This window comes from Microtus pennsylvanicus, chromosome 6 (assembly GCF_037038515.1).
Source record: "Microtus pennsylvanicus isolate mMicPen1 chromosome 6, mMicPen1.hap1, whole genome shotgun sequence".
Classification (NCBI taxonomy): Eukaryota; Metazoa; Chordata; class Mammalia; order Rodentia; family Cricetidae; genus Microtus; species Microtus pennsylvanicus.
In genome coordinates, this window is record NC_134584.1 from 116,233,232 (window position 1) to 116,342,450 (window position 109,219).

The 109,219-nt window shown below is 46.3% G+C and overlaps 3 protein-coding genes across 6 annotated transcripts; 2 read left to right on the plus strand and 1 right to left on the minus strand.

Moving 5' to 3' along the window:
• Nucleotides 1–43,822: 43,822 nt before the first annotated feature.
• Nucleotides 43,823–65,148, minus strand: Cmc2 (C-X9-C motif containing 2). Of its 3 annotated transcripts, XM_075977410.1 has the most exons (5): nt 65,029–65,129; nt 62,657–62,803; nt 58,831–58,941; nt 48,143–48,214; nt 43,823–44,172 (listed from the first exon to the last, which is right to left on the minus strand). In XM_075977410.1, exons 1-5 carry the CDS (start codon nt 65,122–65,124, stop codon nt 44,086–44,088), a joined length of 513 nt encoding a protein of 170 aa, XP_075833525.1. In that variant the 5' UTR covers nt 65,125–65,129; the 3' UTR covers nt 43,823–44,085. The 3 variants fall into 3 exon arrangements, with proteins under 3 accessions (XP_075833525.1, XP_075833526.1, XP_075833527.1); XM_075977411.1 differs by lacking the exon at nt 62,657–62,803 and having other exon boundaries at nt 65,029–65,148; XM_075977412.1 differs by lacking the exons at nt 62,657–62,803; nt 65,029–65,129 and adding an exon at nt 64,877–65,011.
• A 39-nt stretch (nt 65,149–65,187) lies between these two features.
• Cenpn (centromere protein N) lies at nt 65,188–87,169 on the plus strand. 2 transcript variants are annotated; one of them, XM_075977409.1, is made up of 12 exons: nt 65,352–65,467; nt 66,003–66,128; nt 68,321–68,501; nt 71,311–71,356; nt 75,501–75,560; nt 76,214–76,290; nt 77,496–77,672; nt 78,927–79,028; nt 81,081–81,144; nt 81,921–82,033; nt 85,474–85,600; nt 85,829–87,169. In XM_075977409.1, the coding sequence occupies exons 3-12, from the start codon at nt 68,331–68,333 to the stop codon at nt 85,909–85,911; spliced, it is 1,020 nt and encodes a 339-aa protein (XP_075833524.1). In that variant the 5' UTR covers nt 65,352–65,467; nt 66,003–66,128; nt 68,321–68,330; the 3' UTR covers nt 85,912–87,169. The 2 variants fall into 2 exon arrangements, with proteins under 2 accessions (XP_075833523.1, XP_075833524.1); XM_075977408.1 differs by lacking the exon at nt 66,003–66,128 and having other exon boundaries at nt 65,188–65,467.
• Nucleotides 87,170–89,828: 2,659 nt separating this feature from the next.
• On the plus strand, nt 89,829–109,008 carry Atmin (ATM interactor). The gene is made up of 5 exons (XM_075977413.1): nt 89,829–90,190; nt 100,807–100,932; nt 102,419–102,618; nt 104,632–108,070; nt 108,259–109,008. The coding sequence occupies exons 1-4, from the start codon at nt 89,864–89,866 to the stop codon at nt 106,442–106,444; spliced, it is 2,466 nt and encodes an 821-aa protein (XP_075833528.1). The 5' UTR covers nt 89,829–89,863; the 3' UTR covers nt 106,445–108,070; nt 108,259–109,008.
• The last annotated feature ends 211 nt before the right edge of the window (nt 109,009–109,219 follow it).

The following is a 109,219-nucleotide window of genomic DNA, read 5'->3' on the forward strand; positions in this document are numbered from 1 at the left end:
CCCATTCTATATATATAAAATAAATCCCTCTGAGTCTGGTTTTCTTTAATTCATATGCATATTTTCCCATGTTCTCATATGTGAGTTTTAGTTTAGATGCTTTATTTTTGTTTGTTTGTTTTATAAGACAATTAAAAGTGTTTTATAGAGCAAGACAGATTGTAAATTAAATTGAACTAATAATTTCCCATTCTGCTAGTCAAGAGAATTCCCACTGGGTTTTACAGTGTCCAGCAGAGCCTGGCTGTGTTCCCCACCAATATGCCTTGGTCTCTCAGCTCTTGAGAGAGGATACACAGATTAATAAAAATATTACTGCAACAGACTTTTCAACATGCTAGGCCCTTTCTCAACTCTGTGACAAGCCATTGCTTAACCTGACCTCAAGGCCCCTGCTTCCTTCAGTAGACAGCACAGCCTCCCCGTGGGACTTCACAGAGACTCTCCAGTTACATAGACATCTTCTTAGGTTGCCTTCACAGAGCCATGGCCAATAGGCCTCTCCTACAACCCAAATAACTCCTGAGCAAGCTACGAGTATCCAACCAACAACCCACAAACACTCCTACACTCCTTCTCTCCAGTCCAACAGTGTGGTGAGCCCACTACCATAATGGCCAATGCCAGGCTTACCAAAGAGTGACCTGCTCAGCTCTAAGTCACTCCACAGTGACTAAGTACAGTGACAGTCACACTAAAGAGATAAAATAGATTCCAGTAGCACACAGTGAGGCGTGCCTTTAATCTCAGCACTCAGGAGGCAGAGGCAGGCAGTGTGAATCTCTGAGTCCGCAGCTAGCCTGGACTACATAGGAGAGAGAGAGAGAGAGAGAGAGAGAGAGAGAGAGAGAGAGAGAGAGAGAGAGAGAGAGAGAGAGAAAGAAAGAATCCCAGCCTTGTCTCCCGGCCCTTTCAGGACAGCTGCACCAGTGTAGACCCTAGCCACAAACACCCCAGGCAATCTTATAACCAAACATAACCCAGCAGAACTGTGGGCTGTAAGCATGGAGACAGCTAAGCCCCCAACAGCTGCATACAATATTCAGTTCCTATCTGGTCTAGATCAATACGTCTGCCAGTTTAATCGCACAGTTCACCCGGCTGCCATTCCTCTCAACTCAGGCAGGGTTTCTCACGTTCTGACAGTTTTGGGGGCTGGAGGCTACTGCTGGGGTTTGGATGTGAACTGTCCAACAGGCACGTGTCTTTGAATACTTGGTGCTCAGCTAGCAGTGATGTTTTGGAGGGTTGTGGATCCCCGGGGAGACTCATTGGAAGGAGGAGGTCAAGAGTTGACAGTTGGCAGTTGGTTTTAGAGACCAGCCCTACTTCCTGCTTCTTAACTTTAGACACTGGTCCAATCACCTAGTATTCCACCCACTGTGTCCTCCTTATCACAGTGGGATATAAGCCATTGAACTGTAAGTTAAAAATAAATCCTTCCTCGGGCCAACGAGAGAACTCCACAGTTAAGAGCATATGCTGTTCTTATACAGGTTCAGGTTCAGTTCCCAGAGCTCAAACTGGGTGGTGGCTCACAACTGCCTATTGCTCCAGCTCCAGAGAATCCAACACCTGCCCTCTTCTGGCTTCCTTTAGCACCTGCACACATGTGTTTATACATGCACACAGACATGCACATGCACATAAATAGATACTTTAATTTGAGGGGTGTTTGTTTGTTTGTTTGTTTTGGTGACAGGGTTTCTCTGCACCAAACCCTGCACCAAAGGCTGACCTGGAACTCAGTTACTCACTTTGTAGACCAAGCTGGCCTCAGACTCGGATATCTGCCTACTCTGCCTCCCAGGGGCTGGGATTCAGAGCGTGCACCACCACTGACTGACTAATAATTTAATTTTTTAAATAAATCCTTCCTCCTTAGATTGCTTCTCGCCAGCTATCTGGCCACAGCAATGAGAAAAGTAATTAATTATGGATGGGGACGTATGGAACTCAGTGGGTAGATGCTCACTTGGCATGCAAGAGGCCTTGGGTTCAACACCCAGGACTGCTAAAAAGGGCATGATAGCACATGCCTGTGATCCCAGCATTCAGGAGGTGGAGGTGAAGGCAGGATGATCAGAACTTCAAGGTCATCTTCAGCTACATAGTGTTTGGGTGTGTGAAGTCTGGGATATGTGAAGCTCTACCTCAGAAGAGAAGAGAAAAGGGCAGAGAGGAGAGACAATATCTAGCAGCATTCTTGGCCTCCGCACCAGGGGTCAGAAGCAGCCCTTCCTCTCCTCTTGTGTCAATCAAACACATCTACAGATATGGTCATTGTTCCCTGGGGAGTGGACATGTGCAAAAACACCCCCCTGTTGCGAACCACTGAACTGTGGAGACCAACCATTCTAACTGGTGCTTGAACTCAAAGCTTCCAACTTCAGAGGCCCCTCAGTCCCTGACCCTGGAAATACATGCTCACCTAAATCACTCCTTCCCTATGGAGGAGTCCAAGTAGTTCATACACCACTGCAAAGTCCCAAATCCCCTTGGGTTCTCAGGTCTACACGGAGGCTAAGAAGAGGACCCCGAAGGGAAACTATAGCTAAGTTATTGAGACATCCCACCCAAGGAGTCCAGGAAGGTATGAGCACCCACCCTAGCACAGCCTGAGCACCCTAAGGGCAGACTGCTAATGCCCAAGTACCCAGCCTACAGCCTATGGCATGTGACCAGTAAACAATTGCCAGGTGTGTGGTGGAGGTGGCCAGATAGGTGAACAGATGGACAAATGAACAAGCAGAGGCAGTACCCAAGGGACCACATTTGGGTCACCCAACCTTGCAAAGCTCCAGCACAGCCACGCTCGTAGATGGTAGAGAATAAGTCCTTCTGCACAGGGCTGCTGAGAAGATTAAATGGGAACAGGAAGTCCTGTGTATAGTTTCCAGCACGAAAATGCTTAATGAAAAGTCTGGCACATGGTAAGCACCGGCTCCCTTCTGCCTTTCCCAGGGTCCAGAGAACAAATTAAATTTAATTAAATGGCTCTAAGATATGGAGAAAGATAGGAGAGGTTCTCGCAATGCTCGCAACGCAGACAAGCAGGAGCAAGGAAGTGTAAACACTCACGTGTTTCTGTCGGTCTCACAACCATAACTTCACATCGTCCCTATCTCAGATAATGGATGCAATAAATTGAGATGCCAGAGAGCCTTGCCAAGCACTTTCTGTCTGTGTTCCCTGGCACCTGGGAACGTTTAGTCAACAGCCCTCTATATGTTAGGCTCTTCTGCCCCTGAGCCATTCAGACTGCTGACAAGTGGGTCTCAGGAACTACAGCGGGAGACATCACCTCAGGTTTTCCTTAGCTCTTTAAACCTGGAGAGGCTTCACTTGACTCACCCTGGATGTCCCTGACCTTGGACAACATTAGTAGATATGAGTGCTGGGAACTGAACTTGGGTCCTCTGCAAAAGCAGCAAATGCTCTTAACCACAGAGCCATCTCTCTAGCCTGGCATATTGCATTAACTCAAATGGTCTACTCTTCCCAAGTCTGGCAGCCCACACCTGTAGTCTCAATCCCTAAAAGGAGGCAGGACTGAGGCATAAAGATCATGAATTAGAAGCCAGCCTGGACTACAGAGCACTTCTTTAAAACAAAGGGTCTATTTTCTATTTCAAGTGCACAATAAAGTATTATTAATTCTTAATTCATGACAAGAATTTGCCATGATGTCATTAGAACTCCCAAGCTGACCCTTTCTACGTGGCTGAAACTTCATAGCCTTTGACCAGCACCCCAGCCCAGAGTCCCCTTCCTCAGAGCAGAGAGGGAGGAGGAGGCAACCTTGGAAAGATTTGTATGAAGTTGTCAAACATGAATTTAGAAAGAACTGTAATGAGCCTCAGATCTTAGGACGTAAGGAGATAGAACAAGGCCATGTCCAGATGGATTATATCATCCATGAGAGGTTGGGAAAAGATGAATACAAGCTTCTCTTTCTATGCGTGCAATATCGTAACCAGTACTTGCTGGATCAATGAGTGGATGAGTGAATGAATGAATGAACGAATGAATGAGCGAACGAACGCTCATCATACATTGATCCAACTCTCACACTCCTGGTTATTGCATATTCTGCCCACCTTTTACATCAAGGGGAACTACAGAAATGCCTTGCGTACTCCTATTTGGGGGATCAGGTAGGCTTTGACGATTTACACCACTTTAATGAAAGAAAAAAGAAAACACAAGCCCTATGGCCTGCTCAAAAGCCATCTGGTGAGGTTTCCAAATTTAGACAGAGAAAGACACCTTGCCTTGGGTACCTGTCACTGAAGCAGGTACTCCGTATGTCTGCTCCATACGAATGCCTCCTAAAATGGGCGGATTCTCTCAGAATTCTTACCCTCTCCCACTGCCTATTTCTTAAGCGTGGGGGCACACGTGGCTGGGGACGGCTGGCAGCTGCATACATGGGCTCGTCCTTGCGGAGACCAGGCTAAATCTGGCGTTCTTCGGGAGCCACCTACCTTGTTTCTGAAGCTGCTCTTCCGCGGCCTAGCAGCTCCCTGAGTAGATCGCCTGGTGAAAAAGGAATCTTCCTGTCTCTGCGTCATCGGCACTGAGGTAAGTTTTTGTACGGGTCCTACTTGTAAGCACTTTGTGAGTTGAACCATCTCTACAACCCCAGCACCCGTTCTTTCCGCACTTTATAAAAACACGTTTCCTTACGCAGGCTGGGGGAAGGACCATTCAAGGACTGAGAATTCGGGGCCACAGCCTGGCTCTGCTCAGTTCGGTGTGAAAACAATTTTTGGCGGTCAGTGAGCCCGTGCCCACTCCTCTCTGGCGCCTCCCCCTAGTGGTTGAGCACAGGCATTGCAGAGAGCCAGCAGCCCCTTCCCAGAGGCCTCCGCTCCTGAGTGACTGGTTTGGTATGCTGACTCCTCGCACAGCAACGGTGCACCCTGAGGTTTTGCATTGCACCACCCCTCCGTTTCCCATTCTCCTTCGACAGGTATCAGACTTGTCTCTAAGGAGGAGTCTTGTTCCTTCTCTTTCTTCTTTGTCCACTCCCCCCCTCAACCGGTGCCTGGTTTCCGAGGTCAAGTCTCCTAACATATTATTTGCATGTCTAGTCCTATCTGGGTGCCTGCTTCCTGGAGTCCTGACCTGACACACAGCCCCGCTGTTTAATAAACCAGAAAGGCTGTTGAGGCTGAGTCTCCTCTGTGTGCTGCGGGTGTGTATGTTAACAATGCAAGCAGCCTTTGATCTTCTTGTGATTTTTATTTTTGTTGTTGTTGAAAAAGAGAGTGGTGGGATTTAGAGTTTGGAGAGCAGAGACAGCAGGCAGACGGAGGGTTGCCATGGTAACTGTCTACTTGTCCAGCAGCAGGAGACAGTGTGCAAAGTTATAGGGGGAGATAGAATAAGGATCAAAAGTTGAAAGAGGCGAATTCAAGAGAGTTAGTGTGGGAAGTGTGAGAAGTGACCGGATGTGACAGGAAAGAAGGGAGGCGGCCTCATCGTTGGCCACGGAAGCAGCTCTACCCTTGGGCATCATTTTTATTGAGAATTGTGCCAGTTAGCTACTGCTGTGTAACAAATCACCTCAAACTCCCTTGCTTAGAACACTATCATCCGTTATTGTTACATGTCTACACATCAGCCTGGGTTTGGCTGATCCAGACTGAGCTCTTCTGAGACAACTTTGCTCCACACATCTCCCATCCTTCCCTGTGGACCACCTGACTCTCCTAGAAATGTTCCTGCCCTGGTGTCAGGAGAACAGAGACAACGTAGAAATGTGTGAGAACCAACATATATCACTGCCCAAAAGAAATCATGCTCTCAAGGGTTAGATTAAAAGTCCTCCACCTGGAATCAGGCCTTGCAAAGATCGTGGGGATGGGAGAAGATGAAGGTTTTCTCACTGGGGTCCTAGCACTGAAGACAAGTATCTATGAATTAAAATCAACAAAAAGAAATAGCAAGAGCAATTCAATCCTCCACTGATGGGAAACTGTGCCTCTCTCTACCCCTGAAGACCTGAGTCAGGACATTAACGTGAGCATAACCTCGTAAAGTGGTAAGACTTCCTCTGCTTTGGCTTCACCACAGTGCATACCGTGACACAGTCTTGTGAACATCAACTCTACCCTCTTACTATCTTCATGTCAAAAAGATGGCGGCAGGCAGATCAGAAGACACCCCATCAACCATCCAATAAAGGCTTAGCATCGCCTTCTGGAAAGACCAACAGAGGGGCTGGAAAGACAGCCCCGCAAGTAAGAGCATTGGCTGCTCTTCTGGAGGAACCAGGTTCGATTCTCAGCACCCACGTGGAAACTCACAACCTTCTATAACTCTGGTTTCAGGATATCTACTACCTACTTCTGGCCTTCAAGGGCACTGCACTCATGGTACACAGACATACATGCAGGCAAACAGACATACACACAAAATAAAAATTTTAAAAATTAAATCTCAAAATAAAAAAGACCAACCAAGAACAGCCAGTTAAACAGCACTGCAACTGCTGTGTGATTATTTTATTGTTTTAGTTTTAGTTGGGCCACCACCCAACTCCCAAATAAATCATTCATGGAGGTTTAGTCTTACTTATTAAACCCATTAAACTTGGATTGTTTCTAGCCTGCTTTTCTTATCTTGAATCATCCTATCTACCTTTTGCCTCTGGACTTTTTGCTTTCTTACTTTTGGGTACCTTACTTTCACTCTTACTTGGTGGCTGGCTGGGTTGCTGGGTGACCGGCCCCTGATGTCCTCTCTCCTTATTCTCTTGCTCCTCTTCTTCCTCAGTTCACCTATTTAAGCTCTCTGCCTGCCAGCCCCACCTATCCTTGCTCCTGCCTTACTATTGGCCATTCAGCTCACTATTAGGTCCATCGGGTGTTTTAGACAGGCAAAGAACCACAGCTTCGCAGAGTTAAACAAAGGCAACATAAACAAAAACAGCACAGCTTAAAATAATATTCCCCAATGCACGACCACACTACACTGTATTCCACAGCATGCCAGCCACTATAGCAAGGACAAGATGAGAATGCAGCACCTCTGTGACCACCTGTTGGCTACCCAACAGGGTAGAATTGACCTCACAAAGGAAAGCCTGGCTGCTCTTAGGAAGGAAGTGGCGGGGGGGGGGTGGAAAGAATGGTAATCAGGTAACCAGCATCCACTAGAAGCAGCCAATATGTGCATCTTCACTCTCAAGGAGGAGGGAGAGGTAGGTCCAAGACTGCAGAAGCATATCACTGTAAGCTACTATGTCCCACACGGGGAAGGAATAACAGCGGCACTGACACAGATGACTGGGGAGCTCCTGACACCTACAGAACCATGATTTGAAAAAGTAGGTATGGCCAATTAGGTGAAAAGGGGGTGGAGGTTGGGGACAGATGAGAGGTATAGCTAACACATCCCAGGCAGGGGAATGGGCTCTGGAACCAAGGGGATAGCAACAGAGGAAGTGTTGAAAAGGGACCAAGGCAGCCAGAAATCCAAGAACAGTAATAGAGACTTGAGTTCTTGGCTACCTGAGGAGAGAGCAGAGAGGCGAGCTATGCACGGCACCCAAAGCTTTGCAAGGTATTTGCTCTTTATTCCTAAAGAGGATGGGATGAAGTTTCTAAGTGAGAATGGGAGTGTGGCTCAATGGTAGAACATTTGCCCAACAGAAACAGACCCTAGGTTTGATACATATTATAGCATTGCCAAAAAGGAAGAGGGAGTGGGAGACAGAAATAAGGAAGGAGGAAGAGCAGACAGGAGGTGGAGGAAGCAGGGTGTTAGATAAAGGACAGGATCCAGTTTGTGTTCACTTTGCTCCCCCACACGGTGAAGAATGTGTTGAAGGAACTGAGGGTGTGGACCAGTAGCTAGAGCGCCTCCCTGATGTGCACAAATCCCGGGTTCTAGCCTCGGCATTCCAGGAACCTTCGGTAGCTTACAGCTATAACCCCCAGCACTCACAATAGGAGGCAGAAGGATCAGATTTTCATCCTTGGCTCCTCAGCAAGTTCAAGGTCACCATGAGCCACACGACCAGTTCCCATCTCCCTGAATAAATAATGAAAGACTGGATTGCAGTTGTCAAGAGGGGCAGCAGAGAGACCTGAGCGGAGATGCCGTTTATGGTCCATGAAAACAAGAGTGGGGACTGGGAGAAGAACCACCAGCATGTGCAGACCTGGAGGGAAAGATGAAGAATTAACAAGGGTGGATGAGCCATGAGGGAGAGAAAGTGGTAGCCTCTAACGGTTGGCACCACCCTGCTTGAGGAGGACTCTGATTGGACTATGGATCTTATTCAGGAGCCCACGGATGTCACAGGGAGAACCTCGGTAGTGTATAGATTGGACTCTGAGTCAGAGTCCACCTAACGTTACTACAAACATCCTCACTCTGCCAGCATGGAGTCACCACGCTTCTGGGGTTTTCAGTCACAGAAACCCACCAGCTAGGACATGATCCATCTCCGTTACATAGCCATCTCCAGCCCCATATAACAAGAATGACACACACCTCCGTGGCGGACCTTACCTGGGCTAGTTCAATCAGATGATCTGTAGGAAAAGCTCATGTCTCTTCTCCATGCTTGGGACCTGTTTGGCTAGAGCCCCATCTCTCTCCCTCCACTCCCAGGCCTTGAGATCCAAACCAGAGACATCATTATGTCTTTTAGGCTAAATGATCACTTGGAAAATGAATATGTAGGGCTGGGGTGATAGCTCAGTTGGGGTAATGTGCTTGCTTGTGTTTGATTCCTAGAATCCACATAGAAAAAAAAAACCAATAACTAGGTATGTCCATTTCGTTTCCGTTTCTGTGAAAAAAGATTACCCTGGCACAAGCAGCTTGAGAGAGCGTCTTTTGGCTCCCAGTCGGGGAGAGATTCAGTCCGTCCTGGTTTAAAGGGGGTGGGGGTCCATAATGCCAGCTAGTCTCATTGTACCAGCAATCAGGAAAAGAAACAGAGAGAACAGGAGGTGGGGCTAGACTATAAAGCCTCAAACCCCACCCATTTTGCAAAGGGTAAGGGATTCTTTTTTTGATTGTTTGTTTGTTGTTGTTTTTGTTTTTTGTTTTTTGTTTTTGTTTTTTTTTTTTTGTTTTTTGTTTTTTCGAGATAGGGTTTCTCTGTGGCTTTGGAGCCTGTCCTGGAACTAGCTCTGTAGACCAGGCTGGTCTCGAACTCACAGAAATCCGCCTACCTCTGCCTCCCGAGTGCTGGGATTAAAGGCGCGCGCCACCATCGCCCGGCCCGGTAAGGGATTCTGAAATGCTGATTAGTTTAGTATAATCCTAAATGAACTCACTATCTCACAAGCATGTTTATCCAGCACGTAGAATTCTGGAAATGGCTGGTTTATAATTGCTCATTTCACCGCCCCCCCCCAGCAAGAAAAAGAAATGAAAACTTGTTTCAAGGGCCTTTGTTTCAATGCCATGCCCTTACAAAAAATCAGGGGCCAAAGCCTCTCACTGCGGCTTGACAATGAAGGACTTCAAATGGAAAAACACAAATGCGGCTATTTGGGGCCCAGCTCAGCAAACCTGTTGTCAGTGTTCTGTCACCTGAGTCTAAAGTCCTCTTTGATGAATTACACAGGTGTTAAAGCCACAGGCAAGCAAATGTTCAAGGCACCACGGTGTCAAAGAGATCAAGCAAGGGGTTGGGTTGGTCTTCAGCAAAGACCTTAAATCGTTCTTGCAAAAAGGAAAAGGAACTCTTTAATATGAAACAGTGAAGCTTCAGGTCTGCAGCAGACTGAGAGACAATGAATTCTGGGACTTAGCAACGCCATCAGCTGCTCTCCACCTCCCCTCCTGTCCCCTAGCCTTTTATTTTCCCCTTCAAAAGGCCCCCAGGTTCAAGTCAAACACCAAAAGAGAAACTTCCTTTTTGGTAGCTCTTGAGTAAGTCCTGGGTTTCATTCTTGGGGAGGGGAAGGTGTGCAGCTGGATATATGGGTGTGAGAGCCTATGTGTGCACACGTGTGTACATGGAAGCCAAGGTACCATTCCTCAAGTACCATCCACCTTACCTTGTCCCTTGGGACAAAGTCTGTCCCTGGCCTGGAACTTACCAGGGAGGCTAGGCTGGCTGGCCAGCAAGTTCCAGGGATCCACCTGCCTCTACATCACCATCGCTGAAACTGTTTGCCTCCTTGTACTCCACATTGGGGGTTGAATGTAAAATGTGTCCCTACAGACTCACGTCTGAGCAGTTGGTCCCCAGACAGTGGTGACATTTGGGGAGATTATGGAACCTTTAGGAGGTGGAGGCCTGCTGGAGGAAGTCTGTCACTAAAGTGGCTTTTGAGGTTTTGTAGCCTGCAGGAGCTAATGTGATGTGGCCAAGCTGGCTTCATGCTCCTGCCGCCAAGCCTTTCCCACCACCAAAGTGGGCTCTTTCCCCTGGCACTGTGTCAAAGTGAACTCTTTATCCCTCGAGTACTTTGGTCGGTATATTTTATCACAATGACAGAGATAGTATTAACACACCTGCATGTCTGTAACACGGGTTCTGGGGTATCAGACTCAAGCCAGCATATAGCCCTGGCCCCACAGTCACTTGGCCAGAAGGAGAGAACAATGCTGATGGGTTTGGCTCTCAGGGCCTGAGGGGAGGGCATGAGAGATGAGGCTCCAGCCGAAACCTGAGCATAAGAGACAAGGATGCGGCTGTAACCAAAACCAGAGACTACTACAAAGGGGTGACGTGGAGACTCCCATCTGAGACAGACATGGCGCCCCTCACACAGCCTCATCTCGGTGGAGATTCCCATCTTAGAGAGGCGTGGGGCCCCTCACACAGCCTCACCTCGGTGGAGACTCCCATCTTAGAGAGGCGTGGGGTCCCTCACACAGCCTCACCTTGGCTCTCCTTTCAACTTCACTCAAACTCTGGCTGGCCCCGTGTCCTTGGACCATGCCAAAATCAACTCTGTCCTGTAGATCATTTCACACAGCAGTACGTCCCCGCCCACAGCCCCTTTGCTCTTAGGGGATGTGGCTTTCTGGAGAAATCTTCCCCTGGCCTCCATGTGTTGATGACTGCTCTCATTCAGGGTGCCCCCTCCATACTATCCTCCACCCCTCAGTCTGGCCACCACCTTCCCCTGAAGCTGCCCAGCACCCCAGAACTCTCTAGCTAAACCAGTGTCCGGATGCACTCCCTTTGTGGCCACAGCTCCTTTCTAGGTTCCAGTAGCTCCCTCCTTCCTCTCGTCCTTTCAAATCCATGGCTGGCAAGAGCTTCCAGCTGATGCTTCTCTCTAGGATCCTCAAGGGCCCTTGTTGGTCTTTTTAACCCTAGCCTTACCTCTGAGATCGTCCCCCTAGTGAAAATGCTTCAACCCACCTGAAGCAGCCGTTCCCTGCAGGACTCTTAACTGAAACCTAACCTTGAGAACACTGTTCCCCAACACCATCCTTCCTCCTCCACATCCATCCTGTGTCTTCCTCCCTTCTGACTAGAACCTGGCTCAACTTCCCCCAAACCCAGAGCAACCTTTCAGCCCTGGGATCCCTTGTACTTCCTCTCCCTGCCTCCTCCTTTTCTTCATTAAATAAGTGATCATCGGGCTGTAGGTGGAACAGGCCCAGCCTCCTAGCTGCTTGCCTCTTTCTGATTGCTTTCTTCTCCAAGACGGTTTTGGCAGCTCAGCCTCTGAAGGTCACTTAGGACATCCTGTTCCATGCTCCCCAGGTCTCTGTCTCTCCGTGACTTCTCCTCTACTTCCTGAGGTCTGAAATATAGAATGTCACCTGCATGTGGCCTGTGCCTCTGTCTGCTCCTTATACACTCAAGGCCCCAAATAGATGATCCTGTTCTGCCTTTCACCTCATTACACCTCACCATCTGCCAGTTCCAGGCCCCTTGAGTCTCTAGACTCCTCTCTCCACCTGACAGGACCCAGAAGGGTCACCTTCAACCTGGATAACCCACACCTCCTGCCTGGAACCTGTGTTAGTCAGGACCCCCACCTAAACAGAATTAATAATCTCAGGATTATTATAGAGGCCAAGAAGTCCCACAGTTTGCTTTCCGCAAGCTGGAGAGCCAGGTTTAATTTTATAATTAAATCTGAGCCCAAAGGCCTGAGACTCAAACACAAGTTGAGTCGTATAGTCAAAGACCTGAGAGCCAGGGCTTCTCGTGTCTAAGGTGGGAAAAGATGGATGGTCCAGCTCTAGAAGACAGACCCTGTCTCTTCCCTGCCTTTCTGTTTCATTCAGCCCTTCTGCAGAGTGGCCGATGCCTGTCCACATTGATGAGTGCTGATCATCAATTGGAAATTGAGTGTTTTATTCTTACATTTCCTGAAGAGACCTTCACAAACACCCCAGAAACTCTGCTATTGTAAAGCTCTCCGATACCTTTGGCCCAGGTGCACAACAGAATTTCTGGCCACCTCCACCACCCCATTCCTCTCTCCGTGTTGCCAGCTTCCATCTGTGACACTCATGACATTTCACAGGTATGGGTCCATGAGGCCAATGTCCAGGATGCCATGGCTTCCCTCTTGCCTTCTCTGCCTGCCCTACAGGTGTGCATTTTCTCGGGATGGCTCTTCTGTCCTCCCTGGCACAAGCCAAGAAAGGTTCGTGAGTTTTAGAATTCCAGAATTGGATGGAGCATCCCCAGCAAGGGCCAGAGGCAAGGTCGGGGCTCCTAATGCTCAGCCTCATACTGGGTGTGTTGTCTCAGTCAAGGTTCTCCAGGGAAACAGATGATGGATAACGTTCATCGTCACAGTGAGCCTATCAGGAGCTCTGTTTAGGACAATGTTCCTATAAAACCAGCCCTAGAACTAGAGTTAAAGATAGTTGTGAGCTGCCAGGATGCTGGGAACTGAACTTGGGTCCTCTGCAAGAGCAGCCAGTGCTCTTAACTCCTAAGCTATCTCTCTGTCCAGCCCCTGAGTTAAAATTCTGATCTTCACAGCCTGATCCCTCACCCCAAAGTCCAGACTCACAGAGGAGGTTAAGGCAAGGAGGTTAAGGGTACTATTGAGTACCAACTGTGTGCCGGGAACTTCATAAACACCACCTCATTTAATTTTAACTTAATTGTAATCATGCCCCATAGCAGCTAATATTTGTCCATGCGTTACAGGTAAGGAAACTGAGCCTTGCAGAAATTAACTACTTTTGCTTTTTAATTTGCATGCCAGCTCAGACATAACTGGATTTCACATAACCGCCACAAACTGAGCTGAGCAAGAGAACCGGGGGGCCACCAGGCCCCTGTTTTAACACTGATTCATACCAGCTGCTCTCAAACCTCAGAAATACCTGGAGGCCTTGGTAAACACAGGCAGGGGCTGGGGAGATGACTCCAAAGTTAAGGTGCTCAGCACCTGTCCTAGCTAGTGTTTTTATTGCTGTGATAAACACCACAAGCAAAAGCAGCTTGGGGAAGAAAGGGTTTTTTTTCATCTCAGAACTCCCAGGCCACACTCCGTCACTGGGAGTAGTCTAGAGGCAGGAACTGAAGCAGAACCACCAAGGAACACCGGAGGAACACCTCTCACTGGCTTGCCCCTCATAGCTCCCAGGACCACCTGCTCAGGGGCAGTACCTGCTCATCCTCATCATTTAACAAGGCAATCTAGTGAGGGCATTTCCTCGATTGACACTTTCTCTTCTCAAACGACTCTAGCAGTGTCAAGCCAGCAAAAAGCTAAACAGGTCTTTACAAAAGCGTGAGGGTCAGGGTTTGGATCCCCTGAACCCATGTAAGTGCTGGGCAGCATAGCTGTCCACCCGTGCCCAGTCTCTGAAGGTGGAGCTGAAGAACCTCTGAGCAAGGTGGCCAGTGGGGCGAGGCCAATCAGCGAGCTCAAGGTTTGATTGAGAGATTCTGTCTCGGTGACATAGGTAGGAAAGTGATTGAGGCTGATTCCCGACTTCACCCTCAGGCCTCTAGTGCATGCACACACCGTCAGACAACTAGCCAAAGATAATGATTATTATTACACTAGTCAAAGAGAGCTAGGGTTCTGGAAGTGTCCAGGCTGCACTTTTAAATAAAGGGGTCAGACCAGGACTCTCAGGGATGAGCAAGGACTAGAAGGTGACGATGTGAACTATGAAGACTCAGAGCAAATGGCCTTGGGGCAGCAGCAACAGTGCGTGCAAAGGTCCTGTGGTGAGGGCCTTTGAAGATTGGCAAAGCCATTGCGGAACCGAGTGAAGGAAAGACAGTTGTTCACAGAGTATGATTAGGTGGTTTTTATTCCTGGAAGTTAGAAACCAAAGACAGGTCACAGATTCTATATTAATTATTTTTCTATTCTTGGGGGAAAGCACCATCTCCAGAAGGAGCTTATAGAAGGAAGAGTTTATGGGGGAGGGGGGTTCCAGAGGGCTAAGAGTCCATCATGATAAGGAAGTGTGGCAGCAACAGCAGGCTCAGGCTGGAACCAGAATCTGAGAGCTCCCAGTCTCAACCATAAGCCCAAAGGGGAGAAAGAGAACTGGAAGCCCATCTCTAATGATGTACTTCCTCCAGCAAGGTCAAAGGGCGCCACCAACTGATGATCCAGTGTCCAAGTACCTGAGCCAGTGAGGGACATTTCTCATTTAAACCAACAGTTGTAAGTCAATTTGCCTAGGAACAGCGACCGAGTCACAAACTTAATATTTGCAATGTTTTACACGATACCGCAATCTTGGCAAACATAGCTGAGTAAAGTCTGCTCCTCTGGCTAATTAAAAAGAAAAAAAGAGCAACCTTCGCTGATACCAGTCAAGCCCAGACTCTCAGAAAGAGAAATAGAGCAACCTTCGCTGATTTCAGTCAAGCCCAGACTCTAGAAGGAGAAATAGAGCAACCTTCGCTGATACCAGTCAAGCCCAGACTCTAGACGGAGAAAAACAAAGCAAATCTCCATGACTTTACCCAGACAGAAGGGCAGGCAGACCTCTGGACTCGGTCTCTGCATGTGTTTCATCCTGGAATCCATCACAGCCACCAGCACTGGCCACAAGAGGATATTACTTCACACTTAGTGCCTTCTGGGTCTTGGAGAGGAGCCTCCTCTCTCCATCCTACACTCCCCTGAGCACAGTTGGGAGGAGACTGGAGGGCAGGAACAAGATGTCAAGACAGGGAGAGAGCAGATGAGAACGGAGTTCAGGGATCTATGGCTGCCTGGGCTCTGCTCTCAGTCAGCTTCTCTGAGGTAGCACTGGGGACTCTTCTTTATTTGTTCATCTATTGCACCCCCTCCAGGGTGGATGTCACATGCTAGGCAACAAGGAGACAGCTCTTTCTGCCAGTCAGTCTCCTAAGAGAAATGACTTACTAAAGGAAGGGTTTTTTTTTTTTTTTTTTGGCTTACGGTTTCAGAGGCTTCTGCCCATGATTAGTGAGTGTCGCTGCTCTTGGTTCACGGCAGGTAAAACATCACGGAGAACACATGGCAGAGCAAAGCTGCCCACTGGGTGGTGTCCAGGAAGTTGAGAAAGATGGGGATGGAGAACAGAGACAGGATGTATGCTTTAACGCGTATCCATTATCCTCCTTCCTCCCATCAGATTCCAGGTCCCAACAGTCCCTCCAACTATGAATCCATCTTTGGGTTAATTCATCCATCACTTCAGAGTCCCCATGGTTCAGTCACATCTCCCACTTGTGAATCCTGCCTGTACCAGAGGCAAAACCTTCAGCACCCAGTCTTTCGTATCATTCACAACGAAATTGGCAGATAAACCCAAAGTGGGATAAAGCGATAACGGGAATGAGCGTCTAAGTCACGCAGGAGGATGAAAGAAAGCCTCTGAATGGCAACCCTATGATGTAAGACTTGAGCAGAAGGACCCAGCCTTGCCAAGAGGAAAGGGACCTGTGTGGAGGGTCTGGGTGGAGTAGGACCTAGATGGTTACAGGCCCAGGGAGGAAGCCAAGAGGCTGCTCAGAGATGACAGTGAAGAGAGCCAGGCCACAGGGCATGGTGTGGGGATTTACTCCTGGTGTGCAATGGAATGCCACTGGAATCATGAAGCAGGGGAGTTCCTGATTGACATGAAATCGTGAAACACATGTGCATGTCCCCTTGAGAGAGATGGTCTAAACTCCACCCCTTGGGTCAGCTGTTGTCTGCAGCTGCTCTTCCCCGGGGGCGGCAGTGCTGTCTGACCCCATGGAGGCCAGTAACTAATGGTAGCAGTGGGAACTGATCAAAAATGATGAAACGATTATACACTGAGATGGGTTCTCAGATACAAGGAAATTCTTCCATGGAGAAGTAGAGACATGACCTAGAAGAGGGGCTGGGGGAAGATTTGCTGATGTTTGACTGAAGAAAGCTTAAAAAAAAAAACCTTTTAGAGCCAGTCTTCCAACCAGAACCATCTGCCACAGAGGGAGGCCAAGGTTCTACAATTGGATGTAAGCCAAATCGAGCGAGAAAGTTTCCGGTCTTGATGGCAAATGATGAGGCATTACGGACTTCTTCCTCTGGGGACAGACTCATCTTTCTGAAGAAGTTCCCAGATGGAGTAGCTACCATCTCATTGCTGCGATCAAATACAGATACTAAGGGAGGATAGGTTTGTTAGGGTGTGTTTTGAGGACATAGTAGATTATTGTAGGAAAGGCACTGTAGCAAGGAATATACAAGAGCAGGAAAGACTGGCCAGTGGGAGTGGCTCTCGGCTGTGTTGGCAGGAGCATTAAGCTACTTGTTCACATCTGGGAGGTCAGGAGCAAAAGGAGAAGGCTGGAAGCATGGCCCAGCTGTACATTCAAGGCTGGCCCTCAGGGACTCTCTTCCTCCAACCGGGCCCCAGCTCCCAAAGATTCTACAACCTCACTGTCTTAGTTAGGGTTTCTCTTGCTGTGAAGAGACACCATGACCATGACAACTCTTATAAAGGAAGTATTTCATTGAAGTGGCAGCTTACAGTTTCAGAGATTTAGTTCATTATTCATGGCTTGGAGCATGGTGGCATGCAGGCAGATGTGGTGTTGGAGTAGCTGAGAGTCTTACATCTTTCAGGCAATAGGAAGTTGACTGAGACACTGGGCTAATCCTGAGCATAGAAAACCTCAAAGTCTGCCCCCACGGTGTCACATTTCTGATGTAGGAGGTCCTTCTGTCTATGTGTTGCTTTTATTGGTTAATGAATAAAGAAACTGCTTTGGCCTGTCGGTAGGGCAGAGTAGAAATAGGTGGGGAAAACTATACTGAATGCTGGGAAAAAGAAGGAGGAGCGAGGAGAAGCCATGTTGCCCCACCAGAGACAGACGCTAGAACTTTACACAGTAAACCACAGCCATGTGGTGATACACAGATTAATGGAGATGGGTTAATTGAAAATATGAATTAGCCAAAAATATGCTTAAGCTATTGGCTAAACAGTATTGCAAATAGTATGGTTTTTGTGTGGTTATTTTGGAGCTGAGCAGCTGGGAACAAACAGGTGGCAGCCTCCTACAACACACTTCCTCCAACAAGGCCATACCCACTCCAAAACAAAGCCACACCTCCTAATAGAACCACTCCCTGTGAGATTATGGGAGCCAATTAGATTCAAACTACCATACTCACTAAATAGCACCTCCAGCTGGGAATGAAGTATGCAAACCCCAGAGCTTGTGGGAGACATTTCACATCCAAACCATGGCACCAGGTGAGGCTGGCCAACACTGCCTTTCCCTGGTGAGTGAATCTGTGCAAGATCAAGAGAACCCAGAGCATCTGCTCCCAGCAAGATCCTAAATTTTATCAAGATTAGCCATCTAAGGATGATGGATCTGATAAGCCTCCTGCTATTAAAAGGAAACTTCCTGACAGAGTTGCAATGGACTCAAGGGAAGAAAGCCTGAGGTTTGTATTTTCTAGTTTCAAAGCAGAGAACCACGAGGGCCCTGCGTTTATGCACAGGCTTCAGGGTTGTTTGGACACGTCTCTGATCTCAGCTGTCCCCTTTTCCTAACTAGAAACAAGATTCTGACCTACGTCCATCCCAGGCCAGAGATTCATGGTGTCTGCCATACTTCTCCTTTTCCCAGCATTCTGTTCTGTCTACTCCGCCCACCTAAGGGCTACCTTATCAAAAGGCCAAGGCAGTTTCTTTATTCAACCAGTGAAAGCAATGCAAATACAGAAGGACCTCCTACACCAGGAAGAACTTTGGGGGAGGAAGAAACAAGTAACGTGGGATAGGTGAAACTGTTTTTGGCTGTATTGTCGTGACATGACTGTGTGCATCTGACAAAGACCTTTAAGTCTGAGCTTTCATCATAGAGTTAGGACTACTGTCCTCTGGATATAATCGGGATTACCACCCTAATCAGACCAACAGTGGTCATCTGCAAGACACCCTCAACAAGGTCTGGCATGTTAGAAAAGGAGGGGGTGGTGAGGCCATTAGACTCTAGCCTGAGACCACAGCCCTGCCTTCCAGAATCCCGTTCTGAACTGTATGTAATCCTGTCCCAGTTGCGTGTGGTCCTGGGGTATACTACAGAGGAGGAATATGAACTAAAGCAAAGACTCCATCTGAGCAGCTATGGGGGTGTCACCACTCGGGTGGGAGTTTCATCAACACAGCTGTGTTGGTGGTCTGTCGTATTCTGTAAGCAACCCCAATCAACTCATTGGTTCACCAAGCTAGTCCCAGATGGAATTGCCACTTTGATGTGTCGTGGGTGCCCTCTCTGGGGTGAGTAGACACTTGTTCATACTACCAAGATAGAGGGATGTTTTTAGAAGAGATATGTCAAATTTTGAGTAATTCGGAATTATATAAGCCCTTTAAGACCCAATGTATAGCTAGGGAAAGGGTATAAAAAATGTGTATGGGACAGTATGAATAGTTGAGAAAGGTATAGGAAGAAATCTACACTGTTGAATTTTAAATTTTTATTGCATGCGTTTATTTATGTCTTTGAGCACACACACATCATGGTGTGTTTGTGGAGGTCAGAGGACAACTCTCAGGACCAGTTCACTCCTTCTGTCAGAACCCATGGATATGGATCCGGTCCACCATGACCAAAGGTCAGAGAATTCAGCCTATTCTTGCTCCTTCAAGGTTATGACAGGAGATTTGACCTAGGGTGTGGCTGCCTACAGGATGCTTGGCCTAAGATGTGGTCACTGCATGTCCTGCCTAAACAACAGAATATTTAACTCAGGATACAGTTACTTGATGTTGAAATGGTAATTGCTTTGTTTGTTCTTTGTATCATGTTAAAGCAGTCTTTTGCCTTCTCCCCCCAACTTTTGGATTGGGGTATATAAGAATATGGAAAATAAATGTGGGCGAATTCAGTATTCAAACGGTTGCCCTCCTGACTCTATTCTGTGTCTTTTTCTTTTGTATCTCTGTTTCTTCTAACATTTCTAATTCACATGCCCCTACCCTGGAACATGCAAACCCATCAAGCTGGACCCCGACAGATGTGGCCCAGATGTGGGACCATGACATCCTTCCACCTCATGGATTCTGGGGATCGAACCCCGGTTGTCAGGCTTGGCAACCTTTGTCTTAGTAAGTTTTCTATGGTTGTGACTAAATGCTCTGCCAAGGCACTTATAAAACAATTAGTCAGAGGTTAGAGTGAGAGGGTTAGAAGCTGTAATGGTAGAATTAAGACATGTTAGCAGACTCGGGAGGCAGAGGTAGGCGGATCTCTGTGAGTTCGAGACCAGCCTGGTCTACAAGAGCTAGTTCCAGGACAGGCTCCAAAACCACAGAGAAACCCTGTCTCGAAAAACCAAAAAAAAAAAAAAAAAAAAAAAAAGACATGTTAGCAGGAACAGCTGAGAGTGCACAGCTTGATCCATAATCACGAGGCTGAGAGAATTCACTGAGTGTACTGTCTTTTGAAACCTCAGAGCCCGCCTCAAGTGACACACCTTCAACAAGGCCACGCCTCCTTAATCTTTCCCAAACAGTTCCACTGACTGGGCACCAAGTATTCGGACATATGAGCCTGTGGAGGCTCTTTTCATTCCAGCTACCATGCTGTGCTGGTTGGGAAACTATGGAACATTTAGAACACAGACTCACTGGAGAAAGCGTGTCCTAGGAAGTGGGGTTTAAGAGCTCATAGGCTCACCTCATTCCAAGTGTACTCTTTTGATTTCCTGGTGACAAAATGTCTTCAACTGGCTTCCAGCTCCAGCTTCCTGCTGTCATGCGTTCGCCACCATTATATATTCTAGCCATCTGGAATTATAAGCCAGAAGAAACTCTTGCTTCCTTAAGTTGTGTCCTGTATCGGTATTTTATCAGAGCAACAAAAAATAAATAAATAACTAATTTATAGTCTGAGCAATCACCTGCTCCCTATTAAATTTCAATGTGATGCCAAAGGAACCTGATATGTCGTTGGCAAGCTTCTGGATTTGGTGAACTTTCATAAAATAAGCAATACGTATAGTGGGCCAGGTGGTAATGGAAAGAGAGAGGGCCTCCATTCATTATGGGTATCAGTACAAATAAAGACGGTCTCTGGGAAGCAGCTGTAAACATTTCCCATAATTTCAGCATTGGAAATGCATTCTAAAAAAAATAATTCGGCAAAATCAAAATGTCATGTGTCACAAAAATGCTTATTACATTGTCTGCTAATACAGAAAAATAACAATGGCTAGAAACTGAATACCTAACGCTAGGAAAATAGGATGATAAATTATAACATATCCAGTAGAAATGACATCTGAAAAGCTGAAGAGACTATAAAAATGCTAATGAGTATTTCTGGGTTTAAAAAAATGATACAAATTTTCATGTGCAATAGCTTTTCACTACAAAGGAGAACTAAATTTTATTGTCTGTAAACAAGAACAGCCTATATATTTCAAGATAACAGAAGCCGATAACATTTGGAAAACAAGAATAGGGATTCTATCCAATTCCACTTCCCTTGGACTTCCTCGCCTTACCAGCTATATAGGAGAATCACATCCCTAAGTGTCTGCTCCTGGATTGTAAACTACGGTAAATAGCAAATTTCTGAGAGGGAAAAAGTAAAGAAAACTCTCTATCAGTGGTGAGGGCACGGTGACACAGTTCCATGTTGTCATCTTTAGCAGCCTCAAGAGTTCCCCCCACCTCCCAATCTTTTAAGGACCTCAAACCCAGATTTGTGACTTTGACACAGAAAATAATTGCAGACTAGGCTGTGTAAGACAAGAGGGGTTTCTGGAGAAAGCCCTAGAAGATGGCAGGTCCGCACCTAACTGGGGAAGGGCAAAAGAATTGATCAGTTACTGGTGCTGAATTATTGTTTCTCAGTGGGTGAGAGGCTTCAGTCAGACTCTGAGGTGAGGGATTCCTTTTAATTTCCCAGTCTCCATGTTGCCTATTTCTAACCTATAATGTACTATAGAAGAAGAGAGTTTAAATCTCCAGGGAAATAAACCTCTAAAGTTCAACGTGAAGTTGTAAGATGAACCGCAGAACTGATGACATAAGTTCTAAAAACCTCAGGAGAGTCCTGGTGTGCACTTGTGTGTGTGCACACACACGTGTGCATATGTGGGGGGGGCTGCTCACAAGTGCGCATGTGCTCCCAGGAAACTTTGGAGGCCAGAAGGCATTGGATCAGGGTCTTGAAGCTGCAGATACAGGTTAATGTGTTGTGGACGATGCGAGCCCAACTCCGGTTCTCTGCAAAAGCAGCAAGCAGTCTTAAACACCCAGCCGTCTCTCCAACCCTTCAAACCCTTTGCAGGAGCTGAAAATGCTCCTTAAAATTTTATCTATTCTTGGCATTCTAACCCATGAGAACACTCACGACTGGGTTCAACAGTTAAAACCAGTAAAGAGCTTTTTCCAGTGTGAAGAATCACGCTCAGTGCCTAAGATAGATGAAACAAGAGCTAAGACCCCAGCCCAAGGGTTTGTCTTAAATGCGGTCAGATGCAGACAGGAGACTATAAAACCAGGAGTCCTTCCCCTCCCAGTCCCAGCTACTCCAGTCCCAACCCCACCTACCCACCCAGATGCCCCTGCCCCACCCCTGCTGGAGGGAAGAAAGGAGAAAGGGAAACAAAAAGAGGGGAAGGAAAGGAGGGAGGGGGTATAAATGGGGGAGGAAAAGAGGGAGGGGAAATGAGGAAGAAAAGGAGGAAGGGGGAAATGAGAGAGGAAAAAGAGGGAAGGTATTCATACTACAGAATAACAAATATGGGTATGAATCTCAATTTTAAAAATTCCAAATAAGAATTTAACAAAGCAGTAAGCATCTACTGTGTTTAAATGATTCTTTTAGACAGGCAATTCAACAAACAGAAGATATACCAAAAAACGTATAGATTGTTTTCCTAATGTGAAGACACACACACACACAAAGTACTAGGATAATGGTCACAATGGTATAAATGTGTAAGGTGGTATCTTGAAAATATTATGCCTAGCCAATATTCCTTCCTAAAGAAAAACCAGATTTGCAAATCATTATTGAACAATTTCAAAATATAATCCATATATCATATTATATTATATCCAGAGATGGCAACGGAAAAGTGCAAACAAGGGGAAGCTGGGACCCTGTCACACATCTGGAATCCCTGGGACCTTACCACACATCTGGAATCCCAGCACTCAAGAGGTGGAAGTCCGAGGATTAGAAGCTCCAGGCCCTCCTCGGCTACATAGTAAGTCTGAGGCCAGCCCGGGCTACACAAGAACCTATTTCACCATGACAACAACACCCACCACAAAAAAACAAAAGCTCAGAGTTAGTGATGAGGATTGGATCCAAACATAGATCATGGCACCAGTGAGATGGCTGGGTGGGTAAAAGCTCTTGCCAGCAGGTCTTACAACCTGAGCTTAGTCACAGTGGGAGGAGAAAAGCTACTTGTCATCTGCCCTCCCAAAGCGACCTGGAGTGGGGTGCGGGGTGGGGGGGGTGTGAGAGAACAATGGTCTGTAACTCTAGCTCTAGGGTATTCAGTGCCCTCTTCTGGCCTCCATGGGCACCAGGCAAACACATGGTGCACAGACATATACCCAGGCAAAACATCTACACACATAGATAAAAAAATGATATTTTACGAAATTTTAAGTGGAGGCAAAAAGACAGACGTTCAACACAAGCCTGTCCTTTAAAAAATACAAATGAATAAATAGCCAACAGTGAAGATGCATGGGAAATATATTTATGTCACTCAACAGTGATGTTCTAAGTGTGAAAAATTAAAAATAATCATAGTATAACTTACAAATCAAGAAGCTAAAAGAAGGGGTGAGAGGAAGGATTTGTGCTAAATGCTTTCAGTTCCCCTAGCAGGAATTAATTAACTAGCTAAAATTGAAACACATCGTTTTTTAAATCTCCAACCACTTAATTCTCCCCCTTCCCTCCCCTCTCCTTTCTTCACGTTCTTTCTGAATCTTTCTTAAAGGAATACGGAATATTTTATTGTTCATCCTGTAGTAAACTACATTTACTTAAAAATTCAGCAATTCTTTTCCATTTCAATGTAGTTTCTTGGATCCAAATAAAATCGCTGAAGTGAATTTTTTTTCATTTAAAAGTAACTATTTTAAGTCTCATTTTAATAAGATCTCTTCCTCTAACTGCATATTCCTGTAAAATACAATACACTTGAGGGATGTCATTCTGGTAACTATAGCTGTTCCTCGGTAGTGGGAATTTTGGTTTGCTCCAGTGTGAAATTTATTGCATCTTTTGATTTACTTAAAACTAGTCCGCTGCCTCTTAGAAGGAGGTGCCTGTCTCATAGAGATGATGGAGGAGAGGAAGAGGGAGCAGTGAGTGGAGGAGACTTGGGAAGGGAGAGAGAGCCAGGGCTCAGGAGAGGCAGGAAACTCTCCAGGAGGCTGCTGGCCGCAGTCTGACCTAGTTTCTCAGTCGGGTTTGCAGCCAGCGCTACCGCGAAGCCTTGAGCTCAGCCCTAGCCTAGGAGGAAGCCAGGCCGGCTGCGCGCCAGGACTTTCTGCAGGCGCCAAGGGCCGTGAGTTCCTTCCAACCCGCTTCCTGGCGGGACATCCCCTGACGATGAAGGCCAGGCTTCTAGAAAGAGGTCCAATCGGCTTCCTCCCGGCTACTGCCCTAGCTCCATGAACCTCTCTTTTCACCCTGGCAAAGACTAGACCCTCAGGCGGACACGGGAGGTGACGGTATCTCTGGGATCCTGGCCCTTTTAGACCAAGTCCCCTCTGGTTCCCCTGGTCTAGGAACATCCCCGCGGTCACAAGCACAAGTCCATGTCCTTCCTGGTCCAGGTGGCTCTGGGCACCTGCTGCAAGACCTGAAAGAAGCTGGATTTAGCTCCACGGTGCTTGCTGGCTCTCTCCCGCCTTTGTCTTTGGACAGCCTGCTGCACCCGGGATCCTCCGTTGTCCTCGTTTTTAAGATGAAGAAGATGTGGTCTTTCCCTCAGTCCCAGGGTGGAGATTATAAAGTAACACGTGTGAGAATGCCTGGCAGAGCAGGTGGCATTTGGCATGTGCCCGGTGAAAATGTAGGTTAGGAAGAAACTGCTTGGTGGGACATCGCTGGTCCCTGCAGGGCAGGGTTTACACAGTGGACAGCTGGTCTCCAGTAATCTGTGCCATCCCAGTCACGAGCCCTGAGGAAACGCCTCCTTCCAGGGGCATTCCTCATGAGACACTTTGTTCTCGTGTCCATGACTAAAGATAGATGTTGTGGGTTATTGATTTTTTTAAAGAAGAAGGAGAAAGAGGAGGTGGAGGAGGAGGAGGAGGAGGAGGAGGAGGAGGAGGAGGAGGAGGAGGAGGAGGAGGAGGAGGAGGAGAAGAAGAAGAAGAAGAAGAAGAAGAAGAAGAAGAAGAAGAAGAAGAAGAAGAAGAAGAAGAAGAAGAAGAAGAAGAAGGGAAGGAGGGAAGGAAGGAAGGAAGGAAGGAAGGAAGGAAGGAAGGAAGGAAGGAAAAAAGCTGGGTGGTGGTGGCGCATGCCTTTAATCCCAGCGCTTGGGAGGCAGAGACAGGTGGATCTCTGTGAGTTCGAAGCCTGCCTGGTCTACAGAGCTAGTTCCAGGACAAATCCTTTCTCAAAAAACCAAAAGAGAAAGAAAGAAAGAAAGAAAGAAAGAAAGAAAGAAAGAAGAGGGGGAGAGAGAGAAGAGAGAGAAAGAAAAGGAAAGAAAAGAAAAGCCAGCTGGCAGGTTACTCAGATGCTGGCCACCAACCCTGACACCTGAGTTCAGTCACCGGGACCCGCATGGTGGAAAGAGAGAACCGACTACAGCAAGTTGTCTTCTGACCTCCAAGTGCCTGCTGTGATACACAAGCACACACACACACATGTACACATACACAACAAAGAAACTTTAAACTTAAAAAGGTTAAGTCATCAACACTCTAACAAAGTAGTGACTACAGGGAAAGGAGGAAGCTCCCAGCAGAATCCTAGATCTTTAGGCAGTGGACATGAGGCCGAAGAGGAATTCCCCGGAAGGAGGCCTGTCCTCAGGACCCGTGACTGGGATGGCATAGATCACTGGAGATCAGCTGTCCACTGTGGAAAGCCTGCTCTGCAGGTCTGAGCAGGTACCCGGGCCATGAAGTAAACAGACCCTGAAATAAGCCAGAGTAACAAGAGGATTTGGAAGGTGGGCGTGGTCCCTTGTTGCGAAAATTCTCTCCCTGGGGAAAATGTAAACAGCACCCATCCCTCCTTCTAAGGGCCCAGTGACAAACTGAGGTACCATTGCACCAAAGTGCACTCGGGAGAACCAATGAGTTTATTGGACCAACTAGAGAGTATGGGTGAGCGGTATTACAGGAATACACACACACACACACACATTTGCATCTGATTCTGGCAAGAACCCTGCCTCCACTTCTTCCTGGAATTCTCCTCTGGACAAAGTGATTAAGAATAGAAGTCCATTCCAAGTCAGACTCACCCAAGGTCTTTACTATTCATTGTACCTGACAACAGCCTCAGAGGACCTCTGCCTCTTCAGCCAGGGAGAAGGCTCGGGTAGTGAGGAGGGAACAGAGTCACAATAGCCAGAAGAGGCGAGAGATGAGCAGCAGAACGTCCAGGTCCATGCGGGAGCTCTTCTTTCCATCCTGTGGCCATCCCTCATGATATTCTGGGCAGATAAACTCCATCAGTGTGACCAGGTGTGGCAAGCATCACCTCTGCCTTGAGCTGCATTTATGCCCTACGTTAGAACTCAGAAGAAAGGACCAGTGAGCGAAGGCACTTAGCTCCAAGCCTATTGACCTGAGTTCCATCCCAGAGGCTCAAATCGTGGAAGGAGAAAAACAGCTCCCACAAGTTGTCTTCACACACACACACACACACACACACACACACACACACACACACACGGAGGGGGAACACACAAAATTAATACATATAACTTTAATTTTTGATTATTTTTATTTTATGCATGTGGTGTTTTATCTTCTTAAACATGCGCAGCACCCGGGTGCAGTATCCACAGTGGCCAGAAGAGGGTGTCAGATGCCCTGGAACCGAAGACAGTGTGTGGAATTCCAATCTGGATCCTCCACAAGAACAGCAAGTGCTCTCAACAAATGGGCCACCTCTCCAGTGCCTAGGGTTTTTTTATTTTTATTATTATTTTTTAAGCTTATTTCTTGCACTCAAGTTAGCTGCTCGGCTCCTTCCGGGTCTCAGGTAGAAGGAACAGCCACACTGTGGTGTTTACAGTTCTTAGGGCAGGAGATGGGAAAGCGAGAAACAGAGAACCCAGCTCTGCGATCTTGCAGATGCTTCTGTCCAGACTCAGAATAAATCACGGCTGCTGGCATTCCAGTGGCCGAGCCTACAGATGTACTCCACCTACTAGAACCACTCCTGAGAGAAATCCTTTCTGCCTACTGCAGTGTTTTGCTGACTAGAACGGCTTCTGGAAGCCACACAGCAAAACAGGAGAGGAAAAAGCGTGAGAAGAGAGTAGCCATCAACAGCCGTGCCTGTTATACCAAGTCACAGACAGCACAATGGGACTTGGGAGAAAACTACCTATCGTCAGGAAGTCTCGCCAGCATGCCTGGTGGAAAGGGAACAGAGGAAACTCCCAGACCCTGGTTTTGGACAGGGTAGGTTCTGCAAGCCAAACAAGGTCTCGAACACTGGAGATTTCAATATCTGGGGACCAGCTGGGGACCTAACAAAACATCAGGCCCACAAAACGATGATCCGAGCAGATAGACCATGACTGTCAGAATAACCATTGTCTCGGCACTGTTAGTGAGTAATTTCCCCCGGGCTCTATTGTGCTACTTCCATAATTATATTTTAAAAAACAAAACTGTGGGGTTTGTGGTGGTTGTTCTTAAGCCACGTGCCCTTCCTGAAGCCCCAAACAGCATGAACCAGACAGGAGAGGCGGCTGCTTTTACTCCAGCCCTCGGGGCTGGGAAGGCTTCCCCTCCAGATGCTGTAGTGAGGTGCCCATTTCAATGCCAAATGGTCCTGCCTGTTATACCTGGCAAATGGAAAGGCAATGATAGGGTGACCTTCTCCTTGGCTAATTTTGTTTGCTTGTTTCATTTGGTTTGGTTTTCGGGTGGTGTTTTTGTTTTTTGTTTGGTTTGGTATTTATTTATTTATTTATTTATTTATTTATTTATTTATTTATTTATTTATTTTGGGGAAGCAAATTAGGCTTCACTTTCTAATTCAAGACATTCCTGGAATTTTCCACTTGCAGATTCTGTCCGAGGTGGAAGGAAGAGAAAGGCCATTATGAGTTCACTATCCAGGACATCCTGAATCTCTTTCCGACCCAAGAGAGATTAGGTAACAGAGACTTATAGGTGTCCTGGCTGGCAGGAAACCTGTGATGAGCCAACCCTGTGGTTATGTAACAGTCAAACATCGGCTGGAGTCGAGTTACGTGATCCAGATGAACAGAGGCCTGAGCTTTTGGCTACTCAGGCCTTTGACACTTGGCCTTGTGTTTCATAGCTCAGCTTTGGGCAAATGATTTAACTTTTTGAGCCTCCGTTGTCTCCTTTGAAAATGGGATGCTGGGCTGAGCATAAAGCCCAGTGGTAGAATCCCTGCCTAGATGGCACAAGGCCCCAGGTTCAATCCTGGACAGCAGCAGGAGAAAGGGGAGTGGACGGGAGAGAACGGAGAGAGGGAAGGCAAGAGAGAAACTCTAGGGGCTCCCACAGTGAGATATGTTTTTAGAATAAAATACAGACACACATTGAATAAATAGAAAATTCTGATTCTAAGTCTCTACCCTCAAGGGTAACAGGAGGTCAAGCCAAGTCAAGGAAAGTACAATGCATGGTGCTTCGCCTTAGCGAGCATCATCAGCATCACTCGAACTTTGAACAGGAGCCTCGGACGGACAGCCAGTCACCAGGCCTGCGGCCACCTCAGAACAAAGCAAACACTTCGCCTTTTACCCCAAGGACACAAGCAGACTGAGAACATCATGTTCTTAAGAGACACAAATGACATGATTTTATTCTATCTCAAAGTCACTTTGTTTCCTGGTTGAACAAAAGTGTTATGACTCACACGTTCCATTATAACTGTGTTTCTATATCCCTCTGGTGATAAATATTTCACTTTTAAGCCTCTTTTGCCAAAATGAAGGTCTTGCAGACTTTACAGATTCCCGCATCCCACACCACTGCCCTGCCCCTCCCGCTGGCCTCTTGTAGGCATTTTGCTTTACCAAGGAGCGGGTTTGTGTCTTATTCCCTTGACTAGGAGCATCCACTCTAATGCGGATGATGGCATCTGTTTCCTGTTGAAATGGGAATGCTTTGGAGCAGTATTTACAAATCCCACTTCCCAACCACTGCTCTTAGACTTGTTGAAGCAACAGAGAGCTCCTGACTGTTCTCGGGCTGTGTTGGGCAGACCCTTTAGATTTGCAAATGTCCAGCTAAGAGAGCAAAGGCACTCCTGTCTGGTTCCAATGCAGTGTTGTTCGGCTTCTCCTCCCACAAGTCCAGGCCCGTTTCACACAGGTTGGAGGTTGGGGGTGAGTCAACTGTCAGTTTATTGTGCACCGAAGCAATCTCAAGAGTTGACCTTTTCGTATGAATGATCTGACATTAAACAAATCAAGATAATTAACAGTAGGACCAGGGCAGGGAGCAACTCATATCCCCTCTCTGATTAAATTCAGGTAGCCACCAGAAGGCTGAGAAAATTCCTTCCCTGGCAGGCAGGCAAGCAGCAAGCTTCACACAAGCCGTCCCTACTAGCCCACTTCTGAGAAGTACTATTACTAAATGTGGCTGGAGGGGCAGGAGCCGTCAGAGATCGAACGTCTAGAACCTGTCTGTATGTGTTGCTTTCGATGGAAAAAGGATCTCTGAAGGTGTAAGGCCATGCTGAAGCCATGGCCATGGATTGTCAACAAGAGCCTAAATGCCATCACGAAGGAGGGGCTTCCTATGAAAGAAGCAGAGGAAGAGAGGTCAAACTTGGGTAAGGAAAATGTCACAGGGCATGGTGGTTCATGGATGGACCAGGTGACGAGTATTCTTTTTATTTATTTATTTATTTATTTATTTATTTATTTATTTATTTATTATGTAGACAATATTCTGTCTGTGTTTATGCCTGCAGGCCAGAAGAGGACACCAGACCCCATTACAGATGGTTGTGAGCCACCATGTGGTTGCTGGGAATTGAACTCAGGACCTTTGGAAGAGCAGGCAATGTTCTTAACCTCTGAGCCATCTCTCCAGCCCATAGATGACAAGTATTCTAATTAGTCTTAACAATAAAAAAAAACAGAGTCAAATATTAGGGTGAAAACTGAAAGATCAGAGAAGCAGAGCAAACGGGCACCAGAGACTTCTTACCTCTCTGAATGTTCAAACCAAATTGGGGGTGGGGGAATCCTATCTCTATGAATCCTCAGACTGAATGGGCCTGAGATCCTGTCTCCACCCACCTTACACTCCTATCTCCACCTCCCTAGTGCTGGGATCAAAGGCATAAGAACCCAAGTTCTGGGATCAAAGGTGTAAGCCACCACCAACTATCTCTGATTCTTTTTTCAGACTGGTTCAAGGCCCAGAGTAGCCTTGAACTCCTGATCTTCACTCTTCCTCCTCCCAAGTGTGTGCCATCACTATCTGGCCTCTATGGTTAACTAGTGGCTAGCTCCGCCCTCTGATCTCCAGGCAGGCTTTATTTGTCAGAACACAAACAAATATCGCAGAACAACCAGGAGCTAGACAGAGCCCCCAATAGGCAGATGGACAGGAAAAAGGGCAAATAGGTAAAGAAAATGGCAAACTTCCAGCTTCTTCCTCACCCTCCTGACCTGAGACAAAGGCCTGGAGGGCTTTTTCTCCAGTCAGCATGGCCCCTCCTTCCAGAGACTAACCCAGGGTAGTCGGATATGTTCTAGGCTAGACCAGAGCATGCTTACCTGAAATTCCTCTTTCTTTGTTTAGGCAACCAATCCAAAATCAGAGGGGGAGGACCTGTCCTGTGTCACCAAAAACATTATAAAGATCTGGGCCCTCCCAAGAGATTAGGATTTTGGTTCCCTCTCTGTCCTGTGGGCATCTTTCTCTGTGTGTGCTTTGTTCTGAATGTATGTATGTGCACAAAACTTTCTTTACCTGGAATAAAGTTTCTTACCCATTGCTCCCTGCTGTGTCTGAGATGTTTTTCCCAGAGATGTAATTGGTGGAGAAAAAGAACCTGATCAAGAGCCTACATGGCAACAGGTGGTGTGCCATAAGCCAAGGACCAGCCACCACCAGAAAAGGAAGGAGACCACGGTGGATTTTCCCCCAGAGGCTCCAGAGCACACAGGCTTCTGAGACACTTCACCCACTAACACCCACTGCAGAGCCAAAAAAGAAACTGTTGTTCCAAGGCCCAACCCTAACTGTGATGATGTTACCACAGTCGCTGTTAACTAGCGCACCATACAGATGCACCGCCTCATGCCAGCCACTTCCCCCTTTACTGTGCCGACATCCCAGTCTCGAGCACGCAGCTGGCAGCGCTTGCTGTGACCAATGGAAAGGTCCCTGTGGCAGACTGGTTTTCTCTTCCCTCTTGTCCCTGGGGGAGGCTAAGAAAACCAATCAAGCCTGAAAAGAGAGGATACAAATACTTGGAGCTACACGTCCGAGCAGTCAGCTGCAGAGATGGAGGCAGTTTGCAAATTCACTTCTGAGGAGCGATTCCTCCTCACACTGAGACGATCATGCATCTCAGCTGGGGTGGACTTAAAGGAAGAAAGAAGGAGTGTGCCAGAGTATGGTCATCTCTCTCCTCTCTCTCTCTCTCTCTCTCTCTCTCTCTCTCTCTCTCTCTCTCTCTCTCTCTCTCTCTCTCTCTCCCCCCCCCCCCCGCGCGCGCGCACACACACACACACACACACACACACACACAGGGCGGGAGAGGGGGGCAGGATTTTAGGCTTCCGGGAAAAACTATGCTAAGCAATTTAAACCTCACCACATATGAACTGTGGTTTAATTAGTTCCCCTCGCAAGCCTATGATGCAGATGCTGTAATTAATTCCTTCCATTTCAGTTGAAGAAATGGAGGTTCTCAGAGCTTAAGTGAGTTTGCCCTTCGTCACCCTAGCTCATAGGTGAAAGCTACAATCTGATTATAGATCTGATTCCAAATTTCTAACAAAGGCGGTAGCCCCACCCCCTTAAGAAAATCTGAGGGCTAATGAGACGGCCCAGTCTATAAAGGTGATTGCCGCCAGACCTGACCACCTGAGTTCAAGTCCCAGGAACCACTCAGAGAATGAGAGAACTGATGTTTGCAGTTTGTCTTCCGACCTCCAGATATGCAGCACGGCACACACACACACACACGCACACACACGCACACACACACACACGCACACACGCACGCACACACACACGCACACACACGCGCACACACAATCATACACACACATGAAAGCACATACACAATCACACAGAGATAAATAAATGCAATTTAAGATTTTGAAAAAAAGAACATCTGGAGGGGAAAAAGAAATTTAGATGCATTTTTAAAAAATGGAACCCTGGGTTGGAAAAAAATGTCTTGTAAACATTTTGAGTGAGTTTTCTGTGTGGAAACACACATTCGTATTTGACCATATTCTTGTTCTGTGCCTGGCATTGTATTTGTTTTGGTTTTGGTTTTCTTTGGGGGAGGGAACTGGTTTTTTTATATTTATTTATTTATTATGTATACAATATTCTGTGTGTATGCCTGAAGGCCAGAAGAGGGCACTGGACCTCATTACAGATGGTTGTGAGCCACCATGTGGTTGCCGGGAATTGAACTCAGGACCTTTGGAAGAGCAGGCAATGCTCTTAACCTCTGAGCCATCTCTCCAGCCCCCGAGGGAACTGTTTTTGAAAGGCTGTCCTTGATTTTAGAAAAATAACCCAGAACTCTTCAGAGATAAAAAGACCAAAATAAACCCTAAGTGTTTAAGAAATTAAAAAAAAGTTAGTTTAAATCCTTCTTTCTCAGAAAAGTACCCATTCTGACAAGTTATATTTCTAGACCTCTGTATCTTCAATGTGAGAGATTTTAGTTTTATATCTACGGGTGTTTGCCCGCATGTATATATGCGCATCGTGTGCACATTCGTGGCCTGTATTGCCACCAAAGGCCACAAGTATGCGCACTGGCACCAAATTGGAAAAGAAGAAGTCAAACTCTTACTGTTTGCTGATGCTATGATGGTTTACATAAGTGATCCCAAAAATTCTACCAAGGAACTTGTACAACCCACAAACACTTTCAGCAATGTAGCAGGATACAAGACTAACTCAAAAAATTCAGTAGCCCTCCTGTACACAGATGATAAAAGGGCTGGGGAAGAAATCAGAGAATCAACACCCTTCTCAATAGCCACAAATAGCATAAAATATCTCGGAGTAACTGTAACCAAACAAGTGGAAGACTTGTATGACAAGAACTTTAAATCTTTGAAGAAAAATTGAAGAAGACACCAGAAAGTAGAAAGATCTCCCATGCTCCTAGGTAGGCAGAATTAACATAGTAAAAATGGCAATCTTACCAAAAGCAATCTACAGATTCAACACAATGGCCAATCAAAATCCCAGTAAAATTCTTCAAAGACCTCCAAAGAACAGTACTCAACTTCATATGGAAAAACAAAAAAAACCAGGGTAGCCAAAATAAACCTGTACAATAAAAGAACTTCTGGAGGCATCACAATCCTTGACTTCAAGCTCTACTACAGAGCTACAGTACTAAAAACAGCCTGGTATTGGCATAAACACAGACAGGAGGACCAATGGAACCAAACAGAAGAGCCAGATATCAATCCACACATCCTCGAACACCTGATCTTTGATAAAAGAGCAAAAAATATCAAATGGAAGAAAGAAAGCATATTTAACAAGTGTTGCTGGCATAACTTGATATCAACATGTAGAAGAATAAAAATAGACCCATATCTATCACCATGTGCAAAACTCAAGTCCAAATGGATCAAAGACCTCAACATAAAGCCAGCCACACTGAACCTTATAGAAGAGAAAGTGAGAAGTACACTTGAACACATTGGCACAGGGAACCACTTCCTAAATATAACCCCAGCAGCACAGACACTGAGAGAAACAATTAATAAATGGGATCTCCTGAAACTGAAAAGCTTCTGTAAAGCAAAGGACACAGTGAACAAGAGAAAACGACAGCCTACAGAATGGGGAAAGATCTTCACTAACCCCACATTAGACAGAGGGCTGATCTCCAAAATATACAAAGAACTCAAGAAATTGGACACCAAAAGATCACATAATCCAATTTTAAAAAATGGAGTACAGACCTAAACAGAGAACTCTCAACAGAGGAATCTAAAATGGCTGAAAGACACTTAAGGAAATATTCAATATCCTTAGTCATCAGAGAAATGCAAATCAAAACAACTCTGAGATTCCATCTTATACCTGTAAGAATGGCCAAGATCAAAAACACTGATGACAACTTAGGCTGGAGAGGTTGTGGGGGAAAGGGAACACTCCTGCACTGCTGGTGGAAATGCAAGCTGGTACAGCCACCTTGGATGTCAGTGTGGTGATTTCTCAGAAAATTAGGAAACAACCTTCCTCAAGACCCAGCAATACCACTTTTGGGTATATATCCAAAGGATGCTCAATCGTGCCACAAGAACATGTGCTCAACTATGTTCATAGCAACATTGTTTGTCATAGCCAGAACCTGGAAATAACCTAAATTCCCCTTCACCAAAGAATGGATAAGGTAAATGTGGTACATTTACACAATGGAGTACCACACAGCAGAAAAAAAAAATAATGACATCTTGAAATTTGCAGGCAAATGGATGGAACTAGAAAACATCATTTTGAGTGAGGTAACCCAGACACAAAAAGACAATTATCATATGTACTTGCTCATAAGTGTTTTTTAAACATAAAGCAAAGAAAGCCAGCCTACAAACCACAATCCCAGAGAACTTAGACAACAATGCAGACACTAAGAGAGACTTACGTAGATCTAATTTACATGGGAAGTAGACAGTATAAAAAGACAAGATCTCCTGAGTAAATTGGGAGCATGGGGACCTTGGGAGAGGGTTGAAGGGGGGGTAGGGGAGAGGAAGGGAGGGGAGCAGAGAAAAATGTAGAGCTCAATAAAAATCAATAAAGATGTAAAAAAAGGGAAAAAAAGAAAGACTCTTTCTCTAAAAATAAAATAAATACATTTATTATTAATGTGTGTCAGTTTGGGTACCCACCAAGGGAGTTAGGGGTGGGAGAAACTTTCAGGAATCAGTTCTCTCCTTCCACCATGAGTCCCACAGAACAAACTGAGGTTGTCAGACCAGCACAACAGGTCCCTTCACCAGGTGAGGTGAGCCATCCCACCGGCCATCCCACCGGCCATCCCACGGGCCACCCCTTGAGCCATCCCACTGGTCATCGCATAAGCCCATCCCACGGGCCATCTCACGGGCCATCCCACGGGCCCTCCCACTGACCATCCCATGAGCCCTCCCACTGACCATCCCATGAGCCCTCCCACTAACCATCCCATGAGTCCTCCCACTGACTATCCCATGGGCCATCCCACTGACCATCCCATGAGCCCTCCCACTGACTATCCCATGGGCCATCCCACTGGCCACCCCTTGAGCCATCCTATGGACCATCCCAGGAGCCATCCCACAGGCCATCTCACTGGTCATCCCACTGGTTATCCCACGAGCCATCCCACTGGCCCGATATGTGTTGTTTCCCTCATCCCTTAATCCAAAACAAGCCTCGCCCTCTGTTCTATGCCATTTACTTGCTGGAGCCACTGGCTCATTTCCCCTTAGCGCATGCTACATGGAGACTCCAGTGACAGCTGTGGAGCTTGTTCCTCTGGCTCCCGGATTCCTGAGTGGGAAGCTGTGATGGGGGAGAGTCTTCTGTTTTGTGTTAATTTCATTGGTTAAATAAAGAGACTGCCTTGGCCCTTTAATAGGACATAAAATTAGGTAGGCGGAGTAAACAGAAGAGAATGCTGGGAGAAAGAAGCTGAATCAGGGAGTCACCATGATTCTCCTACCGGATACAGACACAGGTTAAGATCTTCCCTGGTAAGACACCTCGTGGTGTTACAGGGATATTAGAAATGGGTTAGATTGATATGTAAGAGCTAGCCAATAAGAGGCTGGAACTAATGGGTCAGGCAGTGTTTAAAAGAATACAGTTTCCATGTAATTATTTCAGGGCATAAGCTAGCCATGTGGGCAGCTGGGTGCCGGGGACACAGCCCACCGCCTATTACTACAAAGCTGAAACTAGAGGCTGGATTAGATTCTGGAAACTATGGCCCGCAATTCATTCTTTCAAAGGAGGCACACCAAGTGCATGACTCGTCTCACCTGTGGCGGCATGCAGGACGCAGGACTGATCTGTGTGTTTAGGGCTCATTGGTCTGATGCGTTCATTTCCCACTTTCCCATCAGCATTGCTCTTTGACCTAGCAGCGTCAATCAGACCAACTTTTAACACCGCTGATCTGTTATTGCATTAGGGTGCTGCTAAGTGATCCTTTCCTACCAGTCCGTCTGTGTTTGTTAACTGAGATCCTTCAAGAAAGAACTTTGCAATCAGGGTTCCCTGCCCTGTGGGAAGTCCAAGGACGAGGGGAGGGAAATGGGAGGCGGTGGCGGGGAGGAGGCAGAAATCTTTAATAAATAAATTTTTTAAAAAATGGGAAAAACAGGAAAAAAATAAAGTTTAAAGCAGTGGGAAAAAAATAAAAACACTACTACCTACAATAATTAGCTAAAAATTGTTTTCTATCCTTCCCAGTAAAAGGAAATAAAATACAATGAGCCAAAAAAGAAAAAAGAAAAAAAAAGAAAGAACTTTGTCGTTACTCAGCAATTAAAAAAAAAAAAGAATGACGAGCTGAGAGCACATGGATGAACTTTGAAAAGACTGTGTTAGGTAAAAGAAACTCACAAAGAACACATGCTATTCACTTTCACTTATGTAAAAGGTCTGGGGAAGGAAAATCCAGAGGCAGAACAGAGATTAGTGGTTGCCCAGGCTAGAGAGATGGAGAACGATGAATGACCGCTAACACGTACAGAGCTTCTTCTAAGGGTGAAAATATTATAGATTCGGGATATGGTAAATGCTTGCACAACTTTACAAATATAGCAAAACCATTAAATTAAGTGGGTGAGTTTTGTGGCATATGCAGAATTATAGGCCAAGAGAGATATAAACAAACAACTTTCCTTTGAGGTCTGGTGCTCGATGGAATGCATGAGGTCTTGGGTTCAATTCCCAGGACCAAGGAATTTTTTTTCTTTTGAATATGGCTTATCTAGTAAAGTTAATATAATTCTGTCTTTCCCTTCCAAGTAATGAGCTGGGTGTTCTAGCAGACCTCTGTGGTGACAACGCCTTTTAAAGTAGTTCCATAGCTCAGGGATATTTACTCAATGTATTCAAGTCTCATGTCCATTACTGTTTGGGGTTCACAAATTCTGTCCATGGCCAGGGGGTACTTCTATGCCTGTGACCCCCCAATTAATCTTTAACAATGTCCTCATTTTCTGGGACAAGCTAGCCTGATGTTGCTATGCAACAGCTGGACTCAGTCTTCTCTCGTGTCTTTTAGGGGCAGATCTTTGAAAAGCATCACCTGAGTACCGAGGGTGGTAATCACTGTTCTCACCGCTCTGCACACCTCTTTAGGGGGCCAAACTAGGAAAGCGTGATTTAGAAAGAGAAAATCATGACTTCAAAGTCCTACTTCCAAGTCTGATGGAGGAAGGTCATTGGCTAATAAAGGAACTGCCTTGGCCCATTTTATTGGTTAGAACATAGGTAGGTGGAGTAAACAGAACAGACGCTGGGAGGAAGAGGAAGTGAGCTCAGACTCCACAGCTCTCCTCTCAGGAGCAGACGCCTCAGAGAGACGCCATGCTCCCAGCTCCCGGGAAGACGCACGCCATGAAGCTCCGACCCAGGATGGACATAGGCTAGAATCTTCCCGGTAAGACCAGTGCTACACAGATGATAAGAAATGGGCTAGTCCAGGTGCGAGAGTTAGCCTAGAAGAGGCTAGATAGAAATGGGCCAAGCAATGATTAAAAGAATACAGTGTCCGTGTAATTATTTCGGGGCATAAGCTAGCCGAGCAGGCAGCCGGGGTGCTGGGGACGCAGCCCCGCAGCGCCCTGATTACTACACAAGTCAAATGGGTGGCTACAATGTTCTGACTTGGGTTTTATTCTTACATTTTGCTTTGTCTTTGACTGAAAATCTTTGTTTCTATTGATACTAACATGGGCATTATTTTGTGATATGTTTTATGTTTCATAGTAATGATATAAAATAACAGTATCCAAAAATCCAGGATCTTCATATTTTTAGATTTTATTAATTATGTGTATATGTAAATGTGTTACACTGCGTGTATGTGCCATGTATATACAGGTGCATGCAGCGGCCTGAGGCTTTGGAGTTATGGGCTGGAGAGATGGCTCTGCTGTTAAGAGCACTGCATGCTCTTCCAGAGGTCCTGAGTTCAATTCCCAGCAACCACATGATGATGGCTCACCACCATCTGTAATGACATCTGGTGCCTTCTTCTGGTGTGCAGGAATACATGGAGGCAGAACACTGTATACATAATAAATGAATAAAACAGAAAAGAAAGAAATGGTGGGAGTCTTTAAAACTCTCAAAGCCCATACCTCCTAATCCTCCCAAATAGCACAACCAGCTAGGGACCAAGAATTCAAATGCCCAAGACTATGGGAAGTATCTCAAAGCACTTTCCTTTCTTCCCATAGGTAGTTAGTGCCTTCAGTGAACTCTCTCAGACAGGCAGACAGCCTACAGATTGAGGGAGGATTCAGACAAATCTAAGAATCTAAGACATTGGAGATTTGACTCAGTGACAGGACACTTACCTAGCAAGAACAAGGCCTTGGGTTTGTTCTGTCTCCAGCATCAGAAAGGGAAAAAAGGGGAGGGGGAAAGAAAAAGATAAAAACAAAAAACAGAAAACAAAGGAAGTAAATGCGGACCTCTGGATACAAGTATTCAGCAGGTTCCAACTTCAGTTTCAGGCTGTGGTGAAGGCGGTGCCTCTGTACCCGTGAGACAATGTTTGTTCATCTTTGCTAAGTACAACATGATCTCTCTGTCCACCAGGCAAGTCAGGGGCACCGTTTATTTGGATCAGCCCAAGATTTTTCAGGAAAACACTGTGCATTCAGCTAAAACCTCTGGAGATTAACTCGACTTTAAGCTCCATTTACAAAAGGTCAGAAGCAGTTCAGCTTTCTATCCTCACTCTTAAATAAATTCTGCTTCTCGCAATAAGCACTAGTAAATATGTTGTGAGCAGAGCATCAGGAATCCGTGTTCAAAAAATTAGATTCCTCAGGAAAACCTTGGCCTGAGTCCCTCAACTTCCAAGAGACTTTACCTTAAGACCCAAAGGCGGGAGGAATTGAAATACGTATCTATTCCCCTACTCGGCATCCTGCAGACCAAATGCCTCCCCAGTTCCCACAGAAGGAAAGCTGAGCCTTGGAAGCTTAGGTTGCACTTGCAGTCATGAGACCCTACTCACACCACCTCCCTGGCCGTCACTTACCTGCAGCACCTGTTATGCCCAGATCTGCAGAGTTCCCCCAAAAACCAACAAGGAGACTGAGTCCCATATGTAAAAGCAAAGAGCCTTTATTTTATACAAACTTGGTCTCTTTGTATGTCCAATGTATTGGAATAATTGGAGAGCCCCGGTTTTTATTTCTTTTCTTTTCTTTCTTTCTTTCTTTTTTTTTTTTTTAGAGAGAGAGTTGGGTTTTTATAGTAGTAAAGGTGGGGGTGAGTAAAATTACCTGGCGTGAGTGAGAAGGAAACACGGAACACGCAACAAACTCGCTTAGTTTATTAGAGTGGGCGTGTACAGGCCTGGGGAAGCCAGTGTGCAGAGAGAAAGAGAAAGAAAAAGAGGGGGGCTGAAGACGGTTCCTCCAACTTTTAAGGACTGCCTACCGCATACGCACAGGGGGATGGCGTGGTTACATCATAGGCAGATGAGTGAGCTCACATATGTGTGCAAGGGCTCACACAGCTGCATCATACGGAGATGATGCAACCATGCTGCACATGGGTCACTCAGGGTCCTTTAAGATTCCCGGGGCCATTAGGCACGTCTGCCTGAGGGCTCGTCCACACATGCATGACCCTGGAACCCAAAGTGTCAGCCATGTTGTGTGGCTGAATGATTACAGTGAGGGATTTCTAAGGTTCAGGACCCCTGATTGGCTGACATTTGTGTAGGGGTGTCCTGGTAAGTGTGATTGGAACTTTGGGCAATTCCTTTGGATGGTCTGTTCTTGGGTGGTGCTCAGGTAATCTCAGTTTATGGTCCTTCCTGCAACCAGGGATTGCTTCAGGGTTAAGTACTGAGACTCGGGCCTCCATTAAACTTATGAATGGCCCAGTCCTACACTGGCTGGTGATAATGGTTGGAAGTAAAGAACTTCCTTTGGGTGGTCTGTTTCTATTTAGCTTATCATGGATGGCTCCTACACATCCAGCAACGACAAAGACACAACTCTACAAATATGAGAAAGAAGAGATTTCTGCTCCTTTGCACCAAGAGAAAAAAAAGTCAAAACTTTTGTATGCTCTGGAAAGAGTAGCAGGGAGATCCCTCCACCATCTACAGAGAGTTGAAGAAAATCAGATTAAAGACGTGGTGTAAATCAGAGGTGTTATGATTGTGGAGGGGACAGTCAGCTTTCCATCCCTGGGGCCAAGGAGCCAGCAGAGAGGGCCAGACTGGAGTATTTGCTGGTTTTTTCACTTGACACAAGCTTGAGTAATTAGATATGTTAATGACTTTGCCACTGGTGTGACAGAACACCATGATCAACTTAGTAATATCAACTTAGTGTTGCATGCTGTGGTTCCCAAGGCCCAGGAGCATGGACCTGCCCACCTCCCCTTTGTCTCACTCTGCTTTGTTCATGCTGCTCAGCTCATGTGTTCTCATCAAGCTCTAAGACGGACACAGCTCACGCTGCCAAAGCCCTGAGTGTATATTTTACAGGGACTGAGAATGACTAGAATTTCCTAAGACTAAGACCTTACCCATGGCTTGCTACCCTAGGAAAGGAGTTCCCAGGCAGGACTGCAGGTGGGCCAGACTAGAGCAGGGGAATCGTCCTGTACAGGACTGCGCGCCTCCACAGAACCTCAATACTACTTACTACTCAGTGTGGTAAATTTCACTAGTGAAGTGGCTCCTGCAGGGGTGAGAAATGTCAGCACAGTAAGCAGAGGCCTAGCTCCTATGGGAAACAAGACAAAACAAACAGAAACCTGACTAAAGTGCTCATGAGCACAAAATCCATTAAATCAAAAGAATGTTACCTCAGCTGGAGATGGAACTCAGTGCAAAGGGCTTACCTATCCTGTGCAAGGCCCTGGGCGCACGGCACACACAAGCTGCCTCCTACTTCTTTTTTTTATGGGGCGGGGGGGTTCAAGACAGGGTTTCTCTGTAGCTCTGACTGTCCTGGAACTAGCTCTTGTAGACCAGACTGGCCTTGAACTCACAGAGATCAGCCTGCCTCTGCCTCCCAGGTGCTGGGATTAAAGGCGGGTGTCACTACCGCCCAGCCCTCCTACTTCTTGTCTAATTTAGCACCCAGGCTTGAGGCAATTTGGACTGTCAACCTCTAGTGTCTACATGCATGCATACACACAGCTACACATAAGTGAACATGCATAAACACAAGCATGTGCACCATAAAAAAAAACCCACCAAGATTAGAGATGAACCAGAGGCTGAAGTGGCATAATTAGTGAACTTAATTAGTGAACTTAAGAGACAGCCCATCATACCACAAGAACATGTGCTCAACTATGTTCATAGCAGCATTGTTTGTCATAGCCAGAACCTGGAAACACCATAAATGCCCCTCGACCAAAGAATGGATGAAAATGTGGTACATTTACACAATGGAGTATTTTCCACTATACAGTGGAAAAAAGGGACAACTTAAAATTTGCAGGCAAATGGATGGAGCTAGAAAACATCATATTGAGTGAGGTAACCCAGACCCAGAAAGACAAATATCATATGTACTCACTCATAAGTGGCTTTTAGAAATAAAGCAAAGAAAAACCAGCCTACAACTCACAATCCCAGAGAACCTAGACAACAAAGAGGACCCTAAGAGAGACAGACATGGATCTAATCTACATGGCAAATAGACAAGATCTCCTGAGCGTGGGGATCATAGGAAAGGGTAGGAGGGGAGTGGGGAGGAAGGAAGGGGAGCGGAGAAAATACATAACTCAAAAAATAAATAAATAAAAATAGAAAAATAACCTGGGTGATGGTGGTGCATGCCTTTAATCCCAGCACTCGGGAGGCAGAGGCAGGCGGATCTCTGTGAGTTCAAGACCAGCCTGGTCTACAAGAGCTAGTTCCAGGACAGGAACCAAAGCTACAGAGAAACCCTGTCTCAGAAAACAAAAATAAAAAAATAAAATAAGAGACAACCCACGGCCAATTGTAGGATTCAACTGGAGCTGGGGTGTGATCATAAAGAGTTAGGCTAGGACAAGACCCTGAACTCTGCTCCTGGGCCACAAACCCACACAGGTCTCATTTCCTTCCTCAACCCATGAAGCAGGTGATTGATTATTCAATCTTCAACAAAATGACAGGCCCAAGGAGCCTTTTAGGATGGAACACAGGGCAACCCAGCCATCCCGGGGGCTCTGAGCAGGGTTCCAGTCAGTGCTAGCAGCAAGTTCTGTTAGTTCTGTCGCTGGCACTCCTCAGGTCCACTGCCCAGTAAATCAGCAAAGACACTGGGAGCAGGGCAGGCTGCTTTGGTGAGTACAACTGGACTCTCCTTTGCTTTTCTGGCTTCCCTGAACAAAAGGATTGATTTTGTTCCCCAAACTGTAATCAGAAAAATCTCATTAAAATACAAACCAAACTCATTCTGGCAACTCTCCCCACTACCACACTAAAATCAGTACTGCAGACTTCAGAGCTTTCCAGGCGGCTCTTCTTCCATCATCAGCCCCCTTCCGTCATACCGATGCCCTGCTGGTACAGTGACAGTACCCCAAGTTAGCTTGCCAAAGGTCACCTATGCCCTGCTGGTACAGTGACAGTACCCCAAGTTAGCTTGCCAAAGGTCACCTATGCCCGGCTGGTACAGTGACAGTACCCCAAGTTAGCTTGCCAAAGGTCACCTATGCCCGGCTGGTACAGTGACAGTACCCCAAGTTAGCTTGCCAAAGGTCACCCTCATCAAAAAGCTTTCCTGGAATGACTCCACGAACACTGGACACAAGCGCCCTTGGCATGGCTTCTTTAACACTTCAATAATCATGGGGTTTTTGTCATTGTAACTGACTATGATTAACAGTTTATTGGTTTTCTATAAGGTTCTACCAGCAAAAATGTCTAAATATCCATATCAGCTTTCATAGGGGGACTTCAAGAATTCTGGTTCCATCCCACTCCTTTTATCAGCTGTTTTATCCTGATTGGCCACCCTGCAAATTGAATGTCCAGCTTCTCCTGCAATACGAAAATCATTTATTAAACACCAAGGTCTCATACAAGCATTACACACCAAGCACAAGCAGAAGCTTACAGCCTGTGTTGTCCTGTGGATCCTGAGTAGCCCTGAGAAGCCCTGCTGGAGCTGTGGCTAAAGCTGCCTGGTTCCAAACTGCTGAAGGTCTCAGAAACCAGTGGTAGGAGCCAGGAGTGAACACACAGAGAGCCCTGAGGTTCTAAAGCTAGAGCCTTGAGTCAACTGGTACCCATGGTGGGAACATTTAACCAAATGAGAGAGTCTGACGGGACCTGAACTGGATGCAGTGTTATCCATGTCAATCATCACTTCAAAGCTTTGGGAAGTACTGTTTCTAGGACCCTCCACTGCTCAAATCTGCAGATGCTCAAATCCCTTAAGGACAAAGTATTTGCATAAAACCTACACACTTCCATGAGTGGCCACTCCAGCTCTAGCTTACCTAGCACCTGACATGACGTGAATGATAAACAGTTCTTGTGCTGTATCTTTTAGAAAGTGGGAAGGAACATGGACGTGCCCACTATAGGTCAAGCTTTTTCAAATATTTTCCAGCCATAACTGGTCAGCTAACTAGAAATATATGGTCTTTCAGAAAGTGTCTCTTTAAAAAGATAAAATTGGGAACTTCATATAGTTAACTCTGTTGGAATTTCCCCAGAATTCCCATGCTAGCTTTTGTCTTCAGCACCTAATCTCCAACCACCACGTTCTCAAATAGAGGAGCCTACCGGCATCACTTTCTCTCGTGCCCTGAGAAGGTTAAAGAAAAGGGAGGACAGCGCTGCCCGATTACTTTATTGTGGGAGGTGAGTTGGCACTAGATGGAGACTCAGAGCAGCAGCGGAGGAAACTGTTAAGCAGGCACAGCCCATGGACTAAAGGCTTTTGCTCAACAAGTACTAAGAATCCATATTCTCGTGTTTCTCCATGGCTCAGTTCTTCGTGGGTCACCTCTCATTCAAAGGGCCATAGAGACCAAAAGAAAGGATTTTTCCCAGCTCCCAGCCACCTTCAGGTCTTGCAGTCAAAGCATCCGGCGAACCTATTTTCCAGCTTCCTCTGGAGGGCTGGAAAGCCTCGCTCGCATGGCAGCACCGTGCTCCCGGCTCCTGGTCCTCTTCTCTGAATACTGGAAAGGGGAGAGAAGAGGCAACAGGTCACACCACCCTCAGTTACACAAAATAATGAACGTTTTTATCGACAAGACTCTGGTCGTTCATTCACTGACCGAGATGAGAGGCAGTGATCCCTGGACCAACACAGACTTGCCAACAGCAGCACGGACAGCCACGGCATCAAGCTCCTCCCAAAGAGTCAAGGGTATTTTAGACAGATGCATTCTGCCCCTGGCCCCAGAAGCTCCTCTAAGTACTGGGGTCACTACCTTGAGAGCAGCCTGTTCAGATGCTGGGCAGTTCTACTTACCCAGAGTTGTCATTGTGAACCCGTATTCTCCTGTAAACTCCCCCCCCCGCCTGCCATGATCCTGCCTTCTTTAATCTTCAAGTGACTGGCGGCCAATAATGACCTCCTTTCCCTCTTCTTTAGCCCACACGTTACTGTTTTCTCCAAGTGTTTACAGGGTGAGGCCTTTTTCTTCTGATGCCTACAAAACAGCACTGTAACCGCAACGCTCTTTATTAAAAATTCAGAACTAGACTTGAACAACACGGTTCTCCAGCCAATGACTGGCAGACAGCGGGGAGGGAGCCTACTTCTGATACGTTTCTCTAAACATTAGGAAGAGCAAGCAGCTCCTGACAGTCACAGCCTCCCAGTGATTCCCAGGTCATTTATAGCAGGTTAACATTCCAGGATTTCTCCATCATCAACTGTCACCACACTGGATCCTCCATAAACTCTCAGCTTTTACAACTGGCCTGCTCTAAATGCTTTATCCACCTCGGAGGTCCGCAACTGCTGTGCCTGTCTGGACATGTGGCCAGCAGCCATAGTAGGTTATGGGGAACAGAGTATACAGCTACTCACTATGAAAGAGCACTTTGATTTTCTCAAATGCTTATTAACCTACATTCAGAACAGAATGCTTTAATACACGTGTGTTTATATGCTATTGATAGATATTGACAGATTTTAAAAAAATAAATTAATTATTCTTCCCTGAGGAAGGGGAAAGAGAAAATGAATTAAAACATGAGCACATCTCAACAATGGAACATCTTTTAAGAGCCAGAGACATGGAAAGAAAGAACACAAAAATAGAGGACTTAGTAACATCTAAACAAGGACTTGATTGAATTCCTCCCCCACTCCCGAGAAGAAAAATATGAAGATTTTCAACTTTTAAACTCCTCTGCTTGACTGGGGCAAACAACAACCATTAAGAAGTTTCAATCAAATTACTAAAGATTTTGATTAAAGAACTGTATAAATTCTTTTGAATGGCAGTTTTTAAAAATTACATAATGGCACATGCCTTTAATCCCAGCACTTGGGAGGCAGAAGCAGGTGAATGAATCTCTGTGAATATGAGGCCAGCCTGATCTAAATTCTAAAACAGCCAGAACTACATAATGGAATACTATCTCAGAAAAAAAAAAGGCATTTATTTTGCATCTCTTTCTGTGTGTGAGTGCACAGATGTCATAGTTCAAGGGTGGAAGCCAGAGGACAGCTTTTAGTTCATTCTCTCCTTCCACCATGCATGTCCCAGGGATGGAACTTAGGTGGTCCACTTGACCACAAACACCCTCACCCAATAAGCCATGTTCTCAGCCCTTGAATAACAAATTTCCAAACTGTTTCCTTCATCAAAAGGCTTCTCTGTAAGTTCGAGGCCAGCCTGGCCTACAGAGCAAGTTCCAGGACAGGCTCCAAAGCTACAAAGAGAAACCCTGTCTCAAAAAACCAAAGCAAAGCAAAGCAAACCAATCCAAACCAAACCAAATCAAACCAGGGAAGAAGAGATGGAGGACAGACACATAGGCTCTTCAAGCAATCTTGTAGGTGTGGGAGGCCAAGGCAGCGTGGGCTCTATGAGACCCTGCCTCAAAAACAAAAGAGAACAAAAGGACCATTTAGGAGAAAACAATATGAAACACTATTCTAGAACATAGACAGACATGTGCTCTAGGAAAAACGATCTGACACTGGACTGTCTGCAGCGACTAGGAGAGAAGTCTAAAGGTAAGAGTTCAGAAGGTGATGACACAGCAGGCCACTAAAGGAGCACACTGCAGTAAAAGTTATACTAATGTAGTTAATAAGTCTATCCTAATGTAGAAAGGCAAGATGGCCCTTGAACAAAAAGGGGGAAGGGTAAGTGCAAAGTCACTCCCAAGACATCATCAAAAAACAGAATAAAGAGGGTGTTAACCACACAAGGCAGGCACAGGAACAGAGGATGTGCAGATGCAGTAACAACAAAGGAAAAGGCTGCAAAGAGGCAGAAACAGGCAGACGCTTTGAAAGGGGCATGAGATACCCCAACACACTGGGGTTGAAGATGGCTCACTGGTATGGAGCCTGTGCAGCACTTACAGAGGACTCAATTGCAGTTCGCAGCACCCATGTCAAGCAGCTCACAACCACTTTAACCTACAGCTCCAGGGATCCAACATCTCTAACCTCTGAGGGCACCTGCACGCATGTGCAAATACCCAAACACATAAACATACTTCTTTTAAAAAAAGTTCCAAACATGGAGGGATAGCAGGACAGTCACTTCTTTATTGTTGTTGCTGTTTAATTTTGAAGACAAGGTTTCGCTGTGTAACAGCCCTGCTGGATACTATAAGCCTGTAGGCTGAAGATGGATGCCCGCAACGTTACGTAAGAACTTTGGGTGACTGTCCAAGCAGCAAAATGTCTCTGTCAATTCTAGAGTTTTGGAGTTGCTTACAATGCACTTCCTGTTTACTTAGGTAATATTATATCCTTCTGGAGTCTTTGATGGAGTTGAAGAATAGTTATGGTTTTCCTTAGTTATGATAAAAGATAAAGTAGATATAAATATTGTAACTGTAATTCTTGCTCAATACCTGTTTTATTATATGTTAAAACCTTCCTTTTTATTTAGACAGAAAAGGGGAAATGCTGTGAGAAATCCTTCTGTATATGTGTTGTTTTTATTGGTTAATAAATAAGCTTCTTTGGCCTGTGATAGGGCAGAGTACAGCTAGGCGGGGAAATGAAACTGAATGCTGGAAGAAAGAAGGTGGAGTCAATGAGAAGCCAGGTAGCTGCATGCAGGAGCCTACCGGAACCTTGTCAGTAAGCCACAGCTATGTGGCAATACACAGAATAATAGAAATGGGTTAAGATACAAGTTAGCCAGAAATATGCTTAAGCTATTGTCCAAACTGTATTGCAAATATAGTTTCTGTGTGATTATTGTGGGACTAGGCAGGACAAAACCTCCACCAACACACACACACACACACACTGTCCAGTCTCAAAGGCTTATATTAATTATACACTCTTTGGTCTAGCTCAGGTTTATTATTAACCAGCTCTTACAACTTAAAATAACCCATAATTCTGGACTATCTTTAGCCACATGGCTTGGTACCTTTTCTTGGTAAGGCATTCTCATCTTGCTTGCTCTGCATCTGGCTGATGATTTCCTCTTCCCAGAATTCACTTAGACTGGTTTTTCCACCTATACTTCCTGCCTGGCTACTGGCCAATCAGCATTTTTTTAAACCAATATGAATGACAAATCTTTACAATGTACAAAAGCATTTCACAGCAGTGTCTCTTCATAGCAACAGAAACCAAACTAAGCAGGGTAGTGGTGGCACACGCCTTAAATTCCAGACCTTAGGAGGCAGAGGCAGGCGGATCTCTGTGAGTTCCGAGGCCAGCCTGGTCTACAAGAGCTAGTTTCAGGACAGACACCAAAGCTACAAAGAAAAACCCTGTCTTGAAAACCAAAAACAAACAAAAAAACCAAACTAAGACAGGGAGTAATGTTCTAAAGCTGTCCCCAAAGCAGAATTCAGGCCTCTAGGTTTTAAAGAGAATGTCATAAAAATAAAGTTGATTTTCTGAGAGACTAAAATTATAGAAAATTTAATAATGAAAACAACATAACATTCAAAAATGTTATGCTATTTAACTCTGGGCACAGCTCTTACCTCATTCCTCAAGCACTTTCTCATTTCCCGATCAAGATCGTTGCAATGACCGAAAAATTTCAGAATGTTGTGCTAAAGGGGAGAAAGGGGTAAGATATTTCATCTCATAATATGCTAATGTCTCTGAAACACAGAACATAAACAGATGCTGCTATAGTAATGAGGTCTGCCACACGTGGCTCTGGTAATAAGCAATTAGGAGGCCTACCCTGCCCTCCCTCCATGGCAGGAACGAATGCTTGCCGGACAGAAACAAAAACAAACGTGAAGGATGACATGACTTGGTGGGCGGAATGCTTGTAAGCATAGAGACGTGAGTTACACCCACAGCACGGACAGAGAAGTCGGCAGCCCAGGAAGGTGGGGACAAGGAGATCCTGGGGACTCCCTGGTCAGCCACCTAGCTGAGTCCATGAGCTCCAGGTTAGTGAGAGATCTTGTCTCAAAACAGGGCAAAGTGATAAAGACATCAGACACTCATGTACGTGCACACACACACACACACTTTTCTTAGTTTAAAAAACAAGGAAGCCTCCTACCCCATTAAAATCTTACATAGCATAAAAGAATGGAAAAGTTTTAATCACAGGGCAGGCGAGACAGCTCAGTGGTTAAGGGCACTTGGTGCTCTCCCAGGACCCAAGTTCAGCTCCTATCACCAACAACAAGCAGCTCACAACAACCTGCAACTTCATCTCCAGAGAAATCTAATGCCTCTGGCCTCCAAAGATAGCCATATGCATGTTCTCTTATAGAAAAACACACAAACACATCATTAAAAACTTAAAATGATGGGCTGGAGAGATGGCTCAGAGGTTAAGTGCACTGACTACTCTTCCAGAGGTCCTGAGTTCAATTCCCAACAACCACAAGGTGGCTCAGGACCATCTACAATGAGATCTGGTGCCCTCTTATGGCGTGCAGGTATACATGCAGGCAAAACACCATATACATAATAAATCTTTTTTTAATAAGTAAAGGGTTTAATGACCTAAACCATCTCCTTAATTAGCACGCACCACCCCGTCCCTATTAGAGGGATATGGCTTCAGCGACATAGGCAAAGACTTACTTCACTAGCAAACATTGATCCACAAAAGTGACTTAAGGGGCTGAAGAGATAAGTCTGGTTAAGAGTGCTTGCTGCAGCGATGAAAGGAGACAGAGACAGAGACCCAAATTGGAGCACAGGACTGAAATCTCAAGGTCCAAATCAGGAGCAGAAAGAGAGAGAGCACGAGCATGGAACTCAGGACCGCGAGGGGTGCACCCACACATTGAGACAATGGGGATGCTCTATTGGGAACTCACCAAGGCCAGCTGGCCTGGGTCTGGAAAAGCCTGGGATAAAACCGGACTCTCTGAACATAGCAGACAATGAGGACTACTGAGAACTCAAGAACAATGGCAATGGGTTTCTGATCCTACTGCACGCACTGGCTTTGTGGGAGCCTAGGCAGTTTGGATGCTCAACTTACTAGACCTGGATGGAGGTGGGGGTTCCTTGGACTTCCCACAGGACAGGGAACCCTGATTGCTTTTCGGGCTGGGAGGAGACTTAATTGGGGGAGGGGGAGGGAAATGGGAGGCGGTGGCGGGGAAGAGACAGAAATCTTTAATAAATAAATAAATTTAAAAAAAAAGGAAAAAAAAATAAAAAAAAATAAAAAAAAAGAGTGCTTGCTGCTCTTGTAGAGGATTCAAATCCAATTCCCAGAACTCACACTGAGTATAATTCCAATTTCAGGGGATCCCAAGCTCTCTTCTGGTCTCTATGGGCACCAGCACTCATGCATGTATGCAGTGTGTGTGTGTGTGTGTGTGTGTGTGTGTGTGTGTGTGTGTGTGTGAGAGAGAGAGAGAGAGAGACAGACTTTAAAACTTTTAAAATGTTATTAAAATGTTTGCTGCTGAAGACACTTTCTTATGTGCCTCTATCCCAAAAGTAATCATCAAAATACATCAGACATATACTGCATCATTAGATGACCTGTACAGACCACATAAATAAGCCACTAGCTTATAAGAAAAACCTGTGTTGGGGCTGGAGAGATGGCTCAGTCCCTACTCTTACCCTGGTCTGTTCTAAGGCATACAAGGGGTCATAACTCCAACTCCAGTGGATCTGACGCCCTCTTCTGGCCTCCATGGATAATACATGCATATGGTGAACAAATGCACATATAGGCAAAACACCCATACACATAAAATAAGAATAAATAAACCTCAAAAAAATGTTTTTAAATCTGTCTAAAGTTCAAAGTCTGCTTTGTTGGAAGCGCAAAACTAAAAATCTCATCTAGGTTTCAAACCCTGTTGCCAGAACTGTGAATGCTACATGGCAGATGCCAAGCTGGCGCCAAGACCCTGGGCTCTAGTGAAGTCAGGGTTGTTTGCATGTACAATGTTTAAGGCGGGGCAGGCAGCACAGTGATCCGCAATAATGATCTGCTGTAAACGCTGAACTTGTGCCTGTAATGAGCAAGGTTTTCCTTCTCCCCCTAATTATGACTTGCGTGGGAACCAGACAACACATAATTAGGAAGCGACGCCTGGTGCTGTTGCCTTGTGCTATTTCTTGTTCCTCCTTCACCACCAGAGAATCACTTCTCAGGTCGACGCTGCATAAACGGTCAGAGCTGTTCCAATAAGCCCTTAAGTCAGTCCAGGATTTCCTCTCTGTCACCTAACGGCCTTTTTAGAACAAACACTTCCTGTGTTTTCCCTAAATGAGTTCTGTGACAAACAATAAACAGGGACATTTTCACCTTTCTAATAAGAACTACAGCTGACACTCCTAGAAGTCACAGCAGAGTGCTTAGTGTCTACAGCACCCCACAGGAGTGTGTACACACAATGCACCTCCCCACCCCAATGCATGGACATATGTGACCCCGATTCTATCGTGTGTGGAGGCCAGCGGTTAATGCTGGTGTTTTCTTCAATCTCTTCCCACCCCATTTTCAGAGTCAGGTCTCTCCTGAACCTGTAGTTGTCCAATTGGCCTACTCTGGCTGGCTAGCAAGCCCCGGGGAGCCCACACCGCTGCGACCAGCTTTTCCACGCGTGCTTGCCTCAGAGCCACGCCCTCACACTTGCAGTTAGCATTCACCAGCTGGGCATCTCTCCAGCTGCCCCACAGACACACATCTTATTTTAAAACCTAAGATAAAAGCTAACTTTTGTCCTTTCACCTCCACGCTAGCTAAGCCCAGATGAGAATCACACTTTGTGAAGTGGAAAATGTCAGCCGAACACCCAGGGGGAACTGGTAAAAAAACACCTGTGCACGGAAGCCGCCTTGAACCTGCTAGTACTGGATGTGCATTCTAGAAACCAACCCACCGGAGTTAACTGGTGAAAGGGATCTGTGCACCTTGCATACAGAGAGCAGTGGACCGGGCGCTGGGGAATCAGCAGGGCAGGGGGAAGACAGAGCGAGCCGTTTCCATACAGCACTGCTGTAGTAGAGGGGCACCTGGGGGGCCCAAGAATCTGTCATCAGGAGATGCACATGGGTGGTTCTGGTTAAAAGCAGTGGTGATAAAACAAAACAAAAAAACTGTGAATGTGGGGGAGGGGCCAGTGGGGAGGAGAGAGGGCAGAGGTGGGGGAGATGAGAGGAGGAGGGAGGGGATAAATAGAAAACACTGTATACATGTATGAAACTGCCAACGAACTCAACAAAACAGACATACAATTTTGATATGAATTTAAACACTTGAAGCTGCACAGTGGTGGCCTTTAATCCCAGCACTCAGAAGGCACCGCAGACTGATCTCTGAGTCTGAGGCCAGCCAGGTCTAGAAAGTGAGTTCCAGGACAGCCAGGGCTGTACACAGAGAAACCCTGTCTCAAAAAAAAAAAAAAAAAAAAAAAAAACAATAGTAATGACAATAACTTTAAATACTTGAAAACTTCCCCAATAACCCAAGTACTTATCTGTTCTGCTCACCCTCTCCCTTCACAAGAGTGACAGCAGACATCTCCAGAGGCTGGGGAGAAGTGGGGCAGATGGAATCAGAGATGACACTGGTCTCTGGCTTTGACAAGTAGAAGCACAAGACAGAAAAGGGGGGACAGTTTAAAAAGAGCTGAGTCTGTCTGGACAAGCTGAGTTTGTTTGTGGAACAGCTAATTCATGGAATTAACGTAGAGGTAAACAGAATTCAGAAAAAGAAAAAAAAAAAGTTTGAGCTAGAGATTTCAGTTGCCAAAATCACAGAAGAATTTCTCCGGACACATAGCTGAGAAACAGTCTTAAGGTAGAGGCAAGACTGCCAAGGAGATGAAGCTAGTCAAGACTAAGTAAAACCAGGGAAGAGACAAGGTTGCAGAAGAGATCAAATGCTAGCCTGAAGCAGTGAGGTGGCGGAAGATGTCTACGGAGTTTAACCATGCTCTAGCCAATGGCTTCAGTTGGTTCAGCATCCTACCAAGGAGCAGACAACCAGCTGAAAGAGGAGAAAGCAAACAGTCCTTCCAGTCTGCTCTGAAGCCTGGGATTACTGAAAGGTTTATGTGCTTGTGTTCTCAGCAAGGGAAAAACGGGAGTCTTTAAAAATGTTAATAGGAAGACTCCGTGCAAAAGGGGGGAAATACAGAGATAAGAAAATGCCCCCCTCCGCGGTAAAGCCTATTCGTAGTGACTTTATTTCTGGGTGGCAAAGGAATGGTAGCTTCTGTTTCCTTGATGCTGTCTTGGGTTTTTCATACTGTCTACAAAGACATGTATTACTTAAATATTGCCTTTATAAATCTGAAAAAAATAACATTAAGGGCTTGCAGGTGGCTTTGAAAAAGCAGCTGCTCTGCATTCTGTATTCTAAATGTAGATGATTTGAGTCTTGGTGACAAATGCAGACAAAACAGCCCAGTAGATCAGAGGCAGCCTGTAGATACTGACGGCCACGGAAATGACATGCGGCAGGAAAGACCACAGAAAAACCATAAAACACGGGGAAATGATGAAAGCACAGCAAGGCAGGCTCTGCGGAGATGAAGGGGCCCTGGACTTCAAGAGGACTACAGAACACCGCAGCATCCCTGCATGGAAAGGGACATCCAGAGTGATGGCCTCGTAACACAGACAGATTAAAACAGCCACACATATTGGGGCCAGCAGCTAAACAACTTGGTCTACCATCCTATCAATTAGATTACAGAGGCAATGTGTGGTACATAACCCAGCATCCTCAGAGAGTGCAGGAAAAGGCAGAAACTTGCAGCGTTAGCACAAATCCTATCAAAGGACACATACGGCCCGTCCCGCTCACATCAGATGCAAAGCGGGTGGCTTAGTTCTACTGTGAGCACGAGGAATTGCTAGGCTCCAGTGACGCTGCCGGAGTGCGGTGCCACTCTGAGAGCAGTCTCTTACTGCTCAGCTCTGGGGTACACAGAACACGCGGAAGGCACTTCTTGAACTGTTGGCCACCACCATCACACTCTAACCAACAGCACCTCCATCCTCAGCCTATGTTCAAATTATTTGACGTCAGTCATCCTTTCCTTTGGTGTGACTCATCTGGAATAAAGTTATAATTATCTGGTTCTACTCATGGCACATCTCTGAGTACAGGGATTAAAGGTGTGCGTCACCGTGCACAGCTAAAGGTGTAACTGGGGCTGGCCTTGAACTCCTGATCTGACTCTTGAGCACATCATATTCTACCTGAGTAAGGGCCCGGGCTACCACTAGCCTCTCTTTATTTTAACCACTGTGCACGGCACACTGAAACAAAGACTCCCGGTGCCCAAACGAAGAAAACAGCCTGGGCAACAAAACTGTACTATGTTACCCTCGTATGCGTGAGTCCACAATCATAGCGGTAAATAGCAGGACAAGTCTATAACACAGACTTTAAAGAATAAATAACTACACACATACTGCACCATTAGGGAGGGAGAACTTAATCCACTAGTCTTTAAATGTGCCCCATGACTTCCTTTCAAAGAACCATGGAAAGGAAAAAAGAGCAATTTTATTTGTTTGTTTTTGGTTTGCCTCTACCTCAGTTCTGGGATAAAGGTATGTGCCAACACATCCAGCTAGAAACAACTTGATAGAGAGGCTCTAGACTAATGGCTGGCAAGGCAGTCTTCCCCACACTCGGTTACACACCAGTGTTGTCTTAGAGTCTGTGGGATTATTTTTGACATTAAAATCCCTGACCCACTAGAACAGATTCATAGGGCTAGTATGAAAATCTAGTTTTAACTTTTTCACTCGACTATGTAATTGTTCCAGTGTCATCTATTAAAAAATCCATTTGAGGGGGGCTGGAGAGACGGCTCAGAGGTTGAGAGCATTGGCATCTCTTCCAGAGGTCCTGAGTTCAGTTCCCAGCAATGACATGTTGGCTCATAGCTACTTATAATGGGGTCTGACGCCCTTTTCTGGGATGCAGGTGTATCTGCAAATAGAGCACCATATACATAAAATCTTTAAGAAAGATTTTTTTTAAAAAAATCCATTTGAAATCCTCCAATTCTGTGAGTAAATGGGGGAAACTGGTCTTCTAACAACCAGCCTGGGCAGAACACAGGAGAAAATCATTTTAAGATGGCGCAGGTCTATGGCATCAAGATGAGCCCTGCATTTGCCTGGCTTCCAGTCACACAGCTGGATAAAGAACACTGCCCTGGGGGAGCTGAGGAGTGGCTCTGGGTAGTTGGCTTTGTCAGCGAGGGAGGGGACCACAGGGAGCTGCCACACCTATCAGCTGGCACATCACGAGGCTGCAGTAAGTACAAAGAACTACAGAGAACCAAAGGCTGAAAGCAGCTAAGAATCCATGGCGTTCTTACAAGACAAACACCCAGGCAGTAGAGAATCCCTACTAGTATAGTAGAATATTAGGATCACACTTAATTTAGCTACTCCTCACATGTCCTAAAAACTCTCAACACACCTACCCAGCAGATTTCAATCCTGCCAAAAAAGAAAAAAGCTAAAAACCCCCAAACCCAAGTGTTCAGCAGCAAATGAAAAACACTTACTAAAACAGTGTTAACGTGATAGGCTAATTCTAAAACTTCTAAGGAAGGGAAAAGGTTCTAAGCAGGAAGGTGGTGGTGGTGCAGGCCTTTAATCCTAGCATTCCAGAGGCAGAGGCAGAGGCAGGTGGATCTCTGTGAGTTCAAGGGCCAGCCTGGTCTCCAAAGTGAGTTCCAAGACACGTAGGACTGTTACACAGAGAAACCCTGTCTCGAAAAACCAAAAGAAAGAAAGAAAAAGGTTCTAGAATTGCCAAAAACAACTTTTTAAAAAGACGTGGTTGAGCTTCAGTCTAGTCAGGCCTACACAGTGAGACTCTCTCCCTAAAAGGAAAGGACAACCCCAGCTGGATTATGGGTTAGAGATAACATAAGGCAAACAGCATTCAAGGCTGTGTGAAATATACCAAGAGAGCTCAGCAGAAAAAAGGGCATGCCTCATAAAACTGACAATATAAGTTTAGTGCCAAAAAGCCATATAAAAAGCTGAGTCTGTAATCCCAGTACCACTAGGGTAACGTGGGAGACAGAGACACCATAGCCAGAGCTCACTCACAAAACACAATGGCAGAAATGAGAGAGATCCTACCTCAGACCAAGATGAAAGAAAAGAACCAACTCCTTCAAGTTGTCGGCTGCTTCTACACATGTGCACACACACATACACACACACACACACACCAATATTTTCAAAAATTGAGAAAATTATTGATGGTTTGAAATATTATTAGGAGGTGTGGCCGTGTTGGACAAAGTGTGTCACTTTGGGGGTCTCTTTGAGTTCTCTTTTGCTCAAGCTTCCTAAAGTGTGACCATCAGTCAACTTCCTGTTGCCTGCAAGATGTAGGACTCTCAGCTCCAGAATCACGTCTACCTGCCGCCATACTCTGCACCATAATGATAACGGACTGAACCTCTGAAACCGCAAGCCAGCCCCTGCAATTAAACATGAGAGTTGCCAGGGTCATAGGGTCTCTTCACAGCAACAGCAAACCCTAAGACAGTTATTTTGTTTATTTGTTGTATGAGGATCTCTCGTGTAGTTCAGGCTGGTCCTGAACTTATTATGTTGGGAGAATGACTGAACTTCTGATCTTCCTGCCTCCACTGCTTTTGAATTAGTGATTCTCAGCCTGTGAGTTGCAACCCCACAAGGGCTGTACATCTGATATTTACATTACAATTCGTAACAGCAGCAAAATCACAGTTATGAAGCAGCACTGAAATACTTTATGGCTGGGGTCGGCACAGCATGAGGGACCGTACTAAAGGCAGCACTGGGGAGGCCGAGAGGCCCGCTCTGGAGGCCATGATCACCGATGGGTATCAATGCTGCCACTTCCACAGTGCTGGGGACTGAGCCCTTTAAAAAAAGATGGCAAAGAGAAACAATTTTAAAAAAGAGAGAGACAGACACCAGACGTAAGAATGAGTGGGCAGACTAAAAGCCAGAGACACACTTATCCCAGCACAGTCAGGTGATTTTTGAAGACAAATGGGGGGTGGGGTGGGGTGACAGTGTCTCTAGTGGTATTAAGGCAACTTGGTATCTATCAGCAAAACAACAAACTTCAAAAATCACACCTTATACCAAACTTGAAACTAAACTTCATCTACCAGAGACCTACATATAAAAGCAGAACCACATGACTCTAGTAAAAACAGGAAAATCTTTGTGACCGCAGGGAACACAAAAAGATCCTTAGGACAGCCTTTAAAAAAAAAGAGAGAGAGAGAAAAAAGGCAAACTATAAAAAAAGTAAATATGACCTTACCAATTTTTTTTTAAGTTTCTCTTTGAAATGCCCTTTAAGAAAATGAAAACAGGGCAGACAGTGGTCGTACATGCCTCAGTACTCGGGAGGCAGAGACAGGCAGATATCTGTAAGTCGAGGCCAGCCTGGTCTACAGAGAGAGTTAGGGCAGGTTCCAAAGCTACAGAGAAAGCCTGTCTTGAAAAAAAGAAAAACAGATAGAAAACGAAGACGGGGTGATGGTGCACACTTTTAATCCCAGCACTCGGTAGGCAGAGGCAGGTGAATCCCTATGAATCCAAGGTCAGCCTGGTCTACATGGTAAGACCTCACCCTAAAAGAAAAGACTGGAAATACCAGAATGGAAGGAAATAACATTAAGACTTAGATGCCAAATCATTAAAAAAAAAATTAGACAAATCAAAATTTTAAATATAAGGGAAAGATAGTATAAGTGGTCAAAATGAACAGGAAAAATAATCTTAAAATCATTAGCCATTGGAGAAATACACTCTTTTTTTTTTTTTGATTTTTCGAGACAGGGTTTCGAGTGCTGGGATTAAAGGCGTGTGCCACCACCGCCCGGCTGAAGAAATACACTCTTTTTTTTTTTTTTTTTTTTTGGTTTTTTCGAGACAGGGTTTCTCTGTGGTTTTGGAGCCTGTCCTGGAACTCCGCCTGCCTCTGCCTCCCGAGTGCTGGGATTAAAGGCGTGCGCCACCGCGGCCCCGGCTGGATAACTTTTTTAAATGATATTTGCATGTGTCATGTGCACGTGCACACATGGTTGTCAAAGCTCAGCTTTCGGGAGTTCTGTGGTCAAATGCATGTCTTCAGGCTTGGCAGCAAATGCTGTTGCTGAGCTATCTTGTCAGCCCAACGAAGAATATTTAAAAGCAAGGACTGAAACCCCTGACTCTTAACTCACTAGGGCAGAGAGCACAGAAGAAAAGATGGCATCATGTGCAGTATTATAGCACAAGGACCCTCAATGGCAAGAGCACTGTTACCCTATGAAGTCTCGCGGGCTCCCTGTCGGTCCCGCTCCTTTTCTTGCCTACACGTTACCATACACGGCAGTGAAATGATCTGCACTGCATCAGCACAACCAGCTCCTTTTTAAATAACATTTTACAGTTTGATTTTAAAACCCTTAAGTTGTGTTTCACTTACATTAACTGGTTCATTTTCCAGTTAGGTAGAGTGCCTAATTTTTTCTTTGTTGTTTGTTTGTTTTCAGACAGGGTTTCTCTGTGTATATCTAGTTGTCCTGGAACTCACTCTGTAGACCAGGATGGCCTCTAACTCAGATATCCGCCCCTCTCTGCCTCCTGAGTGCTGGGATTAAAGGTGTGTGCCACCACCTCCCAGCATAAGAGTGCCTAATTCTTGATCCACATATATGTTGTGTGAACTGTTTACCCAAGTATGTTGTCATCAACAGCATTCTTTGACCCAATAAAACATCTGTCTGCAAAGACTGTAGGCATTACTTATTATCATTCTTTGGGTCCTAATCTTATTCATCTGAGTGGCAGTCACTATTACTAAATGTGATGTATCTACAGTTTACATCATCATGAGATAAATAAAAGCACAATATTAAAGAAAAACACTAATAATTCATAAAACCATTAAAATGAACCTAATATTCAACCCAGCATCCTTCGGTCAGGAATTGGAGGTGCACTAACTGTCCCAGCATCCTTCAGTAGGGAAGTGACACTTCTCCCTGTAAGAACATGCATTCCAACTACTGCACAGGACTGCATAGGACTGCACGGGCGTCTACCTTGCTAGTAATAAAGAGCATCGAATCACACACACAAGCTTCAAGCAGCTCACTCCTTTTACTAATAATACACTGCCCCTGTCCCTTTGTGCTATGGGAAAACACTTCACTTGTGCGTTAAAATCACTCTTCTGAATCCTTACATTTTTGTGACATTCCTTAAGCAAGTTAATCAAGATGTTGCATTCCTCGGTGTGCAAATGTGGCGATAAGTCAGGATGCATCTTTAGGAGGACGAATAAATGCAGGGCGACCTGTGAACACAAGAATTCCTTGAGTATGCATGAATATACTTGCATTTTCAATGAGAGCCAGCAATGACCTTTATGATAATCAAGTGTCAACCATGAACCAAGTGTGTAGCTGGAGCCAAGCGTTCAACGCGAGCCTCAGCTCCTTTACAGTGATGAAACAGCCAGCATTTTCCCCAGGTTTAGAGCCTGCAGTGACGGAACAGCCAGCATGTTCCCCAGGTTTAAAGCCTGCAGGTCCTAAGGAGGAAGAGCAGTCCCTCCCTCGGGAACACTTGCCTACATCAACAGCTGGACTTTAAAAACTTTGCTCACAAGCCAGGAACTGGTTATGACTCATCTTATTCAGGTGAAAGTTTAGCAACTAGGAGAATTGGTTATTACTTCTTTTAAATCGTATGCTCCTCTGAGAGTTATAAAGGGCCGTAAGTCAGTCTCACATTAGTGTGAATTAACTCGGACTGCTTTTTAACATCTGGCTGAGAAAACCTAGCTAAATGATGAAGTGAGACAATAAGTTGATGAAGGAAGGTCATTGGCTAATAAAGAAACTGCCTTGGCCCATTTTATAGGTTAGAACATAGGTGGGTGGAGTAAACAGAACAGAATGCTGGGAGGAAGAGGAAGTGAACTCAGACTCGATAGCTCTCCTTTCTGGGGCAGATGCGATGAAGCTCCGACTCAGGATGGACGTAGGCTAGAATCTTCCTGGTAAGCGCACCTTGGGGTGCTACACACATTAATAGAAATGGGCCAAGCAGTGCTTAAAAGAATACAGTTTGTGTGTTGTTATTTCGAGGCATAAGCTAGCCAGACGGCTAGAAGCCGGGCTGTGGGAAGAGGCCCGCAGCTCCTTCAACAATAAGTGGTTTTCAAATTTCAGAGCTGTGCACAAAAGTAATCACTGCACCGAAAACAAAAATTGAAGATCCCAGGGATTAGTTTAATGGGTCAACCACAAAAGAGAAAATTAGCAACCAAGATTAAGAAAATATATGGTTTTAAAAATGTCTGCTATAGTTATATAGTGTTACCCTATTTTTTAACTATACTTTCTAACTCAGAACATGACCAAAAGAACCATTTAATTGTTTTAATCTTAAAAGCTCTCTCTCAAAATAAAAAAAAATCAGAACTACCCAAGATCTATTAAGAAAGCCACTGTCAGCTGGGTATGGTGGCACACAACCTTTAGGCCAGCACACAGAAGGCCGAAGCAGGCAGATCCCTGTGAGTTGGAGGCCAGCCTGGTCTACAGGGTGAGTTCCAAGACAGCCAGGGCTACACAAAAAATCTTGTCTTGAAAAATTAAAAAAAGGGGGGACTTGATCGGGGGAGGGGGAGGGAAATGGGAGGCGGTTGCGGGGAGGAGGCAGAAATCCTTAATAAATAAATAAATTTAAAAAAAGAAAAGAAAAATTAAAAAAAAAGGAAGGAAGGAAAGCAGGCAGGCAGGCAAGCTGTTGTTATCAGGTATGGAGGTGCATGCCTTTAATCCCAGCACTTAAGAAGCAGAGGCAGGTGGATCTCTGAGTTCCAAACCAGTCTGGTCTATGAAGAGAATTCCAGGACAACCATGGCTACACAGAGAAACTGTCTCTCTCAAACCAACCAACCAAACATACAAAAAGAAAGCTGAGGGGAAAAAAACAAACAGGAAGGGGTGCTGAGAGACGGCTCAATAGGTAAGAGATATGAACTTTGCTGTCGTACAGAACTCAAATCCCATTCCCAGCCCACAACAGGCAGCTCACAAACCCCTGTAACCACAGCTCCGAGGAATCCAACACCCTCTCCTCTTCTGTCCTCCAAGGGCACATGCATGCACATGGTGTGTGTAACACACACACACACAATAATAATAATAATAAATGGGGTTTTTTTTAAGTAAAGGAAAATAACAAGGGCTGGGGAGGCTGTAAAGAGACTGGTGAGACTGTGACCCTTGTACACTGCTGGTGTGACATAAAATGGTGTGGCCACCGTAAGAGTCATCTAAACACTCAAAACATTTCATAGGGACCTACACCTGCAATCTCAGCTCTCAGAGGCAGAGGCAGGAGAAACAAGCTTGAGGTCAATCTGAAACAGTTGCATAGCAAATCTCAGGACAGCCTAGGCTACACAGCAAATCTCAGGACAGCCTAGGCTACACAGCCAATCTCAGGACAGTCTAGGCTACACAACAAATCTCAAGACAACCTAGGCTACATAGCAAATCTCAGGACAGTCTAGGCTACACAGCAAATCTCAGGACAGTCTAGGCTACACAGCAAATCTCAGGACAGCCTAGGCTACACAGCAAATCTCAGGACAGTCTAGGCTACACAGCCAATCTCAGGACAGTCTAGGCTACACAGCAAATCTTAGGACAGCCTAGGCTACACAGCAAATCTCAGGACAGTCTAGGCTACACAGCCAATCTCAGGACAGTCTAGGCTACACAGCAAATCTCAGGACAGTCTAGCCTACATAGCAAGACTGTCTCAAAAAGGGAATGAAATGGACCAGCTTCATCAGTGATGGGTGCTGCCTGCACAAGGCAGCTCACCAGTGTCTAACTCTAGTTCTGGGGTTCCAACGCCCTCTTCTGACCTCTACCAGCCCTGCACATATATTGTGTGGGGAAATCCCTCATACATAGAAAATAGATTTTGTTTTCAAAAAGTGGAAAATGAAAACAGAATTACTACACGAGGTAGCAACTCCGCTCCTAGAAATACCCCAAAGAACTGCAGGCAGCGTCTAAAAGAGACAGCAAGACACCCACATGCACAGCAGGTCATTCCCAACACCAAAACAAGCAAACAAACAGCGAAGTGCTACCGTGGACACACACAATGGAATACCAGTAAGCCTTAAAAGGAAATGAACTACATACTGCAACATGGATGAAGTTGGGGATAGGCAGAAGAAAATATTCCTGTCTCAAAAAAAAAAAAATGAAGGAAAGAAAGAAAAGAGAAAGCACAGCACAATGGCACTGCCTGAAATACTTAGTCCGCACGTTAAGACATGTCTCTATTTTCAGACAATATTTACAAAAGGTTACATTCATGTTCACAGAAACAAAAATCAAGCCACTGGTTGTACGGGACTAAAGATGAAAATGAGGGTTAATTTGTAAATAATGGACACAAACAAATCTCTTAGAGCAGCGGTTCTCAACCTGTGGGTCGCAACCCCTTTGGAGCCACCTATCAGATATCCTGCACAGCAGATACTTATATTTTGATTCATAACAGTAGCGAAATTACAGCTATGATGTAGCATGAAATAATTTTATAGTTGGGGGGGGTCACCACAACTTGAGGGACTGTACTAAAGGGTCACAGAATTAGGAAAATCGAGAATCACTGCCTTAGAGTAATGAAAATGTTCTAAAATGGAGTCCTGGTAATGGCTGCACAATTTTACAAACTTACTAATATCACTAAATTCGCTTACAATGGGCAAATTTTATGGTATGCACATTTTTACAAAAATTTTTTATATAAAAAATCTGAGAAGTGTGTGTGTATCTGAAATTCTCAAACTGCCTACCTCATTCCCAACAAATACAAAAGAAAACCTAAATAAATAATTCCCAAGTACTAAAGCACAGCCACTATGCAATTATATCTGCTCACTGTTCAATTCAGTAGCTACTAAACATACATCCACATCACAGCTAAAGACGTACTGGCTTTGGGGGAGCCAGGGCAGTTTGGATGCTCACCTTAGGAGACCTGGATAGAGGTGGGCGGTCCTTGGGCTTCCCACAGGTCAGGGATCCCTGATTGCTCTTCGAGCAGATGAGGGAGGGTGACTTGATCGGGGGAGGGGGAGGGAAATGGGAGGCGGTGGCGGGGAGGAGGCAGAAATCCTAAATAAATAAATAAATAAATAAATACCACAAATCAAGCAGTCCCGCCCAGCTAAGGATTTGAAAGGGAAAACAGAAACACAGCCAAGTTCAGATTTTCTTTGCTCTGCACTGACTGCATGTCGTCTTAATAACACAAATGATATGCCTCAGAAGTGTGAAGCTCGACATAGTTCATCAATATAAGTCATCAGCTTATGTTATGGTGTTAATCACCAGAAGCTATCATGTATAGTAATGTAATAGAATGTAGAAGGAGTTAATCTTCTTTTCAACTCACTTATTTTTTTCTGCAAGTACACGGATTTGCCACCTAGAAAATGATTTGAATGTTTTGTTTCAAAAATGTACTTGTCAAAATATTTTTGCACATTCTGATCAAGCAGTCCTCAAATTTGTTCCTTCACGGTTCAAATGCAAATTTAAGATGTTCAGAAACAGCTTTTCTAATTAGCAAAGCAGACACATGGTCTCCAACTTTTGATGGCCCACCTTACAATTCCTCGACTTCAATTCGTGGAAAGATGACACACATTGGGAACCTGCTGTTCTGACCTGAAGCTTTTCATAAACTAGCAATATACAGACCAATGTCGTCCTGTCTCATGGTGCTAAGCAGTGTGAACCAGTCCCAGCCCCAGAGTTTCTCACAGTGTAGAGAAAATACCAATGCACTAAAGTATACTGGGGTGGCTACTACTTTTTTGAAGGATTATGTTTTCTGTTTTCACATTCTTTTCATGTTTGCAAAATGCATATGCGTGTATGCATGAGTGGTGAGCCCACAAGTATTATAAATGCACAGCAGACATCTACTGGACTAATCCACGGGAAGTGTATATGTCCACATCCCCTTGGACTAGCCCGTTTTTGCAGAGCTACGGGAAAACCTGTCTTTTGGATAAGTCACTCTCAATTCTGTAGAAATCCTTTGAAACCATGGCATTTCTACCTTCTATAATATCCTAGCAGGGTATAAAACTGAACTCCCACCGCCCGGCAAGGGTAACTGGATACCTTCCCCACAGAGGGAAGCCCTGATATGAAAGTATTCACTCAGCCAAACCTTTGTTCTTAGAGCCAAAACCTGCTCCCCACAGACTGTCATAACAGTCACATTGCCTACTACCTTGAATTCCATCAAACTGCTTCTCAAGAAATAGGCCGCCTCCGCATCCTTCCGGAACAATGTTACCAGCACCACAGCGGCAGGTAAGCATTCTGCCAAGTCAAGGGAACTTGAGAGAAATAATGATGATGATGATGATGATGATCAGTCCTCACACTCATAATTGAACAGAAGCTTGTGAGGGAGTAGTCTAGTAAGTGTATATAGTGAAATGTCCAATAAATGTTTGCTGAATGTTGATATTACTACTGAAGAGGATGAAAAGAAGCTCATTTTGACTTTGATCAACCAAACCAATACAAAGGGTTAAATGTAAAAGACAGAACGGAAGTTACAAGCGAATCCCTTTTGCCGATGCAAAGTTGTAGACATTTAAAGTGGGTTTAGTTACTGACACAGTCTCACGTAGTCCAGCCAGGCTCGAACTCCCTATGTACCTGAGGATGGCACTGAACTCCTGACCCTGACCCCTGCCTCCACCTCCCCAGTACTGGGATTAAGGCACGAACCACCATACCAAGCTTGTTTTGTGTGTGTGTGTGTGTGTGTGTGTGTGTGTGTGTGTGTGTAATTTCGCAAAGTTTTAGCAGAGGTTTCTAATATTTCGACTCTACATACATCTATTGTGAAAACACAATCACAATGGTCCTCGAAGCCTATAAAACGGACACGAAACGTAACTTTCCTTGCCCAGCGTACCGTGGAGATCCTTGTGGATACCCTCATCACCAGTGACTTTTCTGTACAAGAACTTTCAGGGCAGCTAAAACGCACACTACCAGATGCCCGTTTCTGCAGGCAGATCCCTAGACGAGTGTCACGTATCTCCAAAAGCGCTGAGACAGGGGAAGCGCACTCTATAAGACGTGTGCTCCAGATCGCAAAGCCAAGAGCGGCCGCGAGCTGTCACACTCCGTAGAGGGTCACGGCCGTTGCTCACTAACCGAGTGTCCCCAGCAAAGGTCCAAGGACAAGGACGTGGGTGCACCCCAGCCGCCTCAGCATCCCGCCTAACGCGGCGTGGGAACCCGAAGAGCCGTGTCTTCGCGCCGCAGGCTCCCAGAGGCCCCGAAGCTGAGGCCCGCCCGACACTCACCACAGCTCGGCCCCCACGGGAAATACTGAGAAAAGTCACGGACTCAGAGCACGCAGCTCCGCCGAGTAGACGGCCCTGTCCCGCCTCTCCGCGCATGCGCCGCCCGGCGTGCACTGCCCCGCCTGGATCGAGCCACTGTCCGAGGCTAAGGGGGATGAAGGGCTGGCTCACCACGCTCGGTGTGGGCATCAGACAACGAGGACTGCAAGGAGGAATTCTAGACAGAGGTGACCTTTATTTAGCTGATCCTGACCCTGAGTAGAGCGACTCTGGGGACCTGACGCGTTTCCCATCGGGGCGCCCACTATCGCGTCCCCCACCATACACAGGGAGCAATGCGGAGGCCTGGCCCGGTGGGTGGGGCCCGAGCCCATTGGCGGCTTCGAAAGCGCCGCGGCGGGAAGGGCTGCAGACGCGGCGGACGCTGTGGACAGGCCAGGTAGGCTTCAGCGTCTCGCGTTGGGACCCGGAGGGTGGAGAGAGGACTAAGAGAGCCAGCCCCCAGTCCTCTACCGGGGGCCCTGTCACGGCGCAGTACCGCCGCGGGACCTTGGCCTGAGACTAGTGGAGCCCGAGTCTGGAGCAAGAGGGCGGTGATGCGCGCCCGTGGCGTCACGTCCGCCCGGAGTGGGGCGGGACTTTACGTGCCGCTTGGGGTCTGCGCTGCGATCTACAGCTCTGTCTGCAGGAAGGTGGCTCTGCTTTGAGACGCGGGGCTCAATCAGGGCATCGGCTCTCTAGCCCTTACGTTGCGTGTTTTTCGTCCTGTTGGTTTACTCCTTATGCCCCCTGCGCGTCTAATGGATTGCTTCCCGAGGCATCTTTTCTGTCACTTGTTTGTTCAACAACTGTCATAGCACCTACTGTGGTAAAGCGCCAAAAGATAGGAGTTGACACAGTTACAGGGGAAACGTTCACTCAAGGGCTTGCTAACTTTGTCGATATTTTACGCCCCTTTCTGTCATTTCTTCTAGGAATGACATTCTGCAAGCCACTCAGAATTAAGAATCTTCAGAAGTGCTAAGGAATGTTATATCTCATCTTTTGGGCACCCCACCCTGAATGCCCTGACCTCCCCTGATTTAGCAGGGTCAAGCCTGGTTAGTACGGGGATGGGAGAGATGCCTGCTTCGTATATACCCTCCTCGTTTACCTTATCAGTGCCCACGAAAGCCCTCCCAAATGTTCTTCGTGGATGAAGTGTTGGCTTGATAGTTGACAGACTATGAACCCCAAATCCTTGCCATACCCATTGTGCTTAGGGGGAGTATCTCCATCCTTCGTCCTTCAGGCATTTGTCAAGTGCATATGAGATGGCCCTTGACTGGACCTCCTGGATGACTTGATTGACAGGCACTGAAATTGTTAGGGTCGGGCTGGTGAGATTGCTCAAGAGGTTAAGAGCACTGGCTGCGCTTTCAGAGGTCCTGAGTTCAATTCCCAGAACCACATGTTGGTGCACAGCCATCTGTTGTGGGATCTGGCGCCCCCTTCTGGCCTGCAGGCATGCATGCAGGTGGGAACACTGTATAGATAATAAATTTTAAAAAAGAAAAGAAATTGTTAAGATCAGAGCCTGGGTCCGGGCAGCCCTAACAAGCTAGGCTCAGTGGCCATCTTCACTATGCCAATTAAAAGGACAAGTCACAATGAAAAGCAAAGAAAAGAGATTTATCCAGTGTGACCACAATGGAAAGAACAAAGAGGCCCTGTGATCCATCCCCACCAAGTTCACCTCTGCTGTCCAGACTTGAGACAGACGTTTAAACAGAGAGCATCAGCTATACAAAACTCAGCAGTCCTGGTCACAGTGTGGTCCTGCCCATCTCCGAGCCAGTGTGTCCTGGTGTCAGTCTCTCCTGCAGGAGTGACTGACAAGTTGCCAGAAAAGCACCTCTGCCGGCCCCAGGTGTCAGCCTTTCCTTCTGCCATTGTGTTCCTGGATGAGTTACATTTTCTTGTTATCTGTTGTCTCAAAAGGGACTCTCCTTAGAATGACCTTACTCCTGCCAGGACAGTAACAGTGCTGTAGATGTTACTGACAAAGTAATGAATAAGGCAAACATAGTCCCTGTCTTGAGCACACACAAGAAATTATTGTGGCTGTGATAAAATAATAAAGCTGATGGCAGGTGGCTCTGTAAAGACAGTGAGCACTGGAAGGTCGTAAAATAACTTTTTATTGGATGCTTGCAATAAGTTTCCGGGGAGAGACTAGGCTGAGGGCTGAATTACAGCAAGAACCTTCTAGCTAAGGGTTGCTGCAAATACAATGCCCCATCCCCAGAAGGATCCTTTAGTCTTACAGGTACTGAGACATGGTGTAGCTGAAGAGGTGGGCCTGCAGAAGTGGCTCAGTCATAGAGTATGTGCCTCAGGGAAGGCCCAGAATTCCGTCCTCAAATCCACGTGCAGAAACGAAGAAGATGAGGGAGAAGTAGGCAGAAGGAAGGAATCAAGGGCCAGGTCATACGTGGTCTTGTAGACCATGCTGAAGGTTTTGGTTTTGACCTTTAAGGAAAAACAGTCTCATAACTAAACAATACAGCAAATGACACTTCATTTTCACAACCTTAATTCAGCTATTTTTTTTTTTCATTCTAAACCATGCTTTGGTTTTCAGTGCCTTTTTAAAATACAGTCAACTGGGACTGGGGATGTGGATTTTGGGATGTGGGTATAGCACAGTTGGTAGGGTATGGCCTGGCATGCAGGAAGCCTTAGGTTTGACCTGTCATTGACTAGAACCCAGCAGTGACTCACTGCATAATTCCATACTTGGGAAGTAGAGACAGAAGGATCAAAAGTTGAAGGTCAGGCAACAGAGGTGGCTTAGCAGTTAAGAGCACTTGCTGTTCTGGACGACCCATGGTAGGCCGCTCATAACCAACTATCACTCCAGTTCCAGGGAATCTGGCACCTCTGGCCTCCTCAGACAAACACATCTATGCGCGGAGATACATACAGGCACACGAATGTATTAAATAGTTTTTTTATATTTATGGTTGTGAGCTTAGCCTTTAACGGCTGAGCCATCTCTCCAGCCCATATTAAATAGTTTTTTAATGGTTCAAGGTCATCCTCAGCCACAAGCTGAGTTTAAGCCCAGCATAGGCTACATGAGACCATATGTCAATGCAGCTTAAAGAGTAATTAAATTCTGCATTCTCAAATAATACAGACCACTGAGAAAAGGTAAACCTAACAAACCCTGGGTTAAGTAGGATACTAAGCAATTCACACTGAGGTTTCTGAACTTGATTAATACATGACTGTGCTCCTCTTGTATCAGGGCCAGAAAGATGGATGAGAATGTTGCCGAGTTTCTCCGGAGGAGCATCTTGAAAATCCCCTTGCATGTGATAAAGACCATCCTAAAAACCTGGGACTTTCTGTCCGAAAACCAGCTGGAGACCATAAACTTGAGGCAGAGGAAGGAATCTCTGGCCCAAGAAATAATTCTGCTGTGTGAGGTAACAGTGTTGAAAAATATCAGCCAGGGGGCTGGAGAGATGGCTCAGAGGTTAAGAGCATTGCCTGCTCTTCCAAAGGTCCTGAGTTCAATTCCCAGCAACCACATGGTGGCTCACAACCATCTATAATGAGATCTGGTGCCCTCTTCTGGCATGCAGGCAGGCATGGGAGGAATGTTGTATACATAATAAATAAATAAATATTTTTAAAAAAAGAAAAATATCAGCCAAAGAAATTAATCAATAGAATAAAGTTAGACCAATATGTACATGTGGTTAATGGATCTTTTTAAGCAATGGTACAAAAAACAATTCTGGGAAGAAAGAACATTCTTTCCAACTGTTGTTTTGTTTTGTTTATTTCAAGACATGTTTTCTCTGTGTAACAGCTCTGACTGTCCTGGAACTCTGTCTGGAAACCAGGCTGGCCTCAAACTAACAGAAGTCCACCTGCCTCTGCCTCTGCCTCTGCCTCTGCCTCTGCCTCCTGAGTGCTGGAATTAAAGGCATGTGCCTGACTGGAACAATCTTTCCAACAGCCTGGCTAAAACAATTGGATGCTCATATGCAAAAACACCTCTGCTGGTCAAGGTGCTGCATCTATTCAGTCCCAGAACTATGAAAGCCAAGGTAGGGATGTCTAGTGTTCAGGTGAAGCCTGGGCTGTATCGTGAATGCAAGGGCAACTGCATAGGAAGAAAAAAGACAAGTTCAGTCCATCCCTCTACTGTAAAAGGAAAAAAAGACTCAAATAGATCCAAGATCCAAATGTAATACTTAAAACCATAAAATATGTCAGAGAGACAGACAGACAGACAGAAATCTTTGTGTCATTGGGTTAGGCAAAGGTTTTTAGACCGTCGAAAAGGTGGTTCATAAAAGAAAAAACAGTTGATAACCTAGTAGAATTGATCAATTTTTTTCTTTGAAAAGGGGTATTTAAAAAAGCTGCAGACTGGTGGAAACTATTCCCAAACCCTGGCCTGTAGAAGACCTGCAGCTAAAATATGTTAGAAAGTCTCAAGAGTCAGTAATAAGAAAAAAAACTTAGCTCAGTGGATAAGAACCCCAGCTGCTTTTCCAGAATGCCTGATTCCATTCCCAGCACCAACTCAGCAGCTCACAGCCATCTGTAACTCCAGTTCCAGGAGATCTTATACCCTTTTCTAGCCTCTAGGGTACCAGGCACACACATGGTGCACAGACATACATGTAGGCAAAACAGCCATACACATTAAAAATATTTTTTCAACACAGAAAAGATTTGGTTAGACACTTCCCCAGAGAAAACATACAGATGGAATAAGCATACGAAGAAGTGTTTAGAATCCCTAGTCATCAGATAAATGCAAATAAAAGTTACAAAATATGGTCATTAGGATGGCTAGGGTTGGCAACACTGATCATACCTATTTGGAATAGATGGGATTTTTTTTCTCTTTCTGGTGCTGTACATTGGACCAGGGCCTGGTACCTGCTAAGCAAAGGCCGTCTGCTGAGCTGTTTGTACCTCAAGCCCAGCATTTATTTTGTGTTTTAGTGCTTGGGATTGAAGGCAGGGTCTCATACATGCTGAGTAAGTAAGTGCTCTACCCCAAGCTACATTTCCCAGCCCTTGACAGTTTGTCTAAAAGTCTAAACATTTGCCACCATAGATTGAGCCATTCCACTGCCAGGCATTTTCTCAAGAGAAATGAAAACACATGCATATTCACTAAAAGACATGTATATTAGCACAGTGTTTATCAAAGCTGAAACCTAGAAACAACCCAAGTCCATCTATGGGTAAGGAACAAATTGTATCATATTCCCATAACAGAAAAACCACTAGCAATAAAAAAGAATTGAACTATAGATGCAAAAATATGGCTAAGTGTCAAAATAAGTATGCTGAGTAAAGGAAGCCAGATCAGAAAAGAATCCAGCCTTATGTTCACATTCATATAAAACTAGGAAATACAAATGTTGTGACAGAAGGAGGATCTGTAGCTGCTCAGCAAAGGTTGGGAGGAAGAGAAGTGGGTCAGAAGAGGATAGGAGTGAGAGGCAGGGGGAGATTGGGCGTGTCCAACACATTGACCCAACAGTGGCTTCATAAGCATGTTTATGGCCACATCTGAAATATTTAAGTATATTGTCTCACTTGTGGTGGTGATAAAATGCCCTGACAAAAGCAATGTCAGCAAGAAAGTGTTTGTTTAGGGTCACATTCCGGGGGGTTCAGTCCACGAGCTCATGGGCTGGTCAGGTTGCGGGGACACCCAGTGTGCAGGAAGTATGGCCAGAACCTCATGGTGCCACTCCCAGTGACCTGCTTCCTCCACTGGGTTCCACCCTCCCCCAAACAGCACCACCTACTGGAGACCAGATGCTCACCGTGTGCACCTGTGGGGACATTTCACATGCAAGCCACAGCTTGTATGCAGTTTAGTGTATGCTCAAGAGTGGTTGTTTTGTTTTGAGACAGAGCCTCACTCTGTAGTCCTAATTGGCCTCAAATTCATTGCAATCCTTCTGCTTTTGCATCCCAAGTACTGGGATCACAGCTGTGAGCCCCCACATCTGGATTTTGAATGTTTCAAAAATCTAAAAGTTAAGTGATAAATGTGGGGTGAGTTTCAGGAGAATGTGCACTGATGCAAAAGTTGAAGGTGTGACTGTTAATAGGAGAGTGTAGATCAGAGATAGATCATCAAAACAGTACTTCAGGCATGCGAATAGAATGTTCTCACCAGCCCTAAAATAGGCTTAAGGGGATTAGCAACAGACCAGGTGCCTCATTTCCTGACCAGTTCACCCTTTCTTTCAGGGGAAGAATGCAACTCTTGATGACATGGCCCTCTTAGACATCGTGTGTAAGTTTGGGGGGTTTGTCTTTACATATTGGAGTTTTGTTTTATCAGAAGGAATTTCTTATATTACTGCAGATTCTAGGGTCTAGAGAGGTGGCTCAGCAACTAAAAGCACTGGTTGCTCTTGGAGAGGACCTGAATACACACATAGTGACTCAACCACCTAGCACTCTAGTTGCATGGATGTGATGCCCTCTTCTGGCCTCTGCAGGACACTGCATGCACATAGTACATAGACACATGCAGGCAAACACCCATACACATAAAAATAAGCGAATCTAAAGTTGAGACGCCTGGTACCAGATCCCTGCTGTCTCACTGGCGGATCTAGTGTTCCTGCTGAATTGTGTCTCCTCTCTGACCCTCAGACTCCACCTAAGTCAGTGGACATGGAGTGGGCAGTCCCTGCTTTTCAGGACCTTTAGAAACAGGAACTGGCTCACCGTGAGCATGAAGTGTCCTTTGTTGGACTTTGCTTTGTTGCACATTTGAGCGTGTGCCCCAGAGAAGCTGTCATGCACTACAGCTTCTCATTTCTTGATATTTCTTAGATTTTTTTTTTCATCTTCAATGTTCACTTTTTAAAATTTAAGGACACAGACTGCTTGGGTTGGTTTTATGTCTCCATCATTGCTTCCCTGTAAGTGCTAGGGGATGGTGGCTCACATTGCCTGCCTTGGTATTTCCTTTTGGCAAATCTGTATAATAATGGTAATAATCAAATAAGGTCCTGGTCAGGGTCAAATGAAAGTGCAAGCCAAGCACTTGGAACAGGAGTGGTCTCCCGGGTTAGGGGTTGTTTCTTACATGTCATTTGTTGCAAGGGACACACAAGTGCTTTAGCACACAGTGGACATCAAGGATAAGTACCTGGAGTCAGTTCTCTCCTACCTGGAGGAACCCCAGGGGTCAAACTCAGTTGCCTGGCTTGTCCGCCTTTACCAACCGAGCTGTCTCTCTGGCCCCAGAGCCAGGTTCTTATTAATCTGTTGTCATTATATATTGTCCTCATTTTCTTTCTATTTCTGGGATAAAAACCACGATGAAAAGCAACTTGGGGAGGAAAAGGTCACTTTATTTCAGCTTATGGTATTTAGTCCATCATGAAGTTGAAATTCAGAGCAGGAACTCAAACAGGCAGGAACCTGAAAGCAAGAGCTGAAGCAAAGACCATGGAAGAATGCTACTTGCTGGCTTACTCCTCGTGGTTTACTCAGTTCGCTTTCTTATAGAGGACACCTGCCAGAGGTGGCACCACCCACAGTGGGCTAGAGCATCTCATGTAAATCATCAGTCCAAAAAAATGCCCCATAGGCTTGTTGACAGGCCAGTCTAGGGCTGCATTTTCTCAGTTGAGGTTCCCTCTTCTCAGATGTCCCTAGCGTGTGTCAGGTTGACAGAAAAATAAACAACACACATTAACTGACTGTATGACTGGAAGTGTATCAAAAAGTCATCTCTGTCAGCTTTCTTCCGGCTGTGCTGTGGCTGAATCTGCCTCCGATTTAGTTTTCCTCATTTCCTGTCATTAGCTGCTGAGCTAGAAGGTGGACCCAGGGCTAGAGGGGCAGATTGGTAATTGGAGTGCTTGTTACCTGAGTTCTGTTCCAGAGATCCACATAGCAGCTCACAACTGTCTCCAACCCCAGTTACAGAAGTTCCAACATCTTCTTGCCTCTATAGGAACCAGGCACACACATTGTATACTTACATGACTGTAGACATACACTCATACACATAAAAGTAAAAAAAAAAAAGTGGATCCATTGAGGCCTGGTGAGCAGAGCCAATGATTCAATCTTTTTTTTCCTTTTTTCGAGACAGGGTTTCTCTGTAGCTTTGGAAGCTGTCCTAGAACTCGCTCTGTAGACCAGGCTGGCCTCAAACTCACAGAGATCCACCTGCCTCTGCCTCCCAGGTGCTGGGATTAAAGGCATGCACTACCACTGCCCAGTTAATTCACAAACTATGAATACTGAGGTCTAGCTGAGGAGAGGTTAACCAGCCCATCTCACAGTACCGATCTCAATGGTAACGAGTGTGTGAAGGAGAATTAAGAAATTATGAGAGCACAGAGCACTTTTTCAGTGATCATGGAAGGAAACTTCCTCGAGAAGATGGTTTTCAAGTTGAGAGCCATAGGATGAGCTAGCACTAGCCAGAGAGAGGGAAGTTGAGGAGGAGGAAACTGATGGGCATGGGATGGGAGAAGAGTGCCAGCCATGCAAGAGAAGGCACAAGCTGGGCTCCAGTGGAAGTGAACATTGAGATAGTTCAGAGATTTGGAAGCCACTAGAAGATTCTCAACCTCTATCCAAAGAATTATGTCAGCCCTTGATAGGTTATGAGCCAAAAAAAAAAAAAAAATTAGGTGCTTGTTTTTGAGAGATCATGCTGGTTATGGCACAAGAGAGACCAGAGGGGAAGAGAATTGAGACACCCGTGAGATCATCTGGAGAGGCAGAAGAAGGGGAGGGTGGTAGCCCACGGGAGGTGGCAGTCAGGGTGCAGAGGAGGGTAGAGGGCCAAGGGATGGAAGGGGCTTAATGCCTACATGGGGACAAAGACAAGTGGGTTGAACTTGCAGGACTCTCGCCCCTACACATGAGCTAGGAGCCCTCCCCGCTGTGGAGTGGAGGCTCCAGGTGCCGGTATATCACATCCTTCACAGGTGGGGCGAGGCTAGCATGTGCCTGTTGCAGGGAAAGCTTTGTATCTGAGTCCTAGATGTTCACCTTCTATGTGACAGGCAACGGAGCGAAGTTCTACCTTTCTGTTGCACCAGTCTTATTCTGAGACAAATTAGCAACACAGAACCAGATAAATAGTGCCAGAAGAAAACACTTTGGGGACAGACATCATGCTTGCCTTTTGACACCTGCTGCAGATAAAACCAATCAATCAGTGATCTGTTGCCAGGCCCGTTGCCATGAAGAGAAATAGGGGCCAGTAATGGGGACATGCAGGCCCAGGAAACGAAACGATGTTCTACCTAGGGAGAGACATGGAGAACATTGATGCTAAAGTTGATGGTACCCTGAGTGCTGGGCCCATATCCCCTTCAAGTTCAGAAAGCCTGATCTGAGGGGAGGACACAGAAGGAGGTCAGCACGGGGCATCCCTTCAATCCAGGATGAAGGGAAAGAGTTGAGCTTGCTGAGCCCCTAGGTCTCATTTCTCCTTCAGGTGCTCTTCGCATCTCCTGAAGGGTATCTTCTGTGTCACAGACTCAGCCTTGCCGTATTCCACATGCATGCACTGAGTGCTTTACGCAGGTAGGCTTAGCCTGGGCCACAGCACTGACCAAGGCCCTCATCTTCACAATGCCATGGAGAGAACCAGGGGCAGCTTGGGTGTAATCAGAGTAAGCCATTGAGTAGTTGCTGCTGAGGAAAGAGTGGGCTGGACTGGGGAATGAGGTGGTTAAGGAACAGAGATCTTAGGCCCCACGACCAGCCAACCTGCCGTAACCCTGTTGTCAGAGTCATTCGGTCCTGTGGGTGTATGCTGTGTTTTGTGTGACAAAGGTATCTAAAAATGACAAATGTGGGGTGAAGAGATTTAATGGCTCAGCTAGTAAAACACCTGGTATTCTTCCAGAAGACCCAGGCTTGATTCCCAGCACCCACATGGCACCTTCCAACCGTCTGTAACTCTAGTCCAAGGGCTCTGCCCTCTTCTAGCCTCCGTGGGCAGTCACTCATATAATGCATAGATATAAATTCAGGGAAAACCTCCATATACAGAGCATACCTCTGCCCATTTAAAATCTAAATTAAAACAACCAAAGACTTGCCAAAAAATAATGATAAACACCAAAACTGAACTGGATTATCTATGTTGAATTGAGTAATTAGCATTTGTTTGTCTGCAGTAAATTTCCTCCATTTAAATTTTATGGTTTGGGTTTTATAAGTTTGCACTTTAATTTCAAAGCTGCGTCACCCTGTTCATGGGTTGCTGTTACTTTATAATATTAACAATATGTATTTGTGGGAGGGTGGGAAGGAGACCCACAAAGCACACTGTGTTCACAACTGTTGGTGCCATCTAATGCCTCCGTACTGGTTAAAAACACGAATGTGTTTATCAGCACACACCTAAGGTCCTAACACACGGCACTGAGCTGTGAGCCCTTCTCTCTTAGATACTCAAGTTCATCGGCACAAGAAGCTCTGGGATGTCTTTGAGATGAGTAAAGAACCAGGTAATGTTTTTCACCTTAAACTGAATGTTTGAATTTGATATTTTGGCAATTTAAAAATGAGGAGCAAGTGTGGTCTTTTTGTTGGAGGGTTTTGTTTTGTTGTTTCTGAATCATTGTATCCCTGTGTAGCATAGGCTAGTCTAGAACTCTCTATGTAGACAAAGCTGGTCTTGAACTCACTATGTAGCTTAGCCTGGCCTTAAATTTACTGCATAGATAAAGCTGGTCTGGAACTTGTGGTGGTTTTCCTGCCTTTCCCTCCAGAGTAGTGGTTCTCAACCTGTGGATCAAGACGCCTTTGTGGGGTCAAATGACCCTTTTCCAGGGGTTGCCTGGACCATTGAAAACATTATGATTCATAACAGTAGCAAAATTACAGTTATGAGTAGAAACGAACATAATTTTACAGTTGGGGTCACCTCAAGAGAAACCGTATTAAAGGGTTGCAGTGTCGGGGAGGCTAAGAACCACTGTTCCAGAGTGGTGTGGTGGCATGCTTCTACACCCAGCCTCGCAGTCTGCGATTTGACTATTGCTCATTCATATCCCCTGGCGCTCGGGCGTGTGTGGTGTGGCCATTACTGTTCTGGGATGCACAGGATGAAGATAGTGTGGCTCCCTTAACCTCTTTGTCTTTCTGTCTGCACTGACAGGTGAAGATGTCGACCTTTTTGACATGAAACAGTTCCAAGGTTCCTTTAAGAAAATTCTTCAGAGAGCATTAAAAAATGTAAGAAAATAATCCTCTTGGATTTCTACAAAATTCAGTTTAGTGCTATCGAGGGAGGGAGGGGAATAATATGTCATTACCTCAACAAGCGGAAATATTACAAAACCTTCCCTCTCTTACCTGCCCATCCCACTGCTCTATAGGAGCAGTACTGCCCACGGGAACTCTGCCGTGGTAGAAGCTTCCTCTACTGACAATGTCCGGCACATAGCTGGTTGCCACATGAGGACCTGATACGTGGCTGTTGTGACTGAGTGAATGAATCTTTAAACTTACTGAATGAATTCCCATTACATGTTCCACATGTGGCTAGTGGCTCAGCTGTTGGCCACCAGTCACTTTGGCTTTTGCAATGGGAAGTGAAGGCACCCAGAGCAAGACCCTCTGCTGTTCCAGCCAGTAGGGGCCACTGAGTTCTCTACTGCTCACCAGGGGATGAGACACCATTCTGCAAACCCACGGCCCAGACAGGGAGAGGCAGCCGAGTGCTGAGTGGCAGAGTTTGTTCTGAGCCAGCAGACAGCATAAGTACCTGCTTTTCCTGGAGTAAGATCCCAGAGTGAAGAAACAGCAAGCCAGCTGGTCCTCTCTTCAGGTTCTCCTTTCCGGGGTCAGGGCCCAGAGGGAAAGTGGACTGGAGCTTGCTGATGGTCTAGCAGTGGCTATTAAAGTCCGAGCAAGTACAGTCATAGCTGCAAGTTTAGAAAGACCAATGGCTGGCTGTGACATGGATACCACGCAGAACCTCAGTGGCTGTAGCTGCTGAGACATGTGTGGAAGAGCGATCAGGATCAGTGTACTCTGAGCTCATTGCCACACAGAAATCCTGCTGTGAACTGCAGGGACACTAAGTGTGCTAGCCAGCGACACTAAAAAGGCTTCATAGAAAAACACCCTTTCCCTTTAATTGTTTTGTTTTTGAGATAGACTCTCACTATGTAGCCCTAGCTGGCTAGAACTCACTCAGATCTGCCTTTCTCTGCCTCCCAAGGCTGTCAATAAAGGTTTGCCCAGCCAGATAGATCATTTTTTAATTTTTTTAAAACTATGTTTCAAGCCTGGCAGTGGTGGCGCACATCTTTATCCCAGCACTCAGGGAGGCAGAGGCAGGAGAATCTCTGTGAGTTCGAGGCCAACCTGATTTATAAAGTGAATTGGTGCCATGGTGAGATCTAATCAGAAAGCTTAAATCTTTTCTTTATAAGGTTTCAGTCAACTTCAGAGTCGACCAGAAGAATGCTGTGTGGATTCGGGTTGCCTGGGGAACACAACATTCACAACCAAACCAGTACAAACCCACTTTTGTGGTGTACTATCCCCAGACTCCATATGTCTTCATTTCTAACTGCCCTCTGAAGAGCACTGTACCCCTTCTCCATCAGGTAGGGAACAGATTCCAGCAGCTGGAGCACTCGGTGCTCTTATCTCAAAGGCCCACATAAGTATAAATGCTGATAAGATTTAGTGTACAGTAACTTAGTTCCCGTTCTTCTAAGTAAGACTCTTACCTACAGAGGAAATGTGATGGAAGATAATAGCTTGGTCTAGTTTTTTTTTTTAATGTAAAAGTAATGCACGCTTAATATGAAAACAAATGTAAGCAGTTCAGAAGTCTCTAAAGGGGAGTCATCAAAACTCCACCCCTCCTTCCTGCTCTATTCACCCCAAGTAGTAGCTGTCTCCTTCCAAAGCTGTTTCGTCAGTGTCCCTAATAGTGCTGTTTGTCCTTCTATGATCTGCCTACCAACAGCAATTAGCTGCTGTGACCACTTTCCACACGCATGTACCCAAAAATATTACCTGTGTCAGAGGTGACCCCTCTCTTTTTCAGGGGGTCTACCTTTGTGTCTTAGTGTTCTGCTGTTGTGGAGAGGCATCATGACCAAGGCAGTTCTTTTCAATGAAAAGAAAGTATTTCATTGGGGACTGGCTTCTAGTTCCAGAGATACAGCATTATCACCATGCTGGGGAGCAGGCAGCACACATGGACTGAAGAGAGCTACATCCTGATCCAAAGGCAAAGGGGGGAAGAGGGGAGACTGGAACATGGGCTTTTAAAACCTCAAGCCCACCCTAGGGACACACTTCCTACATCTACTGCACTGAGGCCACACCTTCTAATCCTTTCACACATTTTACTGGCTGGTCTAAGCATTCAGATATATGAGCCTGTGGGAGCCTTTCTTATTCAAAACACACTTTGGTATTACAGGTATCCTAGCTTCTTTCCCAAAGTTGGCCTATTCATTGCTATGCCCCCTATTAGCACAGAGCTAATAGAGTTCTTCCAGAGCTTGAGCTTGAGCGGGGTGCAGGTGAGAGTTGGCTGCCTGCTTCCCACACACCTATCTGACAAAGCACCACACACTCCTCTGTCAGCAGCGGGCCTCAGGGTCCCAAAAAGTGAGTAACAGCTGATAGGATTAAATTTCTTAAATTCCTTTTCACTTGTGAGGGGTGGGGGAGTCATTGTTTTTAGCTAGGCTCACCCTTGCTGCAGCCTCCCGAGGGCTGGGTTCCCAGGTGTGCACTGAGCTTCCGCACAATGCACTGCTTTTCATTCTTAGCTGGAACGCGTGCGTGCGTGCGTGCAGACCCACGTGCAGCCCTAACAGTCTTGCTCCTTTCCCTCCAAGGCCCTGAAGGTTGCGAGCAAACACCATCAGATGGTGCACCTGAATCTGAGAAGCCGGCACCTGGACTCGCTCAAGGCTATCGTTTTTAGAGAGTATAACCAGGTGAGCCAGTCAGCACCTCTTTAAAGTCGAGTGTTCCTTGACTATCTGCACACTGAGCAGGTGGAGCCAGCCTCTCCCTGCCCTGCCTGGAGATGAGTAGATGAAGCTTTCCCTCGCTTCACTTTGCTCATGTTTGTTTTAATCTTTCACAATTTCATACATACATAATGTACTGTGATCATATTGTCCCCCATCATCCTCTTATCCCCTTCCCCATCCCCCTGAACCTCTTCTTCCCAACAAGTCCCCTTCCTACTGTCATGGGGCTGGTAGAGGTTCTTTTGAGGCCACTGCATTTAATTAGGGCTGCTTGCATGAGTAGGGATGTGGTGTTATTTCCTAGAGCAAGAGCACCCACATTGGCTACACCACTGACCAACTCAACTTCTTTCCCCCAACAACCATAAGCTGCCTAGAGCTCCTCAGAAAGGGGTGGGGCCTCCTGAGCCCTCCCCTGTCCAGGATAAAATGATGAAATGTTTGTACGTGGTGTTTCCATTTCCTGACAAGGACAGGTCTACCCTTGTGGTCTTAAGTTTTCTTCTGTACATGGCAAGTGTTTGTGCATGTTCATATTCTCTAGGTGAATGGGCTTCCTTAAGAAGGTTATGCTGTGTGTTATGTTCTAGGGAGAGAGAAAGAACGGCTGTCTGCAAGTCACTCTTTAAGGGGAATGTTGTAAAACTGGGAAATGGACCTTGGCGGCCTTGGCGGGCGAGAGCCAGAGGCCTCGCAGCGGGCAGGAGACAAATACACCATGCAGACAGAGCTTGAGCACGGAGTTTATTGAGAGAAGGGTAAAGCAGGGGAGAGAGAAGGAATGTGCAGAACTTGTCTCTTAAAGGGACCTTTTGCACCTGCATACAGACTACTACGAAGTGACTATGTAGCAGCCATAGAACCTGGGCTGGCCAGGGTACTGCCTGGGTGCATCCTCCCAGGTGATGGGACAAGCCAGCATGATGCCTGAATCCTAAGAGGGGAAGGGTAGAAACTTGAAGGTGTTTTTGCCTCAGGGTATTGCTAGCCACTTTAGACAGGAACCTCTAAGTGTGAGCCAAAATAAATGCTTCTTCCCTTTAAAAAAGAAAGTAATTTTTATTTGTTGTTGGGGGTTTTAAGATAGAATCTCACATACCCCAGGCTGACCATAAACTCTTTACTTAGCTGAGGCCTCTACCTCCCAGGTGCTGGGATTGTAAGCCTGAGCTACCAGGTTGACTTCCTAAGAAGTTAGATGATGGCCTTCTCCCTCCCTGCCCCTTCCTTGTCAGCCCTCTACCCTCCTTCCAAATAGACATCAACTGCTATCCAACCACAGCTTTATTGAGAGAGTTCACATTGTTAGCCACCAGCTGGAGAAGCGGTCACTCCCTCAAGGGAGATGCAATAGAAAGGATCGAGAAATGTGGGCTCATGGTGGCAAAGTATCTTTCCTAAAGGGCCCTGAGAGGTTTTTCAGGGTCTGACGACACAGTGCTGATGCCAAGATGTCAGGGTTGTCTTCCATTCCTCTGGCTCTGTGCCACCCCAGCACCTTGAGGTGATTTTGTTTCATACGGTGCTGGGGATGAACCTAAGACCTCACATCTGCTAGGCAGATTTCTCTACCACTGACCTGCATCCTTGGCACAAGGCCCACTGTTCCGTCAGTTCCTAAAGCAACCTTTCAGCACAGCTTACTGTCCTAAGAACTATGCTCAGTTTAGCTAGCCTGTGGCAGAACCATTGTTTCTTTCTACTAAGTAAAAATATACACTATAAGACCTCTTTTTAAAAAATAAATAAATAAATAAGATTTTTCCAGGCAGTGGTGGTAATACCTTTAATTCCAGCACTTGGGAAGCAGAGGCAGACAGATCTCTTGAGTTCAAGGCTAGCCTGGTCTACAAAGCAAGTTCCAGGACAGGCTCGAAAGCTAGAGAAACCCGGTCTCGAAAAACGAAAACAAACAAACCAAAAACCCACACAAAAATAATGATTTACTACTTTCCATCTTAGAACCAGTTGATAGCTATGTATCCCAACATGTTCGCTTTTTCTCTTCCCTAGAACTTTGACAGCCACAACACCACAGTGCCTCTGCAGGAAGGAAGCTTTGGACTAGACATGAATTGTATGTGAGCTTTGAAACAGCTGGGGTCGGGAAGGGCACCTTTGCCTTTCAGGTGGCTGCTCCACGATAAAGCCGTTGTGCTGGGACCACATCGTCCTGCAGAAAAACCAAGACTTAAGTATTTGGGGGCAGAAAGCCATGCTAGCTCAGGTGTTCTTCAGAGTTCATCGATGGCTGGCAGCCATCGAGCGTGCCCTTCGTGCCCAGCAGCGTACACGGTACTTACATGCGATTGCCACGTCAGTGTTGACAGCCGGCCTGTGGAGTGACACTCTCCACTGGGAAACTGGGTCTCAAGAAGGGTCACAGAGCCCACGGTTTCATGCTCTTAGTGAGCTGGATGTGCTGGTTCTAGAATAACATGGTGGTGGCACAGCTACTCACTCAGAGAACCTGAGTCTCCCCCTAGAAAACCGAAGCTCAAGTTAACAGTAGAAGAAAACAGAACCCATGTTTGGAAGAGAGCACAGACCCCAGAGGCATAAGACCTGCTGTGAGTCCCATGTTAAGTAAAGAAACTTGATAGAAAAGTATTCATGGTAACTACACAGAAAGTGTTATTAGAACCTAGATAGTGCCGTGGCACTGTAGGTATTTCCTGCTCCCTTTTGTCAGCCTGTGCTCTCCAGCTGTTCTGTGGGATGACTTTATTTCAATAAAAAGAAGGGACAGGAAGCATATCTGAGCTACACAAATCGTCTGCAAGTTTAGGATGGGAAAAAGTATGGGGTGAGGTGTATTTCTAATGGTATCTCAATCCGAACTCTCATCCACAGTGGATTCAAACATCATTCTTGAAAACAAAGAAGAAAAAGAAAGAATCCAAAGAGTCACTCAGGAGACGTTTGGAACCTATTCCCAGCCACAGCTGGAATTTGCACAGTATAAGGTAGGATGGCGCAGTGAACAGCACCTGCAAGTTAGTGCCTTTTTTTTTTCTTGAGGTACAGAAGTCTTAACTGGAAAACGTGTCCAAAACCTATCCCTTTTCCATTTATCAGCTTTATGTAACAAAATTTAAGTTACATAGATCTTTTTATCATATTTGTAAGTTCTCCTGTTAGCAAAGGACACATCCTGAAATTTTGAATTTGCTTTTGCCTTCAGTAACTCAGCTTGTATATTGCTACCTGGGGGAGGGCCTGTGCACACCTAGAACAGTATTTGGCATATAGTAAATGCTCGTAAATACTTAAATGGATGAGCTGGTATGGTGGTACACACCTGTAGTCCCAGCACTCAGGAGGCTGAGGCAGGAAGATCTTAAATTCAAGGCGAGCCTGGGCTACTTATACTTAGCAAGTTGGTAGCAAACTTGCCTGAGTGACTCAGAAGCACAAAAACAAGAGAGAAAACACATTTACTACGTAGCCCCACTGACATCAGATGGAGAAAATCAGCGGTGCAAATATACTGTAAATTAAACTTGTTTCTAAGGGGTGCTGCTGCCCACCATGTGACCAAATAGGAATACAGGAGTCAAGCCCATGGCCACTGTTAGAAGAACTTCAGTATATGTCATAGTCACCCTAGCATGAGCCCATGCTCCTACTCTTAATACCTTCCTCCCCCGGCCCCAGTAAAATAGTTTCCTATGAATCTTCTTACAGCCACAGGACACACTAAAGATCTGCCATTGATCTGCTCATTCAGGTCCAAAGGCGTTTTGCTTTGACTTGTTTTAAAGGAAGACGGCTGTGTGTGCTTTGCTCACTTGTTAAGGAGGCCAAAGGTCAGTGTAGCCATCTTCTGGTCTTACTCTTTAAGATAGGGTCTGTCACTGAGCCTCGAGCTTCTTTTCAGCTGGACTGACTGCAAGGAGCCCCACCTTCCTCCCGTCTCTCCCTTCCTCCCAAGTGTTGGGGTTACACATACATGGCTGGGTGCTAGGGACCCAGACTCAGGTCCGAATCCTCAAGCAACAAGCACTTTACCCACTCAGCCATCTCTCCAGTCTGCTTTATTGTTTTTTCCAGACGAGGTATTGTAGCCTAGGACAGCCTCAAATTCCCATGTAGCCAAGGCTGGCTTTGAACTTATGGCCCTCCTGCTTCCTCCCTGTCACAGGAGTGGCCACCACACTTAGCTGTGTTGTATTAACTGAGGTCTTTTAAAGAGCTCCTAAGGGTGTGGTCTCTGAACTGGTAGAACCAGTCGCAGGAATGGGGAGGGAGCACAGATCTTAGCTCCACCCTTTTCCTCCTGAGTCAGGGCGAGGTTGTGTCCACCATCTGTTTCTGCATACTGGCTGCTCTGGGCTATACACTAAAGCTGGAGAGCCACTGACTCAGGAGATAATTTGCTTGTTCAACCTCTAGGGTGGTTGTGTTCTGATAGTCTAGGTGTGCCCTCACACCTGATTTTCTCCAACCTCAGGAAATGGCCAGAATATTATACTGAATGCCACCAGTTCACTTTAACTAGCCAATGGCCACATTTTGCCACGTCCTTTTTCTTTCTCTTTATTCTAAGTATAGATTAAAGAGAAATTGAATTCATTGCAGACAGTAAGTATCCCATAAATATTTCAGCATAGTGCCTCAAAGTTTTAAGAATCACTAACACCAGGTGGTGGCTCGCATCTTTAATCCCAGCACTCAGGAGGCAGATACAGGCAGATCTGTGAGTTCGAAGCCAGACTGAGTCTATAGAGAGAGTTCAAGGACAGGCTCCAAAGGTAGAGCTACCCTGTCTAATATTTTTGTTTTTAAATGTGAGCGTATAGGAGGCACAGGCAGAAGGATCACTCGAAGTTCAAAGCAGCTGGTCTACCCCGAGTTCCAGGCCAGTCAGGCCACAGTGAGGCACTGTTTCCAAAAAGAGAGGAAAAAGCTAGGGTCACATACTATGATACTTAGGTATTTGATGACGTGGAAGAGTTGTTTGTATTTAGGGCTGTGGCTACAGCTCAGAAGTCAAGCACTGGTGTCATCACTGTTCTATTGCTGTGAAGCGATATCATGACCAGGGAAACTCTTACCAAAGAAAGCATTTAATTGGAGGCTTGCTTATAGTTTCAGAAGTTTAATCCATCATCCTCATAGCCAGGAACATAGTGGCACGTAAGCAGGTGCTGAAGCCGTAGCTGAGAGCTACAACCTGATCTGTAAGAAAATAGAAAGACCCTGGGGCTTGGCATGAACTTTTGAAACCCCAGAGCCTACCCCATTGACACACTTATTTCCACAGGGCCATTCCACTTAACCCTTCTAATCCTTTCAAATGGTGCCACTCCCTCATGACTGCTTTCAAATATATGAGCCTATGGGGGCCATTCTTACTCAAAACATCACAAGTGTTTACACACATTAGGCCCAGCACCTGAAAAGTTAACAGTGAGCATTCCAAACATTCACTGCAATCTGCATTCTCGGGAGGCTGAGGTTAAAACGTGGTCTACACAGCACAATCCTGTCTCGCAAAAATAAATAAATAAAATGATGTACAGCAATGGGCCTCTTAGATACACACTGAAGTATTTCCGGTCAAATACTATGTTGTTTGAGATTTGCTCCAGTCTGGGGGAAGAGAGCACTAACAGATGAACCCAGAGCTGCTGATAACTTCCTCAGCTGGATAATGTGCACGTGGAGCTCACGGTGTGCTCCTTCTGCGTAATGTGGTTAGGTGGGAAGGGCTCTTAGGGGCACTTGGCTGTTGAGATGGTATCTGGCTTCCAACTTGGAATCCATGACTCAGCTTCCTGGAGGTAGGGTTCTAAGCTTATGTGCTACTACATCCAGTGTTTAGATATGCCCTCAGTCTTCCATAGTAAAAATCCAAGACTTTACCTATGTGTATAAGTGTTTTGCCTGGATGTGTGTAATGCACCAGATGTGTGCCCACGGCCTGTGGAGGCCAGCGGCTGTGTAGAATCCACTGGAACTGGAGCTGTGGACCATATGGGTATTAGGAACCTAACCCAGATCCTCTGCAATAGCAACAAGGACCCTTAACCACTGAGCCATCTCTCCAGCCCTGAGATTTATTGTTTTTATGTTGGATGCAAAATGTAATAGGCACATGAGGGCAGCACAGACTCTTGTCTTCTCCTGCAGATCAGTTGCTATCCTGAGGGTGGTGCTGGCACTCAGCCTCACCTGTGGGTCCATACCGTGCTGAGGGCAGTGCCAACCCTCTGTTGGATGTATTTCTTATACCAGATGCTTTCACTCTTTGCAGTTAGCAAGTTAAACGGGCTCTGCCTGTATTAATTAATCCGTGTGGTTTTTGAAAGCAGGAATTAATGGAATACATGAATTGTTCATTATCTCTCACCATCCTAGCTGCTCCTGGTACTGACCATCATTTATAAACTTTCTTTGACAGCTGGAGACCAGATTCAAGAGTGACATAAGTGGCGGCATCTTGGCTGACAGGAAAGAACCCCTCCGGTGCCTTATAAAGTTCTCAAGCCCACACCTTTTGGAAGCATTGAAATCCTTAGCACCTGCCGGTGAGTGGTCAGCGTGTCCTACCAGCCAGACAGCTGCTTTTGATTCTCAGTAGAAGACTAGCTAGTTACCTTAGTGTTCTGTCTCTCCAGTCTGCTGCCCACCAAGCCGTGTTTTGCTTCTGTGCTTAGTAGGTGGTAGGAGAAGGTGTCCCTAATTTGCTTCTGGTTTTGGTCAGTTTTAAACTGATTGTCCCCAGGATCATCTGGTTTTTTTTTTCTTTTTTTCAGGTATAGCAGATGCACCGCTTTCTCCACTGCTCACCTGTATACCAAGCAAGAAAATGAATTATTTTAAAATTAGAGATAAATGAGATATATGTGGCTTTGCTCGTATTGCACATGGAATCCCAGCTGTAGCTGGCTGGCTTCTGTATAAACTCTTGTGTTTTAGAAATCAATCCTTGGCATTGGAAAGTCAGTGCTTTTAATGTAACTGTTGGGACTCTATATGTCCTCCCTATGTGCTCTTGTACCCTTGCTGCTATGGCCCGCTAATTAAATTACAGCAGCAGTGATACCTCTCACTGCTCAGCAGGTCTTGGGCCAGCTGCATAAAGGTATAAAAGGCTTTAGCTCAGGGCAAAATAAAGGTTGCTGTTCTTCCACCTGAAAAGAAACCTCCATGTCTCAATCCCAGCACCATCATCACCACCACCACCACCCACCACCACCCCTGCCAGATCCATCTATGGAGAAAAATTTGAGGATGAGAACTTCATCCTGAAGCATACAGGTCCTGACATCTTGTCCATGGCAAATGCTGGACCAAACACAAATGGTTCCCATTTTTTTATCTGCATTGCCAAGACTGAGCGGCTGGATGGCAAACATGTGGTCTTTGAGAAGGTGAAATAAGGCATGAACATTGTGGAAGTCATGGAGCGTTTTTGGGTCCAGGAATGGCAAGACCAGCAAGAAGATCACCATTTCTGACTGTGGACAACTATAATTCTTTTGACTTGCGGGCTTCTTTCCCACCAGACCATTCCTTTGGATGTAGCTCAGGAGAGCACCCCAATCCCATCTGCTCACAGCACCCTTCATCTCTGCTCTCACTGAAGTTCTTTGGGTTCCATATTTTCCTCATTCCCCTTCAAGTCTAGCTGGATTGCAGAGTTAAGTTTATGATTATAAATAAAAACTAAGTAAGAAAAAAAAAGAAGGGCCTAAGTAATGCTGTATAATGTGATGTGTGCCGACTGGGCCATCCAGTAGAAAACATATGTTTTTGCATGTTATGTGATCAGATGTGTCCGGCACTTCCCTTGTCCCTCAGTGATATGAGGATATTGGGCTTTGTGCTGGCTAGTTCTCTGTCAACATGTAAGCTAGAGTTACCCGAAGAGGGAACCTCAGCTGAGAAAATATCTCCATAAGATCCAGCTGTAGGGAATCTTTTAAATTAGTGATTGGTGGGGGAGGACCCCGCCCATTATGAGTGGTGCCATCCCTGGGCTGGTGGTCCTGGGTTTTGTAAGAAAGCGGGCTGAGCAAGCCAGTAAACAGCACCCTTCCATGGCCTCTGCATCAGCTCTTGCCTCCAGTTTTTTGCCCCTGTTTGAATTCCTGTCCTGACTTCCTTCAATGATGAACTACGGTGTGGAAGTATAAGCCAAATAAACCCTGTCCTCCCCAGCTTGCCTTTTGGTCATGGTGTTCCATCACAGGAATAGGAACCCTAACTTAGACAGGCTCAGATGCTACACCCTCTATACATACCTTTTTTTTTTGTCCTTTTTTATAAAGATTTTAGGAACCGGCCATTCAGTGGTGGGTGCACACCTTTAATCCCAGCAACTGGGAGGCAGAGAACTGTGAGTTCCAGGACAACCAGGACTGTTACACAGAGAAACCTTAGGGCGGGGGGGGGGGGCGTTAGGATTTTATTTTATGTTTATGTATTTTGCTTGCATCTATTTATGTTACCACATTCATGCCTGGTGCCCTCAGAGATAAGGAGAGAGCATGGATTCCCTGGAACTGGAGGCATGGATGGTTGTAAGCCACCATGTTGGCACTGGGAATCAAACCTGTCCTTTGTAAGAACAATAAGGGCTCTTTACCAGTGAACCATCCCTCCAACACCACTCCTTTGATCATCGTGACCAGCCACATACTAAGAAGGCATTCTGCCCACAAGGTACCTGAATGACCAAATGGGAACTGCAGAAATCCTTGAGCTTTCTGGGGTCTCATAGAGACCTTTGAACTCCCTGGGGTATTTCACGACTTCCCAGCTCTCCCTGGTATGGCAGGAATGAAGACTGGAATCTGAACAAGATCCAGCATAGTCATTTTCTAGTAGTGGCCTTATTTAGTAGTACAATAGGCTGCGTCCTGTGGACCTCCCAGAGTGAGGCTCCTTAAAATTTTACATTTGGAGCTTCTCACACCTACTAGATGCTTGACGGCCATCTACAAACGCTTGGGGATAGATACTGCAGTCAATGCAAAGGCAAAGACCTTCAGAGTCAGAAGAACCGACTCAGTATAATCCGTCTTTGTTACTTTCCTATTGCAACAAAACACCATGTGACCAAAGCGACTTGTAAAAGAAAGCGTTGGCCAGGTGTGGTAGCACACACCTTGAATCCCAGCACTCCAGAGGTAAAGAGAGGCAGATCTCTGAATTCAAGGCCAACCTGACCTACAAAGCAAGTTCCAGGACAGCTAGGGCTGTTACACAGAGAAACCCTGTCTTGAAAACAACAACAACAACAACAAACATTTAATTGGGGGCTCACAGTTCCAGAGGATTACAGTCCATACCTATCATTGGAGGAAACATGGCCGCAGGCAGGCATGATGTTGGAGCAATAGCTGAGAGCTTACATCTTCACAAACATGAGGCAGAGAGAGGAAAGTGGAAACGAGGTGCCCTTTTGAAACCACAGGGCCCACCCTCAGTGACACACCTCCTCCGAGGCTGTACCACCTAGTCCTTCCTAAACACTTCCACTAACTGAGAACCAAGCTTTCAAACATGAGCCTGTGGCAGCCATTCTCATTCAAACCACCAGTCCCCAAAATAATAGCTGTTTTCTCGAACACTTGGCATGTGGCAAGCACGGTGGTAGTAGCCTCATGTACATCAGCTCTTATCCACGTTCTTATAAACGGGCAGCATTCTGACCTTTGTGAGCGCGAGCAATGTTCAGGACAGTTTAACCTTGTAATCTAGCTGCCTTGAGCCTGCGGCAATTCTGCCTCTGCTTCCCAAGTTCTGTGGTGGCAGGTGAGCCACCATCTCCAGTAGCATTACTAACCTTATTTCGCTGACACGAATATCCATCCAGCAGTCAGCCTTCATAGCCTAACGTCATACTGAATAATTCTCAGACATGTCTTCACCATGATCTCTGGAGTGTGATCCCAGGGCAAAGGGATTCTGCGGTTGAGCGCCAGGTTCTGTGATAGCCGGACAGGCCCAGTGTGATAGGAAATGTGTTGAGTGAAGACACCAGTTATGGAGCATGACAGATTCAACTCCCCATTACTGATGCCGGTGTAGAGGAAGGGGGCCATTGGCAAAGAAAGCTGGAAAAAGCAAGGTCCATGGAGCCTCAAGTAAGAACCAGCCCGGCAGACACCTTGACTTCAGTTGAATAGATCCATTTCAGACTTCTCTGCCCTCCTCGGAGATAGAAGATAATCAGTCTTTGTGGGCTGGGGATGTAGCTCAGTTCTAACTTGCCTATCATGTTCAAGGTCCTCAGTTCAATCTTCAACACGACAAACAAGGCCTAGTATAATTCCAGCACTAGGGAAGGTGGAGGTAAGAGAATCAGGAATTCGTGGACTTCTTGACTCTCTGGGGAGGTTGAGACCAGCCTGGGCTACATGAGACTCTGTCTCAAAAATAAAATAAATTGGCGTTTTACCCCCCCCTCCTTTTTAAGTGCAGCAGATCAAACCCAAGGCTTTTAGCATGCTAGGCAAATGGTCTGCGATATGAAACTAATTCATAATAATAATAAAGCAACAACTAAAAACTAAAAGCATCCCTTTTTCTTCTATCCAGCTATTGCCTGAGCTCGGGAAGAAAAATGGGTGGGTCCATGGAACCCATCCAGTTCACCTGTTCTTCCAGCAGTTGGCTCCCCTAATGGACGAGCCTCTGATCCGCTCTCGCCGCGGCCGGCTGGGGGCGCTGCAGCGGTCGCCGGGCCGGATGCTAATGAGCCCGGCGGCCCCGCCCCCTGCCGGAAGTGGCTGCGGCGGGGGCGGGCACTGAGAGAGGGGCCTGGCGGCCGTGCGGGAGTCATGGCGGCCACGGAGGCGGCGGCGGCTGCGTCCGCGGCTCCGGCCCCGGGCGTCCCGGCCATGCCGGCGAGCATGCGGGGAGCCGCCGCCGCCGCCTCGGGCCCGTGGAGGCCGTCGGAGTCGCGGCTTCAGGGCAGCCGACAGCGACCGACCAGGGCTCGGGCCGCGGTCCCGGTGCCACCGGCCCGGGAACTGATCCAGCCGTCTGTGAGCGAGCTGTCGCGGGCTGTACGCACCAATATTCTGTGCACTGTGCGTGGCTGCGGCAAGATTCTGCCTAACAGTCCGGCGCTCAACATGCACCTAGTCAAGAGCCACCGACTGCAGGTGAGCTGGCCGCGGTGGGGGGCGCGGGGTCTGCCGGGTTTGCGGGGTACCCGGCCACCTGCGCCCGACCACGCACGGAGGGAGCGCTGGGCACGCACACGCACCGGGCCAGCCGCTTCTCGGTGGCGTGCCCACAACACCACAGCTAGCTGCCTGTTACCCGGGTTCTCGGATGAGCGACAGGTGATGCCACTAAGGCACCTAGGTGCAACCCCCGCGTTTTCCGCCCCTTCAGCGAAGCCGCCGGTGGGTCCTACCCGGGTGGTCATTCAAACGCAGCTGTGGGCTGGGCTCTCGGCACTTGAGCTACAAGTTTCACAGGGTTGCTAAGATCAACTCTGCGCCGGAATGAGAGGGGAGAGTGGCTTCTCTGGATCGTTAGGAGGAGGTCCACCGGTAGACAGCACGACAGTTTGAGCAAGACCTCCCCGTGTTACGTAAAAGGAGACAGTGACTTTCAAACCTGTGGTATATTCTGGAAGCTTGGTAAAAATCAGATGTTGGGACCCCACAGCAGATCTGTTAAAGTCACAGCATCACCGCTTTTAGAAAAGGAAGCTTCCTTCCACCATATGATCTCTGTATGCCAGCAATGCTGTATCTGGAAGACACCAGTCACTGAAAGCAGCCTTGTGCAGGCTACCCTGGTCGGATCTGAGGGTCTGCTCAGAGGGTTGTAGGCTCTGTCTGACCTTCCGGTAAATCCACCTTGGGCCCTTCCCATGGGAACTAATCAGCAGCAACTCTGAGTTTTAGTCTGTAGTCGGGCAGATAAGTGTGTACCTGAGGGATGGCCCGCCTTTACTTAGCAGCTGCTCACAAGAGGTGACAGTGATCTCACAGAAAGGTCAGTCAGGAAATGCCAGCAGGGCTATGCTGAGAAAGTTCTGTGCAAAAGTATGGGCCTCCTTAAATACAGCTCACTGTGGGCTTTGGCCTGCAGTTTTCTCTTTCATCCTAAATGTTAATGAAATTCTCCCTTTTTCTCACCACAATTTAGGTGAAAAGTGAGTGTGTTTGTAAGAATTCTACAACCTAATCCCTCAGTTGTAACTTGCATTCAAAACCATAACCTGCCTTCTTCAGTATCGTCCCCTTGCTGATAGGTTCCTTCATGTCTCATGTAGCCAAGCTAACCTCAGACTTACTATGTAGCTGAGGATAACGATAAACTTTTAATCCTCCTGCCTCCACCTCTCAGATGCTGAGATTGCAGGCATGCACTCTCAGGCCCAGCTTTATCGGATGCTGGGAATCAAACCCAGGAAGGAAAAATGCTAGTAGGCAAGCACTCTCCTGAGCTACATCCCCGGCCCCACGTTGTATGTTTCTGATTGCAAACCAAAGCCGCCAGTCTGACCAAAGGCTTCCTGGGTCTTGGCCGCTGTGACTCTAGCCAGCATTTCTTAGCAAGTCTCTTGCTCTTTTCTCTGGAGCTGCTGTTAGGAGCGCTGTGCCCCTCAAAACTTTGCTATGCCTTGGAAGCCCAAAGCTCAGGAATACACAAGAGGCCAGATGGACCGTGACGGGAGGAACACGTCTGAGTCAATACAGATCTGGATTCATTCGGTTCTCTTCTGAGGCAGGGTCTTACTACGTAGCCCTGGTTGGGTGGAACTCATTGTGTAGACCAGGGTAACCTTAAACTTGCTGGGAATAATGTTCCTGCCTCTACTTCCCAAGTGTTGGGACTATAGCATGTACCACCATGCCCTGCTCTAGCAAATATGGATGTCAAGAGTCAGATTTTTACTCAGATTTGAGCATGTCAGTATACTGGGGTCCTCTCTTACCTAGAGCCTGTGTGAGGTCATCTTTCCAGACGTGTCATTCATTTCTCAGATTCTCTTACCTGGAGATAGCAGTAAATAGCCTGGTCCCTCCCAGAACCCAGATGTTGAGCAACAGAAAGATGACCTGTTTGGCAGTATTTAAACCGCCTCAGAACTGTGGCTGCTCTATCCCTGTCTGGCAGCTCGCTTCCCTGTAACCTTGGCTTGGTAACCTCGGAGCCCACAGCCCCTAGGCATCTGTTGTCTGGTGGAAAAGGAGTCCATTTTTTTCTAATGAAGGGATCTGTGTGAGGAAGCCATACCTATGCGGAAAGGCCTCAGGTAGGAACTGTGGTCCCCTCAGGCTGCCACTACCCAGAGGCTCTTCCTTCAGTTCAGTTCTTGACTCTCAGAGTATTAGGGAAGGGAAGAGTGTGGCATGGGAGCAAATGTCTTTTTGTCCCCAAAAGGCTCTATGTGTTTTGGGGATCATGATGGATCAGTTAGGTATGTGTACCCCCTTCCTGTTCCAAAGCTGCTCTGAAGACTACCTGATTGACTTTTTTTTTAACTAGATATTTTAAAAATTATGTGTGTCTGTGTGTCTATATATGTTCACAAGTATAGATGCCCTTGGAGTCCAGAGAGGGCGTTGACTCCCGCGGAGTTAGAGATACAGGTGGTTGTGAGCCACCTTATCTGGCATGGGTGCTAGGAACTGAATTTGGGTCTCCCATAAGAACAGTTCAGTCTCAGCCACTCTTAGCCATTTCCTAGCTCCATATTGACTGACTTCAACTCAGTGGAAAATTTCATTGTCTGGGCTACAGCTACTTGTGTGATTCTAATTTCTTTTCTTGTTGTTCTGTTTTCCTGGCCATGATAATCTTTTATTTCCTCACCCATTTAGTTATATGGTTATTTTATTCTAATCCACCCCCAGCGGAATCCCTAAGCTTCTGAAGGAAAGCGAGTGAGACTGAGGAGCTATGAGCCACCTTTGCTTTTCCATGGGTTATCAAAATAAATGCCTGTCTATATTCCACACCCTGAAAGAAAATCTGACCGCGTCATCAGCCAGCTGCGCCTGCAGTGGGCTCAGTGGAGAAGGGGAGCCGTAAGCTTTTGGAGTGAGAGCTGAAATGACCAGAGGAAGAGTGGGAGGAAGCAGGCTCTGCCCCACTGCTGGGCATGCGTTTGAAAGCATGGAGGGCAGGCGGGCACTGACGGAGCCTGTTGTCAGGCAGCATTCATGCCTTAAAGCCTAGCTCAGTGGGTTCTGCATCCTGTTCCATCCAGCAGTGTGTTTTCCGTGATTTCCTGTGAAACTGTTTTAGAGGGGAAAGAAAGGCTGACAGGTTGCTCTGTAAGCAACAGTATACAGAGGTTACTGACTTCCAGTTTAGAATAGGTAAAAAAGCAGACTGGGCTCCTTGGGTGCTTTCTGTAAGGGTGGGGAGGCTCTCGGCATTCTGCCGCTATCTTTATGGTCTTCTCCTCGCCTCTCTTCAGCCTCCTTTCTCTCCTTTCTCTGCTCTATAAAACATTTTGGTTTTTATTTGTGTATATGTGTGTGCGGCCAAAGTGTGGGTGCTTAGAGATGCCAGAACCTGGCCCTGGATCCCCTGAAGCTGGACGGGGACCCAGTGGTTGTTACAGGTGGAGTGTGTGAGCTGCCAGCTGCCACATGGGTGCTGGGAACAGAACTCTGCAAAAAAGCAGCAAGTGCTCTTAACCACTGAGCCACCTCTCCAGCTCCTCTGCCTTTCGTTTGTGTATTTTTTTCCAATCCTGTTTTTTGGGGGTTTGTTTTATGGTGCTGAAGATGGAACCTGGGTTTCACTCCTGCTGGCAAGTGCTTTTCACTGAGCTACACTCTTGCCCCCCAACATCTTGTTTAGGACTGCCTTTATCTTTTGTAAATTCTTAAATTCTTAGAATACTTAAATGTTATTTAAATTTGATTACTTATTAGTTTATTTCATATGAGTATTACTTAAATAAAGTATTCCCACATTTCCAGCCGAGAAAGACGTGTTTGGTTGGAAGTAGAGCACCTTCTGAGAACAAAGTAAACCAAGGGGGGCAGCAGCGGGGGGGGGGGAGTAAAAGTGTAATGGCTGACTGTGTGGACACAAGACGTAGTCCCCAAATGGCAAGTGTTTGCGACTGTGTAAAGGACTGCAGGGGACTGCTTTCCTCCTGTGATCCTGTTGTAGTATACCATTGTGTCTCCACTCCCTTGAACTCACTGTCTCAGAATGCAGGAAGACATAGGCACCCCAAAGCCATATGGGGATCTATGATGAAGGAGTTGGCCCCCAGACAGTGGGGAAATGTGTAATGGTGGGCGGTTGCTGTGGCACAGGGGCTTTAGCATCCACCTGCACGAGTTTTGAGGTCTCATCTCCACATAAAGTGCCGCTCTGCCCTGGGCAGGCCAGGTGAACAACCAGTAGAATTGACAAGCTGGTAGTGAACATTACTGGGTGCAGACTACTCCCGAAGCCACCAGGTAACACAAATGAAGAGGCTGGGAAATTTAAATTACAGGCTGAGCATCTGAAGTGCTCCAAATCCAGAACTCTTGGAGCACCGACATGAAGCTCAAAACCTCAGGTTTGGGAGCATTTCGGGGTTTCCAGCTAGGGACTCAGCCAGGAAAGACTATGCAGATATCTGAATCTCAGAGTCAGTTCTGGTCCCAAGCACTCTGTGACGGATATTTCAGTCTGAGTTCCACTAGGTGTAACAGTAGTGCAGGGAAGGGTGGGAACTGCGAGTGTCCCTGGCTGGTGAAGTCTGCATGTGGGTGGTGTTGGGAAGTGTTGAAAATGATCCGAACAAGGTAATCCATGATTGAAGGTAAGTTTTTAAAATACTAATATGAGCCAGGCAGTGGTGGTACACACCTTTAATCCCAGGTAGAGGCTGGCTGATGGTCCATGAGTTCAAGGTCAGCATGGTCTACAGCTTAAATTCTAGGACAGCCAGGGTTACATAGAGAAACACTATCTCAGAAAACAAACAAACAAATATAAAATTAATCTGAGGGCTAAGAATTTTATGTTTTTAATTTTAAAATAGTAATTAAAGAGATAGCTCAATAGTTCAGAGTGACTGCTGCTTTTACAGTGTGGTCGACCAAGTTCGGTTCCCAGCTCCCACACGGATGCCACAACCACATGGAACATTAGTTCCAGATGACCTGATATTCTCTTCTGCCTTCCACAGGCCATGTTTGTAGTATGCAAAAACGCATGTATGTACACATAATACTTCACAATAAAATTTTTAGTACAAAAAATATATATCTGGCAAATATGCAGGATGCCCGTTTTTGGCAGTTTAACAGCTTGGGGCCTGATGATGGGGACAACTCTGAGAACAGACTGGCTGGAAGAAACTCCATCGTGGACATGTGCGCTAAGGAGTCAGGAAGCTCTTTCAGTTGAACACACTCGTATCCCTTTTCTCTAATAATATAGATGGGGAAAGTATGAGTCAGTTCAAATGCTTTCTTTTCTTTTCCTTTTTGGTTTTTCAAGACAGGATTTCTCTGTGTAACAGCACTGGCTGTCCTGGAACTCACGCTGACGAAGGCAGATCACTCACAAAGATCCACCTACCTCAGGTGCCTGAGTGCTGGGATTAAAGGTGTGCACCCCCATGCTCCACCCAAAAGTTTTTTATAAAAATGAAAGCAAAAAAGTCCTGGGGAGCATGGCTAGAAGCCACCCGAGCACCCTCCGTGGGGCCACTATGAAGAGCAGATATGTGCTGGAGAGATGGCGTAGGAGGTGGAGCTGGGATGGCGGGGGAGGAGGATAGGGAGAGGAGGGCCAGTGGTGACCCAGGCTGACCAGATCTATGGGGCCGGGGTGAGGAGGGCCAGTGGAAACCCAGGCTGACCAGATCTATGGGGCCGGGGTGAGGGGGGGGCAGTGGAAACCCAGGCTGACCAGATCAGCTATTGAGCTGGGAAACAGCAGAGACCCAGACTGACCAAGTCAGCTACCACCCAGGCCCAGATCCAGGGCCCCGAGTTGACCGACTGTGAGCTGACAGAGCATGTGAAGGCGTCAGTCCCATGAACCATAGCCACAGGATGTCTGTGATTCTGGGCAACAGCAGGATATCCAAGAGGAGTCTCAGCGAGGGTCCAGTATTGATGGTGTAGCAGAAGCCAGAGGCCCTGAGCCAGACCAGTGACTCATTGCGATGAAAGCTGTTTGGGCAGAGTCTACCGTGTGACACAGTGCAGCACCCGATGCTGCTGTGACAAACCAGAGCGTCACAGAGAGACAGGGTAGATGGGCGAAGTGACACAAGGACAGAGGCAGCTGCAGCCCATAGAGGAGCAAACTGCTGCCCGGGGGGTTGGCAAGATGTAGTTTTTAATATTAATTTTTATTTTCTTTACAAGGGTGGAGGGCAGAAGGACTGGAGAAATGAGTGGGATTAGGGTGCATGATGTGAAATTTCTAAAGAATCAATTAAAAAATTATGTTAAAAAAAAAACTGTAGGGCTGGAGATTTGGCTCAGTGGTTAAGAGTGGTTAAGGCTGCTCTTTCAGAGGATCCAGGCTCAATTTCCAGAATCCACATGGCAGCTCACAACTGTCTGTACCTGTAGTTTCAGATTATCCAACATCCTCACACAGATATACATGCAGGCAAAGCACCAATACACATAAAATAAATAATTTTTTAAAATTATATTTCTTTTTTTAAAGGCTGATAAACGAAATAAGGCTGCTGGTGCGGGACATTGTCAGTTGTCATTAGCAGGCACCAGTGGTCAGCGAAAGCACTAGTTTATTGATGGTAAATCTTGGCAAAAAACAAAAGAAAAAGGTTGGGGAGGTGGCTCAGCCCACAGAACAGCAACAAAAACAGCAAGCTAAAGACTGAAGCTAGAGAAATGACTGTGTTTAAGCGTGCTTTCCAGTGGTCCAGGGAACCCGAGCTCAGTTCCTAGCGCCCATGCATCGGTTCATTAACAGCCACCTGTCACTCCAACTCCAGGGACTCTGACGCCCTCCCCTGGCCTCAGTAGGCACTGTGCACATGTACAGACATGACACACACATACATAAATAATGTTCTTTAAAAGAGGATTTAAGGGTGCAAGCTGAGTAAAGTAAAAGCCGTGGATCCTTAAAGAGTGGTGGGCAACAGCTGTGCGTGAAGGAACAGAAAAGGACGATTGTAGTGACCACTTAGAGGGGTCCAGGGGAGCTGGAATTACATGCTCTGGTTAAACAGTGATAGATGAATACTTTCACTGGAAACTGAAGAGAAAGGAGACTTCAGTGGAAACGTGTAAATGTCCAGTGAGTATGAGTTTAGTCCAGTGGTTCTCAACCTGTGAGTCTCAACCCTGCGTATCAAATCACAATTCATAACAGCTAGGAAGTAGCAAGGAAATAATCTTATGGCTGGGGATCACCACCACTTGAACCGTATTAAAGGGTCACAGCATTAGAAGATTGAGAATCACTGCTTTAGACAGTGCCATGGCATAGTCCTGACGGAGTAGGCCGGCATTAAAACCTTGGAGAGATGACTGCATCTGAAATGAACAAAGGCAAGGGATGGAGTTTGGGCAAAACCGGGCTTCCTTCCCTTTTAATGGATGGGCAGGCAGGAAAGCCACATCTGATCTTCTGGAGCAAATGAAGGAACCGGTCCTGCAGACCCAAAGCTGCAGGACCTCCACATCACCCAGCATATCCAAGAGGACCAGTGAGGGTCCAAGATTGAAAGTGTAATAGAAACCAGAGGCCTCACACCAGACCAGTGACTTTGCAATGAACATTTGCACATACAGATATATGGATAGAAGGGTTCACTGCGTGACTCCCTGTATCACACTACAGCTTCTATGATGAGATTTTCCTTCTTTCTTTTTCTCTGAAAATTTATCCTGGGGAAGTTGCAAGGGCAGAGGGTGGACATGAAGGGATGAGAAATGAATGGGCTCAAGATGCACAACGTGAACGACACAAAGAATAAAGTTAAAAAAAAAAACGGGAAGACTTCGGCCTGGCAGTTAGTAAGTCTCACACCCTGAGTGCACAACAGATAGAGAGGAGGGTGTGTCCCAGGGCCTTGTACCTCTTAGCAGGATGCCAGAGGAATGGGATTTCTAGGTGTTCCGCAGCAGCTGGCACCTGAACTGCCACCCACTTCTTTCTCTAATGGCCCGTAGACAGGCAGGGCACCACCCACCCACTTCCTTAGAGTCAGCCGAGAGTGATCAGACATGAATTATGTCTGAAGCCACCAAGAATCTCAGGCCAAGAGTGAAAAGCCACACAAAGGACTTGAATTTGATCCCCCCACAGAACCCATGTAAAAATGCCTGAATGTGCTTGTAATCCCAGGGCTAGCAAGTCCCAGGCTAGTGAGAGACTCTTTCTCAAAAGGACTGGTCACCATTCCTGAGGCTGTTACCTAAGGTTTTCTTCAGCTTCCACACATAGGACATATACATGCATTTAAATTTTTTTAAACTCCTGATTGACATCACTTAGAGCCTGACATGGTGGTGTAAATATAGGCCTGTCTGCTCCAGAGACTGAAGGAGGAGGCTTGCTTGAGCCTTGGAACCTTCCTGAGCAACATAGTAAAAACCATGTCTCTTAAAATATACCTTATTTATTTCAATTTATTTGTTATTGTTATTATGATTAGTGAGGGGCTGACTCACTAATGGATGTCAGGACAATGTCAGGATTTCAGGATATGGTACACTCCTCTCATTCGTTTCAGGTCACTGGACTCATGTAATATCTTTACCCATTGGAGCCATCTCACTGGCCCAGAATAAAAAAATAAATAAACTTTTCAAAAGCTAGGCATGGTGACGCAGACATTCCAGGCTACTTCCGAGCCTGAGGTAGACGGGCAAGTGCAAGGCCAGCCTGGACTACTTAGTGAGGACTTACAAAGAGAAGTTTGGGAGGAGGAGCTGGAGATGGTAGAATATTGGGTTAGGAAAAAGTGGATTGCGCTTAGCAGAAACTTACCAGAAGTGGGGAGGTAGCTCATTGGTTAAGAGTACTGGCTACCTTTCCAAAGGACCTGAGTTCAGTTCCCAACACCCACAATGGCAGCTTATAACCATCTGTAACTCCAGTCCCAGAAGATTTGGTGCCTTCTGGCCTCGGTGGGTCCTGGCACACAAAACTCCCATGTACATGAAATAAAATGGGGTGGGGGTAGGGCTCTTCATGTAGGCTAAGAGGTGACTCAGTTTATTAAGTGCATGTGATGCAATGGGGACCCAAGTTTGGAGGCCAGGCCTGTATTAACGCTGGGAAGGGGGACAGGACGATCCCTGGGACCTAGTGGGTAGATGAGCTCCAGGATCTGTGAGTGTGGTAGGTGGGTGGATGGATAGATGGATAGATGGATAGATAGGGGGTTATTGGAATGACTTAACAGGCTGCAGTCCTGCTAACCCAACAATAGGTGACTGTGAACAGAAAGTCAGGAATTCAGTAGTTGTTGAGTCCACAGGGCTGGATGTCTCAGCTGGTCTTCTGTATATGTTAGAGTCCCAAAGAAGTAGGCTCAAATGCTTCCTTCTCTTGTGACCTTATGTAGACTTCAGCAGAAGGTTTAGCCCAGATTAAAGGTCATCCCACCTCAAAATTATGAACTAGAAGTGGATTCACACACTTCAAACCAAGCAAAAGATCTCTCACGGGTGTGCCCTCCATTTCTGGATTATAGTTCAGTCAAGTTGCCAACTAAGAATAGCCATCATAGTGAGGGATCATATCTCAAAAAAATAGAATGGAGGGCCAGTGAGACAGCCCACCAGGTCAAGGTGCTGGCTGTCAAGCTTAATGACCTAAAGATAGTCCCTGGACCCACATAACAACGATAAACTCTTACAAGTTGTCTCTGACCTCTACATGTGTGCTGTGGCACATGCATACACATACTAAGTAAATAAACATAATTTTAAAAGTAAAAACAAAATGGAGAATGAGCGAGGAAAATGCCTGCTGTTGACCTCTGACCTTATACTTGCACAGCACGTATGAGCACCTCCGTGTGTGAGGACTCAGACAGACACACTGGAAAGCGGAAAGCCACAGTGCTCCCAGTGAAAACAGGAGGTATTCTCAGGGGCTCACACTAAGAATGTGGTGAGGATGAGAGACAGGAATAAGAAGAAGCCTGGGGGGCGACTCTACTTGCAGACAAACTGGCTGGGAGGGTAGACGGATGCCTATTTCCTTATCTCTACTAACCTGTGGGTTTTGTAAGACAATTGCTAAGCAAGGTGTGATGGGGCACTCCTTAATTCCAGCACTCCAGAGGCAGAGACAGGCACATCTCTGATGCGTTTACTTAATCATTTTTTATCAATAAAAAAATCGTGAGTCAGATATCAGGGTAAGAACCTGAATGATCAGAAAAGTGGTGGAGAAACCACCAGTGACATCCTAGCTCTTCCGATCCTCCATCCAAAAGGACTGAGATCCACTCTAAGCCCTGCCTTACACCTACTTTCTGTCTGTCTGTCTTCAGTCTTCTGAAATCTCTATGGTTAATTTTGGTCAGCTAGTAGCCAGCTCCACCCTCTGATTCAAAGCAAGCTTTATTGTCATAATGCGATCAGAATATCGCACAACAGATCTCTGATTTTGAGGCTAGCCTGGTCTACATAGTGAGTGCCAGGCTAGACAAGACTATAGAGAGAGACCCTGTCTTGGATGGATGGATGGATGGATGGATGGATGGATGGATGGTTGGATGGTTGGATGGTTGGATGGTTGGATGGTTGAATGAACAAATGATAACTGCTGGATTTTACTTTTATAGGATGGCATAGTAAATCCAACGATAAGAAAAGATTTGAAAACTGTCCCAAAATTCTACTGCTGTCCAATCAAAGGATGTCCTCGAGGCCCTGACCGACCATTCTCCCAGTTCTCTCTGGTTAAACAGGTATGTCACTATGCCTTTTTCAGGATGGTTCAGTTTCCAGCAACCACCTGGCAATTTACAAATGTCTGTAGCTGCAGTTCCAGAAAATCCAGCACTCTCTTCTTGCTCTGGAGGAACTGCACACATGTGGTACATAGACATACATGTATGTAAAGTACCCATACACATACAATTTTTAAAATAAATAAATAAATAAAAATGGCATGACTAAGGCACCTTATAGGAAGAAGTGTCTATTTGGCTTACAGTTCAGAGGGATGAGATCCATCGTGGCAGGGAAGTGGGGCAGCAGGCAGGTGGCCAGAGCAAAGGCCAAGTGTTCGCACCTTCCACTTCAGGCAGGATGCTGAGGGAGCAGACTAGGGAGGCAGGTGGCTTTGAAACCATAAAGCCTGTCCCCAGTGCCATACTTCCTCCAGCAGGAGTTCACCTCCTGAACCTCCCCATACAGCACCACCAGTCACCTGGGGAGCCTGTTCTCATTCAGACCAGCACATGGTGTATAGGCATAGACTTGGCTGTGCTCTACCTGCTGAGCAGGCATAACCAGGCTGTCTTGTGAGGAGGGAGGGAACCCGCTGCTGGGGAAAGAGAGGTTGGAGACTGAAGAGATTGATCCTTAGGGCTGGAGAGAGGATCCAGTGGCTGTAAGCACATACGACTCTCGGAGAGAACCTACGTTCTGTTCCCAGCACACATGTCAACAGTGGCTCAAAGCCATCTGGCCCCACAGACACGGTACTCATGTTCACATGCACACATAGACACGCATAAAAATAAAATTCGATAAAAGTGAAATGATTGCTGAAGTTCTGCTGGAGAGCCTTGAGAAGGACATTGCAGAGACTGTATGTCTTAGTAAGGGTTTCTGTTGCTGTGATGAAACACTGTGACCCAGAACACAAGCCGGGGAGGAACTGCTTTATTTGACTTACACTTCCATATCATAGTCCATCATTGAAGGAAGCCAGAACAGAAACTCAAAACAGGGCAGGAACCTGGAGACAGGAGCTGATGCAGAGACCATGGAAGGGAGCTGCTTACTGCTCTTGCTCAACATGATCTACTCAGCCTGGTCCTGGGTTCTATAAGACCCAGGACCACCAGTCCAGGGATGACACCACCCACCATGAGCTGGGCTTTCCTGTATCAGTCACTAAGAAAATGCCCTAAAACCAGAGCTTATAGAGGCATTTTTCAATTGAGGCTCCGTCCTTTCAGATAACTCTAGCTTGTGTTAAGTTGATATAAACCTAGCCAGCACACTGTATATTCTTGGCCCACAGCACTTAATGTGTAGTTGAGAATCTGAATACACGGGTTGGTTCCAAGGCAGCCTGCCCACTCTGCAGAAGGGGAAGCATATGTTAAACTGAAGCTTGTCTGCTTGCAAATGCTATACCTGGTGATCACTGGGAAGCTGGGGGTGTGGGTGGATCTTATGTGATGCTGTGTCTCGTCTTAATTCCAACTGTGTTTTTTGCAGCACTTTATGAAAATGCACGCAGAAAAGAAGCACAAATGCAGTAAATGCAGTAATTCCTACGGCACCGAGTGGGACCTGAAACGACACGAGGAAGATTGCGGCAAGACCTTCCAGTGTACCTGTGGCTGCCCCTACGCCAGCAGAACCGCACTGCAATCTCACATCTACCGAACTGGCCACGAGATCCCTGCAGAACACAGGTAAAGCACAAAAAGATGGTGCTGAGTAGCCGTGAGGGGTCAGAAAGGGGGCTTCCTGGGGAGCCAGCCACGTAGGGAAATGAAAGGAACAGGACAGAACCTGTGACTTTGAAAGGGTTTTTTTTTCAATTCTTTTCTTGTAGTTTTATTTTCACTGGCGTTTTGCCCGCATGCATGTCTGTGTGAGAGTGTGTCAGTGTTACAGACAGGTGTGAGCTGCATGTGGGTGCTGGGAATTGAACCTGGGTCCTCTGGAAGAGTAGTCAGTACTCTTAACCACAGAACCATCTCTCCAGCAGGAAAAGAATTCTTTTGGAGTAGTAGCAGTAATAACAGAAGAGCACTCCTGGGCCAGGATCTTTTACTTTGTGTATGAGCCTGGGCCTGTGGTCCCCCTGCTGCAGCCTCCCCGAGGCTGAACTTGCAGATGTATGCACCAGTGCCCAGCTGAGCCTGAGATGCTGACCCACTTGCTTTGTATGTTTTCTCCTAAGGATTTTTATTTTCACTTACGTGCATGTGTACATATCACTGTGTGTGAATGACACATGTATGTAGGTTCCTGAAGAGGCTAAAAGAGGGCATTGGACCCTCTGGAGTTGGAGTTACAGGTGGTTGTGACCTGCCCAATGCAAGTGCTGGAAAACAAATTCAGATCCTCTGGACAAACAGCAAGTGTCCTTACCTGCTGAGCCAGCTCTCAAGTACATAGTTCCTGAGGCTTCTTTCCTATTCCCATTTGAGAATCTCAGCCTTCAGCACCTTCTCTAGAGAAATAGATTGCTGGGCACTGAAAGCTGCATCGTAACACAGGGTTCCATTTGTCTGTTTACTTTCATCCTATGGTGCTGAGGGTTGAATTCGAGGCCTCATGAATCCTGGGCATCTGCTCAGCCCTGAGTCACATTCCTTCCTCATTTTGCTTCTTTTTTGACACTGGCCCTGAACTCACTCTGTAGCTAAGGCTGGTCGTAAATGTTCTGCCTCAGCCTCTGTGTAGCGAGGATTATAAAGCCCCACTTTAAACTTCATTTTTAAAGATCAAATTTATGTTTGGTGCAATGGCTTTTGCTGTAGGTATGGTACTTATAAGTTTCTCGATCTGATTTTTAAGGTCCAGGGAGCCAGCAGAATGACTCAGTGGATAAAGGCTCTTGCTTTTAAGCCTGATGGCCTAAGTTTTGATCCTCAGGACCCACATGGTAGAAAGAGAAAACCGATTCCTGAGAGTTGTTCTGACCTCCATACAATACATGTGCCATGGTACATGTGTTCACACACAATAAATAAATGTAATAAAAATGTAGAAGAATTTTGAAAACTCCAGTTTGAGGATGGAGTTCATGTAACATAAGCCTGTAATCCTTTAGGAGGCAGAAGCAGTAGAGGTCCCAAAAGTTAAGGCCAGGCATAGATATAAGTCCCTGGAAAAAGGGAGTGGGAATGTTTCTGAGTGCAAGCTGAACTCTCAGAGATGCCAGAAGGGATGTCTTGCCACTGTCCGGATCCCACCTTTCCTGTGTGGTTAATGAGAAATGAAGATAGAGCGATGTAGTCAATGAAAACTACATTTTTTAAAAAAAAAAAGATTTGTTTTTTATATATATAGTGGTCTGCTTGCATGTCTGCCTATATTCCAGAGAGGGTACCAGGTCTCATGATAGATGGCTGTGAGCCACCATGTGGTTGCTGGGAATTGAACACAGGACCTCTGGAAGAGCAGTCAGTGCTCTTAACCCCTGAGCCATCTCTCCAGCCCAAAAGCTACATTTTAGGAGCCGAAGAGATGGCTCAGGGGTTAGGAGAGCTTTTTTCACTCTCACAGAATACCTGATTCTGGTTCCCAGGACACACGCCAGGCAGCTCACAACCAGTTCCAAGGGATTCCTACATCCATTTCCAACGTCTGTGGCCGTGTGCACATACTAACAGACACACGTGCACATAATTTTTTTTAAATCTTTTTTGTTTCATTTTAAAATTGGTTTTATTTTTGCTTTTCGCTGTTTCCAGAGACCCACCTAGTAAAAAAAGGAAAATGGAAAGCTACCTGCAAAGCCAGAAGTTGTCCAGTAAAAACACTGAACCACCAAGCGACCAGCCAGCCCCTCCCCAAGGCGTTCATGAGCTGGAAGCGGCAGAAGTGAAGCTAGTGGCGTCGCTTGAAGACTCTTGCAGCACTCATGCCAAAAAGCAGAGCATCACAGCACCTTCCAGGTGCCCCCAGAAGTTGCTTTTACCAAAGCCCAAGGTGGCTCTGCTTAAACTTCCGGTCATGCAGTTTTCCCCTGTGCCTGTCTTTGTGCCTACAGCTGACCCGTCGGCCCAGCCTGTGGTGTTAGGTGTGGACCGTGGTTCTGCGGCCGGAGCTGTGCACTTAGTCCCCCTGCCAGTAGGAACCCTGATCCTCAGCCTGGATCCAGAGGCCTGCTCTCTGAAGGAGAGCCTACCCCTCTCAAAAGTTATCAGTCCCATTGTCGAGCCGATCAGTACAGGTGTTCAGGTGAATTTGGGGAAAAGCCCTTGTAGTCCTTTACAAGAACTCGGGAGTGCATGTCAGAAGAGCAGCCTCTCCTCAATCAATGTGCAGACGGACCTGTCCTATGCCTCACCTGACTTGATACCTTCTGCTCAGTGGCTCGGCCCAGATTCCTCTGTGTCATCGTGTTCTCAAACGGACCTGTCGTTTGATTCTCAAGTGTCCCTTCCCGTTAGTGTCCACACCCAGACGCTGGTACCCAGCTCAAAGGTCACTTCATCCATAGCTGCTCAGACAGATGCACTTATTGATGCCTGTTTCCAGCCAGGTGGGATCTCCAGGGAAACCCAAACCAGCAGGATGCGAGACCCCACCCATGACCCTGTGCAGGTGGATCACGCTGGCCTGTGTGGGGACATCTTTGAAAGTGTCCACTCATCATACAGTGTCCCTGCGGACAACATCATGAGTAGCAGTTTAGTTTCAGAGACGGTCACTCATGGTCTGTTACCTCAGAATGACCCTAAGATATTAAGCCCAGTCATTGAAAAGTCTGCGCCTTTGTTACACTTCAGTGCCCAGAACAGCATGCTTCCCTCACAAAACATGACTGATAATCAGACCCAAACCATAGATCTACTGAGTGACTTAGAAAACATCCTGTCGAGCAACCTGCCTGGCCAAGCACTGGATAACCGGAGTCTTCTGTCCGACACGAACCCTGGGCCTGACACCCAGCTCCCAGCAGGCTCAGCCCAGAATTCTGGGATTGATTTTGATCTTGAAGAGTTCCTCTCGGCCTCAAATATCCAGACTCAGACTGAGGAGAGTGAGCTCACCAGCATGAGCACTGAGCCCGCCCTGGAGTCCCTGGACATCGAAACTCAGACTGACTTCTTCCTCACAGACCCCTCCGCACAGCCCTACGGCTTCAGGGCAAGTTCAAGCTTTCTGGGCCTGGAGATGTTTGACACACAGACACAGACAGACTTAAACTTCTTCTTGGACAGTAGTCCTCACCTGCCCCTGGGCAGCATCCTGAAACACTCCAGCTTCTCTATGAGCACTGACTCGTCTGACACAGAGACCCAGACCGAAGGCGCCTCCCCAGCTCGACACACACCTGCGCTGGAGAGCAAGGTTCAGCTGAACAGCACAGAAACACAGACCCTGAGTTCTGGCTTTGAGCCCCTGGGGAACTTGTTCTTCACCAGCAACGAAACTCAGACAGCAATGGGTGACTTCCTTCTAGCCGATTTGGCCTGGAACACAATGGAGTCCCAATTCAGCTCTGTGGAGACACAGACATGCTCGGAGCTGCACGCCCACGCCGTCTCCAGCTTCTGAAGGGGCAGCCAGGCTCCCCTCCCCTTGTGGTTTAGGACACGGTGAAAGGACAGCCGTACCAACTGGGAATGGAGTTGGTGGGGCAGCAGCTGTTGAGATTCTCTGCAGTTCTTGGCGTTTGTACTCGTGAACACAAGATTGGTGTACAAATGTGAGTGTATTATAAAGTGTAAGGTGTTGATCTGAAAAGTTTCAGTGTTGCCTACGTTTGCTCCTGTGTAGCTATTCTTTCCATCTTAAAAAAAAAAAGCATTTCACACTGTAAGACTTACAACCATTTAGCTGAAGCCAAGCTTACCAGATAGTAGGGCACAAGCTTTGTAACCGCTTTAACCGAATATAGCGCGCTTAAACAGTACCTCCAATGTCAGACAATGCTTGTGTGGCCCTGGCTCTGATGCTGCTGCCCTTTGCCTTGTCACGTCCGTTCTGACTTGGAAACACTAAGTAAGGGAAGCCACAGCTGTCTTTAGCTTTTATGACACTTTCTACATCGTCACTGCTGTCCCTTCTCTCCCAAGCAGTGACTGCTGCCAGCTTTGTTTGCTGTCCGTTTCTCTCTCTGAAGTTACCGGCCAGCACGAGAGTAGCAAGCACTTAGTATAACTAGTCGTCCTTCTAGTAAGAGTAAGGTCTCCAGACCGTGGAGTCAGCTTTGGAATCCTGCTGTTTCGTTCATCTCAGGCTCACCCTGCATCGTGGGAAAGTTTTCCTCTCACTATTGTTGGTCAAGAAGATCCCTGTGACCAAATTTATGGGATTGATTGCCCATGCCAGCAGGCAGCCAGCTGTGAGCACACAGTGGCCAGAGGATAGTCACTCTGTCTGGGGCTCAGGACCCCAGAGCTTCTGCCTATCTGTAAATCGGTGTTCCTGTGACTCCCCACTCTTTGAGCTCAGTTAATTTACTAGAGAGGCTTACAGAACTCAGGGATACAGTTACTGCAAAGGGTAGAGTGGGTACGAAAGGGGCAAGGGGTTTCTACACTTTGTCTAGGCACAACACCCACCAAGAATCCGCCTATTATCCTTGCAGAAACCCTTCAAACCCAGGCTTCTAGGGTTAGTGGCTGCTTTGTTGTATGGGTAGAGCTGCTTAAATCATTGCCATTAGTGATCAGCTTAACCTTGGGCACCACCCTCCCCACTGGATTGGGAGTTAGGGATGAAGTTGAAAAGATCCCAGTCTTCTAGTCATTAATCATGCTTTGGTCTCTCCTGTGACTTGTCCCCGTCCTAATACTACCTGGAGGCTACCAGCTACCAATGACCTCATAGCAAGCAAAAGCAACTTTTCTTCTAAATATTTTGGGGTTGGGGAGTGTTGTGTGCAGATACATACTTTACATCATCACATCCACAAACATCCTTCCCATTCGACAGTAGACCCTGGGGGCTACCCTGCTGCTTCCTGTTATGTACTTACAGGCTCTCTAAAAAGTAAAAAGGAAGAAGTAGAGTAAGGCATCCCTGTCGAGCCCCTTTTCAGTACTTGATAAGAGGAACATGGCCTACAAAGTCTTTCCTTCCACCTACCCTACCCTTTTTCTTGAAGGAAGCACTTTGGTCTGGCAAGTATATTATGCATACCTTGAGACTAGCAATTGTAGAATAGAGCCATCAAAAGTATGCTAGTCTAAGCCGGGCGGTGGTGGCGCACGCCTTTAATCCCAGCACTCGGGAGGCAGAGGCAGGCGGATCTCTGTGAGTTCGAGACCAGCCTGGTCTACAAGAGCTAGTTCCAGGACAGGCTCCAAAACCACAGAGAAACCCTGTCTCGAAAAACCAAAAAAAAATAAATAAATAAATAAAAGTATGCTAGTCTAGATTCTGTTGTGAGACATTCTTTAAAGGGGAAAGGTTGTAGACCATTTGCTTCAATAATCAAGAGCATTTTGAGGGGTGAGTGTGGTCAAACATGCCTTGCGGGCTCTCTGTGCTAAGTATAAGTAGATCATGGATTCTTAGGCAAATCTGAGTACACACAGCCTGGGGAACCATCCAGTCCTCCCTGGGAAGCCCTGTTCTTTCTGTAGCATATGCTTGTGCTGCCAAAAGCTGAACCCTTAAAACCCAAGGGGACAGATGATTCCTTAAGTAACTCGGTGGTGTTGCTGCTGTTGTGTCCCGCCCACCTGATAGAAGGCCTCAGAAATGGGCTAACACACCTGGCAGATGAGTGCACCCCACTAGCTAAACAGTGGTTTGGGTCACAGTTGCCTGTGAATGTGAGTTCAGAACAGACATAAAGCCTTAACTTAGATTTTCTGTTGTGTTTTGGAATCATCACTGCCTTAATGTTCAAGCATCTATTAAGCCCTCCGGCTGAAGGAGAAATGCATGTCTGCTCGTGACTTTTTGTAAATACAAGTGCAGCGAGCTATTGCCTTTAAGTTTCAGTTTTTGTTTCTGTGGCAATGTCTCTTAATAGTTACAGAAAAAAAATGGAGCATGTAATTGTCTTTCATGTGCAAGAACTGTCCCGACAAACCCTTCGTCACTTGAATTCTCCCACAGTTGTTTGTGAACACAGATTCGGTGATTAAAGAGAAACTAGAACTCTCCCTTTGGTGTGAATTTAATACATACTCATGATGTGACTTATCTTCTGAACTTTGAGGACACCCTAACACGTATACATGCACGCATTGAGAAATAAAAATAAGTGGGGCACACCTTTAACCCAGGAGGCAGAGGCAGGCAGATCTCTGTGAGTTCGAGGCCAGCTTAGTCTACATAGCAAGTTCCAGGAGAGCCAGGGCTGCATAGTGAGAC

Excerpts from the sequence above, each read along its gene's own strand:
- Cmc2 (XM_075977410.1), bottom strand. The coding sequence starts at position 65,124 with ATGCGCGGAGAGGCGGGACAGGGCCGTCTACTCGGCGGAGCTGCGTGC. Across the intron at positions 62,804-65,028 it reads CCCGTGGGGGCCGAGCTGTG|GATTTCTGCCTCCTCCCCGC; the intron begins GTGAGTGTCGGG and ends TTATTTATTTAG. Across the intron at positions 44,173-48,142 it reads GAAAGTGCTTGAGGAATGAG|TATTCAGAGAAGAGGACCAG; the intron begins GTAAGAGCTGTG and ends TCCCCTTTCCAG.
- Cenpn (XM_075977408.1), top strand. The coding sequence starts at position 65,364 with ATGCGGAGGCCTGGCCCGGTGGGTGGGGCCCGAGCCCATTGGCGGCTT. Across the intron at positions 76,291-77,495 it reads TTCAGAGAGCATTAAAAAAT|GTTTCAGTCAACTTCAGAGT; the intron begins GTAAGAAAATAA and ends TTTCTTTATAAG. Across the intron at positions 82,034-85,473 it reads TGGAATTTGCACAGTATAAG|CTGGAGACCAGATTCAAGAG; the intron begins GTAGGATGGCGC and ends TTTCTTTGACAG.
- Atmin (XM_075977413.1), top strand. The coding sequence starts at position 89,864 with ATGGCGGCCACGGAGGCGGCGGCGGCTGCGTCCGCGGCTCCGGCCCCG. Across the intron at positions 90,191-100,806 it reads TCAAGAGCCACCGACTGCAG|GATGGCATAGTAAATCCAAC; the intron begins GTGAGCTGGCCG and ends TTACTTTTATAG. Across the intron at positions 102,619-104,631 it reads GAGATCCCTGCAGAACACAG|AGACCCACCTAGTAAAAAAA; the intron begins GTAAAGCACAAA and ends CGCTGTTTCCAG.